We start from the raw sequence: 109111 nt of genomic DNA on the forward strand, positions 1-109111 counted from the left end.
ACAATTTTCTGAACAACTTTCAAACGGATTTCCCTATGATTGTTCTGGTGGCCGTATAGAATAAATTATATCGATCGAAACAAACAGTTTCCGTCCCCTGCTATTGGTATAATTTCATCTTCCATACTCAAACATAAGCTCAATCAACACTTTCCTTCAGAAACTCTTTCAGCAACACTTTCACAGGAAAACTAACACATTATTCAAAAATACAAAATTGACACTAAAAAATACTAATAATGTTCAAATACATTTACAAATCATACATCGTGGTATACAAATTTAACAAATACACTTTTCCATGAAAACTCAATCAACACATTCCTTCAGAAACACTTTCAGCAACATTTTTGCAGGAAAACTAACACATTAATCGAAAATACAAAATTGACACTAAAAAATACAAATAATGTTCATATACATTTACAAATAATACATTGTGGTATACAACTTTAACAAATTCACTTTTCCTTCTTTGAAATCGTGTGTACAGGAACTCCTAGATTAATAATTACGAGAGGTCGTCCAGTGGTCGAAACTCGACCAAAAATATGTAATGTACTAACTTATCTATTTTCACCCCACACTGTAAATAAAACATGTGATTGGAGTTTCTTCCATTTGTTTTGATTTTCTGTTTATATTTCGTTGTTATTTCGTAACCAGCATAGCAACGCATAAGATCCATGTTAATTTTTTCTAATTTTTAAACTCATTTTTTGTGCTTATCTTTGAGCCTATTTAAATTTATAAAGGGGTTCTGCACACCTACAGGAAAATAGCTTTCCAACGGTATGCGTAGATTTTCCCTACGATGCACACGAGCTGAGAAAAAAGGTTTTAAAGAAACATGCTTGCCTATTAATATATAGATAGATATACTGAAAGTAAGGTTATAAAAATAATAACAAATCTAACAAACATTAAACAGCTGACATATGATTTACAATTATTAAATAAGCTGTAATAGTTATTTGTGTAACTAGTGGTGAAAGTGGCACTTTGCTGCACACGAGAGCAATGTTTACGCACGAGCCGCAGGCGAGTGCGGAATGATCTCGAGTGCAGCAAAGGCCTTTTTCACTCGTGTTACACATTATATTTTTCCTACAGTCACTATAAAGCATATAAATAATTATTCTTTCAAACACTTTTACAACACGTTTTTAGGTTCAGCTGGCAACACAAATGGTGGCCTCCCTATAGAAAGTAGTACCCGTGGTCCGTATCACTCCGCTATTTTTCCTCGGCAAGAAATGTGCTCCACGTTTTGAGAATATAGTTCCGTATGTTTTTGTAATTTGAAGTGCTTTCCGCTCCTAAAAAAATGCTTTAAAGGTATTTTCTTGTTTATTAAGATCGCATGAATGTTTTGAAAACGTTTAAAGGAAAAGTCCAGAACAGTGGCGGCTGGTCCATAAGGACTCTGGGACGGAGTCCTCCCTTTTTCAACAAAATAGTAAAAAAAAAAAATAATAACATACTTAAAATAATTTACAATCCTACATTCAATGTACATAAACGTCAGTAGGGTCAATGTTCTTGGGACGGGTAGTAGAGGACGCCACATGTTATTGCAACAGGTAGTACGCCGGGACGCAGTAGGTATGAGTCCAAACTCCCATATAAACTGCATGGAAATATTCGACCAATCACAGCGCTGCATCAGGCTCTAATGCAACAGATATAGGGCGTTTGGGACTCCATCCAAACAGTAGTTCAAACTATTGCCACAACAAGCGCTGGGTGCAGCGAGCGATCTCGATCTGTCAAACGCAATTATGTAGAGATCAGTCAAATTTTAGTTTTGTGAGGTTATGTTATCGTGCCGTGCCGCCGGTATACTATAGTAGTTAATTAATTAATTAATATACAGTTGTACCTGTACCTCTGTCTCTTTTCGTTTTAAGTGTAGTGTAGTAGTGTGTAGTGCGAATTAATGAACAATGAATTCGGTGAAAAACATTTCAACGAAGTATGCCAGTTGCGAGGTGGTAAGTTTTGAACAGAGAGTTGAGTTAAAGCTGCTAGGCCCGCCAAAACCTGATTTAGTTATAACGCAATCTCAAAAATCTTGCAAGAGTAGAAAAGGATTTTCTAGAAATTTTAACAAATCTATGTACAACAATGCTGAGTGGTTGTGTGGCTGTAACGAAAAGAATGCTTTCTTCTGTTATTACTGTTTGGTTATGAATGCTAGTGACTCTGTTTGGACTGTTAATGGTGTGACAGATTTAAAACACTTGGCGGAAAAAGTAAAAAAACATAAAATTAGTGAGAAACACATAAATGCTAGTATCGAATATGCAGTTTTAGGTAAAGTTAATATAGCAAGCCAGCTGGACAATGCCTACAGGTTAAATATTCAAAAACACAATGAAGAAGTTGCTAATAACAGATATATTTTAAACAAACTTATCGATGCAGTTAAATTTTGTGGTATATTTGAATTAGCTCTAAGGGGTCACGATGAACGTGATTCATCAGACAATCCTGGAATTTTTCGAGGTTTGATTAATCTAATGGCTGACATAGATGTTACACTGAAACAGCACATTGAAAAGACAAACAATCGAGTATTTGTTGGCCTTTCTAAAACAATTCAAAACGATTTGCTTGACTCGATTTATTCAGTTTGCCATCGACTGATTTCCGAGGAAATTCGCCAAAGCAGTTATGTAGCAATTCAAGCAGATGAAACCACAGACGTCGCTACACTATCTCAATTGGTTTTTATTGTTAGGTATGAATTGAGTGGTCAAATTAAAGAGAGATTTATCACTTATGTCAACCCCAAGAGTTTGAATGCTGAGGGAATTAGTGAGGCTATATTTTGTGAATTGCAGAAGCTAGGACTGGATAAAACCCCCGACAAAGTAATAGCCCAGAGCTATGACGGCACGGCTACGATGAGTGGGCAACATACTGGCGTACAGGCTAGGGTGAAAAAAGTTTATAAAAACGCCCACTACGTTCATTGTTATGCACATCAATTAAATTTAATTGTAGAGAGGTGTTCTACTCAAAACAAACAGATTAAGATATTTTTCAGCAATATTGAAGGATTTTCAGCTTTTTTTTCTCAGTCAACAAAACGAACCAAAGTTCTTGACGACATCGTTAAAAAACGCATGCCGAAAAATCCAGCAACTAGATGGAACTACAAATCAAGGATCGTTTCTACAATACAAAATTACAACCACGAAATTGATGAATGTCTTGGGAAAATTGTTGACGACAACAGTAATGACTACAAAACCATAAACCAAGCTATTGGCCTACAACACATCCTCCAAAGTGAGGACTTTATTTACTGGCTTAGATTTTTTAACAAAATTATGCCTCATGTAGATATTCTCTACAATGAAATCCAGCATCGCAGTATTGATTGCATAAAAGCACGGAAATACGTAGACGATTTTAAAAAGGCTATCTCAGAGATAAGGAATTCTCCCAATCCTGATACACACACTGCAAGTGCAGCTGGATGTAGTCGAGACAATGAATCACTACATGATGAGTCATCACAAACCGAACTCGAACCCAAAACAAAGCGCGCTCGCTTTAGTGATAGAAAAGACATTGTTGCTAAGGAAGTGTGCGATGTCATAACTACCGGAATTAACGACCGTTTTAGCTTCCTAGACCATCTGTCAGTCGGTGTTCTTTTTGAGCCTACATTATTTTCCAAATATAAAGATACATTTCCCGAAAATGAGCTGGAAGCTGCTGTAAATATATTTGGTCTTAATAAATTGGAGCTAAGACAAGAGCTATCTGTAATTTATAGCAGGGATGACTTTAAAAGTGCCAAAGGATCGCTGATGTTATTAAACTTCATTTATGAAAACAATTTAACTGGCGTCCTTGCTGAGTCTGTTAAGCTTCTAAAAATTATTTGCACAATTCCCATGTCCAATGCTGAAAGTGAGAGATGTTTTTCAACGCTTAAACGCATAAAAACATTTACAAGAAACACCATGAGAGAAGACCGGCTGAATGCACTAGCAATGTGCTCAATTGAGAAGGGACTTTTAAAAACACACAATTTCAACGAGCTTGTCATCCAACATTTCTCGGAGCAGAAGGACCGACGGATGAACTTCTGTTTCAAACAATTAAATTAAGGTAGGCCTATGTATTCAGAATGTTAGTAGTTAGTGTTAGCTTTAATAATATGAGTCACCAATTATTAAGATTGTTCACAGCCCGCAGGGTAGTTACGTTTTGGAGGGTATGGGGGGAGAAGGTTGAAGGTTGTATGGACGGGCGGGTAGCGCCAGAGCTACAGATATACGTGTAGTGCGGGGTAAAATGCGCGCCATTCTGAGAACAACGTAAACACACCACTACTAATGACGCAACTGCAGACTTGCGCACGCGCAGCGGCAAAAAACCTTCAAAACAAGAGGGAGCCAATTTCTCTTGTTTATACATGTCAATTGATTTTAGAGTTTAGAGGGTCAAAATCCTCCACCAAAATTCCGAAATTGACCAGTAAAAATTAAAACTAGGTTTAAAAATTGCAAGTTAAATTATGAAATAGAAACCACAATAGAGGATTAATTGTTATGCTTTGCAATATCTATTCATATTTAATATAGGCCTAGTTCTGTTAGGATAATAAATCTGATCTATTAAATAAATTGGTAAAAACTATTTAAAAAATATACTTTACTCTACTCTAGGCCTACTTATGTAGGCTATACTTGCTCATGACAAACAACAGGTGAAATGGGAGTTTTTGGGCTATTATTGGACACAGTTTTAGGCGTTAAAAATTGCTTTAGAAAGTCACCAAACGGCTTTAAAAATGTCAAATTTTCTCCGGGGGAGGACCCCCGGACCCCCCTCTTGACCAGGTCCTAGAGCCGCCACTGGTCCAGAAAGTTCAGAAATACCGAAACTATAAACATGAAATGACAGGTTAAATCGTAGTTATAATAGTCAATCAGCTGCTCATAGTATTATCATCTTTAAGTGTTGCCAACCTTATTTCCAAGCGTACACGGATTACGTGCATAATAGAACCACGCTGTTTTGTGTTGTTTCGTTGGAATCCTGATGTGCGGCAAAGTATAAACCGTACGGCAAAGTATAAACCGTACGGCAAAGTATAAATATGCAGCAATTAGCAGCTTTCTGTACTATAAACAGTACAAGGAAGCCAACTTTGTCGGGTGACTGTAGGAAAATTATATTCTTCAATAAGAATTGTATTGACTCAACCTCAACCTTTGAAGGGCTGTAGGTCTTAACCCTTAGAAAAAACGTGAATTCTAATGAAGTTCAGCAAATCTATGCATTATCCCCTTTAATTTGACACATAGATCTTGTGGATCGGTCAGTAATTACTGAGAAAACAGTGTTACAAATGTGTATTAAATATATTATAGATTCTTTCAATTTATTACCATATTAAAATCAGGTGAGATTATTTGTTTGTATTACTGTATTTTGTTTTGTTTATTTCAGCTTAACTTAACCAATTGAATAGTTAGTTTTGTTAATACTGATGAAGTTAAACGGGGTGATGCCCGTGGGTAACATCTAGTTTCATCAAAATTGGATTACAGGCCTCTGTACACATCCAAACACACAGACATTACTTACTCAAACATTTTGACGAAAACAATACTTTCTCCATACAATGGTATAACTTAATGGGAGAAAGTAAAAATTGTGTTGCAAAGATAGATAGCGCACCCCACCTAGGTGCATATTTTATTCAACCCAAATATGAAGGATGAGTGAATATAATGGACTAGCGTCTCAGGAGGCTGGTCAAAAACCGATTAGAACCTCTTCTGCGAAGGAGTGGGGGATTGTGGGATCATGTCGATTTTGTGACGATGTGGAGTAGTATGAGTGTAAATGAAGATACCTGGGCCCTATATACCTTCCTCTCACCACTACCAAATCACGCACATTTCCTGTCGTTGTTCAACTCTACTTATACTTTCTTTCTTTATACTTTCTTATTAAATGGCGACCATACAAAGTAGGTATTTTAAGCCAAGTATGAATGGAGATGAGTGTAGGATGAGTGGCGCTCCAAGGAACTTAGCTACCTCGTCAAAGTGCACAATATTACCTTAGCTGCCTATCAAAGCCAGCTTTTATGTTATTTAATATATCTAATTATAATATAGTGAACAGAGAAATAAATATATATCTGGAATTATTCTGATTCGTGAAAAGTAACTAGATTTAGCAAATGTGAATTGAGGCGTCTCGAGAGGCCAAGGGAGATATGTGACTTTTTAAAAAATGTTGTCATGGTAACGGGTTTTGTTAAAAAAGGGTGGAATTTCAACAAATAATTCACTTATATCCCTTGGCCTCCAAACTAAACACCTAAGAGTTGGAAGCCAAGGGGTATAAGTGAATTTATTTTTATTTTTATTTATTTTTTTATGACCATGAAAAAAATACAATGACATTTTAAAAAAAGTCACATATCTCCCTTGGCCTCTCACGCCTCAATTCTAAATTTGGGATATTGATTGCCAGACCACGACCATTGGTGAACCTAATAAATTACATAATTAATTAGGTACTATCTACCCTAACCTACACCCCTCCCCAACCCCTACGAACCTATCTAGACATAGTCTTAATCCTAGTACTTATCCGGTCAGTTGAACTGTTGCTGGTTGACACACTACTATGACAGCTCGTCGCGCGTGCTTGCCGCGGGGAGACGGCGCGCGCTGCTAAGTCACATGACTTGCGCTATTGTATTGTAGCGAGTCGCTACAATTTAAGTAAAATTATATAATACATTTTTTTATTATAAAATTAAACCGTCATCAAACTTGCTAGTAATATAACAAAGATATAAGATAATAAAAATCAAATGAAGGTTTACTAGTAAAAAAAATAGTTCTGTTCTTAAAAAAAATTATAAATGCCTCTAACAAAAGATGTACAGTTAAGAAGTAATCGTATTCTTAACAAAATCTTTGACAAAAAGTTAGTGTCACCGGTGGGGTTCGATTTGGTTACTTTATGGACATCAGCCGAGTACTCTTTCCACTTCACAACGAACACCGATGGCTGCACTTGGTATCGTTGCGGTAATGGTGTTCCCTCAAGAGAAGAAAGTGATGTCACGCCCCCCACTATTATGAAAAAGTTCTCATTGGTTTCTGACCAGGGCCCAGGGCCCAGAGACGCTAGTTGTAGAGAATGGTATGAAATGGTTTGTGTAGCTTTGTTACTGACTTAAGATAGGCTGTTTCTTCAGTCAGGATCATATAAAACCCAATGATCAGGAACATCTGGTCCAGTTTCGAACCATCAAAAAGCTATTGACTTTTCTCCTCAGGATCAAACCTTTGACACCATGGAACTGCTCAATGTAAGTCAGGCTCAGGATTAACCACACATTAACTAGCTAGTGGCTATGTAAACCAAGTTAAATGATTCATGCTTAAACAATATCTTGACAAAAGTTGAAAGTAGTAAAATGTAAAGCAAAAGCTGTGTGTGGATGTGTACAGAGCTACAGATCACAACTGTGGTCCGATTTCGGTGAAATTTGGTGAGTACTAATCCATGGTATATCAAGACGTGTTTTTATTTGGTGAAATTTAGATTTTTAATGGTGATTTCCCCATAATAACACAGCTACTCACTATACTCCCAAATTACGAATAAAATAAAATCAATCTTTATTTTAACAAATAATAATGCAGCATTACATATACTGTCTGTTATCCACGGGCTTCACCCAGTTTGACTTCATAAGTATTAATTAAACTGATTGGTTAAGTTAGGCTGAAATAAACAAAACAGAATACATTAATAGTAATACCAGTAATACAACAGTTATTTGTGCAACTTGTGAGCAATTGCACTTTGCACTCGAGTTGCACATTATATTTTTCCTACAGTTACCATAAAACAAATAAATTGGTAAAGAAACGTAACGTATTTTTACACAGAAGTGAACTTTTAATGTGACATTTAATGATTGACAACAGCTAACCAGCTGATTTACAGCCAGTGCTGCCAACGTATTTCGCCTGCATACGACCTTGTCTGCATGTTACGCGCTCACTATTTCGTGCCTTCATGTTGCAAATCTGGAGTGAGACAAAGTAATTAGAGTGAGACAATGTTAACATTGTCTCACTGGTGAGCGAATTGGCCACTTTGCTTTCTCAAATCAGTGAGAGAACATGTACATTGTTAAGTAACTGTAGGAAAAATAACAACAGTAACATCGTGGGCTCGCTCAGACCTGTGACACCCTGTAACATGATAAATTTTAGCATTGAGTATAAACATAACGTTACGTTTATACTAAATGATTTTAGTGTTTATTAATATTAGGTGTAGGCCTATCAAACATCCTCATATGAATTGGCCGAAGACAAATTTTAAGAGGACTAAAAATGTTGGGTCTATTTTTTTTTATAATTGGTTTCTTGTTATACTATATGCGAATTTTAAAACCTTTTTTACCGAATATAAAAATATATTGAAAATTGTATTTGCTTGTCCTTTGATATTATAAACTACCACAGTAAACCAGATAAAACTTAAACATGACTATGTTTTATCTATGAGTAAACGGTATCAGCAATCTGGCAAACACTTTCTCTGTACACACATCACTTCAAAAAACCTTCTGGGGTATATGGTGGCCTACCTGGTATATGGTGGAATTAATGGGAGAAAGTAAAAATGAAACACAATCGACCACAATGAACCATACCCATACTACTTTAAATCAGTGAGAAACATTTAGTCAACATCAGCTCAACCAAACGTTACCACACACACACATCGAAACAGACTTATAATTTGACAGAGACTTAGAAATCCATGTTCTGTATTAGAAATCCGTGTTCTGTATTTTAATTAAAGGGTTGAATAGTCATCATAAAATTCGATTTAGTGCAGTTTTAAATTAATAATAAAACGAAGTATTTATTATACCTTGTTGTAACTATAACCAATGACTGAATCCAAGCAACCGTGTCCATGATTACTTAGTGATGCCTCGGCAAACTCCAGCTGATCGTATTTCGTCTGTTGTTGAGTGTTGTGTTGAGTTGAGCAAAGAAAAAAAAACACTCACTCAGACGCTCCATAATAACGTTAGTCTTTAGTTTTTAATTTTTGTAACAACATTAATTTATTCTAGATCTAAGAAAGCTTTATATTGAATTTATAATCGAAAAAATAGTTCAAGGTAAGCTTTTTATCATTCAAAGAAAACTTATTCAATTGGAGTTTAACGTTGAAAAAGTGCAAGTTAAGTTTAGGCCTACTTCATTTCAGTAAAATCTGACCTTTGGATCTCTTGTTTATGTAAAACCTGCATGATACCTTGAAGGAATATCTTACTAGAAACTCAGGTTTCTAATTTTGTTCTAATATTAATATTATTCATCAGTCGCTTCATGACTGGCTAATAGCTAAAAAAAGTAAGTTAGGTCTGGACATTAACTAAGGTAGGCTAAGTTAGGCCCTAAGTACCGTACATTAGCAGACACCTAGGCCTAGGAGGGAGGATCACATTATTATGTGAAACTAGTTGTTATGGCTGTGCTTCGCTACGGGAAGAAAATAAAAAGGAGTAGGCCTAGGCCTAATGTGTTTTTATAAAATCAACTGTAAAAAACAGTCAAGACACTTAAGTGGATTAGGCCAAAGTTCAGGCTAGTCCTAAGTTAACTTACCGGTATGTTAATAATTTTTTTTTCAATTAACTATTTGGTTTCAAATGGCATGAAATCCCATAAAAAGTGTAGTTTATAAATGTAGGTACATTTTTTGTGTTTTAACTACCACGGTGAGAAGGCCGAACATCCTGAAGATATATGCACCTTTTTGCTGATTACTTTTCATCAGTTTACCAGCAGGCAGCAGTGACCCCTCCAGATTATGATTTCTACACAACTGAATTTTAACTCTTGCAACCTAAATTGTTTAGCCTATTTTATTTTATTTTATTTTATTTTATTTTGCTTCCAACGGTCCAAACAAACCAAATTACAATTATTTTTTTATATAATGCTTTCTAAATGTTCCTATAACTAAGGGTCAAGCCAAACATGCAAAGGGGCTTAAGAATCTACTTAATGAGAAAACTTGACAAGACAAGAAGAACAACAACTAAAATCTGAGCAATGTTGACTAACAATGATAAATCTTTGATATAATTAACAATGAATAAAAATGTGTAGCCAACAAAGATAACAAAAATAATAACAACAACAACAAACAACAACAGCATGAACTACAATAGCAACAATAATAAATAACAACAGGAACTAATAATGACAATAGCATATAACAATAATAATACTACAATAGAAAATATAACAATAGTAATAAATAAACTGATATTTTACATAAACAACAAATCAAGGCAGCGCCTCACAGATCAACCAGTAACATCCTTTTTTTCAACGACTCGCCACTGATGGAGAAGAGGTCAATATCTTCCGGCAAGCTGTTGGCCAAGAGCTGGATGCGGGGAAATGTACTGTTGAACATGTACTGGGTTGAGTACTGGCGTCTAGCGAACGGATGAGTTTGGCGCAGGTGACGGGATGTGCGGAAGTTCAACTTATAAAGTAGATCAGGTGCATCAATGTCTGAGTTAATTAGCTTCCTCAGGAACAGAAGGTCATTGATTTCACGTCGTGCAAGTAGTGGCCTCAAGTTTAACTGAAGTTGTAGATTCTGGATAGGAACGGTGCGGTAGTCATAACCCATCAGCACACCAACCAGACGAATGAAACGGCTCTGCACGTTCTCAAGACTCTCAATCTGCCCAATCAGGTAAGGGCTCCAAACTGGTGATGAAAACTCAAGTAAAGGCCTGACTAGATGAATGTAGAGGATTCTCAATGCATTGATAGAGAACATGTTGCGACTGTTCCTTATAATGAAATATAGGGCAGAATTTGCTCTCTTGCAGATACAATTTATATGCTCTTGAGGGTTTAAATTTGGTGAGAGTATGACGCCAAGGTCCTTGATCCTGAAAGAACGTGGGAGGGGTTGACCGTCAAGTAAGTAGGGGAAGATAATGGGTGTGCTAGATCTGGAAAAGGATATCACAGAGCATTTTGAAATATTCAGAGTCATTTCATTATCACAGCACCACTTCATCAGCGAATCAATACCGTTCTGCAGAATTTGGCAATCATCCAGGGTTTTAATTGTTTTAAAGAGTTTAGCATCATCAGCAAAGAGCAAAATGTTCGACCCCTGAGTATGCTGTACCAGGTCATTAATAAATATTAAGAAAAGAACTGGGCCTAAAAGTGATCCCTGAGGCACACCGGAGACAGCAGAGAAAGGTTGAGATAGACAGCCAGCAACCCGTACCCGAAGAAAACGATCCTGGAGATAACTTCTTAACCACGCCAAGAGGCATCCGCCAAGTCCAATAGCTTCAAGTTTGGCAACCAGGTGTTTGTGACTTACACGATCAAAAGCCTTCGAGAAGTCAGTGTATATGGCGTCTACCTGATGAGAATCCGTAAAGGCAGTTAGAATGTGATCCTGAAAGGCGAGTAGGTTGGTAGTAGTCGAGCGTCCCTTAATAAAGCCATGTTGTTCAGTACATAAGATACTCTTGAGATGGAATGTCAATCTCCTCAGAACCAGGGATTCGAAGATCTTGGCAACTGTTGACTGTATAACCACCGGGCGATAATTCTTCACATCAGCGGGGGAACCAGACTTGAAGATAGGTGTTATATAACCCAACTTGAGATTGGTGGGGAAGATGCCGGCAGCCATGAGCAGGTTGAAATATACGGTAAGGTGAGGAGCTAAAACGCTACTACAGTATTTAAGAACTAATGGAGAAATGTCGTCAGGGCCAGCTCCCTTATTCACATCGAGCGAGTTCAACTCATCTTCAACCTCTACACAGCTCACATAGCAAGAGGAGATTGCGGTACATGCCTTGAAGTCGTATTGTGGTGGAGAAGAAGTCGGAGACTTGTATACAGAAGAGAAGAACTTAGAAAACAGGTTGGAGATGTCTTAAGGTTTTTCAGCAGCTTCATTATCAAGCAACATTCGGGAAGGAAGTGATGAGGTCTTCTTAGACGACTTGATATAACTCCAGAAGACACGAATGTTACTATTCAGAGATGAGTCAATAGATTGAATGTAAGCTGAGTAACATTTCCTCGTAAGTCTGTTGCATGCCGCTCGAATTCCACAGAATTGATGATATAGACGGTCATCAAGATTCTGCTTGTAGCGCTTATGTAGGTGCTTTTTCTTGATAATCATAGATTTGAGCTCAGGGGAGAACCAAATAGGAAATGATCGTTTACCAATGTATTTAGATGGACATGCACTCCTTATAGTATGAGTAAGTTGGAAACAAAAGTCAGAGAACAAGTCTTCAACGGGAGCAATATTATCCAAAACAGGGTAGTTAAGGCGTTGAACCCATTCGAATACATGGGCGAGATCACACTTCCTTAAATTAGGGGCAAAGACACTATAGTTGAGCTGTAGTTGAGTTGTTACAATGATGTTCAAAAGACGCTTTCATCTCTTGATCCTTACAAGGGAACGGGGCCAGACCTAATACCTCCACGTGTACTGAAGTATTGTAATATGCTACTGGCTCCTCAATTGACACCCTTCAATATTTTACTTCAAGAAGGAATCTTCCCGGATTCATTAAAAAACCAGCTTCGTTGTACCCATTCCCAAAGTCCAACACTCTTCCAAGATGTAAGTGACTTCAGGCCGATTGTTATTCAACCCACCTTGGAGAAGAAAGTATTTGAGAAGACTGCACTTTACTTTAGGTCCTACACTCATTCAAATGAATCGATTATTCAATTGTTTCATTTGATATATCGTTTGGTTAGGTTAACCTTACCTACGATATATCGAATGAAACAATCGATATATTGATCGATATTTTCATTCGAATGAGTCTAGGACCTAAAGTAAAGTGCAGCCTTTGAGAGTCCCGTTTTAGACCAAATAAAGCCCATTTTTGGCAACCTCCTCTCAACTCACCAGCATGGGTTCTCGACTGGCAGGTCAACCTTGTCCAACCTAGTAATCTACCAGTAAGTTACTTACTAATTTCCAATGTGTCGATGGGACTTCAGGTCGACAGCATACTTGGACTTCCAGACAGTGGCGGACTTACCATAAGGCACACTAGCAGTGTTTCCATTTGCGAGATCATTATCCCGAAAACAGGACTTTTAGACCTAGAGCGGGATTAAAACGAGATGTAAGATAAAACGGGATTTTCGGCTGTGACGACTATTTTAATTTTTTTCTACTTAATTTTAGAGTTAAATTAGCCCAACTTCAATTGATTAAAATAAGTACTTACCGTAAGCAAAAAAATAATAATTATTGTTTAAACTACTTTTTTAACATTAGGCTAGGCCTATACGTCAAATATAATACTTGGGATTGTAAAAAAAAATAAATAAATTAAATTAAATTAACATCAAAACAAGCTTTAGATTGTGCAATGAAACAGTGTAGTTTTACACTATCCAAAGACAATAATTATAAATTAGACTAATAACTGTGATATAGGTACATAGGTCTCAAAAATTTGAATTTGATCACAGCATGGGTGGAGATCATCACGGAGAACACCACCACAAGACAGTGATTCCTGACTACCGAATCTACAAGGTGGAGGACGCACCAGAGTTGGTCAGAGTCCAGAAGGAGTTGGCCAAACTGGGCCTCAAGGACCCATGGCTCAGGTGAAAACTCATTAAACTCAATGTTGAAAATTTAAAGTGAATACCCTGTTGTATCTAGGGTTTCATGTTGATAAATACTTAATGATTAATGAATAGGCCCTAATTATCCTATTAGGCTAATTGGTGACTAATTCGTATTATATTATAACTTATAACTTAGTAGGCCTATTGAAAATGTAGGTTACCTTTCAGACATATGACCAATCTTTGGCTAAAATCAATGAAATTTGGGGGTTTTGGGTGTGTTGCTAGCCTAGTGTTTAGCGTCTCAGACTTCGGGGGGGGGGGGGGGGAGGGGGGGGGGGTGGTGGTGAAGAGTTATTTAAACACCAAAGTGACTATCATTTAAATATCTAGTATACTGTGAGATTAGAAAATGTTCTTTGTAGTTTTGATTTGTTCTCCAAGGGAGTCCATGGAAGCTAACGGCCATCTTGGATTTGCCAGCCATAAGAGCAATTTTAATTTCGTTGATTTCAAACAGCTACTGAAGACTTTTTTTCTGTCCAAAAATATTTTCCAAACACCTTAGTGATTGGAATTTAAATATAGTATAATGTGAGATAAAAAGTTGTCTTTGTAGTTCTTTAATTGTTTTATGAGTTAGAACGTAGGCTCCAAGGACTCTTAATGGTTAATTGGCTTCATTGACCTAATCCTCACGCCTGGCTCAAACTAGCTAATAGAGCGATATATATTCTACTGACACTCCTCAGTTCTGCACTAAAGAGCAAATGCAACTCCTGGTAATTCAAGAAATTAAAGATCCTAAAAGTCAATGCCCCCGCCACCGCAAACCTGCAGATTTAGCAAATTCCAACTTGTCTGATTAAATTTTACAAAAATATTTCCATAAATAAGGCATACTTATTCCCCATTTAAATAACATTAGATTTAACGAGTGATTAGGTTTGCTGTTACGGGGAAGGTAAAAAGTGTTTTTGATGAAATAAATAAATTTGCCAAATTTGATTAACATATCTATAGTCAAGTAAAGTGCAACAGTTTTCATTTTCTCCATAAGAATGACATAAAAATTTCAAAAATACATGTTTTAAGAATTTTCTCTGTAACTGTTAGGCTTACCACAACACTTTCAATATACTAAATTATTTCTTTTTTAAGCTCTACAAGATGGGTCAGAAAGAAATTGCAAAATTTTATGTTTTAGGGTCAAAAGTGGGAAAACCAATTTTTACCCCATGAAACCCCCCGTAAATCCCCGTTTCCAAAGTCCAATCATGCTGGTTCGCGAACTCATTCAAGTTTATCCTCCAAGGTTTGGTCAAATTTCATCAAAATAAGACCAAAATTACTCAATTTTACGGAGACATATCTGTATATTTAATACCCTAAATGATTTTTCTCGTGGCATTTAATTTGAGAATACGGCTGGGCGTAGAAACTTGAGTGAGGTGTCTAAGGAAATAGAGATGGGAATTACCGTTACTTTTGAGAAACGCGTTTTACACCGTTCCATTACAACTTGGTACTGTAACAGGTTACAGTAACCTGTTAATTTTGTAACCTGTTATCGGTCCGTTCCTCCCCCACCACACCGTGACATCCAGGTGACATCCCAGCCCCAGCTCGGCGGGCATGTAACGAAATTCTCGCTGGGTGTTATTGCTCTACCCTGTTACTGGCCGTATGTTCGTTCTGGCTCGGCTGGGCTGTAACGTTATTATTCCAGCTTGGCGTTACTCTCTGCGGGTGGTTTATTCGTTCCAGTTTGGCCGTAATGTAACGAAATTCTCGCTGGGTGTTATTGCTCTACCATGTTACTGGCCGTGTTCGTTCATTTTGGCCAGGATATACTGTAACTTAATTCTAGCATGGGTGTTACCTAGCTGGACGTTTCGTTCCAGTTTTTCCATAATTATTGTTGGTGTTAATGTTGCCACATTATGTACAGTTCTCGTGTACGTTAAATTCCGGCTGGAATGGAACGTTTTCTCACATTTTATTATTTTAAAGACTTTTTGTTGCTTTCAGGACTTTGATCCTGACGGAACCGGTACAGGAGATCAATTCATAAGCCAATGAGCGCAGCGTTACAAAAATAACAGGGTATTCTGAGTAACGTGTTATCTTGATAACAGGTTACAATTTATTAACAGTGTTATTTACCCTGTTACGTTAAATAACGCTCATCTCTATAAGGAAAGGTCTTGGTCTGTAGATGAGCCATCAACAGAGAAACAAGGTCAATTCCAATGGGGCTCTGTCCCAGTGGCTTTTAAAATCCCATTCCCATGTTATTCTTATGGAGAGAAAAACGGGGTTTTTGTCATAGCTAATTTGAGAGAACGGCTGGGCGTAGAAACTTGCCAGGGGTGTCTAAAGAAAGGTCTTGGTCTGTAGATGAGCCATCAAAAGAGCAATTAGCTTAATCCCCTTGGGGCTCTGCCCCAGTGGCCTTTAAAATTCCCTTCTCATGTTATTCTTTTGGAGGGGGAAAACAAGTTGTTGTGGCAACTAATTTAAGAGAACGGCTGGGCTTAGAAGCTTGGAAGAGGTGTCTAAATTTTCTTTTTCTACAGGTCTTAGCTATTAACATCACAATTAAAACCCCCACTTTATTGCCTTCTTTTTAGCAGCAAACATAAGTATTGTACCCATTAAAATCAATGATATTTAAATTTTTAAAAATCTGACAGTTTTAAAGGAATATTTTAGTGAAAATCCAGCTAGGTGAATAGAAATTGCTTAGTCAGCAGGTTTGCTGTAGTAGAGGTATTAAAATAGTAATATAGTAATAGTAATAGTGGTTTGGTTGGTTGGTACCTTGCCTTAAAAAAAACATAAAAGCAGTGGTCTAAACTTTGATACTAGTGACCCATTTTGTTGGTACCTCTCATTTACCGGTCAGTCAACCTCTGAAAACTTGTAGTTGAAACCGATAAGTATAGTTAACTCTTTGAGATTCTTGTTTTCAATCTAATGTACTTTTTCAGGAATGAAGTTTGGAGATACAATCGTAAGGAGTTTGGCACCCCGAGCTCAAAGATGTCAGCTATGTTTTCCAAAGGTTTCAAGTACGGGTTGATCCTATTTGGTATCACAACTGCTATTGAGACAGCTGCTGACTTTTTGAACCCGAAAATGCCTCATCATGGTCACCATTAATCTGTGTAATGTTAGTATAGTTGAATAAATCTTGTATAGTTGCTGTTGTAAAATGGCTTTAAATACCATAAAACCTCCACTCTATTTTTCTGTCAAAAGCCTCTTCAAAGCCCTCCCAAAAAGGGATCATTTTAGCAATGCATAGCTGGGAATATGTTAATTGACATAATCATATCTTTTTTACCATTTTAACCACATTATTTTTATTTATATAGTTCTACGTATTGACGGTATAACGTATATTAACACAATCTTAATAGACTAAATGATTGAATCCCTTATGAAACAGCTGCTTATTTGCATTAGTAGGATTGGAAACAAGCTGGAAGTTGTTTTGAGTGGCTATCTTCTTTAAATGAAAAGTTTTTTTTGTTTTCTAGCTTAGTTAGTTAATTATTGAAGCAATATGACGGAAATATAGTTCACCACACAGGCAAAAAGTGTCTTTTCAACCTTAGTTCATTTTCTGGCCTCGGCTTCGCCTCGATTGTAAAACTTGAGTTCAGATCATAAAGAGTTGCACTTTACGCCCTAGTGATGAAATCTACTATTCTTACTACAAATATTTTACTTACTAACTCCACTTTTATTTTTCTGTGAGTCATTTATTGTAATGAGTGTTTTCAATTGTTGACTACTATAAACAGTACTATAAGCCAGGTTGGTCGAGTTGTAACCCATTGACTGCCACCTCTGCATTTCTCATTTAGAGCAATCACACTCAACCCATACCCTCTCCTTTGCAACATTCCCCCTCGTTATCTTCAAAAGTCACCACCCATGCCAACTTATCGTTAGTGGTCCTTTGACTATAGTTTCACTGCAGTTTTAAGTAGGCAACCCTACCCCATGTCAAGGTTGGCCTATTGACAGTTTTAGGGTAAAAAATAACTGAGTTTCAATTGGACCCGTGACAGAGTGCACTGCTGTCTTCTGTCTTATCCACCAACTATAAATGATGTCAAACTGATAGGCTTAATCTCCATCCACTAAAGTAACTTATATTTGATTTCCCCATTTTAACTATTGTAGTATAGAAATTAAAAGAAAAATAAAACTAAAAAACCAATTATAATGAAAACACTTATCAAGCACAACCCTAATGAAAAGTATGTGGTACCTAACTTAAAAAATGTGTCAACTAAAGGTACCACTATATTGTTATTTTAGCTTTGACAATTAAAATTATGTGGAATGAAATGAAGACATAATTAGAACGCACAACAACAGAAAATATTAACAATACTCTAGATTTTATTTGTTGGCAAAAAATATATATAACATTGATACAAATTTAAGCAACAAAAACTATACTACTTATTATTAAAATCACTACGGTATTAAGATAAGCTGTTTTCAATCACATTTTTTATTAGTTTCATAATTTTTTCCTAGGATGTTAGGCACAAGCCCAGGATTGATTTTCACATTACAGTACTTCAGGCTAGACCTATGGGTTGCAGCACTATCACTTAGATAAAATCCATTGGTGATTTGGCGGGATTTGAACCCGGGACTGAAGTACGACACTCTAATCACTAGACCAGCTCGCTCCCCCGCTGGTGGTATTAGTTTCATACTAAATACTATGGTATACACTGGGTGATACATACTTTGAGTAGTGTAGGTAGTGCACTTGAACCCTGCTAAATTATTTACTCATCTTTAGTTACATTCATTCTCAAAAATCAATATAAGTTAACGATGATGGTCTATTGTACTAGGAGATTTTTTTAACCTGTTGGGGATCTGCAGTCTTAATTTATAGAAAGTCATTTTTAAAAATAAATTATTATATTTTAACATTACCATCATAATGAACATTGACTAATCAAAATATAATTCAGAGAATGTATTCTCGTATATTTAGGAATTATTTTTGAAGAGGCGATAGTATAATTTTTTAACCCCTCTATGAGATGAATCTGAGTACTCCTGTTTCAAACTAAAATCATAGTAGAATTTAAAGAGTAAATTTTTGGGAATAGCATACAAACTACATTTAACCTACCATGTTTGTATTTTTTTATGAAAACACATCATAAAATTCATAAAGAGGTTACTTTGAGTGTCAAGCCGTCAAATGTTCTAATACGATTTCATATGTGGTCAAATACATTTCTAAGTTTTAGCATTATCCATCCCATTCATATTCATTTATATTAAACACCAAATACGTCTAAACTTTGTGGATTATGTTATATATGTATTAAGCCTTTGTCCTTTTGTCACTTTCCTAATTACTATTTTAAACTTGCACATATATTAAAGCTATTATTGGGTTTTGACAACTAATAGAACATTAAGCTTTTTGCCTCTTTTCGAACTTGAGCCACATTCCTCCCTTGGGTAAGGGAACAAAGGATCGTGGATCCAGCTTGAGTGGAACATGTGTCTTGGGACTCATCGTGACTATGAAGTTAGCCATGATCCTTGCCACCGAGACCTTTACCTCCATAACTGCGAACCTCATGGCTGAAACATCGTAAATTTCTTAAATACCACGTTTTTGAATGATAAGATAATACGAGTTGTAAATCAAGAATGAAGATAGCCTTGAACAAGTCTGCTTTTCCGCAGTGAGTTAAAATGGTGATTGTGTTTTATAGGTGCATTAACTAGTTGTTTGGTAATTTTCGCTATACAGTAAAATTGGAGACAACTATGCAATGGCTATACTTGGATTTCTAAGAAAACAAACTACTATTAAGTGCTGCACACTTTTCACAAAACAATTTGAAACTGAGACTAAGGCTGGATAACTATTTGGCTGATTATAACTGAGCATATTAAATATTTATTAATTGCAGTTAACTATAAAATAAATGCATTTTTCAGATGTGATTCAACGGTGGTTGTTACTATAAATTTAGAGTAAACAGTGATTGCTTTTATGTGTTTCAAAACGTTACTGAGAGTATAAGCTGAATAAATTAGCAGCTAGTTAAAAGGTGGATGGATGTTAAGAGTATTATTGCTGTATTCAATTTTGAGGATCGTACACATATTGAAAGTAAAATAACTCTAAAATTCAAGTTAAATTACCTTTCTGAAATGTTGGCAGAAACAGCTTTATATTTGTTTAACTTCCCCAGCAAAACCATAAAATTTGGACAAATACTTTGGGAGGAGTTTAAGTTGCCAAATTTCCTAACCTTACACACTGTTGGATTATTGAGTGTCAACTGTACTTTGTATATTGTGTTTGTAAAATAAGTACTCTGTTGTCCCAGCTCACTTGTGGTGTCAACTTACCAATACATATCCTAGGGCCATCGCCGAATGGCAAGAAAGCTGGGTTGGGTTTGAAGTTGTTGCCTTCGAAGCGATCTGGGTTGAATGTTTCCGGGTCTGGGTAGTGCTGAGGGTCAAGGTGCAGACCTGCTACAGGGATGGTGACGATGACTCCCTTCTCTATGACCAGGTCACTGTCAGGTACCTTGTAGGTCTTGGTACACTCTCGCTGCAGCAAGGGTATGATGGGATACATCCTCTGTGACTCTACAAGTCAAAAGTATAAGTTGTAGGTAAAAAATTTGTTAATAGTCAAAAAAATAAAAAATATAGATTAATCTAGTAAAAACATTATTACAGGAAAATCCCGACTAACCGAAAAAGGAGGGATACCGTTTTGGATAACCTAGTTTTCAGTTATTCATTTATTTGTAAACGGATCCACAACTTTTTGTTCAGTACAGTAAATACAAGATTTCTGTGTGACAAGTGACAACTTAGTTAAGTACAAGCAGTTAAAAACGGGAGACAACAAGAACAAGAATTATTCAACTCTAAAGGCTATTTTAGTTCAAGAGATCTACAACAGCTTTTTACCTAATTAATTTCATCCTAAAAATCTACTGTATACACAAAATATATTTTAAAATTAATCTACATACAGTAGTTTTTAGCACTTATTCTTTGTCACAGTAAGTGTAAAACATTAGTGTCGTCTGCTCCATTACATTCTGTTGGGCAAGCTGGGCTAACTACCCACACATTGGTGATCAATTGCAATTGCCTCATTTTCCAATTGATTCGATCTTTTACTGTGGTTTTGGTTAATGCGGCTTTTTGTTTAGTGGGGTGCAGTTTAGCGGTTCAAAAGGGTTTTACAGTACTTTGCTTATGTTTATTCCTGTAAACCATCACTTGACTTTAAACTATTATTTGGACAAAGCATAATAATATTTATAGAATTTTAAATATTTTATAGAACACCTAAAATAATTTTTTTTCTTAAAAAAAGACCACAACTGCCTGTCACTATAGACTAGTTATCTGTGTGGTGATCTAAGACAAAAAGTACAAAGACATACCAGTGATGAGCTCAAGCAGTGATAGATAAGATAATGCATGCAGGTCTCGGTCCAGAAATATCTGGTTTATCATAGCCAGGCTATCACTTAGCTATTGTGCTCAACATACGTCATATTAATAAATAATAATACTATGTAGTCATAAAAAAAATAGTATTTTTGGATTCAGCTCACTGTACATTTTTATATACAGGGTGAGTTTTAATTGTCCCCCCCCATACTTTTTTCTACATTTAAAAAAATATCAATCCCAGACCACTTCCAAACATTGTTGGGTAGTAAGTACTTCGTTTTGACAAGGTGGTCATTTCCGGCCGCCATCTTGGATCCGCCATATTGGATGCAAAATAATTTTTTCAAATGTAAAGGTGGGGTTGTGACCCATTATTCCGAACTAGATTTTTACTCTGATTACAATGCCACAAACCGTTTTTAAAAATCTTGATTCATTCCAAAGTTATGAGGGCTTTTTAAAACTTTATTTTTAGCCCATTTTAACATTGTGCATTTACAAACTAAGGCCATAATCTCAAAATAGTGCTAGATAAAGATAAGTATACACTACCAGTCATTGTTGACCTACTTTCACTTGGTTATGGCTGATGTATTTTTTTCGGCCGCCATCTTGGATCCGCAATTTTGAAATGTGATAAATTATTTTAAATATGAAGGGGGTGTTGTGACCCATCATTTCGAACTACTTTTTTTAAGCTGAACTCAATGCCGCAATTCATTTTTGGTTATCAAGCTTTATTTATGAAATATTGCAATTTTTTGGTTAAAAATGTCAATATTTCAAAATCAAAATATGAAAATGAAAAACGGATCATGGAATTGAGTTTAGCTTAAAAAAGTAGTTCGAAATGATGGGTCACAACACCCCCTTCTATTTAAAATAATTTATCACATTTTAAAATGGCGGATCCAAGATGGCGGCCAAAAAAAATACATCAGCCATAACCAAGTGAAAATAGGTCAACAATGACTGGCAGTGTATACTTATCTTTATCTAGCACTATTTTGAGATTATGGCCTTAGTTTGTAGATGCACAATGTTAAAATGGGCTAAAAAAAAGTTTTAAAAAGTCCTTATAACTTTGGAATGAATCAAAATTTTTACAAACAGTTTGTGGCATTGTAATCAGAGTAAAAATCTAGTTCAGAATAATGGGTCACAACCCCACCTTCACATTTGAAAAAAATATTTTGCATCCAATATGGCGGATCCAAGATGGCGGCCGGAAATGACCACCTTGTCAAAATGAAGTACTTACTACCCAACAATGTTTGGAAGTGGTCTGGGATTGATATTTGAAAAAATGCAGAAAAAAGTATGGGGGGGGGACAATTAAAACTCACCCTGTACATATATCCATATATAAAGCCCAAAGTACCCATGATCTTTTGAGAAAACTACAAGTCACACCCCCATAAACCGTATACTTAAAATGTTGGTAATGACGAGAAACCTTGCTCAAAACTCCATTATTTCATAAATTGCCCTTTAAGGTCGTAATTCCTTTCTAAAGGGAACTTTCCATATACCTAATGTTAAAAATACCTCAGCTGTACTTATTTGTTTGTTATTCTTTCAATTTATTGCCTTATTAAAATCAGTTGTGATTATTTGTTTGTATTACTGTATTCTGTTTTGTTTATTTCAGCTTAACTTAACCAATCAATAGTTTTATTAATACTTATGAAGTCAAACAGGGGTGAAGCCCGTGGGAAACCGCTAGTTATACACACTTACTCTTTTATAGATATAGATTGTAAAATTTGGCAAAGTGGTGAAACACACCTTGTACAACTTGATCCAAGTATGTCATCTCTTTCATGGCCTGGTAGGACCATTGTCCTTTGTGGTTGGATAGCACTGTGTCTATCTGGAAAGAGTAAACTATGTAAGAAACAAGCGAGATTGGAAGCAATAGAGAAAACATCTTTTCCACTACCTACACTAGAAAAACGTATCAGTTGTAATGAAAATTCAGTTTAGAAAAACTATGTTTTTCTCTCTTTCATATCAATCTGTCAATTGCCATCCTTCTTTTACCATTTCCTTAGTAAATTCAGTAGCTTCATGATAAGTTGAAACAAAACTCAGCTGTCCTAGATCGCTTGTGATAAATGACCCTAGCTATAAAAACAGAATTTTAGTCAGTAACAAATCTATCATTTAATTCATTCAACAAGCATCCTCCACTCAATGTCACCTTTTAATATGCTCTCGTATGATGTGTCGGAGTTAAAAACTTAATAATTGAAACTCACCAGAACCTTGAAAATGCCCCAACAAATTTTTTCCCCCTCTCATGTAAAAAAAATAAATTGTTTCAGCAATCTGACACATACTCCCATTAGCTTGTCACCATTTATTTACCATAACAGTGTAACCCTTATTATGGATAAGAGGTGTGATTAACTATGGTATATTATGGGGAAAATTACAAAAGTTGCAATTACTTTTGAACCATTAATTCTTTTTACAGCAATGGGGGTTGTTACATTTTTGTTTAGGAAAATGCTGTAATATACCAAAAAATTTTAAATCCCACAAAATCGTCCAGCCGTTTTTTAACCGGAATTTTTGTTATTTTATGGTGAAAATCATTAAAAATCTAATATTCATGAACCACACACACACGTCAAATATCACTTTGAAAACCACTTTTTTGGGTTCTGGGGGAAACAAAACAGATATATCCTACACTCAAGCTTGAAAATGTTGACAGAAACAAAAATTTGTCGATGTACTTAGGGGAGAAAGTATGTACAAAACAATTTTTTATCAAACAAGTTTTTGGGAGACAGAAGTACTTTAGGTGAGTAATAAAACAAAACATATAATCACAAGTAGGGCCTATAACTCTAAAGAATCCAACATTCGGACAACTTCCAACCTAGCCATTAATCTGTTACTTTTAGGATGAACTCCTCATGACTAACAGACCACAAAATCTAGAAGGGATTCAAACCCAACCCCAAATCAACAGTATAGTGCTGTCTGGTGGCTGATCGCTGGAGAGACGTACTTGTAGACCACTTGTCCATGGATCACACAGTAATGGAAAACCCCAAGTCCAAGCTCAGTATAGTTTTGGCTTGACTCCAAGGTTGCATATCAGAGGCACAGTTGTCAGCTGTGTTTGTTGAGTTATGCTTGTTTGTTATGTTGCTCATGAGGCTGTTTGCTGATGCTGTCTAGCATTCATGATGTCATTGCAACTTTTAGCTTTAAAATAAACCAACATCAATAAGTACATGGCAAATTATAAAAATACGAACAACAATGATCACAGAAATGTATCAATAACAAACATAAAATAAGAACAACAATAATTATATTCTTTTCACACTCACTTCAGGCATGACAAGTCTGCTTGGAATACTTTCTTATACAGTTTTACCCTACTATACCTAGTCAAATTTCCAACCTTGAAACTATTTCCTGTGACCTTGTGCCCATTTAGCTACATATTTTAAAACCTGTTTTCAGTCAACACTGGTTTTGTGTGTGACTGCAGTGATAGGCTGAAATATAATTAAATTATACCTAGGATGAGAAAAAGTGAACAAATAAACAATCATGTTCTTTCATGAGTATTCATTTATAGAAGAATTTTTTTCTTTTATTTTTTCAAAGTTATATTTTGCTTCATTAGTTAATTTCAATGGGCGCAATACAGGAATGATAACATTTAATTATGATTAGTAATTTTCATTCCAATTATTGCAGTTTTGGTCCCCTCTTAGTAAAGTGACAGAGTTGATTTCTTATACGTACGAGATAGTTACCGTGCAGATCTAACATCAGAATTTTACAATTTTAATTTTAGCTAAGCATCTCTCCTTCATGTGTATTCCTACTTAAAGTTATTGTTGTGCCCTTAAATATATTAAATTAAAACCCATTTTGTTAGAGCCACTTCTTTCATTGTATTTAATAACAAAAACCAAAACTTAAAAGTAAACATGAAACAATAATATATCAAACCAGATGACAAGCAAATAAACAAACTATTAATGTAGACCTCAGGACATCTCCCTCTTAAAGTTCTTCTATGAACCTCTTGGCAGGTTTAACAATTCTGGTAGGTCTGTGTATGGTTGAAGAATGATTATGTAGGTTGGATCTTGGTGTATGTGTCTGTCTTGGAGGAAGTGTCTGTGTAAGGGGGTTTTCTTTATCAGGATTTTCTCTTTCTCCAGAGGAGAACATAGGGAATAAGAATTTTGCATTCCTGATATATCTTCCTCCCTTTTTTGTTTCAACGTTATATTTCCTGTTCTCTAACTTCTCCTTGATTACCCCTTCTTCTCTTCGGTCCGATACCCAAACTTTAGCGTTTTCTGGGTAATCCTTGACCTGGGTCACTCTATGTCTTTTATTGAACTGTTGTTCCTGTTTCCTCTTTTCTTCCATTTGTCTAAGTCTATATCTATTGTGATTTGGAATGGCTGGAAGTAGAGTTGCTTTATTCATTGGTAGATTTGTTCTTAAAATCCGTCCCATTAATAGTTGTGATGGGCTATAACCACATTCCTTTGGCGTCGTATTGTATGCCAATAAGCCCAGATGTCTATCCTTACACTTCTTTAATATGTTTTTGAAGATTTTCACACCACTTTCAGCTTGACCATTGCACTGATGATGGTATGGTGAACTAGTTTCCACTGTGAAGTCGTATTCTGATTTGAATAGTTCCCATTCTTCTGATAGAAATTGCACACCTGAGTCTGATCTAATTGACTCGGGGATGCCATGTTTTTCAAACGATGTCTTCATTGATTTAATCAATATTGCCGTTGAACAGTTAGATACCTTATATACATCGATGTATTTGGAATAATAATCCATGAGAATTATGTATTTATCATTGTTGAATTCACAAAAATCTACTCCGATTTTCTGCCAGGGTCTTTCAGGAACCTCTGTAGGAATCATAGGATGGCGAGGAGGCACTCTGTCAGCAATGCATTGCGGGCAATAGGTTACTTTTTGTTCGATGTGATGATTAATTTTGGGCCACCATACTGACATTTTAGCCCTTTCTTTACATCTTTTAATACCTTGATGACCTTGATGAATATTATCTAACATTTCTTTTCTCAAGGATGGAGGAATCACTATTTGATTATTTCTCATAAGTATATCTTCATTGATCGACAATTCTGCTTGATGATCCCAGTATTCTTTTAATCTTTCATTTAATAGGTTCTTATTTTTAGGCCATCCTTGAATTGTAATATCTAACAATTCCTGTAATTCTTCTCTTTGATTTTTTATTATTACATCTAATTTATTAGATGATACTGGGATTGATTGAACTACTGTTCTTACACATGCTTCTGCTTCTTCTGCAAGTTTCTCAATATCTTCCTCTTCAGTTTTGTTGATTGGCGCTCTTGATAACGTGTCGGCAGTTGTTAATTGTTTTCCTGGTACCCACAATATGTCGTACGAATATCTCATTAATCTCATTTTAAATCTCTGAACTCTTAGCGGCAGTTCATCCAAACCCTTACTACTTAAAAGAGGAATCAGAGGTTTATGATCAGTTTGAATTTGAAACTTCAATCCTGTTATAAAATTTTTGAAACGTTCACATGCCCATACTATTGCATAAGCCTCCTTTTCAATTTGTGCATATTTCCGTTGAGTCGGTGTTAAGCTCTTTGATGCGTAGGCCACAGGTTTTAAATGTCCTTGATGTTCTTGCAAAAGTGTTGCACCCAAACCATAAGCTGATGAATCGGCCGAAATTATAGTTCTCCTTTTCAAATTGAATGGTATTAAGGCAGGAGTTGTTTGTAAACTCTTTAAGGCTGTTTTAAATGATTGTTCTTGACTAGGACCCCAAACAAAAGCCCTATCTTTTTTTAGTAGTTCCCTCAGTGGTTGAATGATATCAGCAAGGTTTTCTATGAATTTTCCGACATGATTCAACATCCCTAGAAATCTCCTAACACTTCCCACATCACTGGGTGTGGGGAAATCGATTATTGCTTGTAAGTGTTTGGGATCTGCTTGAATCATACCAGAAGAAATAATGTGACCTAAGAATGAAATCTTTGTTTTTCCTATTTCACACTTGTCATTTAAGGTAACTCCTTCTTTTTCCAATTCTTGTAACACTCGGTCTAGTCTGCTGTCATGCTCGGGTTTACTTTCTCCGGTAATTAAAATATCATCCATATAACACAAAATTCCTGGGATGTCTCCAATAATACTTTTCATCCTGTTATAAAATATTTCCGGGGCTGTTGAAATTCCGAAGGGAAGTCTTTTAAAACAAAATCTACCAAATGGTGTTATAAATGTTGTCAATTTTGAGGAACCCTCATCTAGCGGTATTTGCCAAAACCCCGAATTAGCATCTAATTTTGAATACCATTTGGAATTCCCTAGACATCCAAGTAAGTCCTCAACAGTATTAAAAACGTTATTTTCTCTCTGTAAATGGTTGTTTAAAGCTGAAGGATCAATGCATATTCTTACACTGCCATTAGGTTTAGGTCTTACCACCATTGGATGACACCACTCCGTAGGTCCGCAAACTTCTTCAATGATTCCCGCTTCAACCATTCTTTTAAGTTCATTTTTCACTTTTTCTCTTAATGGAATAGGTATGTTTCTAGGAGTTTTTAACTCCATCGGTACCGCATTTTGTTTCAGTTTAAGTTGAGCTCCTTCCCATGTAGCAAGCAATGTATATAATACGTAAATATTCGGGATTAAGGTATAACCAACGTATTTGTATTAATGATACAGATAATATGCATATTATATACCAATATGAAAATACGGTTTCATCCAAAATAAATTTTGCATAAAATACTGTAAAATGAAGAAACAAAGTGTAAATTTTCACCTAAATGTTGTTTTGAGGGCATAAATTAACTTTCGAGAATGCAGTAAAATAAGTAAAGGTATTGATGATACAGATAATATATGTATTTTATATCAATAGAAAAATACGAAAAAAATTGTAGTGTGTTGTATTTATTTCCCTGCATTTTTTCAACATCCTGTGTAAAATGTATTTGTAACACATACTGTACTATAATATTCATAGATGATGAACAAAATATTCTGCCGCGCGAGATACCCGAGTCTCTGCGTTTTCATAGGTTCGACGATGTTCGCTGATGCATTATGGGAGCAAAACAGCGGGGGTCAGCGGGTCAGCATCCGATCCGCCACCGCCATATTGTTTGTCTTAATGTCTTTGTCTCACAACTCACAACAAACGTTGTCCTAGTGGCTGTGTTTAGAAGTTAAGTAATCCAAAATTCCCTTTTGTTCTACTAGAGCATCTACTTCTGATTTTCAGTGTTACACGTGAAGAATTCGTTGTTTTGTTATTATTTACTTATTAATTAGGTCTATTAGTTACTTTTTACATTATATTCTTTAAGATTTGCGTTACATCTTCGACTTTTTAACTTCAGTGGCGATTCGACTAACTTGAGTTAAGGACTAAGGTAAGTTACACAAATTATTATCGTTAGGCCTATTGTAAGGTATTAAAAAAGAGATTTTAGCATATGTTTTGTTAATAACTCGAATGGTGGTAATCTAATTTAAATACTTTATAAGTGGAAATAGGTTACAAATTAAGTTAGTCTTCCTAACCCCTTAAAAACTCTATGGATGGAGGCTCTTTTAGGGAAAAATTAGGCTGTAGTTTACAAAACTAAGGAAGCCAACTTCAGGAGATAACCTAGACCTAATTCATTGCAATATGTCCTTGGTCTGAACTAATTTAGCTTGGAGACAAGCTAGGCCTAGGTCTACTTAACAAATACCGTAGCTAAACTTATGCCTAAGTTACTTAGAACCTGTCATAAGTTAGCCTAGGCCTAACTTACAGTTAAGACTAAAAATGATGTTAATTGGTAAGTTTATGTTAAAATTCAGGCCTAGTCTTGTAGGCAGATGAATATTTTAAGACCAGAAGGGGGTAACTTAACTTACAGTTCCGAAGAGAACCTGTGATCTGTGAACAGATGGATGACTTAATAATAAATATCTTTGGTAAGTTAAATTAAATGTTTATTCTTCTTCCCAATGTAAACATCAAATTGACCTATGATTTGTTTTGCCTACGTTTCTATCGATATTAACTAGCCTATGAGCATATTTAACCACAAACAAAATATAGCCTGAGACGGTAACTTACTATAGCAAAATATAGCCTAACCTATTTGATGAAAAAGCAACAAAAGAAAACATAAAGTTAGCCTCTTAGGCCTATAACTTAATGTATAAGCTAACTGGGAAAATTAAAGTCAATGCAATATTAAAGTTAGACCTAACTAGGCCTAAACTTAGGCCTAGGCTAGGCCTATGTTAATATTTATAAAAATATTGATAAATCGTTATTGATCTGATAACTTAATAAGATCGCAGGTTCTCTGCGGAACTGTAACCCCAGAAGGCTGCAGCTTTATAATGAGGCCTACGTCCTTCAAAACTATCGAAAGGAAATGTCCAACAAATAACTTAAGGTGCCGCATTTGCGATCAGTAGGTTATGGTTAGGTTAGGTTTAGCTACCGGTATGTTTTTTTTTGTTTACGATTAACTTAGGTCTAACTTATGAAACAACATCGCAGCTACGTTTAGTAATTAATAAACTTGAACGAAAGTTTGCATAAGTCAAGAGTAATTTTTATCAAGGCTTGGCACATAATAGCCTAAGGTACGATTTATTTATAGATGGCACTTTGAAGGGTAACAACGCTATCAAAATGTATATCAAATATGCCTATGACATCACAGCTGTCTTTCTAAGATCTAGGGATGAAAGTTTTAACTTACCCAGTACCGCGGTTAAAAATGGGCCCTGGTCCAGGGGCGCAAGAGTTTTTCTTGTTTTGTTGGGTGCGCTAGTAACAGACACTAATTGGAAAATATCTGAAACCTCCTCACTTCGTCTTCCACTCATGACTCATCACTGCCACTGTTTGCATATTAGGCTTATCATTAACTATACTTAATCGTCTGTCTTTATTTGTAGGCTAGGCCTATTAATTTGTTATGTCCTTTTTTCATTATACTCAATGTCAGTTGCTTTTGTCAAATGGCGAGAAACTTATTACAGTATCAATTTGTTAGCAAGTAAAGATACTGGCCGTGTTTTTGCTTATGATTTTATTTACGTTTGAAGAATGTTATTTTACGTTGGAATATCACACCCTTTTTCTGTGAAATGAGCAAAAAACCAAGTGGCAGTGAGTTTAGAAATAGGGCGACATAAAAGATTCGTACGGTAAAAGTGTTACAAAAAGTTCCTAAAATAAGTAGGCTAGCCTAGTTTTTACGGTCATTAAAATCATTTAGGCCTAAATGATGATGTGTACAGAAAGTGATGTAGGTAAATCTGAAAATGAACTTTGATGATGTTAAGTTATTGACGAGTTGGCCGAAAAAAAATGTAGAAATACCCCCGCCGCAGCAAACCTGCAGACTTAGCGAATTTCCATCTGCCTGATTGGATTTAAACTAAAAAGTCTCCTTAAAAATATCACATTTATTCCCTATTTAAACAGAATTAGTTTAATGAGTACTTAGGTTTGCTGCAACAGGGAGGGTAGAAAAGTTTTTTTTAAATGTAAAATATTAAAAGGTACTGTGGTTTATTAAGCCATTTTACGGTATTGACTTTTTGGAGTTTTAAATGTTTGCAATTATAACTTATATAAATTAAAACTATGTTTTAATTCACACTTTTTTACAACTAAACCAATTTTACTTTTAAGAACGCACCATTGGAATTATAAGTGTGTACGGTATGTAAGTAACAGTTAAACTTTAATTGATGGTTTACGTTTTTAGTTACTAAGCGGGTAATTCAATTAACAATCAAAAGTAAACACAATGAGTCTTCTTATATTTGTTAGGCCTATATTGCAGATGCGCGAGCAACTCATAAAATGTCTATATTCATTTTATAATTCAAATCAATGTCGGCAGGGTGGGGGGGGGGGCTATGAGCGCAACTATGACTTGGCCCCATAGGTAGCGTATCACATAACTGACCGCGGGCCTGAACTTACCCCCGAGTGTAGATATAACTTAACCTAAAAATACAGAGGAGTGTGACGGCTGGGACTGAACCTGCTAAGGGAAAAACTTAAGAATTGAACTCACAGTCAACTGTGTATAAAATATAATTTGCCCGTTGATTTTCAGTGGCGTAACAGAAGGGCCCGCAATGCGGGGTGCCCGGGAGCTGGGGGGGGAGCGGTGGGCAGAGAGACCCACTAATTTGTTTAGGGTACCACTCTTTTTATGATTAATCTGTTTGATCATTGTATCAGTGGTCCTAAAATAGCTCTGGGGGGAGGGGGAGGGCGATTCACTATGTTGAATCGGTGGTCTAAAAATAACTCATAAGAGGGGGGCCCAAAAAATAAGTTTACAGGGGGGCCCGTAAAGATTTGTTACGCCACTGTTGATTTTGTTGTGCTAAATAATGTATGGAATCTCGAACGTTTCTTTTTCTAAATGCTGGGCCCAAATACACTACTTTACTTCTTTGCATTTGCCCGATTTTGAGCAACATGTAGGCTAGGCCTACACTAGTTTATTATAAATGAAGGTCCTATAATCTAAGCTTCTTACAAACAGATTTGTAAACTTAAACTTTTCTGCCATCCTTGTTGAAAATAATAACATACCGTACCTTTAAACAAAAAAGCTTTTTATAAAACACCAGACTTGTTAAACTAATATAATAGTAATAGAGGTTGAAGAGTTAAGCATTTTTATAATGTGTTTCAGGTCAGTTATCTTCGCACGGTTGGCAGGGCCAGTGTTGAGGACTCAACAAGACGGATCCTTGTAAGACTATTCAAAAATGAGCTTGCGAGAGAATTTAGTTGGGAAGGAAGAGGAGGAAAGAAGTGGAGTCTGCAGAACTCTGCACTGGTGCAGTTGATTTGCCGTAAGTTTTTAACATTTGGTTTATAATGTTACTTTTATTTATTCTTTCAATGATAGGCCTATATTTGACATTTATTTATTTTTCTATAAAGTCAACTCAACCAAAGTAAGTAATTTATTTTTTAACCCTGTTTTTACCATCATAAGTTTTATTATTTAACTAATAATTGGTATGTACATATACGTCATACAGTAGCCTACATTTACTTCATACCCCCACTTGAAAATGCCATTCTGGCGAAACATCTTGTTATTCTTTACATACATTTTTAGCAGTATGGCGTAAAGTTACGTAACAATTATTAGTCAATAAAAAGGTTCAGGGGCTAGATCAATGGATTTTAATTATATTAATTTATCATCTTATAATTAATTATCATAGGCTATATGATATTAATTTATGATGTTACACACATTTTTTGTCTGTAGAATGTACCGTACCTATCCTTTTTTTCTGCACTGTACTCTTTAAACCTCTTCAATCCTTTGATTTCTTGATTGCAACTTGTTAGTTTAGCTCAAAAAGAAACGATTTTGCTTAATTCAGTGCGGCAGGCATTCCAACAGGCGCTCGCCAATGGCGGCGAAGCCCCGGCGCGGTGCCGTACCAACAGCAAACGCAATTGGCATTCAAATATTTCAATCTGACCAAAAATAAAAGAGCAGCGGCGATTGTACTACGATACCCCGAGATTGAACGTAGTTCCCTAAAACACCCAAAGGTAGCAGCACTGCCTGGATCAGTAGTCAGTGGCTTTGTAATATGGCTTGAAGAGAGAAAATCCCCAAAACCGGTACAAAAGCATTGTCAGACGGGATTTTACGGGAAATTTTAGTACCAACCTACACCAAAATAAAGCTTACATTCTAAGCTACGGGCTAGCAACGATTTTAACGTTCCCCGGCAATGGCTGAGCGCATACTGAACTAATGTAGTGGGGGTTGCGCAACTACATCAATTGATGTAGGCCGCTCGTGTCGCGACTACATCAATTGATGTAGTCGGCACTAAACGTGTTAAAAAAATGTTAAAAATGAAAACGTTAAAAATGAAAACGTTAAAAATGAATTAATCTAAGTTTTACCATCAAGAAAACAAAGGATTGATTACCAAAAGATATGTTGCTCTAAGCGTGAATCTTGTGCGTACCCTAATATTACCTTATACACAGGAATACAGACATTGACACAAGTGTGAATTTTGTTTCAGGTGTAGTTCGTCAACAACACCCGTCCTCATTCGATCTCACAACGTTTGAGAAAAAAACCAGCGAATGGTTACGCCAAGCAGGAACAAGGATTTATGTCAAAAATAAAAATTTAGGCCTACCGCAGATGATCAATTAAATAGTTTTTTCTTGACATTTCTTCATTGTTTCATTAATATGTTCCTTTAAAAAGTGTGTTAATAAACAACAGAAACAATTTTATAAAAACAACTTTTATACTTGAATGTATTAGGGTACTTGTGATTACATCTGAACAAATATTTTTACTCATTTTTTGTATTTTTGTGCAATTATTTTTTGTTTTTTTATTGTGCAAGTATTTTTTGTGCACAATTTAGAATAGGTCTAAAGAGTTACTTCAAAATCTATTATTATTTGTTGAGCCTAGCCTTCTTGTTTACTCACATTAAATAAACAACAGGGAAAATGGGAAACTAAAAAAACAACATTTTCATGTAAGAATAAGATTCAGTTAAAAAAAACTAGAAATTATTCATCAGTTGTGAGAAGTGAGTTAGTATTTTTTTTTACACTTTCAGTTGTTATAATCATACTGTATTATTATTATTAATAATAAGTTATTTTTCTAAACTATTTCAACTTAATCTTCTTAACATTCAAGCTAGTTATTACTATTAATTATTATCAGCTGAATAATGCTTGGTAATATAAACACTAATGTAATAATTAACATTATTATTTACTTTTTTAGTGCAAATAAATGCACTATCCAAAATGCTTGTTAAGTGGTACCTATTCTCAACAAGGTAATTTAATAAGTTTTTCTCAAATAATCTTCAATGTACGATAATTAAAAAAATTTAAAGCTGTCTTGGTCTAATATTTGTTAAGGTAGTTGCCATATTCTTTATCTTCCCTACTTCATTAAAACACATATTCTTTAAAGGTAAAATCATTTGTTTTTTTGTGGCTGCTACAATTTTTAAAGAAGTCTACAAAAATTGCATAATTCTCTCATATGCTAGTGTGTGATAGCTAGCCTACACCAACAATATAACATTACATTTTGCATACTGTATTGTAATGATGTAGTAACTGTAATAGGTGCTCTTTCCCCTTCTAGACTTTCACTAGGGCCCATCTGGTTCACCTTAGGAGCCTCGGATGTGATCCGTACCCCGAGGTCCTACGGGCCTGCTTCAGATGAAACTACTGAACAGCAGTAGGTTGTCCCTAAACTAGATCAATTGTATTTACCTGACAAATCACAAAACACATATTTCTAATGAAGACTTAAAATATTGTTTTACCATCATACAACACACCAACCCTCATGACACATAGTTCACCTCCCATAACAAATGCCTTCAAAGAAAACTGTTAGTAAAAATCAATGTATATAATTTTATATATTGATTTTTATGACAATTGTATTTTGAGCCACTTTATTAATATGGCATCAAATATGTATCATCTATGTATAAAATATGTATTTTATACATTTAAGGTATGCATCAATTTCTATCAAAATTTACAGATTATATACAGATGTATAATATGTATCATATCTGTAGTTGGATCCTTATACAATATGCAAATAATACATATTTAGGTGGGACATATTTACAGATACAATCTGTATTGTATACATTTCTATACAGATTGTATACAAAAGCTATACCATGCCGGTAGGTAAATTATACGTATTATATACATATTTGTGCTACTTGGGTTTCTTCATCTTACCAATCCCATTAAATAAACTTGGATATTTATTCTTGATCTTCTGTAGGTCTGTGTTGATATTCTGGTTGCTACAATATTCACTTGACTGAATGTCATTTTTAACTCCTCTGATGACCCTTAAGAACCCTAGGGCTGAGATGCATGGTTTCCCAATCAATGCTTCCTCTTGACCATCGATCACATATATTGTTTGACGAGTTGTTTTATTCTTATACTGAATTACACCTTCAAATTTACCTAAAACTGTTAAATACTTCCCCCCAGGTGTTTTTAAAACAATGTTTGATTTAGTCAATAATTTGTTTCTAGCCATTCTTGGAGGCACAATCGTCACGTCGGCTCCACTGTCAATCTTGAAACGTTCCAATTTCCCATCAAGTTTTACATCAATTTCAAATTCATTCTGTTTATTGTAGTTCCTTGTTGTCGCTCTTATTTTCTTAACTTCAGCTCTGTTAATGTAATACCCGTCCTCGCTTCTATTATCCTGTTCCAATCTGTTCTCGGTATTTTCCTGAATTTGATTCAGGGTTGGGTTTCTGTATTTATTGTTCTGATTTCTGTATTTATTATTCTGTCTCTTTTTACAACATCGGCTGAAGTGTCCTTGCAATCCACAGTAGTAGCATTCAATATTCTGAGCAGGACATTCCTCCTTAGGATGCCTCTGTCCTCCACAGTAAAAACAATTAGAAGTATTTTGTCTTATGTTTTGTTTCAAGTTCGGATGTTTTTTCACTTGGTCTATTTCTGCAAAATCTTGTTCTCTTGATCTGTTAACAGTAATTTGTTGGTTATTTATAATTTCACTTTGTTTCAATCTATTTATTGTTTCATGCAAGGTTAGGTCAGCCATCAGTTGAAGTTCCTTAGATAACTTTGAATCTGTTATTCCAACAATGAGTTTATCCCTAATAAGGCTGTCTTTCATGTCTTTGTAATCACATGAAGAAGCTAATTTATGTACATCTGTTATAAAATCGGATATCGGTTCATTTTGCTTTTGTACTCGTTGATTGAATTTCGCTCTCTCATAGGTCAAATTCACCCTTGGTGTAAAATACTTATTAAGTTTTTCCACCACTTTATCATATGTCTTTTCATCTTCTTCTGTTACTCCTGCTGCTATTAATACATTTTCTGCATTATCACCCATGGATATTATAAGGAAATTTACTTGCTTTTCTCCATCTATTTGATCTAAATTGGTAGCATTTCTGTACCTATTGAACTTTTTTAACCATGGGCCCCAATCCTCTGGTTTAAAGGAGTATTTATCAATGAAGCCCAATGTTGCTGAATGTTGTGTCATTTTAGATGTTTGTCTTCTTACTGTTATATCTGAGTTTTCTGAGTCTGACATTGTAATGCAGCATATATATTAGACACCCTGTTACTCAATTTATTGGGTCTTTACCGCTGCCACCATGTTGTGCCCTTAAATATATTAAATTAAAACCCATTTTGTTAGAGCCACTTCTTTCATTGTATTTAATAACAAAAACCAAAACTTAAAAGTAAACATGAAACAATAATATATCAAACCAGATGACAAGCAAATAAACAAACTATTAATGTAGACCTCAGGACAGTTATCTTCTAACAGCCCTCATGTTTGGGAGAATTATACAAAGAGAATTAAATTTGTATCGGTACAAAATATTGTTCAAAGAGGACGTACAGAGGTGCAAGTTTTCAAGAGAATCTTTGCCATTGAGCATGGAGTGTCTGTGGTGAAATGGTCTGTAAATCTAATTAAAATACCCCCGCCGCAGCAAACCTGCAGACTAAACAAACTTTGTTTACCAGGCTGAAATTCCACTAAATTATTCCCTTATAATTGTCAGATTTATTTGCTATTTAAATATTATAAATTTTAATGAATACTTAGGTTTGCTGCTACATGGAAGGTAATAAGGTGTAGCCTACATGTTTGTTATTGAAATGTTGATAGCTTAGTATGAAGTAAACAAATTTTCCAAATTTCATTAAAATATGTCCATTGACAAGCAAGCTACAACAGTTTATTTATTCTTCACTAAAATAACATGGTAATTTTAAATTTACACTTTTTTGGAATTGTTTCCATATATATATATATATATATATATATATGAATTTGAACGGATGGTGTTTTTGGCCTCTGGGGGCCTCAAAGAAAAAGTAAATCGGTCCCGGGTCCAGGTCTTACCATGAGACCTATAGTAATACTGTAGCATTTCCTATATCGGCAATTCGCTAAAAGCTACTGAACTTTCTCAGGATCGATATAGGTTGAGGTCTATCTTGTATAGCATGTGAAAAATTGAAATGAAATGAAATGAAATGTGTTTATTGTCTTATGAATTTATACAAATTATTGACAATGTCCGAAAAACTGCTAAAACTAGCATAGTCAGTTAATGAATACAATATTTACAAGAATACTACACACAAGGAGACATGTTACAATACATACTTTAATATTACAACCAAATAATCTTATTGTTCAGAAAAATGCAAGGCCTTTAGAATAATGAAAGTTATTAAACCCCATAACCAACCAAATCCAACAGTAATTTGATAAATTTGCTAGCTCTACTTAAAAATTAATAAAAGGCATTTCAAAAAAATCTTTTAGAGAATAAAAAGGGTTGTTCAAAAGCCATTTGTAGAATTTAGATTTAAAAGTTTTATTATGATATTTTGTTATTAAATGTATTAGCTTGTTGTATATTTTTAGTGAGATTACAATATGACTTTTAAGAGTTTTAGACAGTCTAAAAAAATCGATGGTAGCAACGTTTTTATTCCTTGTATTATGAACATGAGAATTTTGTTTGATAAGGTTGGGATTTTGTAGAATATATGATACAGAGTCAAATATATAAATGTTAATTACTGTTGGAATTTGTAGCTGAATGAACAGGGGTTTACAGTGTTCCTGTTGGGGTTCACAAGATATTATTCTAACTAACTTCTTTTGTAAGACTAAAATTTCCTCTATCCTACTGCAATTTCCGTAAAAGATAATATTGTATCTGAAAATGGATTGGAAATAAGCAAAGTAGGCTGTTTTAATATAATTTTGATCTATACAATGTATTAGTTTAGTTATAAGACAAATTACCCTTGAAAGCTTAGAACTTATGTAATCTATATGATCTCCCCAAGAAAGGGTCTTATCCAGATAAATACCAAGAAATTTAACATTGTCTACATAACCATCCAACATATTTGATTCACAGGGTCTAAGGCTAAAAACAATTTTTTGAGTTTTATCTTTGTTTAAGAGGAAGCCATTTGATTCAAACCAAACAGAAGCTTCATTGATTGAGTTTTGAGCTAACTCTTGAAGTTGTTTAAGATCGGGATTAATATTTAAAAATGTTGTATCATCTGCATACAAATAAGTTTTACTGGTTATACATTCTGGGAGGTCGTTAATACAAATTAAAAATAATAGAGGACCTAGAACAGATCCCTGAGGCACGCCATATTTCATTTTTAATTCTTGGGACCATTCTCCATCAATATTGACTTTTTGTATTCTATTGTTTAAGTATGATTTGAAAAAAGAAAGTGGAGATCCGTTGATACCATAAAAACTTAATTTCATTATTAGGTCATCATGGTCGACACAATCGAAAGCCCTACTCAGGTCGCAGAAAGTGGCCTGAGCAAGTGACTTCCTCTCAAAGACCATTAGTACCTCATTAATCAATTTATCTATTGCGTCTGATGTACACTTGCCCTTTCTAAATCCAAATTGTGATACACTTAAAAAGTTGTTTCTTTCAAAAAAAAGAATTCAGCTGGTCAAAAACCATGATTTCAAACAATTTTGATACTACAGGAATGATTGATATTGGGCGATAACTTTCTGGAATATCTTTTTTACCTTTTTTAAAAATGGGACAGACTCTGGTGACCTTTAATTCATCTGGAAAGACACCCTCAAGGAGACAGAGATTAAAGCAGTGGGATAGAGGTTCAGCTAGATTACCAATAATCTGTTTAAGCAAACTATTAGACATGAGATAAACATCATTACTGCTAGAGTTTTTTAGTTTTTTTTGTGGCTTTTATTAGATCATTAGGTGTGATAAAATTCCAGAAAAAAGGTACAGGAGTAATGGAAGAATTATTAACTAAATCTTTTGAACTGTAAGCATTACTAACAATTTTCATTTTTATGTTTTCAATTGATTCAATGAAAAAGGTATTGAAAACATCAGGAGATATTTTGGGTTTTTTTGTATTGATTAAAGAATTGCTACTGTTTTTAATGATTTGCCAGGCAGTTTTACATTTGTTATTACTTTTTTCTATGAGATTTGTGTTATATTCTATTTTGGCCTTCTTAATTGAATGCTTATATTGATTTTTTAACCCATTATATGCTTGTTTTGTTTCATTTGAAACACTTTGACTATTTTTTACTATTTTATCTAGAAAAATTAATCTTTCTTTCATAACTCTTAACTCACTATTATACCAAGCATTACAATTATTTTTTTTCGAATTTTCAGTTTGAATTTTTATTACTTTAGAAAAATAAGAAATGTTATCTTTTAAAACTTTGAAAAAAACTCTGAACGTATCTTCTGCTGTTGAATTTATACAATTAAGCACTTGTATCCAATCATAAGTACCAAGCTTTTCTACTAATAAACCAACCGAATCTTTTTTCAAAATTACTTTAGAAAACGAGTTTAAAGCAGCATATTGATTAACACAATCCTTATCCAAATTCAAAGTCAAATTAATTAGAAGACCATTATGGTCAGAGAAGGGGAAATCAAATACTTTACAGCTTATATTTGCGTTTTTACTACAATTTGTTAATACATTGTCCAGGCAATTGTTGCCTCGAGTGGGGGAGTGATTTAAGAAGTGAAAATTGTGCTGGCGTAGTATATTAAGAAATTGTTTAGAGAGGTAGTTGTTCTGAGTCAAGTCAAAACTTTTATTAAAGTCTCCTCCGATGATTGAAACATAATTAGTCCAACGAGAGAGATGAGTTAATAATTTATCAAAATTTTCAAGAAAAACCACAGGGTTGCCCGAAGGTGAGTGGTAGACAGAGACGAAAATTAATTTAAACAGAGAAACAATGAATAAACAGAGATTCAACTTTGATAACAAAGTCAACCTAGTTAACTTAGGCCCACCTCTTTCTGCAGCCTTTGTTGGATATCCAAGTGTAAAGCCAGCTGGTACAATGTTAGACTAATGGAAGAGGAAGTAGATTCCGACCCAGCTATCAGGAAAATAACACTGTTGGCACAGACGGTATCATCTGTGAACACTGAACAGGAGTTTGTTAAAAGCTGTACTTATCTTGATCATTAAGAGCTCCATAGTAAAAAAGATTATAAATTTTTGAATTTCGGTTTAGTAAGAAAATGTAACCATTTTATTGAAGGAAAAGTATCTAAGACAATCCACGCCACGCCAGGCAGACAAATGTATTAGTTTTATTTTAGAAGTTAGTGTGTACCATTGTGAGGAATGTTTGAATGTCCCTGATATAATGAAATGAGGTTCAAAATTAGTTGAACAATTAAAATGGTAGTTCAGTGTTTACACTTACAACATCAGCGTCTGCATTTTCCTATCACCAAGGTCTTAATTAGCTTGCCTCTGTGACTTTTACCATATATTGATACTTCAGGGTTTATAAGCCACCACACAGATTAGTATTAGTAAGTTTATGGTGACGGAATGTCATGGGTAAGCTGTGGGAGTAACTAACTATTATATTTTATGGGGGAAATCACAAATATTGCAATAACTTTTGAACCATAATGTTTACAGCAAAAGGTTTTATCATTTTGTTTGTAGTTAAAAGGACTATAACAGCAAATTTTGATCAAAATCGCGCAAACCGTGTTTTTAAAAATTTGGTTTTACCATTATTTTAAGGGTTTTTTGCAAGGGGGTTGAGAAAATTGTCCTTAAAACAAAATTTCTAAAGAATGAAAAAGAACGCCTAGATATACTATGGCACACCAACTTTCATCAAATCGGACTACAAGTGTGGCCTGAAGCTCTGTAAACACATCCACACACACATACACAAACATCACTTCGAAAACCACTTTTTTGGGTTCAGGGGGACCCAAAACAGATATATCCATCCAAAACTAAAAAAAAAACATTTGGACAAAAAAATAATACTTTAATCATAATGTGTAGGAGAGAATAAAGTAAAAAGAATTGAGTTGTTTTGAGCCTCTGGCTGTTTTCTGTTGTCAATTAAAGATTTCAGTTAACTAAAATCATGTCATGTCATCAAAATATGTCATGTTATTGTAAAATATATCATCTTTTACAATACAAAAATATTATCATAGCATCAACAACTGAGAAGAAAAATATATTTTTAGCTAACGACTCAGCGATCTAACAATTAATGGTTCATGGAACCAACAAATAAAAGGTTGGCTACGTAGATGAGATGTCTACTCTGGTATCTTGAATTCAATGGTAAAATCAAGCTGTATATTATACAATTAGCTGTTAAAGTACTTACACTTGACATTCGTGGCGAGTGGTTTTTCATGGTCGCCCGAGTATTTCATTTGTTCCAGTATCACTTCGTCATCTTCTGTTGTGTCATTGGTCATCAGTACGGAGTGACTCAGTTCTCCTTTGTCCTCCTGTTCCTTCAGGGTCAGCAAAAGCTGTAAATAGTCGTTTCTCTTGAGGTTGTTTTCTTTGCGGTACTTGGCCGCTTCACTTATCAAGCCCTTAAAGTAATCTACATTTCTCTTTGCCATGAAAGGGCGAATATTCAAGCTTTCTGCTAGTTTAGGGAACGTAAAGCCGACTAAAATTTTCACCAAGGACCACGCAGAAGGTTGAAAAACACTTTGCACAATCGACTTAAAGTCGTTGAACTCGGGTGAGTTTGGCTCAAACTGGATTCCAAAAGCACAACTGGCAATCACATCAGCTGTGTATTCAAAGAGGAAATCTTTGCAATTCAACTCAGGATTTTCTTTTGAAATCTGCTCGTCAATTCTTGAGATCATGTTTCCTCCACATTGAGTCACCTGATCGAACATTCCCTTCAGTTTACCAGTAGTGAACGTCGGGGTGAGTTTGTATCGCATCTCTCGCCACATTTGTCCTCTCATGCCAAACAGGTTGTTAGTTATCGGATCATTTTTGTTCTCGGGCTGCCCTCTGTCTTGGAAATGATTGAAGTCCTTCACCATAATCTGATTGATCAAATCCAAATCTCTGACCATCAGCATTGGTTTTGTAAGCTGGATAAACCCAAAGTACTTTTCTCCTTGAAACTGGTTGTACCACTCTTTTACAGTTTCGGATTGTGTCTGTTTCCCTGTGATCTGGTTCATGATCAGTCCTCCTTTTTTTAGATTTGGCACTCCTCTTTTGTCCCAGTAACCATAGTTGATATTTAAATAGAAGTAAATCACAAGTAAAATGAAGATAACAAACACCAAGAGGTCTATCCAGTAAGTCTCAGTGAGAAACCCCATGATTTTGGACGAGGGAGAGTATTGCTGATAAATAGCTGCAAATAAAAGACATTTTCAATATTCAAACCGAATTATGGTAGCTAGCTGTAAACTGCAGGAAATAACAAAATCAGAAAATAAACAATTTTACCAACAGGATACTATATAACTGTCTCCTAGTGCCATGGTACAACATGTAATTATCACATCTTGATCCTAATTAATTAAGGCCTCCCTTAAAATAGATCTGATATAATTGTCAATTTACCTCTAGGAGTTTTCCTAGTACAGAATTTTCCACGTGAAAGAAATTATAGATGCACTTTTAGACTGTACATATTTCTTTTAACAAATAGCTATTTTAAGGCTTCTCTTTCAAATTTCAAAATCAAAACTTGTCAGTGGATAGTTCCAAGTTCCAAATATTTATTGAAAAGGATTAAATGTATTTCAGTACTCAAGATGGCAGTCTCTTTGCAAAATAGTAAATAATTTACAATTCAATTTAATACTGTAATTAATAAACTTCTTTCATGTATCTAACAATCACATGCTGTAACATGCTGTTAATTTTTTTTCACCACACTATGATGTTTTTGGCTGTATTACTTACGGTGGCTGAAAGTTACGTTTTGCTGGCCATGCCAGCTGTCATCGTAATTTGGGGACCGAGCAGGTTCCGCAAAATCAGCTGTCCGCTTACTTACTTAAAACGGATGAATGCATTTTAAATACACAATCAAAATCCATAGCATTGCAAAATAGAATTCTGTTATTGTCACCCTTGCCTAGCAACTATTTATTTTTATTTTTGCTGATTCCTCAAATTATTTCTTCACATAACCTTAAAGTTGTAGATGTGTTGACTATTAGTGTGCATTATTATAGTGGTGAATAGTGGTAATAGGGTATAGTGTGGTGAAAAATAGCGTTCGTACTACGAACCGAAATGGTTTTGCAGCTCTCGATCGATTTAAGTTCTCGATTTCGTCTCGAACTTAAAAACTATCTCGAGCCGGCAAAACCTCATTTTCGGCCCTAGGTAAGAAATGTACTATTAAACATTATAAATAGTTTCCGATTTTATCAATTTCATAAATTATTGATAAGATGACAACCCCTTACATAAAGTTTACTTCTGATGACCATCATATTTCATAACTAACTTTGACATTGAAAGTGGCAATCATCCTTTTGTAAAAAAACAAAATTAAGTGCCACAACCATTTCACCTTCAAGCTTTGACTAAAGAGTCTAGTACAAAATAGGTTGTTTAAATTTTGTGACAGGTCTTTAGTTATTGATGGAAACTGCAATATCATATGTCATATCACAGTAAAGATGTCAAGTTGCAATTCTGTACTAATTTAAAGATCAAAATCCGAACCAATAATTATTTAAACAGTCTGTAATTTACTGGATCACAACGTTTAAGGGTATAGATAGGAATGACTGGTTCAGACAACTAAATATTTTGGCCAATTTGGAGGATTTACATTTTTGGGAATGTTATTTTCTGACAGATTTAAGTACTAAAAAAAACACAAAATCTCATAAATTTATTTGGATACACTATAACAAAATTTTTACCGTAGATTAAATTTTACGTAATTTATTAGATGAAAAGTGGTCTTCCACTAGAATCTATATTTTAATAGTCCTGAAATGGTTATTTCTATTAAATACAAAGCCCTTAAAGCAAAAACAAAATTTATTTTATTTTTAGCTTTTTATTCTTTTGTCCAGCTTTGTCAAGAGAATCTTTAACGGGTCATTTGATAGAAAGGAGGGGGGTTAATACAATTTTAAAATTTTAAATAATTTGCGTTCATTCACTGGTGTAATGATTTATGTGTGATAAACTATATCTATCAAAATTCTGTTTTAACATAATAACATAATACGTTAAGTTTTATCCCTGGGAAGTACAAGAGAATACTGAAAAGACGTTGAAACTATTCTTAAGATTGTAGCTTAATATTTTACTTTCCCCTTCCCCATGTTGGATGTAAGTGAAAACTACTTAAACGGTCATTCACTGGTCCCCTCACCCTACTCCGAATTAAACTGAAGTCTAAATGGATACAAATATTCACTATTGAATCCACTTCTGAATTGGATTACACATTAACACAGTAAATCTTCCAAAACATTTCTGATCTGAATTATCCTCTTATATTTAAATCTTCAACCACTTATTTTGAGTGAGTTAAAAAAGCAATAGTAATTTAACTAAATTTCAAACTACACAAACTATTTCAAAAAAGATTTATTTCCACTGTAAGCCTTTAATACTAAATCACTAGACACTTACCGTGTGTGATGAAATCAAGAAGCACACAATCACATTATAAACACTCAGGCTGGATTGATGCAGATAAGTGTTGCGAAATATCTCTGCCCAGTCTGAAGAGTGCAGACTGGCTATAGTGACTGTCAAATTTCCTCATCTCACACCACACTCCAACCAAGGACAGCCACGCCTCCTCAACATTGAGAGCTGCAGTGGGAAGTAATGTAAACAAACAGCATAGCAAATATACATAGTGTGTTGGTCATCAAAATAAATACACTTAATTTGCCAATAACAAATACTGTAAATGTATTTATACGCAAATGTTTGCTGTTAAACACGGCATTAGCACAATTCATGGCAAAAGTAAAATAGTAAAAAAATTAGGGTGGTTACAAACAAAAGCACTTTATTCATTTACTGACATAATTTACTTTTTCCTACAGTTACCTAACAATGTACATGTTCTCTCACTGATTTGAGAAAGCAAAGTGGCCAATTCGCTCATCAGTGAGACAATGTTAACATTGTCTCACTCTAATTACTTTGTCTCACTCCAGATTTGCAACGTGAAGGCACGAAATAGTGACCGCGTAACATGCAGGCAGTATGCGCGCGAAATACGTTGGCAGCACTGACTGTAAATCAGCTGGTCAGCTGTTGTATTGTTGTATTTGTCCCTTCACGTTAAATGTTATATTAAAAGTTCACTTCTGTGTAAAAATAGGTTATGTTTCTTCACCAATTTATTTGTTTTATGGTAACTGTAGGAAAAGTATAATGTGCAACTCGAGTTCAAAGTACAATTGCCACACTCGAGAAACCATTCCTCACTCGCCTACGGCTCGTGAGTAAGGATTTCTCTCGAGTGAGTCAATTGCTTACTTTCCTCACTAGTTGCACAAATAACTATTTGAAATTCCTACAAGAAATGTATAAACAATCGTTTGAAGGTAAATTACTGTATTGTGAAGTGAACAATACAAACTGCATAAAAACTTATTAAATTATTTTATTGGTCTTTATTTTAATTGTTTTTTTTAACTAGTATTGATTTTTATTTTCAAAATAATCCCCGATTTATTTCATTCTTACTTATCCACAAAAAATATGGGTATTATGGACTTAGTAAAGTAAGGAAAGAACAAAATAAATCAAAATGTTATCAAATACATTAAAATGTACAAAAACGAGTCCCTATAACTGTGTAGGTTGACTGAAAACTAAACTATACAAAATAAAGTACTAACAAATTTGCATTTACATTAATATCATATAAATGTTTTAAATATATGTTTTTAATGTTTTAAATATTTAAATGTTCATCAACAAGATGACTTTTTAAGCTACACATGCAAATAAACTATAAACCCCTAATAAATTATGATAAATAATAATTTGTTACGTTTCTCAGAGAAAAAATGTCATATCCTGATGGTGACTGGTTGAGTCACTGTGTTGTGCCATTAATGTGCACCACCAGCAACTGGTTTTGTCATTAGTGGGTCTGCAAATTGCTGAAGGCTAATAATGGCCTCAGACCAGGAAATTCACTTTGCATAACCTGGAAGAAAGCTTGAGTTTGAGTTGTTTGCAGCTCACTCTTTTTTACTGTCTTCCCCCTATACACAGTTTATGGGGGAAGTATTGGTTTTGACAAAAAATATTGATATCGCATGGAAATCCATAGAATTAGAAAATTCTGATATTCACAAAATTGCTGATTTAATGATTTAACTATTGAGTTTAGAATCAATATATGTTTTACTCCTTAACCCTGAACAAATGGTACCACCCCCGAGGCTGTATGAAATGGTTCAAATCAATTATTGCTATTTGCTATGTGATTTTCACCATAAAAACCCATTCGCCTTTGTTACCTCCTCCCAGTTACCCAGTATGATTTTTTTGCTCTTAAAGTAGTCGAATGTTCAATTATTTTAATACCAAGTTAATGGGAGAAAATAAGTGTCTGTTTGCTGATACTATTATTTTTGTTATACTAGTAGATTCAAGAATAGAAGTTTTTCCAAAACGAGATAGTAGGACGCATCATACTGCTAATTTATTATGACATTTTCTCTCATACTATATTTTTATGATAGTGGAACTATATTCCCACAGAATGAAGACATGGCCAAATTTTTGCATTATTTGCAAAAATGAGATACTGGGTTTTAATTTTGACTGAAATCATTGACAGAATACATTGAACAAACTAAAAACCTAAAAATACGCGAATTTCCATTTACTGGGCTGGATTTCTACTAAAATATTCCCTTTAAATTGTCAGATTTTATTTCCTATTTAAATAACAATTAATTATTTTAATGAGTACTTGGGTTGTTTGCTGCTACAGGGAAGCTAATGAGGTGGTTTTTATTGAAATTTTGATAGCTTAGAATGAAATAAACAAAATTGCCAAATTTGATTAAAATATATCCATAAACAAGCAATTTGTGAGAGTTACAAGTGGATTTGATTTAGGTGTCATTCTCATTCAATTAATCTTCATTCACTCCCAACCCAAACTAGCATTGGTGATGAAGATTCAAAATGTTATTGATCAAATGTTTCAAATGTAGCTTCGAGAATGATGTTTTTTACTATCTCTGCTACTTCTGAACCATTTGAACAATTAATTTTCATATAAAAATGTTAGCGAATTTCCCATTTATAGGGAATGTTTTATGTCGTCACTGTACGTGATTCAATTCCTTTGATATCACGGACGATTAATATCAAACATTAGAAATGACAAAATCAATTTTAACAAAAACTAGGTACCTCTTTATTTTATTCAACAAAACAACACACTAAACTATTTACTGTTTTTTAACAAAACAATTGAAAAACATATGATTGTTTTTATTAATCATGAAACAGTCTTTGGGCAAACTTATATAGAAATATCTAATGAGGTTTTTTTTTATAGATATTAATCATCGTATGTCATGATTAGCAAATTTCCTATGTAAGGAATATTTAGCAAATTTCCCATGGAATAAACTATTACCGTAAGTCTTCTTCCTGTTAAGATTACCTATAGCCCCGGTACCAATTTACGTTTTTGTTTTGAGGTCCCCAGAGGCCAAAACACCATCTGTTCAAATTAATTTATATTATGTATATTATTTACATTATGTGCCCATTAGCACAATAACTCTAGAAAAATAACCCGATTTTTATGAAATTTGATATCTAGTGTAGGTAAGCCTTTATTTATTCAAACAAGCTGGACTATGAAAAAGGGGTTTGATGTTTTTCTTTTTTAGGTGTTCTGATTAACTCCCGAATCAAAAAAGCTTTGCAATTTCCTTTGGAACCATTTTGCAGAGCTAAAAAACAAATAATTTAGTATATTGAATCGTTAGAAAGAAATTTCAAAATGGTAAAATTTAAAACTCTTGTTATTCTTATGGAGAATAAAGTAAATGTTTGTAGTTTGCTCATTTATACTAGCCGACCCGTGCGATTGTGTGAAGCATTCACACTGAATCCTTCTGAAATAGCTCCTGAGTCCCCGAAGGGGGATTGCGGTGCACTTGCGCCAATAGTATTTGGGGAGGAGTGATTTTTTCATATTTACAGTTAGTACCCTATATTGCCATTGATGATTTAGATTGAGATTTGGCCGCGATGTTGAGAGACTACGATGATGTATTAGTGACAACTGGGGAGTCTCAAGATATTGTTGTAATCACAAGGGGCGATTATAATTGCTCCGAGACTACGGGTTAGCATAGAGATATGGCCACGATCACTGGTGACTATGATGATGTCTTCCCAGTCTTGGAAGATACTCTTAATTTCGCCATGTAGGTAATCGTAGGAGTAGTCAAAGCTTTTGTCGCAATAGCGATCTATATAGGGCCTCAATTTCGGAATTTGTATAACAATATTATGATGCGGGCTTATAACAACCAAGGTTATAACTTACACATTCAAAATCAAAGGCATAAATTGTATACACATAAACAAGTTAAAATAAAATGGATTTTACACATGGATGAATTGAAAATAACACTGAGGTAATTTTTAGGTAGATTTTGGCTTTCGGCCTCTTGAATGGAAGGGCGTTTCTAAAGCCTGATCAGATTTTATTGTTGTTATGAAATATACTACCAATCATCTTTTTATTGGTTAAAAATGTTTAGGACATTGACTAACAAAGGAATTAAAAAAGTCTAATTTAATTGACAAACAAATGATAATCAAATAACTGGTACCTACTGTACTTGCATACCTAACACAGAACTCAGAATCAAGTCACCATCGTATCCAAAAATGACTCTTGCATCTAAAAATCTGGATTGCATACATTTGAACTATCTATGATTGGAATTTGAAGGGGTACACTTCCATCTGTTGGCGCAAACAACCGAATGAGTAATATTGACTGTTCAATTGTTTCATTCAATATATCGTTTGGTTAGTTAGGTTACGTTAACTTTACCTAACTAACCAAACGATATATCGAACAATCAATATATCGTTTGATATTTTTGTTCATTTGTTTGTGCCAACAGATATGGAAGTGTGCCCATTTGAATTAAGACTGTATCCTCAAATAAACATTCTTATTCTTAGGTGGTCTACTAATTTCTTAGTAGAAACATAGATAAAACACACTCCCTTAAGATTTACATGTTTTATCTATGGATTTACCATCCTTATGGAACAGCTGAAGCCAATTTTATTGTTAGTTCTGTCTAGTGCACTAAAGAGGTCATGTTTTTTTTTAAATCTGTTTCTTATTGTTATTTAAGCCATTTAAACGCCTGTTTAACCAAATAAAATGATAAAATCATAAACAATAACTTATTCTCTAGTTATATAACCAAACAGTAAAACACAAATAATGAAATTAACTCTAAAAAATAGAAACAAAATTTCGTCGACACTAGTTACTAGTGTCACCGGACATGAACTAGACACGAAAAACGAGCTTCAAAATTTACTTGTGTTGTTAGTCTATGGTAGAACCATTGACTGTTGGGTAATGAAGTTGTATCAATAATCAAAGATATAACCATAGATAAAACAAGATTAGACAATCCTAGTCGGTTAGTCTATCTATGGTAGGGAGATATATAATCAATGGTAAAGCATACTGAATTCATGTAATACAGTACAGTAAAGTTAATTAAAAGACTGGTCTCGTTTTCCTCGGAATGGTTAAAGATGGCATTGGCATTAGAAGTTTTGGTTTTAGAAGTTGGTAAACTGTTTACTTTGTTGTGGTGGCAGTGGAAGTGTGTTCCCTTCCCTCGATCACCTCACCTCCTCCTCGTCTTTTTGTCTCGCTCTTCCGTAGTCCGTGATAGCCTAAAAGTTAAGTGAAAGAAAGTTATTAATTTTTCGAGAGTATGTATATTACAGTACTTGATTTCCAGTTTTAATCTAGTTAGTTGTCTCGGTATTATTTCCATGTGTAGCGCGAGTACCTTTCTGTTAAACAGAACTCCGTTAGCTTTTGAATTGTTTGTCATCAGACAATTTTAGCCGACAGGGTTTGGTCTAGTCATGTTGAATAAAATGGTTTTTAAAATGTGATTTTACTTAGTATCGCGAAAGTGAAATGTATTACATATTAAGCAAGCATATGTAGGTTCATTTGTGAGTTTCAAATGTGATCTGAAAACTTTGAATCCAAGCTCAAAGTCGAAATTTGATCCAGTTGGTAACAAAGCCCTGCCCTTCTCTTCTAGCCAGACTCCTGCATAGGGTTTTGGATTTTCCTAACAAAACTTTTAAAAATTATAGAAGATGCTGTTCACCAATCTTATTTTTAATCAGCGGAAGTGCAAAGTTTATTTAAAAGTGAAATTTTATTCATGGACTACCAATAATCATTGTAGCCTATTTTGAATAGGCTTAGATAAGTTAACTCGATGCATAGGCCTATGTTATAATATTAAAATTATGGTAGTTTGGTGTAATGGAAAATATGTACATAAAACGTGAGCCTGGAATGGAAGAACCTTTTAAAAATGTTTGTTTTGTCTGTGGAAATGTGGGTCACCCTGATCAATATTGGCTACGAATCAAACCTACAACTAACCCTGCTGAAGCATATTTTCCATTTTTGGAATCTCATGAGCCTCCTGCTGGATATCGATATAACAGACAAGAGCAAGCAGTTAAATCTTGTTACCTTTGTTATTCATTGCTGATGCAACAATGGGAACGTTATCAAAGAGACAATACTCCACATAGTCGACGACTCTACTGGCTGAAACGTTGTGACAATGGCCCTTACACTGGAGCAGAAATGGGAATGCAGGGAGAATATGCTTCTCAAATTCTTGGACTCAGTGTTGAACCTATGCATCGGTAAGTAAGCTGACTGAGGTTAATAATTTTAACTTTTAGATTCTAACTTAGGCCTAGCTTAACTTATGTCGGGTAGACTTCCGTAACTTATCTGTTGTCAAAAACGATACATCGAATGTTACAATCGATATACTTATTGAATACCTACTTAATTGATATAGGCCTATTGATTGATATTTTCATTCGGTTGTTTTTGACATCAGATACGTAAGTCTACCCCTTACTTATGTCCAAATAAAGCTAGCTGAAGTATAATAACTAGTTTCGGGATTTACCTAAGATTCTCTTCTTTTCATATGTAGGCTTTAATAAGGTACTTAAACATACCAAATAGGTACCGGACACCCACCAAATACCGAACGCCCCGGGTTTCGTCTCAAATAATAAGCTTATGCTTCATCTGATCAACACCAACTTAATAACAATGCATTCGTTGGCTTTTTACCTGTCTGCAGACAAATGGGTTTGTAGATCGTCATTAGCCACTAGATCCAGTGAGCCGCGATTGGTCATGCTGTAACTTACCGGTACACAGTTTTGGCAAATTTCTAAAATCTCTTGTCTGTTTCCTTAAGAAACTGGTTGAATTTCTTAGGCTTTAATAACTAAGTATAGGCCTACCTGCCAATTTGTGATGAAGTAAGTTACAGTTTGTTCATATGAATATTTAAATATTTTTCAGTCGAATTTCAGCGAATTTCCCATATAGGGAATAGGTAGGCCTAAGCTATTACCATAGGTCTCATGGTAAGACCTAGACTCTGGACCGATTTAACTTACTTTTTCGTTTCGAGGTCCCCAGAGGTCAAAAACACCATCCGTTTGAATTCATATAACTTATATATTTCATATATATATATATGTGTCCGTTAGAGCAATAGGCCTAACTCGAGCTAAAATGATCCGATTTTGATGAAATTTGGTACAAACGTGTAAACCTACGTTTATTCGAACGAGTTCGCAAACCAGCATAATCAGACCATGGGAACAGGGGTTTAGGGGGGGGGGTTTATGGGGTTAAAATGGGTTTTCCCATTTTTTACCCTAAAAACAAGATTTTGCAATTTCTTTCTAAACCATTTTGTAGAGCTTAAAAAAAATAAATAATTTTGTTGGCTATATTGAAGCACTGTTGTACCTCTAATGGTCACAGAAAATATTCAAAAAAAGTGTTAGTTAATTAAAAATTCCCATTGTGGTATTCTTATGGAGAAAATGAATTTTGTTGCTTCATATTTTGTTGTGGTGTTTCCGGACCAATTGATTGACAAATAAATAAAAGGTTAAAATACCTGCTTGTCGCCTTGTGGTCCAAGTATTGTCCTAGTGGATTATGTACATTTCGGCGCGAGCGCCATCGTCGGATCCATATAAGAACTGTTTACACTAAACTTCCCTGAAGAGGTGCGTAAGATGTCCACAACACAAAACACATATAAAAACAAAAACGGTTTTTGTTTTTATATGTGTTTTGTGTTGTGGACATCTTACGCACCTCTTCAGGGAAGTTTAGTGTAAACAGTTCTTATATGGATCCGACGATGGCGCTCGCGCCGAAATGTACATAATCCACTAGGACAATACTTGGACCACAAGGCGACAAGCAGGTATTTTAACCTTTTATTTATTTGAATTTTGTTGTATTTTTCTTGTTTATGGATAACTTATAGGCTATGTTGATAAAATTTGGCAAATTTATTTATTTCATCCTATAGGCCTACCCGTACTACCTACTATTGACCTTTGGTCAAAAAACACGTTTTACCTTCCCCGTAGCAGCAAACCTAAGCACTTGTTTAATCTTTGAATGTTATTTAAATTGGAAATAAATATGTCTTATTTATAGAAATATTTGAGTAAAAATGTAATCAGACAAGTTGAAATTCGCTTAGTCTGCAGGTTTGCTGCGGCGGGGGTATTAAACGATAATAAAGACCCAGAAACTATTATAAGATTAATTTTCAAGCCGTCCGGAGCTTAGTACACTAAGCCTAAGTACCGGACGCATGATCGGAATTAGGCAGCGGCACTTCCTAACTCGGATTGTTACGTTTTTCGTGATATACGTATTTACTGATTTTGACTTGTTATTAAGTTAACTGTAAGTTAAATCGCTATAAAATCCACATTAAATAAAATCATACATTTTCTACAATTTATAAAAGTAGAGTACCGGTACTTTAAAAGGATATTTTTAGCAGAAATGGTCTTCTTAGGCCCACTGAAGTATAAGCATACGGCAAAATCATCCACCCTCAAAGTACTTAACATAGTTTTCATATTCCAATCTATGAAAGTTTAATGTATATAGTGTAAATAGAAATTTGATGCAACCTATCCGGCTCTGCTGGTCTCGGTCAAGGATGAGGTAATTAAGGCTAAGACTGCTGATAACTTCCCCTGCATAAGGTACAGTAGGCCTTCGTCATGTTGTAGGCTTAAAGTATAGCCTAGGCCTACTAACTTAGTCTAACTTAATAATCCATGATAAATTAGGTAGGCCTACCGGTAGCTTAATAAGTTATCACTACCGGTATGATAATTGTATTCTACCAACCTGTTATTTTTTACTTACGTTACATATTATTTTTTTAGTTAATATCTAAGTAGGCCTACCGGTAGGCTACCTATTTATCACAAACCTAGGCCTACTGTGTTTTATTTATTATTTCTTATTTAGGCCTATTTAGGCATAACTTATGTTAACTTATTTTGAAGGCAAATCCAAACCCAAACCAGATAATAGATAAATTTCCTTAGGCCTAATCTTTTAACTTTAATTTCACTGGTCACATATTTCTTTGGTTTAACTTGAGTCATCCCTTCCATGGATATTGCTCAGGGCTTTTGAAGGATATACTTTAATACTTTCTTATTAAATGGCGACCATACAAAGTAGGTATTTTAAGCCAAGTATGAATGGAGATGAGAGTAGGATGAGTGGCGCGATCTTGTAGTCTTGACTACGCCTAAGGCCGACAATCCTTAGACACAGACTGTTAATTAATAGCCCATACAGTTAATGGCAACTAAGGGACCTACAGTTTATAGTGGAATCCGAACCACATTTTTGCCTAATTAAAATTGGTCTAATTATCAGGATAGTACTGCAGATAGTCGTAGTACTCACTCAAGTGGACGTTTATCCACATCAGGGAGTATCGCATCAACAGTGCATGCCTATAAATATCCACAATTCTTGACCTCCTAGTAGCTGGATTACAGGACGACGCCACCCGTCCCAGTCATGTAGTACTCAATGAATGAGTTCCATATGTAGTCATTCATACTGTCCTCTACCATATGTAGCTGCCTTTGATTTAATGAAGTATTTTTTTTGTCTTTTTTGTATTTTTTGGTGTCCAAACGAATATACAGTGGTAACTTGTTAACTTACTAATAGTTTCGATACCTTTTGGTCTAAAAATACTGGAAATATTTTCGCCTATGACAATATGATGTTATTTTGGCTTCTGTATCTCTTGTTCGCTGTTGTCATCTTCTGAGGAGAGGCCATGACCAGTGTTTTCAAATGACCAAAACAATAATCCTGCTAACCGGTTTTAAGAAATCCTGTATCATCCCGCTTTTGAATCATGAAAAATACCGTTTTATTTTGACATACCGTTCAAATTGTTGTAAATAACTTCTTGATTAACATTGTACATGTAATTTAATTTACGGAAAGTAAATAAATAAAAGAAACGTCTTTTAACACTTAAAACGTATATGTAGTTACTGTTAGTTAGCTGTTACTCACAAGACAGTAAATATACATAGCCTAGGTCATTTGCCTATTGGGTCTGATGATGATTGGAGAGTCCTATCGAAATCGATCACCACTTACAACCTATATTAACCGTCTTGTGAGTAACTATAAGCGTAAATATATGTTTTAAGTGTTATAAGACGTTTCTTTTATCTACTTTCCGTAATTTTGTTTAAACATTGCTTTGCAACAGTAATTAGGCCCATTAATCAATTGAAGTTAGTTTTTCTCTAAGATTAAGTACCTACAAACAATAAAAAAAAACAGACCTCAGAGCTGAAAATCCCGAACGTTTCATCCAGCATCCCGTTTCAATCTCGCTTAGGTTTTGGCCTAAAAGTCTGTTTGCGGAATAATAATCCCGTAAGTATGGAAACACTGGCCATGACCTGAAGGTCTTCTATTTTTTTTTTGGGGTTTTACTGGCAGAAGTGGGGGATACGTTTCCATAGATGAAAGGATTATAATCTTCATGCTGCTGTCTAGCCTATCACTTAGGCCTATTGTTTCTGACATCCCTTGTGTTATTAAACAGCCTGCTCTCACCTTGGAGATTTTTCTCTTGCAAAAGCTTATTTTATTTAATTTCAATGCCACACTGTTATTTCTATAGAGTGTTTATTTTTTATCTAGTGTGTTGTTGGAAAAGGATAGATATGAGTTTCTTTGAAGTGCTTTGAGTCATATAGAGGGGGGGGGGGGGGGGTAACTATGAACTTGTTAGGTTGCAACTTGCTGTAGAATCTTGTTGCCTTCTTCCATCAGTAAGAATATCATTAGTTCTAGCAACAATTACTGTATACTGTATCGTCTTCAAAGGTTTTGGTACTAGATTGTTAGCTCAACTAGGTCCTCAACAACATGTTTAGGTTAGTTATAGTGGTTTGGGGAGGTTCCATAAATCATAAATCATAAATCTTTATTGGTCATTAAATAACATATGTTACAATAGACCTATAACATGGAATCTTCATTAAACTTAAATATAACAAAGACAACAAGAAAATAAAGCTAAAATCATTTGAAAAACACAGAACTATATATATGAAACAAAAGTGAGGTACCTACTTAAACAAGTGTTTGAAAGACTAGGTAACAATTGACTAGGGACTAAGTAAGAACTAGATAACAATTTTACCATTACAATTGTATTCTGCAAAAAATTCATCTAAACTGTAAAAAGGGTGGTCAGCAAGCCAAACCATCAACTTTTGTTTTAGCCGAGTACAATGAATGTCAAGTATTTCACTTGCAAAACAATTTACTATTTTTACTGATATACTAGCAAAACTTTGCTGTACTGTTGTTAGTCTGGTGTAGGGCCTATCCAAAGCAGATCTTCCCCTTGTGTAATATGAGTGAAAATTATTTCTTGAGCTAAAGAAATGTGAATTTTGTTTTACAAAAATAACACACTCTAATATATACAAATTTACAGTTGTCAGGATACCTGTTGCTTTAAAAAGAGGTTTACAATGGTCCCTCAACCCTGAATTGGTCAACAGTCTTACAGCCTTTTTTTGAAGCTTTAAAATTATTAGAATGTGGGTGGAGTTACCCCACAGTAACAGACCATACTTTAACAGACTTTGAAAAAAAGCAAAATACGCAGATCTAACATACAAAGGAGGAACAAAATCTCTTAGACGTCTAATTAAAAATAAAACTCTTGACAATTTCTTACTTAAGTTATATAAATGGGTTGACCAGCTTAAATCACTATCCAAATCTATGCCTAATAAATTTACACTTGACGAAAAATTCTTTTCTTCCTCAGGTGTGCGACCTAACCTAAAAACAATAGTTTGAGTCTTTTCAGGATTCATAAAAAACCCATTGACACCCATACATGCAAACAAAGTATTTATGGAACAGAAACTAGCTGTTTGTATTTTATCTGGTCCCCCCACCTTTGAACTCTTGTAGAGGAGTTTTTTTTCCTTTATATCCTCACACTTTCTACTCTATGTTTTAAAAGTGGTCCTATTCTTCCAGCTTAGAATTGGGCCTCTTCCTGCTGTTGGAGATGGATATAGGTATCCGACCAGACATGGCTCAGATCTTCTTCTTTTTCCATAAATCCGCCAGTCCCTGTCTGAAAAAGAAACTTTTACAGCGGGTATAAATATGTATAACCGCCTTCCAACCAGTGTAGGCCTAAAGGAATGCTATCACAAAAAAGTTCAGATTGCATCTTCATGTTTTATATAGGCCCTAGGCCTAATGTGTATCTTATTTATGAAATGTGATGATTAGTTGTTAGGCTTTATTTGACGACTGAGGTGTCGGCCTATAATTGTATCAAATTACCTGTTCAAGAATAAATGACTATGACTAGCAGTTACCACTTTTACCAGTTTTAGCAGTTACCGCTTTGTCAGGTCCAAGATATTCTTCCACCCCATGGCTGATGTCATGGCTATCGTCCACTATGAACACTGTTTTTGTTGAATTGTTATAACTACCTATTCCTGACTTTCTCTTAATAACAAAATTAATCCTTTTTGGTGTCTTAAGGTATTGCACACACCTATTTTGCTTCTTTTTACAGTAGGAGTTTTGCTTAAAGTGTAGTTTTTAGCTTGAACAAATAATTATGACAGGTTTTTTTCTTAATATTACTGTTATAGCCTACAATATTAAAGCGCAATATTAAATATCAAAGACTTAGGCTAGCCTATATATTGCTTTTGCTGACAACAGATGTTTTGAAATGCCACTCGAACCATGTTTGATTGCTTCACAGATGTTCATCTGCTCATTTGACGCAAGTGCAAGAACACCAACTTGATTAAACAAAACAAAAGTTGTTTCATCTTTTCATTCCATATAATAGGGAGGATAAAATACATTTTTAGGGTCTACATTTAATTATTAAAACATTATACACTCCTTTTAAACTTTTTGGCACTAAGTCATTCATCAAACTGTTGATCTATTCATTGTATTAGAAATTTTTTGTAAAATAATTTGATGGCAGCTGAAATATCACAGTATTTGTTCACAGCTGGATAACCTGGGTGAAGTCAGCCATGTAGTGAAGTTATTGGTTATAACTTAAATCAACAAACATAAATGGAACAAATTCCTTAATAGGCCTACATTAAATGCTTGTTCCTTCACATAGCCAAGCAAGGTTTGACTAGGTATTAAAGTTGCCTGATTCTATGGGCCCCTAATTTAACTGTGACTAAAAAAAATGCTGATGTTGTCTACTAGGAGACTTGTTGAAAAGTTAACAGACCATGAATATTCTGATTGTGATGGTGTTTCAGAGAATCGTCAGCACCGCCAGTCCCAGAGGTATCGCGTAGTGCCCCGCCAGAGGATAAGAGAATGTCACCGAGAGTGGTGTCGGCTCCTCCGCCTGCTGAGACACCAGACCACACGGCGCTAGACTTGCGCCAGTCACCTGCCGTGTCTCTACACTCGGTGCACTCCAATCCTGGTGAGACAGACGTTTATATAAATATCTCTCTTACAACAAACTGAAGTAAATTGACAGTTGTTTCACTGAATTTTGTTGTAAACAGATCTATAACAGAAACAGATTTATACTAAGGCTTGCATCTAAATATAACATTCTGCTCAATAAGTATTTAGTCTGCAGGTTTGCTGTGGCGGGGGTATTTATTACTTAAATCAATCTACTCGGTAACAGTAAATGAAGACTAAGAAATATAATATAGTATCATCATTATCATGAAAAGAATTTGTATAGTGAAAAATCGACTAGATTTAAATTGCATATCTATTATACATTTGCATAATGTAGCCAACTCACTTTTTTTTAATCTTGATCAATATTTATATAACTACAAAATAAATTAAATAGTCTTCACGCTTCTGTTCATGGTACTTATGAAGTTTGTCAAGAATAGCTTGCTGATTTAAAATCAACTAATGTTTTTGTTCACTTCTTCAATATACCAAGACGGCAAGACTGTGATACATTTGTGTTGTTTTCTTCTTCTAGGCAGCAGTACAGGAACAGACATACTGGACTTGTCCATGCCAGACAAGAACGCTGTGACAGAAGTGTGCTATGTGTGTGGAGAGGAGTTTGCTAGAGGGTCGCTAACACAGATCTCGTCCAAGCCCAGTGCAGCCAATAGCCCAACACCGTTTTTCCCAAGCCTGATCCTTCACCCGCGACCCGCTCGCAGCAGACCCATGGACAGTGGAGGGAAAGTACAGGCTTGTACGCTGTGTTTCACACATCTTCTGCATCAGTGGCAGGTAAATTCTTTTGTTTTAATGGTTTGTTTATGGTTCAATGGAAGGGTAATTTTATCTGCTTACCTTGGTGGTTATCAGACAAAAACTTAATTTCTTCCAACAATAAACAGGAGAGATTCTGAGTAACTGGTGTGACATTGTTAGTTACCTCGTTCCCTCTCCTACATAGGCTACTATAATATATTTAGTAGAGTAAGTGGGTTTCAATTAAAGTGTCAACGTGAGTGTAAACTCCCTCGAAAGATTTCAGGTATTTGTTCCTTAGGTCATAACAATAAAAATATCTTATAAACACGGGTCTAAAATTCCTGGTTTTCTGTCTGTCTGTATGTGATTTTTATAAATTGTATAGATAGCTTACGAAACCTTAAAGCGGTTGACTTCAAACTTAATACACAAGTAGTGACAGAAGGGTTCAACAGTTACGGATTTGTAAGAATCACATACATACAGACAGACAAACAGAAAACCAGGAATTTTAGACCCAGGTTTATATGATTTTTTTTAGTGTTTAGGCCCAAAGAACTAATGTGTAAAATCTCTCCTGGATGTTTGTACACACTTTGTATGTTTGCAATAGCCATATCGGTTATTAAACAATCGTTATATGATCATTTGTATTAGGTTTAGTTACGTTGCAACATAAATTACTGTTAAAGTAGGATTAATAAGTATTAATCAAATTAAAACTGACCATCAAAAACATGTTATTATATTGACAAACATAAGGAAAATATTCTAGTACTGGTTAAATCAACTTACACATTACAATTCATCTTAGTTTTTTAGTGATTGTTTGGAAAGACAATTATGCAAATCCAATGTGAACATGTAATTTATTTATGGTAAAATTATTTAAGTGAAGACTTTTTACCGTATCCTTTAGATGAGTTAATATTTTTTTCTCTATTCTCTTTCCACAGGCTTATTCAACGCAAGGAGTGGCTCATTCAGAGCGTAACTACAAGTTGCGCAAACGAGAGGCAACGACCAATTTTGTCTGTTACACTTGCGCACTGGAGTACCCCTCGTCATCCATACGTCTGTTGTACTGTTGTCCCAACCCAGAGAAGGAAGCTTACTTTCCCTTTATTTGCAGTTTAAAACCTCCACCCGGAGCAAGTCCTATTTCCCCTCAGGGGATGGTTCAGGTAAGGAACCAGTATTTTATTGTTTTCTTTTTTCAGTTGATAGTACCTTAAAGAAGTACAGATTATTAAAAATATATTAAAATATTATGTATTAGGCCTACTGGTTCCAAAAAAAGTTTTGGTAAAAAACAATAGCTGTTCAGTAAATAACAGACATAATGTCCTCTTGAACTTTTGAAGAAGACATCTTAGGCAAATTTTAAGTGATTGTTGTTCAATTTTGTGATACCCTCTACTAATCAGGCAAATAGGCCTAGGCTGTGTCAATATTGCCACTGGTCTGCATTATTCCGTGGTTTGGTTACACAAATTGTGTTGACAAAGCTTTAGACTACTATGAACTGAATCCCCTTTCACTCATTCAATGATTTCTTTGAGATGGCAAGACGGTACTTTGCATGATTTAAAACTTAATATGAGCAACAGAGTGTAGAATATATGTGTATTAGGAGCAGAATGAGAACTTAAATCAACCTTATATCCAAAAGAACTTCTGTAACTACTTAGAGTTATTAAAATTTACATTTTTATACACTTTTGTTGTCGCAGGTTTGTTCGATTTGCTACAAATCCATCCCTCAGAAACAGAGTTTGTTCGGATCTGGGGTGAAGAGTGAGTTAGAGCCCATGCCTGTCACCACACAGTCCACATTGCCACTGACCTACCCCAGTGTAGCCACTACACCCACTCTGCCAGCTGCCAAGAGTCCAGATATACGCTTTCGTCCCTACGAACTGTCCAGGCCTTCCCCGTCACCAAAGGTAGGCTATAACAGTTTATTTATTTTTATTTGTGTTTAAATGTAATTGAAAATCATTTACCAAAGGGAATAGTCAAAACCTTGGCATTGTTTTCTTTTAATATGGATCTTTTGTTAGATAGTATCGTAGTTGATTTAACTTCCAGAATTTACAAGCAATCGTTAAATTTTTAAGTGAGCACTATAACCACTTAGTTGCCCAACAAAATTAAATTGACAGAAGTTACATGTTGGTCTGGAATAGTTGAATATGTTAAATACAGTAGGCCTATGTAAAAATAAATATTGGCTGACTTCTTAGTGGGGCGATTTCTTTTATTACCCCAGATAACTGTTAAATAGTGGAACTCAATACTTAAATTAATGATGATAGGCGGCTTATTTTTGTAAACGTTCATTTTTTTATCTTATTAAACCAAACTCTTTGTATGAAGTTTTCCTTGCCAGACATTCAATGAAGTTCACCTATTTATAATAGTTATTTAAGGAAGAAACAATAAAATACTTAGTTCGATGATATCATTAGTTGATAATCATTTTTGTTTCTTCTAACATTATACAGAAGAGTTTCTGAGAGGCCTGAGTAATATCTCATGTCTCCTCGTTCCCTCTTCCACATTTTTATGTAATTTTTTTGTCAATTAAATTTTAACTTTCTGCAAAAAACAAATAAATGATCTAAGTATTATTGAGCATGTCTTTAGTTAATTAACTAAACATTTTTCTAATTTTTGTGAAATTTTGACAAACACATATTTAACAAACACTTGGCATTGTCGAATAAAAATCACCAATTTTTTTTTTTAAAGAGGTTGGCGGCCTCTTTTTTAACCTTGCATTTGTCCGTCCACATAGACTAAGCGCCCGTGCGTGGATCGTTTGCAGCAAAGCAAGGAGTGAGCCGGTACAGTACAAAGGTGAACTGTACTGATAAAATGTTATCGGCAGTGACCAGGATCCGAACCCATGACATCGCTGCGACGCTACCGACTCACTAAAAAAAACACCCACTAAATTGGAAGAAAAACACCCAGTTTGATGATATCACTAGTTGATAATCATTTTCTGTTCCTTCCAACATTAAATAGGAGAGTTTCTGAGAGGCCTGAGTAATATCCTAGGTCTCCTCGTTCCCTCTTCCACATTTTATGGTGTTTTAACATATTTCAATACAGGGAAAAGTAACTGTAGCTAACTAAGGAAATATATTTAGAGAACACTAGGAATCAGACACATTTTTAAATCAATTAAACTTGAAACCTACAATATAAAAAATATACATTTACCATGCTGTTATGCACATCCCTTTAGGGTTTTAAAGAAAACCTCTTAGAAATGAATGTAAAACATGTAAAGTATCACTTTATATTGTTTGACAGTTGTGAAGTAAGCCAATGCTATTCATTATTCAAGGAAGAAACTCGACAAAACATTTTGTTTGATGATATCACTAGTTGATAATCATTTTCTGTTCCTTCCAACATCAAACAGGAGAGTTTCTGAGATGCCTGAGTAATATCTTAGGTCTCCTCGTTCCCTCTTCCACATTTTATGGTGTTTTAACAAGTTCCACAACGTAAAATGAATAGGTAGTAATAGTAAGCCGATAAAATAATAAGACCTTCTTACCCCTTAACATCTTTTTTATGCAATTTGTTGCTCATACTTTACTAATTAGAATTACAAAACAATGGTAGTATTTTTATAATGGTTTTCCAATGTTAGGCCACACCTTCACCCAAGCCCCCCAGTGTGGACGGCAGTAACGGACTGCAGCATTATAGGTGTTACGTGTGCGGCAACCAGACACCTCAGAGCAACATGGAGTGGCTGTCTACGGAGGCAGAGGTAGGTTAAGTGCAAAAAGTATCCGTTGTAAAAAAACTACAGTTTTCATTATGTTACGTAGACTAGGAAACTAGGAAACAGGTGGTTACTATAGTTTACATTATCATGCAAATCGATAGTAGTCCTAATATAGAATTAATCAGAGGCCTACTGGTTAATGTTGGTATATTTGTGTAATGAAGCTGTTGAGAATATGAATTGCTGTCTACTGAGACAAAGGTTATTAGTGAAATTATAGAACAATCAGTCCTCTTCGCCACTAATTGATAATTCAATAACTATAATTTTTGTTACATACCTCTTTATCCTTATCAATTCACTGTCTTTTCTGAATAGTTTTGGAACGTTAGGCCTATAGCTCAATTTGTCAATTTCTGGAGATTTTGAAGTATCATGAAATACATTGTCACAAGAAACATTTTAACACATAAACAATCAGTGAAATTGTAAATAAAAAATGGTAACATTATTGCCTCAACTAAAACAATTAATTCCAAACAGAGGGCAACTTGTAACCCTCAACATTATATCAATCACCTTGAACCTTCCGTGTACTCAGGTCAAAACCTAATCAATCGATATTAAGCTTGTAACTTTTGCCGATTATTTCACCCTATTAGTGTGTATTAACTATAATGTTTCTATCACTAAAAAACTGTTTCAGTGAAAACAATTTTCAACCCTCCAGTACACGCGCTGTGGACTCAGAGGCCGCACATTTGAAAAAGCGCGCCGTAATAAATGAAACCGCGAGCAAATGATATGACGTGCCAACTACCTTCCCCCATTACCTTACCAAGAACATTGACGGTGTTTTGACCGTCAGTTGGCCCTGAGCTATGAGGGTGTACAGTTAGGCACGGACTCACACTCAGGGGTTGCCTCAGAGTAGCACCAGCACCTGCCCCAGGCAACGAAGAAGCACGAGGGCGATGTTACCTGTGACAGGAAAAAGAACAGACCTACCCAATTATGTCACTTTTTTGTGTTTTCAAGTTAATCAATACCTAACTACTGATTAATTTTTAAGTTTAAATTCACGCAGAAGTAAGATGCGGACTGTCAGTCCGAGCGTGTGTACTGGGGACTATTAGCCGCGCGTGTATTGGATGGTTGAATATTCATTGTTCCTTGTTGCAGCTTTTATATTTTATACCAAGCATTTTTCCAGTTTTCCTCAACTTCTCATCAAAATTCTAGTTTCTTGTTCATTATTTTTAAATGGTTGATTTATAAATCAAGCTTTATATGTTGGTAGGTAATGGCAAGACAACTATAATAAACTAATTCATCCTCCCCTTCCTTTTTGTTTTGCAATGACACAACTGTACTAAATGAAAATATTCATATACAGTAGAACCTCTTTAATCCAACCCCCGTAATCCGAACGTCCACTTATCCGAACCCCTCATTGCTGTACTCTATACACAGTACAGCAGTTCTTTATTGTATACTGTATTTAATTTACAGTACGTTTTATTCACCATGTAAGACTAGATTACTTACGTCAATAGCTCATTGAATTTCATTTAATGTTTCAGTACATGTTTCGACACATTGTCATCCTCAGCTGAGTACTAGTGAAGTTTTTATTCACCATATGGTTTCGTCAATGTTCAATTAAATAACACATAACACAAATACGACACGACACGGAACATATACATTTAAAACACGTAAAGCTTTAGACATGCAGGCCTGCTCGAACAAAACACACGGTCACGCCGCGGGTCGGGGACAGACTGACTAGTGACTATTTGTTTATCCAGGCTTATCATTGTTATCACGGAGGCAGTGGACAGCTGTTTCTTTGGTAGGAATGATAGAATTGAATATCGAGTTGGAGCTAAAATTTAGTTTTTCATTCAGAACAAATTTATTTTCATCGTTATTTTTGTGAGCTCTGTATATTTCGTACTCCTCCAACGTGTCCAATTTTCTGCCCTTTTCACAAATGTGGAGTATTTCTAGACTGTCTTCTATTGTTCCAAATGAGTGGTTATTGTCGATTGCTGATTTCTGTTTGTTCGTCCTAGGGTTTGGTCTGTGTTCTTTAAATCGTGTGTTAAACCCGCGACCAGTTTGGCCTATATATATGCTCGGGCAGTCAGCACATTTTAGTTTATAGACACCAGTTTTGTTATTATTGTTCATTTTTGCATTTGGCGTTTTGTAATTCAGCAAGTTTTTTGTTTTATTCTTCGTGTTGAAGACTAGGCTTAAGTTGTTATCCCTCATAGATTTTTTCAATGTGTGTTGTATGGTGTGACTGTATTCGATACATACGTATTTAGCCTTATTTTCATGGTTTAGTTGGCAAGTTTCGATGTTAGTTTTTCGTTTGTTCTTATGTTTGGTGATAAGTCTGTCCACTAAACTGTCAACATAACCATTTGCCCTAGCGATGTGTTTGATTATAGCTACCTCTGAATCAAAGTCGGATTTATTTAATGGTATACTTAGTAAACGGTGTATCATTGAGTTGTAGGCACCCATTTTTTGTGAATGTGGATGGTATGAGCTGGCATGAATTGTTTGATCTGTTGTGGTCGGTTTTCTGTAGATGCTAAATTCAAGTTTCGTGTCCTGCTTTTTTATGGTTAAATCGAGAAAGTTGAGTTGGTTATTATTTTCTATTTCAATGGTGAATTTCAGTTTTGGAGCTATTTTGTTGAGGTAGTTGTGGAGGAGGTTCAGTTGTCTATTGTTTCCATTGAATAACATTATTGTGTCGTCTACGTATCTATAGTAGAATAATATTTTGTCCTTATATTTGTTTTTATTTGAAAAGATGTGTTCATTTTCGATATGATCGAGGTAGATATTGGCTAAAAACCCTGATAGTGGTGAACCCATGGCTAGACCGTCTGTTTGTTGGTAAAATTTGTCTTCAAAAATAAAATAATTTTGTTTTAATATCTCTGTTAGAAGTTCCATTAACTCATTTATTGCTTGAGGTTCTAGGGTAACATATATATAAGTAACGTATATATAGGCCAAACTGGTCGCGGGTTTAACACACGATTTAAAGAACACAGACCAAACCCTAGGACGAACAAACAGAAATCAGCATTCAGCCAACATAATCGACAATAACCACTCATTTGGAACAATAGAAGACAGTCTAGAAATACTCCACATTTGTGAAAAGGGCAGAAAATTGGACACGTTGGAGGAGTACGAAATATACAGAGCTCACAAAAATAACGATGAAAATAAATTTGTTCTGAATGAAAAACTAAATTTTAGCTCCAACTCGATATTCAATTCTATCATTCCTACCAAAGAAACAGCTGTCCACTGCCTCCGTGATAACAATGATAAGCCTGGATAAACAAATAGTCACTAGTCAGTCTGTCCCCGACCCGCGGCGTGACCGTGTGTTTTGTTCGAGCAGGCCTGCATGTCTAAAGCTTTACGTGTTTTAAATGTATATGTTCCGTGTCGTGTCGTATTTGTGTTATGTGTTATTTAATTGAACATTGACGAAACCATATGGTGAATAAAAACTTCACTAGTACTCAGCTGAGGATGACAATGTGTCGAAACATGTACTGAAACATTAAATGAAATTCAATGAGCTATTGACGTAAGTAATCTAGTCTTACAATAATATATACAGCTCAGGGGCTTAACAATGAATTTAAATTATTCACCATGTTTACTACTGTACTAAATAAACACTGTATTTTACTTTATAAAACATTTTTTCACTTTCCCCAAAATAATGTTGATCAATTTTAGCCATGTTTTAGCTATTGTTATGTAAAAACAACAATATGTTCTGTAATCCGAACTATTCGATAGTCCGAACTACCCCTGGTCCCAATTAGTTCGGATTAAAGAGGTTCTACTGTAATCTGAAATTTGAAGGTTTTTTACATGTAACTATGATACCCATATCCTGTGAGATAGATGTAAATGTTGGACTTTCATTCGTGATCTGTATATAGCCTATGTCACTCTCTCCTTTAGTAAAGTGTGTTGTATGCAACAGGGTATGAACTCTCATGCAATGCACTTCCCCTGTCTACGGACGCTGGGCTCGCAGGAAGGCAGGATAGACTCATGGGGACGTGTTCTGACGTGTCTGCCGTGCAGCAAGCATCTGGCGCGACAGTGGGAGGCGATGGAGAATGATCGGATACCGCTGGAGCGACGCAGGTGAGCTTTAAATCATTCAGTCAAAAACATTTATGTCACATAATAAAAATTTGAGATTGAATTAAAGAATTTTCTCAGATGTTTATCTTAGGAAAACCCGTTTATTAGGAGGAAAATTATAATTTTATTAATTTTAGGCTATGTATTTTTATCAGTTATGTAGGATGTCTTATAGTCATGTCTTATGTAGACGTTTAATCAGTTTAAGTGTCATTGTGATCCAAAGATATTGAAAGGTTTTTTTTGCACTATAATTTTTATTTTACACAACCTGAACTAGGTACACAAAAATCAGACTGATTAATCTTTTGGAGCTTTTTTACCTTTTGGAGCTGTTATTTATTCTTTGCACTCAATCCCAACACCTCTGTTTTAATCAAGATTTGTGTTTCCGTATATGTACTGTGAAACTTCCTTTACTAAAATATGGATTTGAACACCAAGGAACAAAGTAAAAAAAAACTTTTTTTTTGGCAGTAATAGGCTTTTAAATGGAAAAGGACAATTCTTATTGTAAAACTGAACAAGAAATACATGTATTGGTGCTTTACACTGTACAGCAGAAATATAATAATTCTTATTTTTCTACTAAAGGAAGAAAATACAACATTTTATTTGATGATGTTATTAGGTACGATGTTCCTCACAACACACAGAACGGCATATCTCCAGCGTCTTCAGTGTCCGGTGGCAACAGTTCCTCAATCTACTGCTTCTTATGTGGTCTGCACAGCGACTTGACTCTGGCGCGGGTGTTGTACAGTAAACCTCAGGTACACAACACCAACATATCCAAACTTCCATTATCAACTTTCTGTGCGAATATTAACTAAACAAAAAATATTGGAAGTGTTTCAAGCAGAGAAAAAGGATAGACTATTGAAATTAAAAATGCTACAGACAAGCGTTTAAAACAAAATGTGTATTACTAAGTGTATTACTAAGTATTACTAGTAAGTAATTAAGTAAAAAGCAATGTGTTGCAACCAGGGAGTCAAATGTAGAAACAGTTAGCTCAAGGCTTTTGATTGCTCGATTGGTCAGTTAGGCATAATGAAATCACTTGATAGAAGATGGAGTTCAAAGGGTTAGGTTTATATTTGATCAACAGTATGACACTGTACACTTTACATTTTCCAGTTCTGTAGATATAAATAAGTATACGTTTTGTATTCATTCCACCCCCCCCCCCCTAAATGTCACCATTAACAGGTGGATAAACATATACTTAGATTTTCTTTACTAACAAAATTAAATTACTTGAATCATTTGTGATTTGAATTCCTATGAAATTATGGTTCAGACTTCTAATTTATTAACATAATCCTTAAATTTTACCTTCCACAGCAAGACAATTTACTAGTTATGTTAAACTTTGACATTATTTAAGACACTTTTTTATGCTTTTGATTATGCTGTTGCAGGGTCGCAACGCACCGTACTTCCCGTCACTGTTGACACACAGTTCGCCAGCCAACGCAGAGCAGCTGCGTGAGGACGGTAGTGCGCTGGTGTGTACGTTCTGTTATCACAGCATGGTGGCGCAGTGGCGTGCGCTGGCACACCAACAGCCAGACACTCGCGTGTACAACTGGCGAGACTATATCTGCTACGTCTGCGGCATCACTACGTACAGGCTGCGTGTGCGGGCACTGCCAGTCAAGGTAAGGACTGTCTAAATGTCTATCTGGTCTGAGAAATCATTTAGGAGAAAGTTGAAAGGGGTTAATAGTTGTGTAATTAGCAGGATAGTTTATCTAGACTGAGATAAATTGTGTTTAGGTGGGTCAAAGTAACATACTGAAGTTGCAGTTACACTTGTATTTTAATTAAATACATCGAGGATCAAAGAATGGCAGTTTCCTTTTCTGCTATGTTTGGGAAATCCTATAATGGAATCAATTCCATAAATTAATCAATCCTGCTTATCTGGTTAACCATTATGTTATTATTAATTTATTATAAATTAAATTAATTTAATTATTGTAAAACATGTTTGATTGCCTTAATATTTAGGTTTTGTTTCTCCTTTCTTCAATCCCAAACCTCCACCATTTCCTATAATACTCGTAAAGTTTTTCCCATAGCGGTTATTTTGAAATGTAAATTCACTTCGTAAATCTATGTGTCTTGTTGATTTGGACCCAACGACTTTCAAGAAACGGTGTAATTAGAGGCATTACAAATTAATGTCCTTTAATACAGTGTCCTATTTCCTTATGTGCATTATAAGTTAAGAATATAGTAAGGCTTTGTTTATTTCGCTGTACTATATCAATAAATTGGCTTGCATTTTGGACCTAAGATTCTTTGAACCCAGCATGAATATTGTGGTTTTTGTGGTACTTTGACTTTTTATTCTTTGGACAAATTAATATTGTGTACACAATGCAACACTGCTGTTGTAACAACAGTTGTCTTGTCTATGAAAAGCTAAGATTTATTTCTTCTAAGTCTTTATTCTGTCACTTTTTTCATTGATAAAAAATACTACAAAAACTATCCAACCAAACTAAGAACAAGAACGTTTTAGATTAGATAGGTAGAACCTAACAATGATCAACACTGTACATGTTTTGCAGGACTTCCCGTTTGTCAGGTACCACCGCCAGCCTGATGGGTCGCTACTGCTGGAGAACGGTGATTACGCTGTGGTCTGTCTGGACTGCTACGAGACGCTCCGCTCTCAGAACAATGAGTATGAGAGGTCAGTCTCCAACCTGTACATTCTCTGATAATATACGTTATGGTATTAATCAACTGAGTGGTAGCCATAGTTCATAGTCTGTTTTAAAGCTAACAAACAAAAACAAATAAAGTAACTAAATAGTGAATACTCTACTATAAAGATAATGCAGTCAATGGGTTTGGCCAAAGAATTAATTGTGGTCTCAATTCCAAGGCTCTAATTCGATCCCAGGATTTTTCAAGTTGATCCCGGGATACTATTATTTTATGGTTTTCACTTTTTTGTTATTTAAAATTAGCTTAGAGTCACTTTGTTAAGCTCCTTAATAAGTAGGGATTGAGGAGATTGGATTTTTAGATCAAGACGAGACGGAATTATTTTTTCTCAGAAAATTTTTAGACGTGATTTCCCTTCTCATACATAACAAGAAATGCACGTTTGACATTTTTGTAACAATGATTTTGTAACAATTTTAAATATCTACTGATTTATGACAGATGACTAGTTAAATTCAAAAATAATAATAATAGGCAGGAATGCTTAAAATATTTGATTAAAAACATCAGTATAAAAAAATTAATTAGGCATACCTTATTAAAAATAACTCTTATGCTTAAGAAACATGGTGATACCAGTTAGAATTATAGTCCAACTTTGAAAAATGCCAAATTTATCAGTCTTACATGTTAAGTATTACATCACAACTAGTGGCTTGTAGGGGCAATAGCCCCTATATTATGGTATTTATTTTGTACAAATTATTAGTCTCATGGATTACCCTACCTTGAATTATCATTTAACATTTTTGTAAATTATGATATGTATAATAGTTATTACATACCTGCATAATGCATTTTGCATAATGTGTCTGCTCTATTTAAAATAAAAATTCCAAAGGACATCATGTGGTGTGTTTATAATATAAACTTTCTAATCATAATTTACAACTATGGAACATTTTCCAATAAACAATCTTTAAGACTATTAATTAAATCTATATAGATTTCTTTAAATATAGACAAATTATCTTAGAAAAACACATAGAGATAATGTCATCATCGAAATTGTAAACTGCTAATTCTACGACAAAATCTCTCTGAAACAATTTGTTTTTTGTAGTATCCATTTCGGTCGATTACTTGGTCTTTATATGGTTCTAGTACTATTTTAACACAATCTGGCCTCTTTACTTTTCTAAAAGCAACATATAGTTGACCATGGGTAAACACTGGGTTTTTTTTAAATAAATGCCCACTTTTGTGTAGGTTCGTCCTTGCGCCAAAATTTTACCAAATCAAATCGTTCTTTGGTCCTACCCTGTGTAATGCAATCTCATTTAAAAGTGGTAATCTATAAACAGGAATAAATTCATGCCGATGCTCATTTATTCTTCTTCCATTAATATTGTGCCAAATCTGGTGCCTGTTGTTTTCATTTCGAGGAACAATAACTCTGCGTGGTAGTCTTTCGACATTATACATTACTGTGCAAAAAAACAATCCATTGTAAAGTATTAAGCTTAAAAGTATCAAATTGTTTACAGTTCAAAAGATTTGATCTAATTTTCAATTTGTGTTGTTTACTGCTTCATAAACAATTTTACAATAACAAAATAATAACATATGCACATTCAGGTGTAGTTATAACTTTTTTTCAATTTATATAATCACAGCTGTGGTTATGGAGTGACTTTGTTTGACTGTGTTTACACAGTAGTAAAACATATCTCCCACTGCTTAAACTTAACAAAACCTCTCATCATTTGCCATGTTAAAACCAAAAATTTAAAACAATTAAAACAATATTTACATGTAAAGAATTAATTAAATAAGAACGCCTTCACAAAGGAAACACAACAGCAACGTGCTCCTGTATTGCGGGTATTGCATTAACATTCTGCAGGCTTTTTTTTTATAATCTCATTTCAAAAAAATCTTGATCAAAATAAAATCTCGTCTTGTAGAACAAGATTTAAAATTTCCCAAAAATTTCTTGAAATTTTGAGACTCGTCCATCTCTACTAATAAGAGTTGTGAACTATTTTTTGGAGATTGGTAGGTCATAGACTAAAAATACTAGCATATGTGCATAAACAGATATGCAGGTATATCATCAACTTAATACAACTTTGAACTTTAATTCATCAAGTAAAATAAATCACCATCTCCTGCGATTTCAGCAACATCTTTAATATCTTCGGAAAAAGCAGACACATAATGAAAGTCTCTTAAGATTGCAGGGGCATCATGAATTTTTTATCACCCAATATTTTATGACGCTTTCTAATACTAGTATAAAGCTTAGCTCGGCTCAATTTTTCTAAATTGGCGCTTGATCGCTCAACCTTTTAGGCTCGGCTTGGTTAAAAAATTGAGACACCTCAAGTGTGCATTGTAACTCTGAAAACTGAAAACTGAGTTTTTCGTACTTAATAAGTTTGATACAACTTCAATATTAATTTTGTAATCATCTTGTCTCTTGTGTCTGGTCAGTTTTGTGAATTATGGTAAAAAAAAAGAGTGCGATTCCATGAAAGAGAAGTTCCAAACATTGAATTTTGAGTTTTCTACGACATGTTTCAGATGGGGTCTGCCGCTAGACAAGAGACAATACAACTGGTTGACTCAACCTCCACCACCTGAGGACAGTCCCGAGGCCAGTGTGGCGAGGCTCCCCTCCGGACAACGTTCGGACAAACAGGTAGCCTACTCTACTTCATCTTATTACTCTATTTTTGTACATTGTCGTACTTTGACACCCCAATGATCCATTATTCTGATGTTTTAAACTTATTTCTTACAATTCTAACTGCTACGGTTGATATTCTATCCTACAATATTAGCATTATACTTAAGAGTCCTTAGAGGCTAGCGGCCATTCTTGGAAAATTTCAAACAGCTGCTGAAAAGTTATTTATTGTCCAAAAATATTTTTTCAATTCCACCAAAGTTATTATAATATAAATATCTAGTATACTGTGAAATTAGAAATGTTATTTGTAGTTTTTAATTGTTCTCCAAGGGAGTTCATGGAAGCTAGCGGCCATCTTGGATTTGCCCGCCATAAGACCAATTTTAATTTTGTTAATATCAAACAGCCGCTGAAGAGTTATTTACCATCTCAAAATATTTTTTCAAGTACCAGAGTGATTGTAATTTAAATATCAGTATTTTTCGCGTTTACTTGTCACAAACATACATCCATACATCCAAACTTTCTCATTTATAATATTATTAGGATTAGGATATTGTGAGATAAGAAATTTTCTTTGTAGTTTTTTAATTGTAAAACGAGTTAGAACATCTAGGCTCCAAGGACTCTTAAATCCTCCGCTACTGTAAATGTCAATTATTATTTAGTTGAAATGGTTTCAGGTGCCCTCTCCGCTTAGTCGTCCGGTTCGCAAGAACTGTTCACCTAAACTGACGGAGAAAAGACCAGCTCCGGGGCCACATAAGTCTGATTTAGGTAAGTGTTCAAACATGTTTTTCTTGTTACAAACACCTACCGTGACCAAGAGTTTTGTGATATGACATGACATCGAATATTGCTCGTCCATTTTAGCGAATTTCCCATAGGGAATAAGGTTAGGTTAGAATTAGGTTTCGTGATTAGACCTAGATCCTAGACCGACTTACTTTTTCGTATTGAGGTCCCCAGAGGCCAAAAACACCCTCCGTTCAAATTCATATATATACTTCATATAATTATATACGGAGTGTGTGTGTTCGTTAGTGTGATTACTTGAGCAAAAATGATCCGATTTGGATGAAATTTCTTACAAACATGTAAACCTACGGTTATTTGAACGAGTTTGCAAACCAGCATGATCGGACTATGGGAACAGGGGTTTATGGGGGGGTAAAATCTTAGCCACCATCAAAGCCAAATGCCGTGGGCAAGTGACTGCTACTCCTAGATCTTGCCTTACCCTACCTTCACGACTCCTACAAAGCATTAGTGGAACGTGTAAAGTTGGCTCTTAGTGCCTTTGAGGACATCAAGGCTGGGGAGGTGTGCGATGAAGTAGAGTCCGTTCTTCAAAAACTGCATAGTGCATAGCATCCTCTATACCCTCACTACTCCCCTCAACGTGAACGTCTCGGAATGGCTGAGGTTTTCCAAGATAGCCTTTCCTCCCTTGACACCTTCTATTTAATTTCATTTCAAACAATCTTTATTCTTTTAGTACATATTTACAGTACATTAAACAGTGTCGAAAAGTGATTATAACAGGTTACGTACCTTGACGTCCACAATTCCTTAGTCGGTATTCGTTGACTATAGTTTCGACTACTGTGTAGTCATTATCAAAACGGAACGTTAAAAAATTACATTCGTTGAATGTCGTCAAATCTTAAATACATTGAACACACAAACAAACATAACACGAACACGGTAGACATTTAACATAATTTGCCGGCCGGCACACGTCACTGAACTGGTCGACGACGACTCAATGTTAAATGTTATGTTAAATGTCTACCGTGTTCGTGTTATGTTTGTTTGTGTGTTCAATGTATTTAAGATTTGACGACATTCAACGAATGTAATTTTTTAACGTTCCGTTTTGATAATGACTACACAGTAGTCGAAACTATAGTCAACGAATACCGACTAAGGAATTGTGGACGTCAAGGTACGTAACCCTGTTATAATTGATTACCAATTCCGGAAGGCTTCAACATGAATGAAAAGTGATTCTTTATTATAACTCTTAAAACTGTTTTCTAACTTTTTTGTACCATTTTTTTACCATAAAAAGGAGGCTATTTATACTATTACAATAGAGATTCTCAACAAAACAAATAACAATCATAAATAAAATAAGAAAGCAGTAAAACATTCCAAACATCCAAAAGCCCTTCAAGTCCCAGAAGGTTTTGAATTAAACTCTGGGTCAAGAAATTCTTGTATATTATACAATGCTTTAGTCGTTATAAAATCTTTAAGTTTCCTTTTTAATATTCTTGGATTCGACGCTCTTGTCTTAAGGTTAATGGTAATTTGGAAAAAAATAATGCTCCAGCATAAGTAGGTTTCTTTTTAAATAGTTCCAAATTATGTATGGGTATGTCAATATTGTTCCTATTTCTAGTATTATATTCATGAGTACTTCCCAACGGTTTTACAGTATGTTCCCTTTCCATGAAGTGGATGATAGTTTGATATATATACATCCCATAGACTGTCATTATTTTAAGTGAAATAAAATATTCTTTTACATGTGTTTTTCGTGGAAGTTTCAATATACGCCTCACCACTTTTTTTTTATATTTAAGAATTGTATACATATTATTTAAGCTTGTACAACCATACAAGGAGATGCCATAAGATGTTATTGAATGTATATATGAAAAATAAACTAGTTTTAAGGTTTCAGTTTCACAGAAATACTGCAATCTGCTAAGGGCAAAGACACCTGAAGATATTTTAGCAATTAATTCTTGTACATGGGAAGAATTAATTTTCCAGTTTAGATTTTGATCTATTGTTAGACCTAAAAATTTAGTTTTGTTTGTTTTACTAATTACTTGATTTGTTCCGATATTTAGACTATCAGATGGATATTTTGCAGCCTGTGGGGTTTTAAAATTGATGAAAATTGTTTTTTCTCTATTTATTGCTAAATTATTCTGAGTGAAGTAACTAGACAAAGTGGTCAAATTATTAACTGATAGTTCTGTCTTACTAAAAGTTTTATCTGATATTTTTAAAGTGGCATCATCAGCATATAGAACTAATATACTTGTGCCAGTCGGTGTTGGTATGTCTGCCAAATAACAGTTGAAAACAAAGTTGAGAGTATTGATCCCTGTGGTATGCCATTTTTAATTTCTAAAAGTTGAGAGTTGTAATAATGTTTGAAGTTGTTAGAAAGGTTTACGATTTGGACAAACTGTTTTCTATTGGTGAAATATGATTTCATCCAATCAAAAGCTCTAGAATACCCTAACTACTACTAGGAATGCCTCCAAACTCTGGTCACACAACAACCAGTCATATTCAATCCCCCAGACGTTATTCTTGCCAACCTTCTCCTCCACGAACTTTCCGCACCCTAGGTATCACCTACCAAGAGGTTGATTGGAAATGCCGCTTCCTCAAACGCACCTCCCCAGGCCCTGATAGCATCTCAACCCTTCTCAAGAAGGCTCTCCCCGATCCTCATTCCCCTACTTACACCCCTCTACATCTAACATCTAATCTACATCTAATCTACTCCCCCAAAGCGTGGAAAACACACACAACATCCTCTTTCCTAAGCCACAAAAAGACCATTCCAATCTGTCAAACTACTGATCCATCAGTCTCACAGGGTGTCTAGTAGTCGGGAAAACTGGAAAGTCGGGAATTAGTTGTGACTCAAAATTCTAAGGGGGGAATAAACTGGTATTCACATGGTCAGGCTAGGCCTACCCCTAGAACCAGCCACACTCAAATTTCCTCCCCGGAGTGCTCAGAAGGAGCCGAGAAAAATCCAGGGGTCGATACGAAGTTGTCACAGCTTTGACTGATCAATTTATTAAAATTTAGTTGAAGGCTCAGCGCTCTAGAAGCGCTCAGGAAATCCTGCAGACGCTCAGTAGGAGCTATTTCATCCTCACCTTCATTAAAATGTTTTGGTAAATTTTGCCTAACTTTGAGAATAACTTTGTAGGACCAACGAGTATTCAATCTTAGCCAATGTGATATAAATTTATTTATTTATTTATTTATTAAACATTATCACATTACATCAATTCTCTTGACAGGTTATTTGTCACAAAGTCTAATACTATATTGCAAAAGAAATAAAGCTACAAACCTATGGGAGAAGCAATATCTTTCAAATATACTCATTTTCCAGATATTCCTCTAACGAGTAAAATGCCCTCTCCAAAAGGAATTTTTTTAAAGATAGTTTAAATTTAGAGAATGAGGCAATGTTTTTAATCCCAGCGGGTAATTTATTGTAAATTTTTGGTCCCATATACTGAGGGGATAAATGAAAGATTTTAATCAAGCCTATGTTGAACTGGTTTTATAATATTTTTGAATCTTGTGTTATGTGGATGAGATTGTTGACAGTCCATGAATGTGTCAAAATCACTTTTAACCATTAATGCCAATTTGTAAATATAAGAGCTAAAAAAGTTAAAATTTTAAAATTAATAAATAAATCTTTACAATGTGTTCTACGGGAGACTCTGGCCATTAATCTTACAGCTCTTTTTTGGAGAATAAATATTTTTTTTTGGCCTGGCTTGATGAGCCCCATACAGTAATTCCATAATTCATAATCGATGAAAAATATGCGTGATATACTACTATTTGTGTTTCTAGATTAGTAGTATCCCGAATTATTGTGAGAACAAATGTTGCTGAGCGTAGTCTTTTTGATAGGTTTTTAATGTGTTTTTGCTAATTTAGTTGTGAATCGATTTCTATTCCCAAATAATTTATTGACTGTTGTGAATGAATTGTAGTTAAGTTTGTATTTACAATTATTTCTTGGTTAAAATCTTCTTCTTTTCTTGGTTTGGTTAAATACTCGTATTAAACTTTAAACTAATTAACTGGAGGCTCTGGTAAGTAATATAGAATAGAATATAATGTGAAAACCCAATTCCTACAGAGTCGTCGGGGCCTACTTAATATAATTAAACAGAGAATGTAACATGAGATTGTTTAAAATAAATTTAATACTAATATTCGTAGCTGATTGCTCAATCGGTCAACTCCCAGACTTGATTCTTTCACCCGCCAAAGACGGGGCTTAGAACTTAGTCGAAAGGAGGTTGAAAGGTTTCTTTAAGCGAAAGGATTAATCGTAATTTCAAAACTAATTAAATAAAACGAAGCTAGACGATAGATAGCCACCGCTAGTCACTGACCTGCAGGAACTGGCGGGTGTGAGCCAAAGTCGGTGAAGCCTATCTTATTAAATTTAGTTATTTAGAACCGGGACTTGCGGAAAAGCGAAAATGTATGATAGATGAACAATGCGTTAAATAGAAATACCGTAAAACGGGGAAAAAAGCCTAACTAGTATGGTAGCTAACCTTCGTAATAAAATCGTAGTGTCGTTGTCGTATTCATAATTCGTGAAGAGGCTTCTAGCGAGCTAGTCGGCGGTCAAACAGTGAATAATCTCTTCCTTGGACATAATCATGATTTCCTCGGTCGAGGCTTAATCGCTCTGGTGGTGAGTTTAAGAACTAGCCAACAGCTGATCGGAAATTCACCTGTTGAGCCAGTCCAGGTGTCGTCTGTCGTCGGTCAACAAACACCAGTTCGAGGTTATGTCCTGTTGTTGTCCTATTTATCCCTGTTGTTGTTGTTATTTATATAATATAATATTTTATAATTATAATATTTGTAAAATCGATTGGTCCAACTTTATTTGGTGAAATTGAGTGTTACTATTAATAACTATGTCGTGTGAGTATGTATATGTACTTCACTGTGATTAAAAATAGGCCTACGTTCTTTGGCCCATAGCCCAAACTTAGGCCAACACATAGGCCTAGGAGTAAGCTATTGTAGATACAAATCGGGTAAGTTCTGGTGTAAATTTATTTGCAGTACGTTTTTGTTTTACCCCCCTTAAAATTTCGTACCTTACATAGTATTGAATTTCAAAATGGTCTTGAAAGTCGGGATATAGGCCTAGTCTTAATTTTGATATCAAAGTCGGGAATTCTCATGATTTTGCCGCGATCGCGGACGACGTTTCCGTGGCCGAGGGAGACGACGATGATGTCTACACGGCCGCGGGAAATATTCATAATTTTGCCGCGGGACGACGACGATGACGTTTCTGTGACCGTGGGAGATGACGATGACGTTTCCGTGCGACGATGATGTCTTCACGGCCGTGGAAGATGTTCACGATTTTGCCGCGATCGCGGACGACGATGGAAACGTATCCGTTACCGCGGTAGTCAATGATGATGTCTACACGGCCGCGGGAATGTTCACAATTTTACCGCGATCGCTGACGATGACGATGACGTTTGACGTTTCTGTAACCGTGGGAGATGGCGATGACGTTTCCGTGCGACGATGATGTCTTCACGGCCGCGGAAGATGTTCACGATTTTGCCGCGATCGCGGACGACGATGAAACGTATCCGTTACCGCGGTAGTCAATGATGATGTCTACACGGCCGCGGGAAATGTTCATATTTAAGCCGCGATTGCGGGTGACGATTATGACGTTTCCCTTACCGCGGGAGTCGATGATGTCTACACGGCCGCGGAAGATGTTAACGATTTTGCCGCGATCGCGGACGACGATGGAAGCGTGTCCGTTACCGCGGTAGTCAATGATGATGTCTACACCACACGGCCGTGGGAAATGTTCATAATATTGCCGCGTGACAACTACGATAACGTTTCTGTGACCGCGGGAGACAACGATGACGTTTCCGTGCGACGATGATGTCTACACGGCCGCGGAAGATGTTTACGATTTTGCTGCGGACGACGAAGATGACGTTTCCGTTACCACGGGAGTTAATGATGATCTATTCACGGCCGCGGAAAATGTTCATATCTTTGCCGCGATCGCGGACTACAACGATGACGTTTCCGAGACCGTGGGATACGACGATGATGTCTACACGGCCGCGGAAGATGTTCAAGATTTTGCCGCGATTGCGGACGACGATGATGACGTTTCCGTTTCCGCGGGAGTTAATGATGTTGTGTACACGGCTGCAGGAAATGTTCATGATTTTGCCGCGATTGCGGACGGTGGCGATGACGTTTCCGAGACCGCGGGAGACGACTTATGATGACTCAAATGACTTTCCTTTGACTGAGGGAGACGACGATGATATCTACACGGATGCAGGAAATATTCATAATTTTGCCGGGATCGTGGATGACGACGATGACGTTTCTGTGACCGCGGGAGACGACAATGACATTTCCGTGACCGATGGAGACGACGATGATATCTACACGGCCACGGAAAATGTTCACGATTTTGCCGCGATCGTGGATGACATATCAACACATTACTATTTGTTAAAAAAGTAGTCTTGAAAAATTTGGAATTAGTCTTGAAAAGTCTGGAATTAGTCTTGAATTTTTAAATGAATAAAAACTAGACGGGTCATAGTCTCCCGCGATCGCGGCCAAATCCTGTGTTACGTGTGCTCATCATAATCGTCTCCCGCGGTCACGGAAACGTTATCATCGTTTCCCGTTATCACGGTAAAATCCTGAATATCAGTCGTAGTCCATTACCATTATCGTTTTCATTCGTGGTCACAGAAACGTCATCATCGTCATCGCCGATCGCGGGAAAATCCTGGGCATCACCCACGGTCACGGTAAAAACCTGAATAGCTGTCATGGTCTTGGAGGTCATAGTCGTATTCATTCGTGGTCACGGAAACGTTATTGTCGCCGATCGCGGGAAATCCTGGGCATCTCCCCCGATTTTGGAACCGCCATCATAGTCTTCTGAGATAGCAGCCAAACCCTGAATTACACGTGGTCATCATAATCGTCTCCCGCAGTCACGGAAACGTTATCATCGTTTCCCGTTATCACGGTAAAATCCTGAATATCTGTCGTGGTCTAGTGGTCATTATCGTTTTCATTCGTGGTCACAGAAACGTCATCATCGTCATCCCCGATCGCGGGAAAATCCTGGGTATTTCCCCCGGTCACAGAAACGTTATCATCGTCATCCCCGATCGCGGGAAAATCCTGGGTATCTCCCCCGGTCACAGAAACGTTATCATCGTCATCCCCGATCGCGGGAAAATCCTGGGTATCTCCCCCGGTCACAGAAACGTTATCATCGTCATCCCCGATCGCGGGAAAATCCTGGGTATCTCCCCCGGTCACGGAACCGTTATCATCGTCATCCCCGATCGCGGGAAAATCATGGGTATCTCCCCCGGTCACGGAACCGTTATCATAGTCTTCCTCGATTGCGGTCAAATCCTGAATTACATGTGGCCATCCTTTCCTGACTTTATGCTCGAGCTTAGGCCTCCCTATGCACACCTCTAATTGTATGCATTCGTTTTTATTTTCTGTTTATATTAAGTATTTTGGTTGTTATTTTGTCACCAACATGGCAACCCATAAGGCCCGTTTTTTTATTTTTCAAAACTCATTTTTTTTGCTTATTTTTTGCCTGTTTTAATTTATAAAGGGATTCTGCACGTCTACAGCAAAATATCATTCTAGCCGTACATTTTCCCTGCGATGCACACAAGCTTAGAAAAAGGGGTTTAAAGAAACATGCTTGCTTATTAATATATAGATAGATATCGTCCTTGTAACGAACTCTTCAATTCAAAAACTATTATAAACCTTCCCCTTTCTAACTTCAATTCACCCCAATCCAGTTATAGTTCCATAGGTCATCCACTAGCCACTAGTCCACTTCACGTTTAACACGTTGTACCGTTTTGTCATCTAAACTGACCTGCCCATTGCCTAATTAATTCCGTCACAATCCCCTCACGACGGAAACTCGCCCTCCTTTTGTATCTAGCAAGGACCCTTGTATTACGTTGAAAGCTCAAAACGTGCTGATTCTTTTAAAACCAAAGTGAACTACTGAACTGAGTTTGATAATGGTTTTGGCAGGGATATTGATTGTCTGAATGTACTCATGCAAATCTGGCCTTGTAAATTATTTATCGACTTAAACGAGAACGTAATAATTTTAAAATGCTTCCATATCATATAGCAAGTGCAATTTTTAAGTTAATCACACAAATATGCTTATTTAATTGTTTTGTCGTGATTGTTTTGTTAATAGTAGTTTACGCAACGATTGCGTAATGATTGCGTTCCCGACACAGTATAAAACTTTTTAGGTACGAGCCTTGGCGAGTGCCTTAAACACTTCTACGAGTGTCGTTAACATTATTTACGCGAGTTGCGTACACTACTTTACTTACGAAAATGTTTGAATTACTAAAAATCACGTCTCATAACTTCTAAGAGAGGTTAAGTTTTAGTTTATAACCTCTCATTGCCACTGAAAGTGATGCTACGAAACATTGTACCACACGAGAATTGCCCTGAACAGCTGATTAGTTGAAGTTCGTATCATTGCAATTTTACTTCTTCTCTCTAAATCCTTGAACCTCATTGGTCCGTTACCCGTGTTATTGTGAGTAAATCACGCTGTTAAGTAAACAATGCTGTTATGAGAAACTGTACTGAACTGAAACGGCTACTTTTAAACAATACTTTCTCCATATACTATGGTATAGGGGGAGAAAGTAAAAACGGTCGTAGGTAATAGCAAAGATTACACATGTAATAGAAATTATCAAATCAGGCTAAATAATACCTTTCCTGTAAATTCAGGATATCCAGTTTATAAGGTCGTGTTTTGTTCGCGTCTACGACAGTGGCATTTCTATTGAAGTGAATCCAATATGTGGCTATGATCCAACCCCTCAATTGTTTTTAGCCATGCCGGGGATCGAACCCGTACCTCTCGCACCGAAACGCGAAACGCTAGTCACTAGACTTTGATAGCCTAGTCTAGTGACTAGCGTGACAACCTATAAAAAAATAATGTCTGTAAGTCGCTTGCAGCTCGGTATCGTTGGTGAACGCCTATTGGTATAATTCACGTCTATACTAAATATCCCGTATGGTTAATTATTTTACGACTAGGAGTATTAGGGCTGGCTGTACATTGGGTGGCTGAGTTACATTGCTCGCCTGTTGGTCAAAAGATCGCCGGTTCGATCCTAAGAAGTCAGTAGTCTTTTGATGGTTTGTATCTAAGGCCAGTTATCCTTTGATTATTGGTCCTGGCTTCATAAACTGCTCATCTTAGGCAGTTACAACTAACAATGCTACATAAATTAAATCTTCACTCCATTTTATTTCTTGCCAATCATTGACTTTGCGCTTAAAATATACACCTCGTTTACGTCGCTGTCAATTACATAATGCATAATGGATCAATTAATAAACCGCAATGTCTATTCATACCCACCGAAACCACAAAATTAAACAAATACGTGTTTGTCTGGAATACTGCATCGTTTGAACAGTTTGTTAAAAGCGTAAGTTTCTCCAGACTAATTAAAAATTTTAATCGCTGCAGAGCAAACAGGAAGTGCCGCAGTGGGGTGGTGAGGGGTGAGGGGTGTAGCGGATGTCGTGATAGGGGCACGCCCTGAGGGTGGGAATGATATCGCGGCTAGGTTGTCACCCTGCAGTCGGCAGTTGTTGGCAAGCCTGTTGGGGAGAAGTCAATTCGTGTGCGGTTGACGGTTGTCGAGTTGTCTGAAAGACGCCGGTGCCGGTCGTCTATTGTTTACACGACGGGTCGATATCCAAGTAGTCTGTCAAGTGTGTTGAGTGTACTCATTAGTGTGGGAGTGTCGCTGTTGTAGTGTTGTAGTGCGGTATCGGACGTTTGTATCGCTGGACGCTGGAGTAGTTAGTAGAGATTTGCTTTTACCTTCGTGATAGATTAAGTTTTCTTAGACGACGAAAGTGTTCTCTACGTTGTGATTGGGTTTTGACAGATTTAGATTTGTTGCGGGATAAAACTCCCGTCATAATACAGTGAATTTGTGAAAATTGCATTTTTATTCTACTGTTTTGATGTAGTATTTCATGTTTGATTGGATTTTACTGAAGTATTTTTATCTGTTGGGGTTTCTTGACACAAATAATTGGAAGTAACTAGTCATATGTTGATAAATTATTATTGAGTCAAAAAACAGGATTTTACTACATTACCTACAAGCGACACCGACACCCTAAAGTTTTTTTTCTCAACATTGTTTCATTATGATTGGTTCAGATTGGTTTTTACAGGTTTAGATTACACACGTTATTGGATTTATTAGCGGGAGTTAATTATTTACCATCGTAATATTCGGTATGGGATTTTATAAAAATAGAACAATTTTTAATTGTAATGAACCATAGAGGTACATCATGTTTAATTTAGTTATGATTTAATAAAGTAACATGTTTTGGAGCTATGTGACAACAAAAAAAAATATTTCTACGTTTAAATATATGCCATAATCACTGTTGTACCTATTTATACAAGTTTGATCATTTGTCAATTTTTATTATCTAAGTGTAGCTATATAGTATAATATAGTAGGTCTACTGTACAAAACCCATATTCTCTGTACGGAATTAAAAATAATTGGAGTAAAAAATAAAGGTTTTATTTTTTTATTGTGCCTTATGTGCATTTTTTTATATGTTAATACACATTTTGCCAATGCTTATTGAAAAAACAACATCTTTGTTCAGTTTTGTTTAGTTTTTGTCATAGGGCCATATAAATGTAGGCTATACTTTTTTAGTTTAAAAATTTGTTAAGTTTATACATAGCCAAATCAATTTTGATAATCTGAGGATACAAAATTTAATTTGTTAAATCTGCTTGCTATTTTGCTGTTAAAGAATTCTGGTTGTAACTGCTTGCACAAATCATGATCGAATCGAATAGTTTATATTGTTTTACCTGGAAGCTCCATTTTACATTATAAGTGAACTTTTAAATGTTTCTTTTGCAAAACTTTATTTCTATTCAAAATATTGACTCTTAACATTCCCTAAGATGTGAGTAGGTCCTAATTGAGATTTATTTATTTTTTGCAATAGGATTAATTATTTAAGTTAAAAATAAACTGTTATAATATTGTGAGCAAAATATCATTATTGGTTTGGTACCTAATTACTATTGCATGACACATTCTAGGAGCGACTATATTTCATGGCAATTTTCAATTGTGTGTTTACAGTTTGATTTGTCGCAGTTTAAATTTTAGCCTCTAATCATTTTCAACATCTGAGTAAATAGAAGTTTAAACAGGTGTAGACTAGATTGTGAGTGTACTGTGATAAAGTGGGGAATGAGACAGTAATTACACACATTGAAACTAGTGTATTTAATGCTGGATACTAACATCAGAAGACAAAATGGACAATCGATTCGGTTATTTCGGAATGGACTTAAACCTGCGTCCTCCGATCCCTGAGCCAGTAATTAACAATGCACCGGTCAACCTGCCTTACATGTACTATCCAGGCAAGTGATTGATGAAATGTCATCTTCGTAGGCTACTGTGGTTAGAAACTAAGTACTAAGTAGTAGGACCTGCATAGTGCATAATAACCGTTGTTAGCATAACGGTACCTCTTTCCTTCTGATTCCTGTGAATGTTGCAAGAAGACTAATTTTCAAAAATAATGTATAACAGTTTGAATCTGATTGTCTTATGTGTTATAATTGTACAATCCTATTTACTATATATTGTGGTTAGGATGTTTGATAGAATGACCATTTTGAAATTTGTATCAGCATATTAGGGGTTTCTGTAAAGTAAAACGTGTCAAAATCGAAATTCAAATCTCAAAACCATAAATTACTTTGGGATAAGTTTTGGTTATGATATGAATAGTGGAACAGTGTACAATACAGTTTCATATTTATAATAAACTAGCTGGCCCGACAGACGTCGTCCTGTCCTAATGTGGTTTTATGTCAAATGCTTGTTCATTTTCAAGATGAGCTCGTTCGCATCGCTCAATCACGTCCTGGTTGAAGTTCGTTTGCTACGCTTACTCACCATTAGGTTGGAGCTCGTTCGCTATGCTAACTTGCCTCCAGGTTGAAGTTCGTTCGCTTCGCTAACTCACCTTTTGGTTACAAATTAGTTGTTGTCATAAGTTAAAAAAAAAAATAATGGTGTTGCACCCTATTAACTTTTTAATGCTATTGAACATCACAGAATCAAATTGTTTAGTTGAACCAGCTGTTAAGATTCTTTAATTCCATTGAAATATAAGTACTCATAAGGTTAACATGGGAAACATCAGAGCCACTGGGGCGGAGCCCTTTTGATGTATATACACCAAACTTCTCACAAACCATCTTTAAATAATGCTTAATAATGCCTGAAAGTTTCATTACAATCTGTCGAGCGGTTTCGGAGTCCATAACGTTCAAATATATATATATATACAAACTTCCTCTTTTATAAATATAGATAACTAGCAGAGTACCCGTCCTTCGTACGGGGTTGGAATATAAGTATAAAATGCTTATTGCAGTTATACTCAAGCTTTGCATTTGCAATAAGGGAGGACACAGTTTGATAAAATTTGTTTTTTTAAATTTACAGTATTCTATAGTATTACACATCTACCATAGCCATTGTTCTACCACTTAACCTTAACAATAGAGAAAAATAAATTATCAACAATTCGCAAAATATCACAAATTATTCATGAAATGAAAAACATAAACATAACTGTAAATAATTCTACTTTGACAGTTCTCATTGCGAATCACAGTTTTTTGTTGCTGCTTAGTTCAAACTAGTGAACATGTGCGGCTCAATGCCCCGCAAAATAACATATGAATTTAGAATACAAATTCATCGTGTTAAATACATTGACTTGACGTCAAAAATTAAATACAGTAATAATAAAGCCTTAGAAAGGAAGCAGTCCAGCCATTTTCTAGCTGTATGTGTATTATATTTAGTAAATTAATAAGTGTTCCAGTTCAAGGGTGTTATAAGGTAGTTATTTTTTAAAGATTTTTAAAACACATTCAACAAAACATTTTATTAGGGCCTATATCAAACCAATGACCAACTGTATCAAACCAACTTTATGAAGCATATTTTGAGAGTCTTACAATGCTGTTTGAAGAATATACCTTTAAAAATAAACTCTAAAAAAACAATATTTTTATCAAAAAGCACCATGAATACTACGATTTTAGTCTTAAAGTTACCTTCAGGAAGATTGCCCTGGTCAGAATTTTCCGTAATGAATATGCGTATCCTATTAAAAGATGTAGCCTTACTTAAAACAACATACAATATAGTTGCTCATGACTGAAATTGGTCTGGGTAAGAACAGTGCTGATCTTTAATTAAAGGGCTTGTGCTGCAAATGCCAAAGATTTAAGTTTGTTTCAGACGGGCACATTTTTATCCTCGAAATCAAAATATGTCCCCACTCACTTGTCCCAGTTAAGACTTTACATTCTATTAAGTTGTTAACCATTCTGATCACATGAAGCCTTGTGCCGTTAATGAGGCCCTTTTTGATGTATTAATGTTCCGCATGAGTAAAACCAGTGCCCCCTTTTATTAGTCTAATCTGTGTCTTGGTAATCCACTGACTTCTATATTTAAAAACTCAGTTGGATTTTCTAGATGGGTGTCTCCGCCTTCGTCTGTTTTCGAGGACCCACTCTTCTTCCCCTTAGCATACTGACAGTAAATTACCTGACTTATCAAGTTCAAGTACTAATTCCTTAATACTGTTAGTTTATAAAGAAAATTAGATAAAAGTTACTTGGCTCTCGGTGCTTTCATAACTGCAAACTCAAAATACACCCACAAGTAAAAAAAACTCAAGTTATTGGTTAAAAAAATCTATGTTTGTGTAACAACATTATTCACATGAAGTAGATGATTTGTTTGATTTGTCAATCAGCTGTTTTGTTTAAAATGATTTAATAATGTCAAAGATTTGTGATTTTAAATACAAAAATTATTATAGTAAAGTTTTCTAAATCATGGTAACTTATTCTCAACTAAATTTTACTATTCCCATCATTAAAATAAACTATTAAGATCCATTATGGGTAAACTTTAAGGTACACAATCCTTGATTGAAATGTAGTATACATTAACAGTCATAACACACAGCAATTATTATGTAGTAGACTTTGACTATTTTCAAGTAACAAACATATGTTTCTGCAAATAAAAATCATCTCCCATGTTATCCTTATGGAGAAATATGAAACTTTAAAGGGCCCCAGGGCCTCACTCTCTAATTATTTCCCTAAAAAGAAAGTTTCCTGCACAACTTCACGTTACGCTCTTTCCAATTACACCAAGAACATGTAAATCGGTTTAGTAGTTTCGGAGGAGTAATTGTCACAAAAAACCTGCTTGCGTATTAAATAAGTACGAGAGGTCGTCCAGTGGTCGAAACTCGACCAAAAATATGTATAATGTACTCACTTATCTATTTTCACCCCACACTGTAAATAAAACATGTGATTGGAGTTTCCTCCATTTGTTTTGATTTTCTGTTTATATTTCGTTGTTATGTCGTAACCAGCATAGCAACGCATAAGATCCATGTTAATTTTTTCAAATTTTTAAACTCATTTTTTGTGCTTATCTTTGAGCCTATTTAAATTTATAAAGGGATTCTGCACACCTACAGGAAAATAGCTTTCCAACGGTATGCGTAGATTTTCCCTACGATTCACACGAGCTGAGAAAAAAGGTTTTAAAGAAACATGCTTGCCTATTAATATATAGATAGATAGATTAGCTTTTTCATAAATGCAAAAAAATATAGTGCTGCGCCCTGTTGGTAAATCTTATAACTTTTTAATGCTTTTCCATATCATAGAACCAACTTTTTTAGTTGAAACAGCTGACTGAATTCTTTAATTCCCTTTAAATATGAATACTCATAAGGTTAACATGGGGAATTACAGAGCCACTGGGGCGGGGCCCGAAAGGATTTTTGAGATAAGAATATGCCTATATGTTAATCGGGAATGTAAGCTATCATCATGCCAAATTTAAGCCCAATCCGTCCAGTGGTTTATGCGTGATTGAACTTCAAACAAACACACAAACTTTCACATTTATAATATTAGTAAGATCATACAGTTATAAATGTTGCTCACTAAATGTTTCAATGATCTAATAGGTATGTGTGTGTTATTCACTAGGGAGTGTGTTACTCCCTATGTTAGTGTCGGGAGTTTGATTTATTTTAGTGTTTGTTGCTAACCAAAAATTATGGTTTTGAGGTTTTTAAATGTATTAGTCACATATTAATGTTGTTATTATGTTAGGGTCAGGAGTCAATTTCTTTTAGTTTTGATTTCATAAAATAAATTTTATTAACACCTTTATTTTGGTATCCTTGACCAGGCAACTAAAAGATTTTTGCATTTGGTCTTGAGATCTTGGATTTGTTTTTTAAATTTCAGTTTTGAGATTGAAAATTCCTCCCTGGTTTCAACCATTTTTACAGCACAAGATATTTGCTGGAAACTGACAGCTGTAACACACAACTGTTTTAAGACAAGTCTTTTTTGTAAATTTCCCTCTTTTATGTTATTTTCATTACCAAGAAACTGTGTAAAAATTCTATTGTGAATCTTTCTGTGAAAATGTAGTTGCACTGTAAGATTTTCCATTCAAGATGGTCACTAAAAAATAAATTTGAAAATTGATTAATAGCTTTAAACTGAAGCAGTCGTAGTCGATTCCGTAAAAAATCAATGTGGCAAATCACTTCCCTCCCGTGTGAAGAAGTAGAACTAAGATGAGAAAGGTGATCATACACCATAGTAATCTCCGATATTAATTAGCGATCTGTGGTTGATCTAGGGATCTGTGAACCCTTGGCATTGCTATTGGTTCTATAATCTGTATCCTAACCTCATTTTTACATATAGAATGAAACATTTAAAAAAAAAATATGTAGATTGCTCAACAATTAAAACTTGAAGAGTCGAACACAATAGTAAGAAAAAGTCAGCTACACATGCGACCTGTCAGCTGTTTACTGTTGAGTTAGTGAGGTTTTACTGTGTGTTTTTGCGTCTAAGTTGATGACACTCTCCTTGTTGCAGGGGTGCCCAAGGCTCCAGCCCAACATGGTGGAGGTAAGGTGGCAAGAGGTGGAGGGACTCCACTAGCCCCCACTGTGGGACCTCCAGTCAGTGTAGGTGGGGGCAGCCGGTCGTTTGCTGCGGCTCTACGCAACCTGGCTAAGCAAGCTGGTCCTGCCTCGGGTATGTCTTTTCTGTCTTCTCAACTGCATTTGTTTTTTAATTCCGAATTAGAGAATAATTTTACTTTTTAGGTTAGTATTATGTTACACTAACACTTATTTTAAGGACTTACACATAAGTGAAGGATGTGTGTCGAATGATTGAGATGTACTTGTCACGAAAACATTTTGTGACAATCTATATTGTTTTTTGTTTGCTTACAGACCGGGATATTGAAGTGGAAGGTCGAGCTTCTCCGAAGCGGCCGCCTCCTCCCCCCCTAGTCAGAGGTCCCTCCCCTCCTACGACGTCTGCGGTTAAACTACCTGATAAGGTGAGTTACAGCATTACAGCCACATTGCAAACATTCTTGTTTAATACTACATTGGCTCACTCCAAATTTCTGTTAATCCAAGTGTTGATGTTTATCAATGTAAGAATCTTTTGAAATTCTACTTCACAATTGCTACAAATATGTTGGATTGCTCTTTAACAGTATTCAAGTAGTAAACAATTGAGGAAAAATTGTTACTCGTCTTGTTTTTGATTGATAGCTTATTTAACCCTTCCCGGACTATAGGCCTATTTAACATTAATCTTCATAAAAACGTCCTCTTAACTACTTAGGACATTGTAAAAATTATAGATATTAAAAAGATATTTTTTAATTTTTAATTTGAATATAATAGTTTTGCTGTATACATACTATTGGCCGTCTGGCAGGGTGGTTAGTAATGTGATTCAGGAGAACGTCCTCCACCGAAAGTCAAAACAATTGTTTTAATCACACTGATGTGTTTCAGGATAGAAGTAGTGAGCAGCGGAGTGGTTTTCAGCCTTACAGACCGGAGGAGCCCCGTGTGCCCCCGCACCCCCACTACTCCCCACTGGACTACCCTCCATACCATCACCATCCTGCGCTCTACCCCCCGCCACATCATCCCTTACATCATTACAGGTAAATTTAAATTCTGTAGTGGTTAAAATAATTGTGTTCCGTAACCGTGAATATAACTGTAGGATTATTTTTGTTTTGATAGGCTATTGTAATTTGAAGCTTTTATAGCTTTCTTGTCATTGTCAGGTTAAATTTGAAAGAGTCTTTACAAAACATCATACTCGTGCTTAAAATATACCCTAAGTGAGTGTAAAATTTCTACACTAAATGTTCCTGTTAAATTCTTTCCAGAAATCAAGATTTTGCAATCGACATCTTGTTTTAATATTCTTGTATTCGTTCTGTCTGATAGACTAAAAAACATAACAATGTTTTTGTTCTGGTGAGTAAATAACTATTTTAAAATTTGTGTCTTATATTGTGAAGATTTTTTTATCAAGTTCCATAATAATGGTACAACATCATTCAAATGTGAATTAGGTCACAGGACTGTAAAATTGACAGCGAACACAGTATAAATGAATGCAATCCGATTAACAAGTGCTTAAATTCAGTAATGTAGCATCACGTACGTACGTAGGTTTTACTAAACTAGAGCTTGTTTCCAGATTAGAAGAGCAGATGTACCATGGAGTTCCTCCGTTGTTTTCTTCATATCCTCACGTTGCGCCTCTGTACGGACTGCCTTCACACTTAACACTCATGACGCCTGCTATGCATGAAAGGTACGTATCTTGCTAAAGGTTTCTCTTTAGCATAGGATGAGTGCTAGAATAAATTTGTTATATAGCGCTTAGAACCAATTGACAAACCAATCGTAAGCTCAATGGCTTTTTGTGTTCATATTTCACATATAAATAGTGTTTTGGTTTTACATAACAGGCCTAAAAACTTATGAAAACAACAAGCCTATTTGCCTATGGTTTAAACATTGTGATCACAATTCCAGAAATTACAAATTGTGGGGTTTTACCTTTCTAAACCCTAGGACTAGTAAGATTGATGACTGAATTATTTGTATGATTCTATATAAGAGTTCCACTATTTACAACTGAATATTGTAAATGTAATAACTAGCTAAATAACAGTGTACAAACAATTTATTACCATTACTGTTAAGTAAAATAGTAGGATATGTGATATTTTACTAACTACAAAGTTCTTTATTTCATTCATTTTTCATATTTCTTTAGTTCATTTTTTGTGATGGTGAGTTAAAATTATCTAACATATTGCAGACATTTTCTATCACGATACAGTAGACTCCCTCTTATCCGGACTCCTCGGGACCAAGGCCAGTCCGAATAATGGGTTTTCCGATTAAGCCGAAGTCCCCAAAAACATGTTAAAACTCAAAGTCAAAGTCAAAATAAACTTTATTCGTATGAATACATTGCAGCATCAGAATAGAGTCACATATAACTAAAAATCCCATACTTTCATGCTATATAGCTAAAATACAACATATTTAAACTATATATAAAACCCAGGCAACCAGTAGTGGAGCCCTCACTTAAGGAAACTCCGAAAAAGAATAGAGAGCTTTATTAACAAGATATTCTTTCAGCAATTTTTTAAATTTATTGTAATTTTGCTCATTTCTAATTAAATTTGGCAACTGAGTAAAAAATTTAGTGCCCATATATTTAGTTTTGTTTTTATAAAAATGCAGATTATGTTTATCAAAAATAATTTTATTTCGGGTATCATAATGATGCTTGGATTCAAAAAATATATCACTTTCATGTTCTTTGACATACTTTATTGTTTCTAAGACATAAAGACTGTAAACTGTCAAAATTTTAAGATCTTTAAATAAGTTTTCGACACTCTCTGTGCTTTTTAAACCTAACATGATTCGTATTGCTTTTTTTTGTTTTATCAGAATTTTGTCCAAATTATATATTGAGGTAGCTCCATATATACAAATTCCGTATGCCAGATGAGAGTGTATTAAAGAATAATATATTGTTTTCAGCACTGTAAGGTCAGATATTTTTTACATTTGCCACAGTGCATATATTCCTGATGACATCTTTTTCACTACATTATCAACATGATCATTCCAAGATAGATGTCGATCAATGAAAAGTCCTAAAAATTTTGTCTGATTTGCTTTATTTATTATGTTATTGCAAACTTTGATTTTTGGATCCAGAGCTATTTTATTTTGTTTTGTGGAGAAACTTACTATCATTGATTTGCTTGTATTTAATAGAAGGTTATTTTGATTTAAAAATTTTTGAATACTCATTAAGTCCAAATTGGCTGAGAGCTGAGAGCTCAATATCAGAACTGGAATTTCCTTTAACAATTAAATTAGCATCATCTGCATATAGTGACATCGAACTGAAGCTAGTACTCTTAGGCAGACCATCCAGGTAACACAAAAAAAGTAATGGACCCAGGATGGATCCCTGAGGTACTCCATACTTAATCACCTGAGCTTCACAGACATAGCTTCTTAAATAATTACAATAATTACCATAATCTAGATATTTCATTTCAACAAACTGATGCCTATTACATAAATAAGAGGAAAACCAAGCACACTCTTTTCCTTGAATACCCAGTGATTTTAATCTTTCAATTAAAACAGGGTGTGCCACACTGTCAAAAGCACGGGAGAGGTCAAGGAAAATACCCACCACCCTTTCACCCTTATCAACTGCATCAATTATGTTTTCAATAAATTCAACTGCAGCAGTTATTGTGGACTTCCCTTGCCGAAAATCATGCTGCTCTTTATCTAACAAATTATTCGATTCTAAAAAGTTTACTAACTGATTGTATACTATCTTTTCAAATATTTTTGAAAAGGATGATAGCAATGAAACAGGTCTATAACAAGTTATATCTTTACGGTCACCTTTTTTAAAAATAGGGATAACTTTTGAAATTTTTAATTTATCTGGGAAAAGACCTGAGATGAAAGATGAATTAATTAGACTAAATTAATTAATTAATTAACTAAAACAGACCATTTAAATGCATACTGCATTAGCCAATAATGATTATTATGTAAGAATCACATAAGATCACTGGTCTCAAATCTTTCCCACGAGAACAGTCGTCTCAGTACCGCCCACTTCCTGCAGATCTATTCTGGTTAAACCGATGTGCTGAGAAAAATTGTCCGGTAATAGAGATGTAATTTCTGCCGAGTGTAGTCCGGTTAAAAGGTGTCCGGATAGGAGGGAGTCTACTGTGGTGAAAACAGATTAGTGGTTTTATTGTTTTCCCAACTTTGTCTGGGTTTGTGTGCTGTTCTTGTAATGTTTCGCACCTGAGGATTGAATCAGGTTCCAGATCATTTAACATCAAGAAAACATGTGTGTTTTACTAATAGTGGGAAATGTCCACAATAATCTGTTCGACCCCCCCCCCCCCCATCCACAATTGTGTATGCCCACAATTTCAATAGACTGTATCTTTTTTAGATCGTACTTAAATATTACATACTTAAACTGTACTACTTTTTTCTGTTGATGAGTGATCAAATTCTGTACTTTTTATCCCCCTTAAAACTCATAATATAGGCACATGCACTTTCAACACATTTTCCTTTGTTGTCAGTAATTTAATTACAGTTATTTTTTCCATTTGTAGGTTAAAACTAGAAGAGGAACATAGGCAGAGGGAGCAAGAGAGAGAGAGGGAGAGAAGAGAGAAGAACAAGAAGAGTCCACGAGGTTCTCCGTCCCACAGCCAACAGCAGCCTGAACTCTCAGGTATCGAACCTCGGCAACTAGAGTAGAACTAAGAGGTTGGTAATGACGATTCATAAACACATCAGCCAGTCACCACGGGCCCCACGTCGTTATGTGGTTAAAGGCTCTGGTTTGGGCAACAGCAGACAGAATATGGTAAACCAGTAAGAGTATTGAACTATTGACTGTACACTGTCTTTTTATAGACAAGAAAAGATTTGTTGAAGTTAAGTACTATTCTGTTTACTTTCATCTCATTAGATCCCACAACCTAATTATTGCTATTGGGCTTGAGTCAAGGAGAGAACACATGCATTTAATTTGATTCTTGGTTTGCTTCAAAAGCATAGTGGGTGGCCACAGACCAGGAAAACCAGGAATTATGTGTGCATTTGTATAACGGGAATTATTCGTGAATTTTGAAATTCCACTATGAAAACCTGATTTTAGTGTTATTTTGTTGTAATGTGAATTTAAGACAAATTTATAAGGAATTTACAATTAATCAGCAATGTATTAGCTTGCTTAAACGCTCTCAAACCTCGTTAGTGCATTATAAAATCGACTGTTAAAACATTGTGAACATTGTCTGCGGTCATTGGCGAAATCAAATGATCAATCATTGACAGTAAAGAAGAGATGTACATTATATTTGGTTGATGACATTCAATGCATTTTTTTAGATGTTTAGTTCAATCTGAGGGTTCAAAATTAATCTATTGTTAAATACCCCCGCCGCAGCAAACCTGCAGACTAAGCGAATTTCCATTTCCCTGAATGGATTTACACTAAAATGTCTCCTTAAAAATATCAAATTTATTCCCTATTTAAATAGAATCAGTTTAAAACATACTTAGGTTTGCTGCAACAGGGAGGGTAAAAGTGTTTTTTATGTAAAATGTTAATAGTTAGTAAGAAATAAAAACATTTTCCAAATTTGGGCAAAATATGTTTATAAACAAGCAAACTACAACAGTTAACTTATTCTCCATAAGAATAACATGGGAATTTTAAATTTAAAATTTTTTGGAATTTTCTCCGTAACCATTAGGCGCATTATAACGCTTCAATATACCAAATTATTGGTTTTTTTAAGCTCTACAAAATAGTTTCAAAAGAAATTGCAAAATTGTATGTTTTTTGGGTCAAAAATGGGTTTTTCCCCCCTAGGATAATGTCCTGCAAAACCATAAAAGCCCCCATAAACCCCCGTTCCCATGGTCTGATCATGCTGGTTCGCGAACTTGTTCGAATAAACGTAGGTTTACACGTTTGTACCAAATTTCATCAAAATCGGATCATTTTTGCTCGAGTTATCGCGCTAACGGACACATATATATATATATATATGAATTTGAACGGATGGTGTTTTTGACCTCTAGGGACCTCAAAACGAAAAAAAAATCGGTCCCGGGTCCAGGTCTTACCGTTAGTACTACGGTAATAGCTTATTCCCTATATGGGAAATTCGCTAAAAAGGCTCATAAATAATAAAACTGCTACTTATTAACAATGTACTCAATTGATCAGTTATTAAATCTGTTAAAGTGAGTAATGGGGTAGCCTACTAACTATTATAAGTTTGAGTAGTTTTATCACATTCAACACTACATGTCCCATACTTGGAGGTGAATCGTAGTGTATGACTTGTAGCAGATTACACAGTTGTTGGGACAGTAATTTGCTTTTAACAAACTTGTACATTCAAAGAATGCTACTATTTCGATAAGTTTTTAAAAACCCTGACTTATAACTAATGACCTATGAATTTTGTAATTTATCTCTGAAATTTCAGTTATTTCATTATTAGTTTTGTTATGTTGGTATGGTTTAAGGCCAATCCAAAGGTATTGTGTATACAAACTTATCTTGTCTGTATATATTGTTTATGTAAGGAAATGTTAATATGTGTGTATACTTGACACTGTTGTCGCTAAGACGGATCAAATTGTTTCAGCTAGGAAGCCGCCAATAACAATAGCCTGTGATCCGCAAAGAACGGTGCCTCAGCCTCATTTTGTCCGGCCATTTGAAGATTTTGTTAAACCAGTCAAAAAGCCTTCTCCGCCGAACTGTACGGTGGTTCCCCTGCCTTCACCCCAGCCGTTATCACTAGTCACTCAACAGTTACCAGCCCCGAGTCCCCACCCCCCGCCTGCACCCCCACCTCGCCCTCTGGACGTCACTAACCTCGTGTCTGCTGTCACGTCCACTGCCACTGCTGTTGTATCAACGCCTGTGGTCACTGTCACTGTCGCTGAACCAGCCGAGCCCCCTAGGATAATGTCCTGCAACCGTCTAACTCATGTATGAATTTATTTGTTGTTAAGTAATATAATTACTTATAAATTAATTAAATGCATTAGGTAATCTGACACTTAGTAAGTTGGCATTGTGATGAATGAGTTATAAATATCTTCGTTTTAAAATTTGATATGTTATTTCTTTTTTTCTTTTCAGTATCTAAATTGAACCCTAACTAAATAGTAAAAAATACATAGTAAGGCATCATACGTCACCTTTACTTCTGTTAGAGGCTTATTTCTGTATTATTTGCAGTAATCTAATATTGTTGTTGATCAATTACCCTTTTGGTTCCATATCTCTATTGTAATTATTGTTCATGTTTTTATATCATTATTTGTTATTTATTTCTAATATTAATAAGCCTATAGAGGTTAACTGTATAAGAACAAACCATGGTGTTCTAAATATGCCTAAATCCTTAAAAATGCATTTATGTTCAATCATAATTTTATATCTTCATAAGAATATATTCTATTGTCCAAGTGATATTTACTCAAATAGAAGGTGGATGTTTTGAGAAATAACAAAAATATGTTCTAAATCAAAAGAAAATTTGTGCATGTCGTTCTAACAAAAATAATACCATAGTTTCAGACTGAAAGGTAAGTTAAGTTTGGGATGCAATAAATATGATGTATGTAAAATTTCCTAAAAGTATATTAAATCCTACTGTGTTTCATGTAGAAGATCAAGAGCCGGCTGGACAGTGTAGGAGGCAGTGATTGTGAGGACCTTAGTCCCAACCTGGTGTTGACCAAGGGTCCTCCAGACAAACTAGACGCTTCTCCTCGCAAACTACGCTTCCTCGCTACTTTCGGACTCACCACCCTCACTACTAGGAATGGTATGTGTCAGTCTAGGACCACTTCTAAATAAATCACACTTGAACTATAAATTCAGTTCTTACTTCTCAACAGTACAATCAACTCAGGATTATTTCAGACATGTGTAATATAGTGTTAAGTTAAAAAGGTTTTCCCTATGATATGGGGTCTAATCTTGTTCTTATGGGAGAAAGTGTCCCAAATATAAGATTGGTACACCAACCTAAAGGTGTATTGGTGCTTCGTATGTTGCAGAGTTGGAGTTGACAAAGTTATCCCGCTGCAAGTCTCTGCCACATGTGGTGGTGGAGGGGGATGAGCAGGTGGGAGAGAAAGGGCCCCCGCCATCACTTAGTCTCCCCCACCCGCGTCAGTCCCCCCGCTCACTGCCACACTCGCACAACAAACTTTCCTACATGACCTCCCTGCAACTGTGTCCGCTCACTCATGACCAACGTAAAGGTGACTACAACTCTCTAAATTACTTTTTATGTGTTTAGGATAGCAGGGTTGCCTGAATCAGAAAGAGTCCCACTCTTGCGCAAGGAACACAAAACTTAAAACTGAACACAAATTGGAGTACTGTCACTGACAGCATTTAAGGATTAAAATCATTATCATGCCTTGTGGTCAGCAGTTCTTTGTTGAATTGTAAACCTCATTTCTAAAAGATGTGTATGCTTCATTGGTATATTAGCAGTCTAAGATTGCATGTGCTGTTTGCTGTGTGGCAGAGAGAGAGCAGATATGGCAGGAGGTGTTGGCTGAGCGCAGACGACGCAAGGCTGTGACTCCACTCGTGCAATACTGCTCAGAGGCCAGAGTCAACTCCCCAGACTACAGCTGTGTCCGGTGGCCCGGGCTAGAGGGTGTTCTGTACGCTTATCAACAATATCAAACTGGTGAGTGACAAACGGCCTCTAAATATCTATTGTTGCATGTATGCTTACCTTGTTGTATCTGGTTGTAGCATGTTTTACAAAATTTCAAATCTAATTATAAACACAAAATTTAAAAAACTAATTTTTATCTTTAAGCCTCTTTTAATATGTTGCAACTTCGCTTTCATTATTTGGTTTATTGTTATCAATGTTCAGTTGTTGTGTTTTACTGATGACATTTTTTGTAAAATAACATTGGGTTTGATTCACAAAGGGAGAACTCACTGCAGTAAGTGTTTTGTGCAGCTGTCTAGTAGCTAACTGTACTATTATATTTAGTTTCAATTTGATAAAACGTAAATGCTGTGTATCATAGGCTCTTTCTTTAGGGCTCAGTGCCCCATAGGGCTAAACTCAATTGACTGTTTTATGTAATGAACTAGAAATTAGATTGTGTAAAGTCTCTATTTTATAACAATAATAGAATGGAAACAAATTTATAAGATAATATAATAAGGGCCTTAGTCATAATATAATAAGTAAATATATTATTTCTAATTGAGTTCTGGCTGTTGACAGAGCGGTCACTGGAGGAAGGAGTGTTACGAGAGGAGTGTTCGAGGCTACAGTCTCAGTTATCAGAGAGGCAGTGCGAGGCTAGTGAACTTCAGAGGAGACTAGAGGAGCTGCAAGCGAGTCACAACGAGCTAGTGCGCACAGGACACGACACACAGCGCTCGCTAGACACACTCATGGCAGCTGTGCGTGCGCTAATGGCACTCGGGCATAGCAACGACTGAGGGGACAATGTTTTAAGTGAAATGGCCGCTTGACAATAAATGTACAAAAGTCTGATGTAGATTGTAGGTGATTGATCGAGGGGCAGTAAAATATTTTAGTACCCGACGGGACCAAAACTGCCTTCATGTTTTCCAGTGACCTGTTGCCTTATGAGATATTGGTTTCAGAGTGATATGTTGAGTGAATCTTTTAACGACTGCAAAGAAATTTGGATCATACATTGGGCCTTAAAGTAGTTTTTGGTAGTGAACGGAAAAAATTTACACTTAACAATTGTTGTTGTTTGACCAGTTTTTTGCCAGATTATTATATTTCTGGTACCCCTCCCCCCACAAATCTAATTCAAAAGCATAAAATAATTTCTGTGCAATATCGTTAAATTTTTGGCAGCCTGGATTATTTTAAATACAGTCTTTGTCTTAAAGCTATCTTTGAGTAGTGCTAATTGAGAGTTATAAGTTCTCACCTTTTTAGGAGGGTAAGACAACATGATGCACTTTTGAGTAAATAATGAGTTATTGACAACCTTTTGTACTGAGGATTTTTGGTTCAATTCCTTCTGTCTTACATTTCTTACTAATAGATGTTGTAAAAGAATTTGCTTCACTGTCACTAAACCAACTAAACACTTGTTTTTTACAATTGAAAGGATAAGCCAAATTGTTTCCTATTTAAAATTTTAATGCATGACTTAAGAGACACATTTCACTTAAAACATTAAGCCTTTCAGTTGTTGAATTTTCCAGTATCAATATTTATTTTAAAATACATAAATAATATAAAATACATAATAAATAATAACTAACTGTAAAGTTATCAACACCTCATATCAATTTGGTTTGTATATTTGAAAATTGTCTTTTGAGAAATAGCTATCACCTAAGTCTCCATATTAACAGCTAGACAGGGACCATTATACTTTTTTGTGTCAGGGCCACAGAGCCAAGAGTACCATTAGTTCAAATTGTTTTATATTACTTGTGGAAATTCTCTGAATTTGATGATCAAAATAGTGAACAACACGTAAATGAGATCGAGAATCAGTTTAATCCAACCATCCAGAGGGAGATATTTTGCCCCAATTGTTACTTTTTTTTTTGCTAACATTTTTTTGTAAAAATTCAAAAATCTTGACCCGTAAATGGTGTTAACTGCAACAAGTAATCTCTCATGTCGTTTTTCTTATGGAGAATACATTAATATCTAAAATTTCTTATTTAAGGATAATTTTGTGTATAATTTGGAATCCTTTTAGCGAATTTCCCTATAGGGAAGTAGCTATTACCGTAGGTGGCACGGTAAGACCTAGACCCGGGACCGATTTACTTTTTCATTTTGATGTCCCCAGAGGCCAAAAACACCATTCGTTCAAATTTTTATATATGTATATATATATATATATATAGACTTATATATATACGTCCGTGAACGCGATAACTTGAGTAATTTTTGTCCGATTTTGATGAAATTTGGTTTAAAGGTGTAAAGCGGGATAAACTTGAATGAGTTCGTGAACCAGCACGATCGGACCATGAGAACGGGGCTTTGCGGGGGGTTTTATGGGGTAAAAATTGGTTTTTCTCACTTTTGACCCTCAAAACACAAAATTTCCCGATTTCTCTTTAGACCTTTTTAAAGAGCTTAAAAAAACAAATAATTTAGTATATAAAAGTATTTTTGTTCGATTATTGGTAATGGAGAAAATTAAAGAAATTGTAAATTTAAAATTCCCATGTTATTCTTATGGAGAACATTGTCAAATGTTGTAGTTTGCTTGTTTATGGATATATTTTGATCAAACTTGGCAAATTTGTTTATTTTGTACTAAGCTATCAATATTTTACTCAAAAACACACTATATTAGTTTCCTTGTAGCAGCAAACCTAGGTACTCGTTAAACCTAATGTTATTAAAATATATTTAACTGAAAATCAATTCAGACAAATGGAAATTCGCTTAGTCGGCAGGTTTGCTGCGGCGGGGGTATTTTTTCTTATTTTGTGAGTTTATTTTACTATAGCAAACAAACACGTTTGTGTGTTCTCTTATACTCATTGAGCCCAATTTACATTGGTTGTTAATCAATGCAATGGGTTTCCTGCAATATAAATGTTTGTTTATTAAACTTTAAACCATCCATAGGTGTTGATAGGTGCTTTGATACTTTAAGCGGGTAACAGGCTTTTGATGTCAGATTCCTTCTTAATTCTTAAGAGAAAATTTCTGCTTGCCCTCTATTTTTCTTTTACACTATTGACTTAAATGGTAGTTTAAGCTTGGCAACTAACTTGTCATTTTTAGCTACTTTTACACACAAGTGGAAAAAACTGCCTTTCAATTATAGACATGGTTATCCTACATATTCAATAAGTTCTGAGAAAAAAAATTTACTGACAATGTTTTGTTAGTAAAATGAAAATAATACTAAATAGTATATTTAGTTTTTTCTAAGTTCAAAATGAGAATGTTTTATTATTTACCTCAATTTATGGAATCTCCCAACCACTGGGTTACCCTGAAAACATACGACTGAGGCATTAGATGCCGACTAGTTCATAGTTGCTATGAGAATCTGTAATCCGATACTACCTCTTTATGTTTATTTTTAAGTTGTTTTGTGCCATTTTGTATCAGTTCACCTGTATGATTTTTTTATGTTGTAATTTTATTTGTTCATTCTGTAGCACTTGTATTAGTTATTGTTTAGTTTATTTTACAATGCATCTGTTTTGCTAAAACGTCTTTGGTCTATGATTTAATTGTCAAGCTCCCTAGCTGATGCAGAACTTTTTTCAAATTTTTCATTTGTGATGAAAATTTATTTTTTTATAGTTTTATATGTTTGGCGTTTCTACCAAGTTTTGTATACATATATGTTTTACTAAACTGTATTTATCCATAGATACTTCATAACCAACATATACATGTATGCTTCAAGTATTCCTGTTTTAATTTAAGTACTTTATAGATATGAGCTATCCCGAGTAATCTGCAGTCAAGCCTAGAGGTATGTGAGTAATCCCAAAAACAGCAACATTCTTTGTGCTGTTAAAATCTTAAGCAACTTTATTATTTTAATCTGATGAGTTTATAATGAAGTGTGATGACCAGTGTAGCTTATTTTACTGAAAAAGTTAAGCTGTGTATTAAACTAGGAACAATTATTGAAAGTCCAATAATCAAGTTTGGCTGGGTCCAGTTTTGAACCATCAAGAGTTTTTTGTTTTTTCTCAGGATCAAACTGGCAACCTACTGACAGCTAGGCAATCCCTCAGTTGTTTCCCAGTTTCAATTCTAATTTTCTGGACATTTTAGTTCAGTTTTTTGTAGCTTCAGAAAGAGCATAAACTATTTAAAACACATTCTTTCAACCTATCAAGCGAATTTGGGAAACACTAACTATTGGCTTAAAATGTGCCGATATATTTTGATTTACTATTTTTCCCAAAACAAAAGACACATACAATTTAATCTGTTTTACTGGCACTGAAAATTACAAGAATTATTATTATGTCAAGTGCAAATTTTAAATTACTCGCATACCTCTTTCCACTAGAGCATATTGAGGTCAAAGAAAATTATAAATTTTTGATTAACTTTACCTTGGCTTCTTTTCCAAATTAGGTGAAGGCCATGATTTCACAGAATAATTAGTTTTATTTTCTAAAACTGTGGTTTTTAGCACATAGGAAAGTAGCTATTATCGTAAGTCTGTTGAAATATGGTTCTGATATGGATAGTCCCTATTTCATTCCGGGTTCACTCAAGGCAAAACACTGTTTGTTGACATTGTTACTAATCTACCTTCCATTTTAGTCGTTAAGTTACTAAACTTCGTTGTTAATTTGGCATGTAGGATGAGCAAAAACATTTTGATTTTATACTGTTAAAATAACGTTTCATTAAGTATTATTCAATACTTACAATGTAATATTTTAAGTTTATCAAATGGACAAAATGAACTGGAGGCACCTAGTTAAAAAAATTAAAATGTTTAAAATTCGCAAACATTTTTCATGTTGAATAACTAATTTTGTAAAACGTAATTTGTGTACTAGTTTAGTTTTGTAATGTGATATAACAATACTATAATTATTTTTGTTAGTGACTTTTAGTTTTTCGGACACTGTGGTAGCTTATTTAACTTATTTCGCTATTTGCTGTGATTGTCCTATTTTCATGTAGATATAATTTATTACTGGTAAGCGGAATGAGCGAGACGGGAGAGGAAGATGGAGAAAATGTTCCTACAATTCCTGTTACCAGAGGTACAAGTCCTGTTTATTTATTATTCATGCAAGGTTTCCAGTGCCTAATTTGTAAATAGGTATGCTTGTAATAATGTGTTTGGTATGTTAAATACCAAGTGAGTAATAGTTAAAATTTATCAACCAATTAAAATGTCACAAAAATAAAATTGTTTCTAACTTGTTGAATGTCAATTATAATGCTGAATATACAATTTCAACATGAACCTACTATTTGAATATTTGTGGTATGAAATATTGTTCCATTTGGCTGTTAGTTATAAATATATTTCTCTTTTAAATTATTGTTTTATTTTTTGATAACCTTCCTCTTGTTTTCACCAGCATGGTGTTTTCTTGATAATTTGTTAACAATCAAATATATAAACTGAATCCTCAATACCAGATGAGATATTTGACTAATTAGCTTTTCATCCTAGTTGTTTAATATTTCCTGTATCCTTTGAACACACACAACAAAATTTTCTTGCTAGTATTTTAATAAAAACCGTTTTTGGTGTACTGGACTCCTTGGATACCTAAGCCAAAAGTACCAGAATGCCTGATTTCAGATGCAACACTAAAGTAATCTACCAATCCCATCCACTTGCACACAAACAGTCCACTCTGCCACAGACAGGTGGGACATGGTCAAACACTAGATGGAACTCGACTCTTAACATATCTCTTTCCTATTCAGGGAGTCATAGTGCCTTGGATATAGTAAAGAATCTTTATTCATGTATTTTTAAATATTGTAATTATATGCCTTAAATGCTTTGCATACAATTTCAATCGATAAAGATAACAATTTTCATGAACACTCAAGATTACATCACCAGGAAAAGGTTCAAAATCATACTTGCCTATTACAGACTACAGTTTTTAAAGGAGGAACCATTCAACCATTGTATAAAGGAGCTAAATAAATAAATAGTATCAGCAATCTGACACATCCTTTCTCCCATTTGCATGTCAACAACCTTTATCATGGGGGTGATAAATTTCTTAAATAAAATTTAATAAATAATTTATTAATAAATAATTTAATAAAATTCTTAAATAGCTAACTATGATAAAGTCACAAAAGTTGCAATAGCCTTTGAACCATGATTTTCACAACAATGGGGGGGGGGGGGGTGAGTTGCTTAAGTGCTATAAACCTAATGAATTTCTATCAAAATAGTTAAAGCCGTTTTTTAGAAAATCGATTTATATGGGTTTTATGGAAAAATCACAATCAAAAAACGAGATAAAAATCGCCTGAAGATACCATGAATTAGTAGCCTACATACAAAATTTTAAATTTCATCAACATCGGTCCACAGGTGTGGTACAGTATGTCTGTACACACACGGACGGACATAATTTTGAAAACCACTTTTTTGGGTTCAGGTGGGTTCATACCCAAAACAGCTATATCCACTAAAACTCGGATATTTTTACAAAAAACAATACTTTCTCCATATACCCACTGTGTATAGGGGGAGAAAGTAAGTCTACTATTATAGTTGTTGTTCAAAATGTAGAAAGACGTACCCCCTCAGGTTGATGGGCCGTCCTAATCATCCCCTGTTAGCGCTAACAGGCTTAGTGGCGTCCACCCTGGACTGCCAGGATTCCACAAAAATCTGCGTCACACTATAATTTGCAATCAATTGATACATTATACCTACATAAACGAATGAGGGCTCATTTATTTCGTCTTACTTAGACGAATAAAAAAACATTTTAATCACAGTTCTACAACGTACCGTTGCCGACATAACGCAGTTCTCGCTTAACTATAAATATTATTGCAGAGTCAGAGTGTTATGTCTGCAACAGTACGTCAGAACTGTGATTAAAATGGGTTTTTATTCATGTAAGACGAAATAAATCTACATCAGCCCCCATTCGTTTATGCATCTAATGTATCAATTGATTGCAAATTAGTTTAGTGTGACAGATTTGTGTGGAATCCTCGCAGTCTAGGGTGGACCGACACGAGGTTTGGTTTTGTTCGACTTGGATATTCTCTTCCTGCCAAAGCGAACTTGTACTCATCTCATAACCTAAATTAATTTTGTAATTCCTATTATCGGTAGTTGTAGTTTATTTGTGATTTTAAATCTTTTGCACTCATTGTTTTCTCAATAAAATTAAGCAAACAAAAGTTGCAAAATTGTCTCTTATCTTAATGTTTTTTTCAGTTTGCTTAATTGCGTTGTTATTTCTTACAGTTGTTTACCACATTCTTTTCTTTATTGCCATTTGTGGTTGATTGTACCATTAATTCATGGTTTATTCCTGTTAATTCTCGCTATTCATTGCTGTTGCCTTTGTGTATGGATTGTTAAATTTGTTATCACCTATTTTAAGTCAAATAAATAAAATACATTTGAACCTCACACTACAATAGAGATAATCAATGGTGTTATTTGTTCTCTGTTCCCTTGTCTGTGGTGTTGGTTGGACTGTTGGGCTAATGAAGCTTTTGCTTTAGCTTTGTGGTGGGATACCAGCTGAGTGTGGGATGTGTTTGGTTTTTTCCGAAGCCGAATTGTCAAATCCTGTTTGTTCTGCTATGTTATGTTTATAGTTTATTAATCCTTACCACCTTTTAGTGTTGGGATATCGAAAGAAAATATCGATATTTATATCGACGATAATATCGGAGCCTCAATATCGATATTCCGATAATATCGGACCAAAAATATCGATATATCGGGAAAATATCGTTGAAAATTAATGGAATTGGAATGCTATCGGCTATCGCAATGCCTCCCTTTAACAGGAAATTACCTTAACAAACAATTGAAAAAAAATGCGTTTGAAGATATTAAAACAAAGGAATATATACAGACGGTTTGGTAAAAAAAATATCGATATGTCATCAAAAGAAATCATTGATATAAAAATGTCCCTTTAGAAGGAAAGTACCTTTGTTAATACTGAACAATATTAGCCTATCCTTATCGAAGTTGTCAGCTGATATGTTTTAATTTGTTATAATCAATATATCGGATAGAAAAATAAAATATCGATATTCAAAAAGAAATAATCGATAATAATGAATGTTCCCTTTAACAGGAAAGTACCACCATGAACAGTAGTTAGCTGCACACATATGACGTTAAATTGTTTACAATTTATAATTTTTTAGGCTTGTGTACAAAAAAATATACAACAAATGAGAATTTAATGGTTTTGATTGGTTTTCACTGCCGTCACCTCATTTTGGCACTCCACTTCTGCCAACCGTGCCAACTCACTATTCAAATGCAGGCAGAGGCAGCATTTTTAACTGGATAGGTACATGAAATAGTTTGTGTGTAGGCCTAAAAATAAATTTGTTATTAATAATATTTAATAACTGCTAAACAAGTTCAGAAAAGATTAAACTGTATTTTATTCTTGCATTATTCTTTGAAAAATTGCTAAAATCAATTCTAACGATAATATCGTAGTAAAATATCGATATCCCGATAATATCGGAAGTCTAATATCGATATAACATGTTACATAAACGAATGAGGGCTCATTTATTTCGTCTTACTTAGACGAATAAAAAAACATTTTAATCACAGTTCTACAACGTACCGTTGCCGACATAACGCAGTTCTCGCTTAACTATAAATATTATTGCAGAGTGTTATGTCTGCAACAGTACGTCAGAACTGTGATTAAAATGGGTTTTTATTCATGTAAGACGAAATAAATCTACATCAGCCCCCATTCGTTTATGCATCTAATGTATCAATTGATTGCAAATTAGTTTAGTGTGACAGATTTGTGTGGAATCCTCGCAGTCTAGGGTGGACCGACACGAGGTTTGGTTTTGTTCGACTTGGATATTCTCTTCCTGCCAAAGCGAACTTGTACTCATGTCATAACCTAAATTAATTTTGTAATTCCTATTATCGGTAGTTGTAGTTTATTTGTGATTTTAAATCTTTTGCACTCATTGTTTTCTCAATAAAATTAAGCAAACAAAAGTTGCAAAATTGTCTCTTATCTTAATGTTTTTTTCAGTTTGCTTAATTGCGTTGTTATTTCTTACAGTTGTTTACCACATTCTTTTCTTTATTGCCATTTGTGGTTGATTGTACCATTAATTCATGGTTTATTCCTGTTAATTCTCGCTATTCATTGCTGTTGCCTTTGTGTATGGATTGTTAAATTTGTTATCACCTATTTTAAGTCAAATAAATAAAATACATTTGAACCTCACACTACAATAGAGATAATCAATGGTGTTATTTGTTCTCTGTTCCCTTGTCTGTGGTGTTGGTTGGACTGTTGGGCTAATGAAGCTTTTGCTTTAGCTTTGTGGTGGGATACCAGCTGAGTGTGGGATGTGTTTGGTTTTTTCCGAAGCCGAATTGTCAAATCCTGTTTGTTCTGCTATGTTATGTTTATAGTTTATTAATCCTTACCACCTTTTAGTGTTGGGATATCGAAAGAAAATATCGATATTTATATCGACGATAATATCGGAGCCTCAATATCGATATTCCGATAATATCGGACCAAAAATATCGATATATCGGGAAAATATCGTTGAAAATTAATGGAATTGGAATGCTATCGGCTATCGCAATGCCTCCCTTTAACAGGAAATTACCTTAACAAACAATTGAAAAAAAATGCGTTTGAAGATATTAAAACAAAGGAATATATACAGACGGTTTGGTAAAAAAAATATCGATATGTCATCAAAAGAAATCATTGATATAAAAATGTCCCTTTAGAAGGAAAGTACCTTTGTTAATACTGAACAATATTAGCCTATCCTTATCGAAGTTGTCAGCTGATATGTTTTAATTTGTTATAATCAATATATCGGATAGAAAAATAAAATATCGATATTCAAAAAGAAATAATCGATAATAATGAATGTTCCCTTTAACAGGAAAGTACCACCATGAACAGTAGTTAGCTGCACACATATGACGTTAAATTGTTTACAATTTATAATTTTTTAGGCTTGTGTACAAAAAAATATACAACAAATGAGAATTTAATGGTTTTGATTGGTTTTCACTGCCGTCACCTCATTTTGGCACTCCACTTCTGCCAACCGTGCCAACTCACTATTCAAATGCAGGCAGAGGCAGCATTTTTAACTGGATAGGTACATGAAATAGTTTGTGTGTAGGCCTAAAAATAAATTTGTTATTAATAATATTTAATAACTGCTAAACAAGTTCAGAAAAGATTAAACTGTATTTTATTCTTGCATTATTCTTTGAAAAATTGCTAAAATCAATTCTAACGATAATATCGTAGTAAAATATCGATATCCCGATAATATCGGAAGTCTAATATCGATATAACATGTTACATAAACGAATGAGGGCTCATTTATTTCGTCTTACTTAGACGAATAAAAAAACATTTTAATCACAGTTCTACAACGTACCGTTGCCGACATAACGCAGTTCTCGCTTAACTATAAATATTATTGCAGAGTGTTATGTCTGCAACAGTACGTCAGAACTGTGATTAAAATGGGTTTTTATTCATGTAAGACGAAATAAATCTACATCAGCCCCCATTCGTTTATGCATCTAATGTATCAATTGATTGCAAATTAGTTTAGTGTGACAGATTTGTGTGGAATCCTCGCAGTCTAGGGTGGACCGACACGAGGTTTGGTTTTGTTCGACTTGGATATTCTCTTCCTGCCAAAGCGAACTTGTACTCATGTCATAACCTAAATTAATTTTGTAATTCCTATTATCGGTAGTTGTAGTTTATTTGTGATTTTAAATCTTTTGCACTCATTGTTTTCTCAATAAAATTAAGCAAACAAAAGTTGCAAAATTGTCTCTTATCTTAATGTTTTTTTCAGTTTGCTTAATTGCGTTGTTATTTCTT

At 35.0% G+C, this 109111-nt stretch overlaps 3 protein-coding genes and 1 long non-coding RNA gene across 5 annotated transcripts; 3 read left to right on the forward strand and 1 right to left on the reverse strand.

Annotated features, from left to right (window-relative positions):
- Window positions 1–9074: 9074 nt before the first annotated feature.
- LOC128995096 (NADH dehydrogenase [ubiquinone] 1 beta subcomplex subunit 3-like) lies at window positions 9075–16921 on the forward strand. 2 transcript variants are annotated; one of them, XM_054419994.1, is made up of 3 exons: window positions 9075–9110; window positions 13599–13739; window positions 16697–16921. In XM_054419994.1, exons 2-3 carry the CDS (start codon window positions 13600–13602, stop codon window positions 16866–16868), a joined length of 312 nt encoding a protein of 103 aa, XP_054275969.1. In that variant the 5' UTR covers window positions 9075–9110; window position 13599; the 3' UTR covers window positions 16869–16921. The 2 variants fall into 2 exon arrangements, with proteins under 2 accessions (XP_054275969.1, XP_054275968.1); XM_054419993.1 differs by having other exon boundaries at window positions 9089–9205.
- Window positions 16922–18099: 1178 nt separating this feature from the next.
- On the reverse strand, window positions 18100–44992 carry LOC128993805 (cytochrome P450 6a2-like). Its single transcript, XM_054417821.1, has 6 exons — window positions 44860–44992; window positions 41591–42601; window positions 40227–40363; window positions 22986–23070; window positions 20124–20369; window positions 18100–19343 (listed from the first exon to the last, which is right to left on the reverse strand). Exons 2-6 carry the CDS (start codon window positions 42564–42566, stop codon window positions 19171–19173), a joined length of 1617 nt encoding a protein of 538 aa, XP_054273796.1. The 5' UTR covers window positions 42567–42601; window positions 44860–44992; the 3' UTR covers window positions 18100–19170.
- LOC128993806 (uncharacterized) lies at window positions 28437–33504 on the forward strand. Its single transcript, XR_008490826.1, has 3 exons — window positions 28437–28672; window positions 31976–32138; window positions 33348–33504. It is a non-coding gene; the product is annotated as an uncharacterized LOC128993806 (long non-coding RNA).
- Window positions 44993–50215: 5223 nt separating the features above from the next.
- LOC128995212 (uncharacterized) lies at window positions 50216–100430 on the forward strand. The gene is made up of 22 exons (XM_054420152.1): window positions 50216–51174; window positions 58219–58391; window positions 58920–59182; window positions 60106–60333; window positions 60883–61095; window positions 62820–62942; window positions 66940–67106; window positions 67738–67879; window positions 68531–68770; window positions 69689–69813; window positions 72378–72495; window positions 73170–73263; window positions 89441–89602; window positions 89806–89915; window positions 90385–90539; window positions 91088–91204; window positions 94089–94210; window positions 96147–96496; window positions 97181–97340; window positions 97576–97782; window positions 98055–98222; window positions 98781–100430. The coding sequence occupies exons 1-22, from the start codon at window positions 50780–50782 to the stop codon at window positions 98999–99001; spliced, it is 4053 nt and encodes a 1350-aa protein (XP_054276127.1). The 5' UTR covers window positions 50216–50779; the 3' UTR covers window positions 99002–100430.
- Window positions 100431–109111: the final 8681 nt, after the last annotated feature.

The sequence above is a fragment of the Macrosteles quadrilineatus genome, unplaced genomic scaffold, assembly GCF_028750875.1.
Source record: "Macrosteles quadrilineatus isolate MER2022 unplaced genomic scaffold, UCM_ALF_1.0 Scaffold_5__1_contigs__length_97177068, whole genome shotgun sequence".
Lineage (NCBI taxonomy): Eukaryota > Metazoa > Arthropoda > Insecta > Hemiptera > Cicadellidae > Macrosteles > Macrosteles quadrilineatus.

Excerpts from the sequence above, each read along its gene's own strand:
- LOC128995096 (XM_054419994.1), top strand. The coding sequence starts at position 13,600 with ATGGGTGGAGATCATCACGGAGAACACCACCACAAGACAGTGATTCCT. Across the intron at positions 13,740-16,696 it reads CTCAAGGACCCATGGCTCAG|GAATGAAGTTTGGAGATACA; the intron begins GTGAAAACTCAT and ends GTACTTTTTCAG.
- LOC128993805 (XM_054417821.1), bottom strand. The coding sequence starts at position 42,566 with ATGGGGTTTCTCACTGAGACTTACTGGATAGACCTCTTGGTGTTTGTT. Across the intron at positions 20,370-22,985 it reads CTTGGATCAAGTTGTACAAG|AGTCACAGAGGATGTATCCC; the intron begins GTGTGTTTCACC and ends TTTGACTTGTAG. Across the intron at positions 19,344-20,123 it reads TGGCCCTAGGATATGTATTG|CCATGAGGTTCGCAGTTATG; the intron begins GTAAGTTGACAC and ends ACGATGTTTCAG.
- LOC128995212 (XM_054420152.1), top strand. The coding sequence starts at position 50,780 with ATGGAAAATATGTACATAAAACGTGAGCCTGGAATGGAAGAACCTTTT. Across the intron at positions 90,540-91,087 it reads CATCCCTTACATCATTACAG|ATTAGAAGAGCAGATGTACC; the intron begins GTAAATTTAAAT and ends GCTTGTTTCCAG. Across the intron at positions 91,205-94,088 it reads ACGCCTGCTATGCATGAAAG|GTTAAAACTAGAAGAGGAAC; the intron begins GTACGTATCTTG and ends TTCCATTTGTAG.